We start from the raw sequence: 144,179 nt of genomic DNA, 5'->3' as shown, positions 1-144,179 counted from the left end.
TTTTTCTTCCACCACACGAGCATAAATTCATAATTTGTAAAAGGATTACTGTAGAATGTAAACTGAGATGGTAAATCAGCCCACCTTATTTTGCCCCAGAAGGCAAAAGCAGGTCACAGCGTCACAATGCTCATTTTGAAGCTAAAGGCCTGATACAATTATCACATATTTCCCGTACTGGTTAATTGACCATAATTGTCAAATTAACTGGTCAATCATTTATTTTTAATTATTCTTATTTTTTCCTAATACCATCCCATCGCGCTCCTCCATATTGCTTGACATAAAGAGCAGGCCTGTTATGTGTGTCATGTTTAATAAAGCAAGCAGGGGTTGGATCCAATTAATTTCATGAGCTGAACTCTCCAAGAAAAACTGGAAAAAAAAAAAAGAATCTAACAAGGGCACTCCCTTCCCTCTGGACGTAATTGAATGTGATTACATCGGCTTTAATTTGAGAAATGCTGGCTGCAGGCTATACATTTGTCTTGGAAGTGAGTGTCCTAAATAACTGATCATACACACACCTGGGAATGTTTGCTATTCAATAGCAGGAATATATTCACACAGATACCCTAAACCGGGGGTGTCAAACTCATTTTTTTCACGGGCCGCATTGTAGTCATAGCTTTTTTCAAATGAATGTATGGGCACCTCATATTATGTACAGTAACTACAAAACAAACTGACAACTCGTTTTCAAATCAGACGAGTAAAAACTGGTCAAATATTAAAAAAAAAAAAAAGATATCAAAAGTGAAGACAATTTGCAATTCTAATAATGACACACAAATTTGATGCACAATTTGTCTTCGCGGGCCACATACAATGATGTGGCGGGCCGTATCTGGCCCCCGGGCCTTGAGTTTGACACCAGTGCCCTAAACTGACAAATGTTTTCCTTGTTTTTCTCATGCTGACTCTTCCATTGCAAATTCTTGTCAAGATGGCCATCCATCTCACAGTGGACATTTGAAAACTTTAGAATGCTTAACAACTTTCTTTGTATTCATACCAGAGAAATTTTAAAATATCAAGTACTGTTACTAAAAAGCACATTAAAAAAACGTTCCCATGTTTACAAGCAGCACCTCTGATTAAGGACAAAGCGAAAACGGTTTGTTCGCTGGTTCAAAGAGGTTACAGAATGCTCTTCCCACTTTCTCTCTCGGTGAGTCTGTGACAGCCTAAAGCACTTTTTCTGGTAGGGTGGCCTACAACGATCCCTTCATTGCGGACCTTCGGATCATATCGCCCATTACTTTTACAGACTCTTGAAATTGTAACCTTATGATCCTCGAGGCCAAACTCTAAGGGACACCAGAGTCGCAACCCGCCCCAACCAGTTCGGTGGATTAGCGCTCCTCCAACTCGATTATATTCTAAGCCATCAGAGTGGCCCTTCAGACCAACTAACTGCAAATCTGATGCGGCACCTCAGGCCCAAGACCTGCCCGAGTTTATCCATAGCCTGGAGCCATGTGACTTGACTGACCAGCCTTGATGCCCTCAAACCTAAAAAACTGAAAGTGCAGCAAGGAAAAGCGAGAATGACCGACCTAAAGACCAGCATGGTCAGACACATGAGGGTCACATGATGACCTCGTTCCAGTTGATGGAGATCCCACATAATGAACATCTGGATTCCATCCCAACAATCAGAATAGGATGTTTTTGGCAGGATTGGGCTGGTTAACAAAGGCTTAACACATACATGTCGACAAAATCATTGGTACCCCTGTTAACAAAATAAAACCCACAGTGATAACGAATTACTTGAATTTGACATAAGCAGTAATACATAAAAAAAATAATCAATGAAATTCCAACATTGCTTTTGAATTGTCACTTAAAATTATTTCAAAAAACAAACACATGAAACAGGTCTGGACGAAAATGAACATTCTCCCTGCTTCTTCACATTGGTGTCATCTGAATGTCACGCTTTCAAATTTCAAAGACTTGTCTATGCTTTAATTCGGTTATACACGGCAAACTAAAAAACATATTGCAAACCAAACACCATTGCATTCAATATTGAGTGTTATTGTAAAAGTGGATTATTTTGGTTTTAGGATCTCAGATTGTGCAATGTTTTGGTCAGTCAGTGTTTCTAGGCCTTATCATAAAACTCACTCAAAGGGGAAATCAGGCCAAAAAAAAAAAAAATTGATAACATGGCAATCTGATTAATAATGTTTGTGGAATGTGAATAAATTAGCACATCTACCCGTTTGTATCCACCTCAGGGGGCAGCCATTTTGCCACTTGCTGTCGACTGAAAATGACATCACATTGGCTCAAGTAACTGTCACGGCTTGTTTTGCTGTTTTCTGGGTTTGGTCATGTGACGTTCGCAAACTGAGCCCTGTCATTTTCAGCAAAAAAAAAATTCACCACCTGAGATGGATTAAAATGAATGGATTTTGGTGTTTGATTTATTTTACACAACTGCAGTATTCATCAGAACATTGTGTTTTGACGGGTGGGAGCGCATCAGACATATTACTGTAAAGATGTTTTTTTTGCTTTATTTCTTCTTGCAAGAAAAAGCATCCAAAGAATTAAGTCCATAACATCAAGAGACAGTATAATAGAAACCAGCTAGTTGACAGCAAACTAGTGCATTTATGGTCAGAGCACAGCTTCTGAGATAGCAAGCAAACTACTCATGTTGACTCTTTTTTTTTTTTTTTTCAATCTAATTGGATTACCGTTTCCCCCATACACAATTTTACTAAATCATGATAAATACAAGGTTGCAGCTTCTATTTTTTCTGTTTGCTCTCTCCATCTCATTTTATTACAGCTCCTGGTGGGTGGAAGTGATGGATGGATGTAGACTGAATGACCTATATGAAGAAAATTACCACAATTGTCATTCCAGTTCATATAGGCCACATTTGGAATGTTCAAGACAACTCTTATATCTGCGATTTCCTTCCGGGCATACATACGGTACCGTATATATGCCACATTGGAAACGATCAGAATGCATTAGTGGGATAATGCAATCAATTTTAAATAGCATCAAAGCAATTGAGCACATTCATTGTAGTGCATCCAAATAACTACTATAAAAAAAATAAAAAAAGTAAAAAAACATGTAGCTAAGTCTACCAGCAGCTTGACCACCCACCCAAAAGAATGACAACATATGCTTTACTCAGGAATCTTCCATTTGAGCACACACTAAGCAAATACAGAAAAAGAACATTAGTTTTCTCTTCATTATCATCATCATTTTGAGACAGTTTCATGTTGTAGTTGGACTGTGTTTTCAATTAGGTTACTCACCATTCACAGGTATTGTGCAGGGGGTCGTCAGGCCAGCATAGGATGGTCTCTAGGCCATTGCGCCTGCTCAAAATAGATCAATTATATGCAGACAGCAAAACTTGGGACACTTCTACAAGCACCAAATCGCACGCAGTATAATTTTCCTATGACTGTCACGGATTGGAATTGAGCAGGACGACCAAATGCAACTTGGACCAGGGTTTATTGAAGGAAAAGGGGAGTTGGAATGGAGGATGAAGGGGAACAGACGGACAAACTAACATAACGACCTAACAAAACAACATGACTGACCGACAGACTGGCTAACAGAAACGGCACTGACAGACAAGGACATGGCACTGACAGCCAAGGACATGGGACGACAGACAGGACGTGGGACGAGAACAATCCCACAGGAAGTAAGGGGCAGACAGGACTTAAATACATGACAGGTAATGAGAGGCAGGTGAGGGTCATGATCACACTGATCATGGGCAGACACAGGAGGGGAGGGGCGGGTACACAGAGACATGGACAGAAACCATAACAACCAACACATAATAAAACAATCAGACGAGTCGTGACAATGACTGCCTATCCATGTTATTAACATTTATCTGTCATTCTCGATCCTGAAGCCAACCTATGCCCTTCAACAGGCTTCAGAACCTATAATAAAAAAATAGTGATTAGTTAATCTGTGTATAATGTTAAAAATCCATACAATTTTACTACTCATTGCACATAAAATGTCAATTAATACCAGTCAGTAAAAAAACAAACATGTAACCTTTATAGTTGTTTAGCGCAAAGAAAAATCTACATATATAGCATGAATGTTTTGCACCGTGGAACGAGTTTTACAGAGTTTTGGGCGACTTGGTGGAACATGTGGCTGGCACGTCAGTGCTACATCCAAAGGGGTTTGAATGTCAGCTCAGACTTGTGTCTATACTTTATGTTCTCTGTGACTAACTGGGACCAGTCCAGGGAGTACCCAGTTATATTCACCTCACCATGTGTGTTATGAAAATGTAATCATGCAGTTGCACAGTTAACATCCAAACATGAAACAGTAAAAGCATCCATCCATTAAATAATAATTGACATTTATAAAAAAAAAAAGAAAATAACTTTTGTGTAAATTTTCCAAATTGGAGTCACAGAATGCTGTTGGACTGACTTGTTTTCATGGTGGAGCAGAAGTAAGAGATTTAGGTCAGATGCAAATCTCTTCCTTGTAATAATTTCAGCATGTGTTGATCCATCTGGAGCCCACAGCAGAATAATAAGCACAAGCCTTGCTAGCATGTGCCGACATTCAAAAGGCGGCAAGGACATGCTCAGCAGCTGAAGGCGACGGAGTGTGCATTTTAGCTTAACTAAGACAAAACATGATAAAATTAAGATCATGTGAATGATTTCTGTGAGTGGACCAGTCGAAGTTCAGCATGAAATATGCATTTCAGCAGCGATACAGAAAATGTTATCAAAGTGGACTTTTTGTTAGAACAGGAAGCTGCAGGGAATCATGCCCAGCACCCCGCGTTGCTGTAAAAATTAATTTGACATGACTTTGGGTCGTACTCACACATGTCATGTCAAATTTCTGGAAAATAACCCTAGACGGAGCGTAAGGCCTCATCTAATTATGGAAAAGTCGCTGAGGCGTCGGCACTTCTGCTTGGTAGCCGTGTGTGGTACCCGCACAAGAAACAACAGGCTGTCTGAAACCTGCACTCATCACTACCTCGGAGGCTAAAACCTGTGCGGTCGGTCCTGAAAAACTGTGAAACAGGGCCGTCTCTGCAAATTACTCAAATGATCATTTACAGGAGCAGCACAATGGGAAGCAAGGCGACGTGCAGAGATGCTGACTTTATAATAGTCCTCCATGATAAGATAATAAAAATCTAAACAAATACAAAAAGTTGTTGTGCAATTGGTTTAGACACACTACCTCCTGGCCAAAGATACAATGTTAATGTTTTATAATCTAACACCAGGCAAAATTTATGGAATCACCCTGTAAATTTCCATTTCTAAATCTAACACCAATGAGATTATATCCGCTTGTTAATCTGCATTAAACAAGAGCGATCGCACCTTGGACTGACCCAAATCATAGCTCCAATATGAGAGATGTCAATGAAAGAAAGGAGATTATGATCAAGCTTCTTAAAGGTACACAAATAATGGGTCAGTGTCCCAAAACATGTTGGTTGTTCCCAGTCAGCTGTGTCTAAAATCTGGATCAAGCGCAAGAAACATGCATAGTGTAAACCAAGGAAGACATCAAGCATAAAGACAGAAAACTTAAAGCAACCTCTCCAAAACAGAAAATTCACAGCGAAACAAAGGAGGAAGAAATGGAAAGAAACTGGTGTCAACGTCTGTGACCAAGCTTTAAGAAACTGCGCTGCATGCTAGATAATGCCACTGGGACTGGCTACCATTACATCTTCAATAAATGCACAAATGTACACTGACATTTTGGACACTTTTTTTATTCCAACAATTAATAGGCTGTAAGGTGGAGGACAAAGTCATTTTTAAGTTGATAATCAGTCTAGCCAGAAAACATGTAAAAATTGTGAAAACATACCTTGAAGAAAGACACGTAAGGTCAATGTCATGGCTTGTAAATAGACTACATCTTTTTCTAATTTACAGTCGTTAGAAGTTTAAAAAAATGGTCGAGGCATAGAAAAAAGCAAACAGAGAAAGTTGGAGCCAGATTAATGACCAGTGCTGTTTACCATTTATTAAGTCCATGCCAATGAATCTGTGAGCTGTTATGAAAGCTAGACGTGGTGCAACAAAGTACCAGCGGTGTACTTTTGTTGGTGATTTTCACGAGTCCATCATTTCTTTCCTTAGAGCTGAGTCATTCTTTATAGTATTTTCTTATACTTTTTAAAACAAGTAAACAAGTAATTGCCAAAGGCATTTTCCCTCTTGAATTCTTTTGACCTTTCTTAAATCCAGAAAGTTGCAGTTTGAAATGTTTTTTCTTTTTTGTTTTCATCTGAAATCTGCATTTGTTCTACATTACATCCTGCAAGAAGTGTGATTCTATAATTTCAACCAACCAGATTGTATTTATTGGGAGGTCACGGGAGAACCTCAACTGGGCAAACAACCATCCACAGTCAAACACCGATGGATAATTTGCAATTAATTAACCTATCAGGCAGGGTTTGAAATGCGACGAGACTTCTGCTCAAAGATGCCTTAAGGTTTTTCTTTTCTTGTTTTATAATTTAGGTCTAAAGAGTACATTCTATGAATGGCTTCATACTATATTAGATACTGCAACATTACTGATTGCATATGTTCCATAGAGAATATTTTATATTTTTTGGACAGGCTATGATTCATGTAACAAATAAGTGTCAATTTTATTTATTTATTTATTTATTTATTTATTTATTTATTTATTTAAACTGTGTATTAGAGCGCCCTCTGCTGCTCATTATCAGATGCTGTGACAATTAAGCCGGGTGAGAAAGCCAATATGAGCCGAGTGTCAGACAGACGACTGGGAGGATGGGCAGACAGACAGGCGGCAATCCCTCAGGGCCTTTGCTGATTGGCACCAATCACAAGGTCCTAGCAAGGTGCAATTTAATGTGAGAGTGTAAACAAGGTCAAAAAGATGGAGCTGTCGCCCACCCCATTTTTGATGAGAAAGGTGGCTGGAAGAGTTTCAAGGTGAAGACAGAGAGACTCTTTAGATCTCCAGAATGATGGTTTTCTCATTGACAATTACAAAAACCTTTGTTGGAACATGAAAACACAACTTCAACACGACGTATTTTTACAAGTCTGGTTGACATAGTTTCTTGAGAATAATGTTCAATGAAATTGTTATGGCCCGGGGACAAGCAGTACAGAAAATGGATGAATGGATGAATGGAATTTTTATGTCCACTGGTAGTGAAAATAGTAGTGAACTATTAAGTTTAAATTGTGCTAGAGTAGAACAAAGTTTGTGCATCTTAAATGCCATTACGACTCATCAATCTAACTGCAATTCCATGAAATGTAATTTTTTTATGTACTTAGTTTACTACTAGTCCCTTGCGAACAACACTGATATGCTTGACTGCTTACTACGCTTTTAAACACTGTACACCAAAGGTACTTTAATTTGATCATACTAAATAAAACAAATTGGCAAAGTTAACTCTCAAGCAATTGTATTGTCCCTGATGGGAAACCTGCACGTACATTTCCTTAGTAAAATCAACTCAGCTTTTTTGGGGTATGGTGATAAGCCATTTACTGTACTGCTGATGGCTCCAGACAGTTAATGCACAGGGGATGGTGTTGATATCGAGACATATTGATCCACATGTGAGAGTAGTAGGTGCCCTGGGCCATTTCGGGCTATTTGAAAGGAGGGACAAGCAAGGAAAGCGAGTAACGCACAAGTCTATCTCACAGAGCCTTGCCAGAGGCGGGGACGCTGAACACTGAATGCTGACTGGTCCAGTTGCCTCCATATTGATTCCATATTGGAATGGCCAGTGGGCCAGCCAGTGCCTCTGGTAGTGACTATCTGACTGGGAATCAATTAACGTCAAATCATATTTGCTTTAATTCAAACCTCACAGACACCAACTGTTGTGTTACTAACATTTCCTTGTGGCTTGCAGTCAACACATCATGTGTGTATAACAATTCCACAGCACACTTGTTGACAAAACAGGATGTAAATAAATGCTTTACCATAAATGACTTACTAAACTGGACAAGGCTGATATTTCCATGTGATAGAATTTGAAAACCCGGTGCTCGTTTAAAAAATAAATAAATAAAAATCTGATTCTCTTGGTTTGAACTTGGTTAGTGATGAATACAAGTTATAAATAAGGAAAATCATGTAAAACTTAAAACTGGTAGAACATTGATTTAAAACATTCCACTGTGGCCTACATTTACCACTCTTGGTCAGTATTTCCCATTTGATTGTTTTACGAGTTTGCACCTCTGAAAAAAATTGCATAACATCAAATTTGCAGTGAACGACACATAATGAAAAAAGAAATTGTGATTCATGTGACACCCCCCCTCAAACAACGTTACACATTTTGAATTTCCTTTGCAGCTTCAAACGTTGACCCCTAGAGGGAAGTAGATTACAGTGAACAATTGTCTTTCCAAAAAGATTGTCAGAGAATGTTCAAAGTAATTGACTGCTGACTTAACTATTCATGCAAGTACAAAATATTGTAAATCCCCTGGTTATTTATTTCAAGCAGGACTAGAATGTTTTTCGAACTATTTTTCTTTGAGAACCAGAAAAATCATGTGATAACCAAAAGTAAGACAAAGACCACAACATTCAAAACTATTTTTATTCTAAAAAATTTCACATACTACAGTAGATGGCATCATGCAAATACAGTAATATTAACAGTAAAATTTCACAGAATTTGTGCATTAGATAGGGTTGCACACTGCAATGCAATATGTCTGTGGTTCATATTTAAGACATTCTGATGAAGAAAATCTATTCCACCTACAATAACCCCTATTACATTAAATTAATGAGTAAATCTCAACTACCAGGAAAATTAGTCGGGAAAGTAATGCCCAAAACAGCGTGGAAATTCTGTTCAGCAGCATAAAAAATCCGTGGTGCTCTCAGGCCAGTGTTGTTTACCATAAATTTCACACTTGTACAGTTCAGGAAAAATAAACTGTAGACAGGTCCTCCGTCCTGTGTGTTTGGAAGATAATGGCTTCTCAGAGGCTCACAATGTCAAAGTTTGCATGACTGAATTTTCATGCTTTCCTCTGGCCAGCGATATGACTCCGCAGTAAAGTCATCATAGTCAGTGGTGAAAATTAGTGAGCGCACATATGCTTCTTTGTCAGAGGGCTCCGGGCAAAGTGTGGCCATGTTGTGCTCATAGGCATATTCTATTATCTGCAACATATATGTTTCATATGGGAAGACAAACACTTAAGAAAATGTCATTGAACATGAACTGAACTCTCACCTTGACTGCCAGCACAAGAGAGACCTCCCTGATGTCGCTGAGAGGTGGATACAGTCTTCCCTCTAAAAGGTCCTTCTCTGTCACTAGGTCAGCAAGAGTCTGGTTTACAGTAAACATACAAACCATCACCAGAGCTATAAACATTAGTATTTGGACTTCAACTGAACACTAACCTGCCAGAAATGCTACCCCATACGAAAACAATACACCATTCAGTGTTGAATAAATATTAGGTTAATAAACATGCATGAGTTAGGTTTATATAATTAGTTGCAATAATTATGCACTGAAAGGGTCTTATCCACCTTACCTGGCTGGATTCCATCTTTTTTACACAGGCAGTATTAGAGGCTGAATTGTCGTGCTTAGTATATGTGAACGTAGTGTTTATTCAGTGTATACGTGCTAAATGTCAAATGTCAATGCTACCTCTGCAGCAGTAAGAAAAACATCTTCATTGATATGTCGAATAGCGCAGGCGGTGACACCGAGGCCCACACCAGGAAAGATATAGGCGTTGTTTCCTTGACCAGGGTACAGCGTCCTCCCGTCAGGTAAGGTGACAGGGTTGAATGGGCTGCCACTGGCAAAGATGCCCCGCCCCTAAAGCACAAGGCCAGTATTTTTCTCTATTGAAGTACACTGCAAGCATTTTCCATGTAAAACAAAAGCAAGCAAGGCTACGTTTCCACATACCTCTGTGAATGTGTAACATTGCTCTGCAGTGCATTCTGCTTTGCTGGTCGGGTTGCTGAGAGCAAAGATGATGGGGTGATTGTTGAAGAATGCCATGTCCCTGATAATCTGCTCAGAGAAGGCGCCAGCCACAGCTGCCACACCTGAAATAGAAAGGCACAGATGAACAACACAAGGGGCCCTGGGTTCATAGTACCGACTAATGACTTTTGTGCAGCAAGGTACAATTGTGTTTTCTCCCAGGACAAGAAAACACACTGGCGTGACGACTGTGCACCGCTGTATATATATTTACAAGCTACATAAAGGTTTCTACAATTACAATGTGATAGTGACAGGAACAAGAGGTGGGTTATGTTAGACGCGTAATAATTTACATAGAAATATCATAAATCGAGGAACCCCATGTGTAACTTTTTTGAAAATTGCAACCACTGAAGGGCGGCGGCCATTGTGCCGCATCCTTCAAGTGTCATCTACATAGGTGTGTACACGCCGCAGAGAAAAAAAAGTATTTGTTGTGATTTACCAATTAGAGCTGTGGGTTTCAGTTCACGGACCACATCCTCCAGGGTCTTCATCTGTGGGTGCTCATGAGCAAATCTCTCCTTCTCGTGCGTCAGGTGATCTCGACCCTTAGGAATGGTGAAAAGGTTGAAGAACAAGTATGGTAAGTGATTAATGGATCTTTAACTATTTAACCTTGACGGTTGTCTTGGTGCTTAAAATCATACAGTGCTGATTTTGAAATGCACCTGCGAAATATTTGTGATTTGACTTAAGGAAGGAAGACATAGTGCAAGTCGAGGAAAACAAAATGTCACTGCTTGTCCACATGATGGCCACAGGTGAGAACAGCCTATCACAGCTTCCTTTGGGCATCCTCTTGACTAGTCACCCGTCAATTGCAGATAAATACTCACACTCATATCCCTACCTATGAGCAATTATGATTGTTCAATTCAGCTAACAAGCACGTTTGAGGAATTTTGGTACCTATGATGGTAGTATTGCAATAAACACACCTTGACAATGAGGCCCTTGGAATCAACCATCCAAATCCTTCTTAAACTGTCTTCCTTTGCAAGGCCCTCTTTCACCATGGCCATTGAAATCAGCTCAGCAATCCCCATCGCAGCCTAAGTACAAACATGACAGGGAGAAAAGATGTGTATAGTAAATTTTTACATTATTGAAAAGTTGTGGCTAGACAGTTGAACAAATTATTTAACAAATTAGATTTTAACAAAATAATATTACATGACAAAATGTTATTATAGCTTGCAACATTTTAGTCTTTTTTATTTTTATTTTAGTCTTAACTGACATTTATCGGTGCTAAAGCAGTAGTTAAAGCAGTTTTTCTGTGCATGCCAAACTCACCTCTCCTGCACCTTGGAAAACTATAGTATGGTCACTCATTTTGCTCCTGGTGATGCGGAGCGCTGCCAAAAGTCCAGCTACAGCTACTGCAGCGGTCCCTAAGGGAAATCACAGGGCAACATCAGTTACATGGAAAAGGACTCTTATTTTCCCTAAGCTCTGACATGACAAGGCTGAGGGCCGATCCCAGCTGACTTTGGGTAATAAGCAGACTACATCTTAGATTGCAGGTCATAATTCAGTCTCAGCCACAAACAACCATTCACACTCACATTTACACAGACACCGAGTTGGAAATGAACTCATCTTTAAAAAACAAAAGTCAATTGTGTCCGTCGAGCTACCTTGGATGTCATCGTTGAATGTACAGTACATGTTTCTGTACTTGCTGAGCAGACGGAAAGCGTTAACGTTGGCAAAGTCTTCAAACTGAATCAGGCAGTTCATTCCATATCTGTAAAACGGAGGGATACTTTTAACATTGTTGTAGTGACTTATAATGTCACGGTGATGTCACGTTTGGGGGGGATCCACATGCTGCAACTGCTGCTTCAATTCAGCCCTGAGGAGGGCACTCTGCACCACAGTTTGGAGTGCTAAAGCCAGGCGTTGACGTGCAAAAAGAGTTGTTTTCTGCACATGAAGAGCTAAAGTAAAACATCATATTTAGATTTGAAATGAAGACATCAAGTCAAGCACAATTCTTTAGTTAAATAAAATAAATGAAATCACAAAATCATTGGACATTGTTTTGCATTACAAGCTGACACCTGATGATGACACATAAAAATGACAAAAAAATACATTTAAAAAAAATCACAAAGGGCACCCAGTGTCCCCAGTAAACCAGCAGTGCTAACAGGTTGCTCCGAAGGCAGCCAATCAAATGTTCAATATAGCCACACAGAAGCCAGAGTCAAGAATAGCTTGTAATAACAAAAATAAGTTCAGCGTAATGAGGCATGAAATCAGAATTTGAAGCAATATTTTATTTGAGCAATGCCAAGTTCCCATGCATTTCACCAGATGGTCCTTCTGTTAAGGAATTTACAGAAGGTTTATAAAAGGCTGCCTGCTCACACTTCAACATTAAAAGGCTGGTGGAACTCAGGGAGAAGGAAACAATGATTTGGATGTAGGTGTCATTGTGATGACCTTTTCACCGGTTTCCATGGCAACAACATGGACTGACTGACTGCCAATATTAGGTTTTAGAACAAACGCTTCTGCCTAGCAACAAGTGTTTGCAAAAACGTACGTGATTTGTTCATTTATTCTCTGCTGATGACTGGGTCTCATGGGTCGTGCTTATCCCATCTAACTTTGTGGGAGAGATGTGCATGCACACCTTGCTGGACCGTGTTATGTGACTAGAAAAAAAAATCATAGCAGTGGGTTGCAATATTTTTTTATTTTATATGAGGACGAGTGGTTCATATAATGGCTGCTGGCCGGCCGGATGGCCGATCGGACGGACGGACGGACGGACGGATGGGATGGGATGGATGGATAGAAGTTTTGAAATCATGATTTTTATATATCTGTTGTTTGACAATGGCTGGAATTAAGAACATCTTTAAAAGGAGCTTTCTGATAATGTTGGTCTTGTGTAAATCAATTAGTCTTTGAAATTTCTCACACATACAAACTGGTGCTCTTGGACAAATTTGACAATTTATGCCAGGCACTTTGTTGGACAGCGATTAGTCCTTGGGAAGATGTTCTAGCATTTTCTTTTTGTATGATAGATGGTAGTGACCTTTTTACATCAAAGCCTGTCTGCATTTGTGATAAAGATATTGGACAAAAATACCCCAGTCAGTAAAGTCCATACCAAGTGAATGAGCCTTTGTTTGGGATTTATATTGGGATTTTCCTTTGTTTGTATTTTATATGACATTATTGTTGGGCAGCTGGATTTTTTGTAAAGCTTTTGTGGCTCTCTGATGTTTTTTTTTAAAAATACATTTGTGTAAGTTATTTGATCCTTTTTACATTGAAGCCTGTCTGTGTTGAAGATATAAGACGAAAATATACTAGACACCTGAGAGTATCTTACAGGCAAATTGTTGGCCAGGTAGCATTGTGTCATCTCTAGTTTTGACCAAGGTGAAAAGAATTATTATTACTTCTAAACAAAATAGTTGCAAATATTTGATCTTTGTTGTAGATGATGTTTCGGGAAGTTGAACCTCTTCACAGGGAGATGTGTATAAAACAACTAAAATTTGGAAAATATTTAGAGTCCCCATAAATTCAGTCAAAAAAATAGAAGCAAGGGCACAAAAGGTGGTTGAAAACAGAATAAAATCATGAAAGCTTTTGTTACAGTGAGTGAGCAACAGAAGGAAATTGAGAGAGGTCATGCAAACAGTGGCAAACTGCCCTCAAAGTTCATTGCACACCTGTCGTGCTCTCTGCCCAACAAGGAGGTAGAATTCTTTCACAAAATTAGCATGAGGTTGCTTTTTTTTTTTTTTCTTTGTCATTTCTATGCTATTTTCCTTTTCATTTTTAATTCAAGGCCAATGCCTTGAAGAGAGTTCCGCTGCTTTTTCTCCTTCTGAAATTGCTGCCTAGTTCTGGGACTGAGCCCGGCTGCCAACACAGCAGTCATGTTGTGAAGAAAATGTGTTTTCTATCAAGGCGAGAGCAGCTCTAAAACTTCTGCGTGGCAGCACGACTGCAGAGACAACGAAGAATGGCAGAAAAGGTGCTATAAACTTTTTATTGTGTTGGGCCCTTTAGTAAATGGAGAAGAGCAACTACAGGGCGCTGCTGACCTTTTGCTCCTGCAGCTTCCCATTGGCAAGTTCACCAAAGTTCACGCGCAACTAAGACTAAACGGTCACTGACAGAGGAAGAGGATGTTGCAACTCTTCTCCTGATTCAGTCAAGGCAAAAGATTATACTGCAATTTGTCAAATGTTAGGATAATCTTTTTCAGGGATAAATGATAGGGTAGGAAAACTTAGTCACTTCAATAAAAATATCAGAATGATAGACATGGAAACGTGAAATAAAAATGTAGACCAACGTCCTCTAACCATCTAACTACTAAGTGAGGTTGTGGGATTGAAGGAAAAGAGGAATGGCTTCCCAGTTTAGAATCTTTTTGTTTTTTAGCCAGTAAACAGTGACGATCGTGTGTGTGTGTGTGTGTGTGTGTGTGTGTGTGTGTGTGTGTGTGTGTGTGTGTGTGTGTGTGTGTGCGTGCGTGAGTGAGTGCGTGTGTGTGTGTGCAAGACATCTGTGTTGTTCATTTTTACCCCAATGCACGTCTTATTTTAATGACTGTGAAACATCTGATTTCATTCAATCAAACTAATCATCTTCAAATGGTGGATTGCGGTTTGGAGCTGGACTGAGTTAAGGTCATGCCATGGTCAATTTCCATTGAATAAAGTAAATGTACAGTCATGCGTCATTATTTTTCTCCCTCAGTCTGGTGTCACAGATTGTGTACGAATTGCATGCTGTATATCCTCTAATGTGATTAATTGACCATAATGAGCCAATCTAACAAATTGAATCAAAATGTGCATGAAGTTCAGTGAGAAAAGTGAGTTTTTACAAATTGCCAAAATTAGTCCACAAGTAACAACTATGATGATCACTTAATTTAATGATCGACGTCATTGTTTATTTATTCATTTATTGATAGATTTTGATGCTTTGTTTCACCCTCAAAACCGCCATATTATTTTCCATGAATAAACTGAATAAAGTGATTTTCTTTTGTCTATTCCCCTCACGCTATATGGTTTTATTTGCCAGATTTATAAAGTCAAAAAGACAACATCTGTAAATTCTCACTCCAGCTCAAAACAGCAAAAACTAGTGTAACATTTGTGAGCATCACTTATACTGTAATTTGACTCTGTCCAGTCTGGGTTTATGGCTGCTATGAAAGAAAAAAGATATTCCATGACTCAAAATGATTTGGCAGCAAGGTTGCTTTGTTTGTGTGTTCAAGTCTTTTTCAAGTGAGTGAGCATCTGTCGGCAAGCCTGCTGGGAAAGACAAAACCTCCCTAAAGATGTGACGCAGTATAGCCACAACTCCTTTAAGTGTGACAGTACCTGAGCAAAATATAACTGAGTATCAAGGATAAGGACATACTGGATAATTTCTGCTTTGTTCATATATTTATATGACATTGACAAATTGACACACTCACGGAACTGCTATTAAACTGACATGTAAAATCTGACATTCAAAGATCAGAAAAACCTTAAGTTAAATCTTGTGCTGTAATAATATTGCTGTTAGGTGCCATATTAAGTGTATAAACCCTCTGGTAATTATTTTTTAATGATATTAGTTATGATTGTCAATCAAGGAGGGATTCAATTTACATACTGCTGTTTACGTTATATCTTAAGTTACCTGCAGCAATGCAAGGAGATGTCTGAGTGAAAGAGCCACACAAACAGTGCTACACTTCTTAAAATTGCTGGGGCGGTATCGGATTGGTGCCTTGCTCAAGGGCACCTCAACAGTAATTAGGATCCCTCTAACGATTAGCTTTTAATTTTTTGTCTGCAATGGTACTGCAATGGCCCGAATCCTATGTGGAGGAGAAGTGCATTCATGGCTGAGACAGATAGTGATGTTGTCACATGCTGAGTCCAAACACAGCTGTTGAACTGGACACACATGCACATACTGCCCGTTGATACATACGCCCCCCCACACTTATAACTCCCACAAGACCAATAGCTCTAACAACCTATTATTTGTCAAAACCCTGTACCCTGTTTATTAAAGAACTCTTTTCTTCTTTCTATATTGTTCCTTTCTGCTAGACATTGGTGTCTCATCTTATATGTGTATGTTGGCGTCTCATAGACAAACACACAGACAAACAAACAATCATTCACACTCACAATGACACCTACCGACTATTTGGAGTCAATTGGCCTACCATGTATATTTTTCAAATGTGGGAGGAAACTGGAGTACCCAGAGAAAACCCACGCAGGCACAGGGAGAACATGCAAACTCCACACAGAAAGGTCAGAGCCGGAATAAAACCCCGGATCTCTGAACTGCGAGGCAGACGGTTTTAACCAGTGCTCCACCATGCCGCCCATTTTATGTACGTATGTACATCGATATTACACTTGGTCATTTAGTTGAAAATGTGATAAAGAGATTCCTATTTCTCTTCAAACTAACAGTATAATATAATAATTTGTGTGTGCGTGGGTGCGCGTGCGTGTGACTGCTTCTAACTTGTTTGTGGTCAAATCTGTAAACAAGCAATCAAAGTAGTTGTTGTGTATGACTGTATTTCAACTGAAAGTTGTCCAATGCATCCAATGTGTATATATGTAGTTGGCTAAAGGGAGTAATTGGGTTCATGCTTGTTGTGTTTGGCAGAAAAATAAACACGTGTATTACTTACAAGCCCATAGAGCTATAATCATTCACTCAACCCCAGAGCTTGTAATTATTCATTTTCTTCCACCAATTTGCCTACTTTTTGGGGAAAAGCACTGCTGTTCTCTGTAGTTGAGAAGCTACCCAGTTATTAGAGCCATGGTTTCTTTTTACCAATGCTATTTCTGTTCTTTTTTAAGTTCTGACAAGATCTAACCTAGCTCAAGCAAATAAGTAACCGTGATGGTGCTTCAGTAGTTCCCTTCTGCGATATGCATATCAATATGTTTGATGAATCAAATATAGACAAAACTGTCATCAAGGACATGTATTCAGCACTTTTAATGGTTGTGAATGAAATGTATAGCTCTGGTGGTTTGAGTGGCTCACTGATCATTTTTCAATAAGGTCTGGTCAGAACGACTACGCACGGTCTTGAATAGCACGGAACCTCAAATTCCACTCATAAAAGTCTAATCATTCACTGGTGAATTGTTTTCCAGACAAATGAGCCTGCATCACACACTGCATGCATCCAAATGGCTTAAGTGAGCTGCAGGTCTTGAAAATCACATCGGGAGACTGCCAAGAGGAAGTGGGCAAATGCTGAATTGAGAGCCAAAGTGAACATACCTGTCTGACACAGCCTTCATAAATTCATCCAGTAGGTCATCATATGCTTGGCCTCGCACCCTCCTGTGCCTGAGCCCAATGTACAGTGGATCCTGCAAAAGTGCCTGAAAAATAAATAATTAAAGTAGATGTATTTTATGGTACATTTATTACTTCATAAATGACAAAATATCACCAGACTGCGACCCTAACGTCTCTCAAAGCAATACATTTTTGTTTAGACTGACTATGCACAAATGTCTGAGGAGTTTTTGAAGTTTTAATCTCAAAATCCTGGCAGCTGCTTTCACGCCTCATTTGAGCAGGCATCCTTTACTTCCCAGGCATTTTGAAGATATAATTACACAGTGGCTCTAAAATAAGCAAAGCATGGAGTGAGAAGCAGCCACCTTTCCATTGCAAGGTCAAGAACCAACCCAAAACATTATTTATATGAAGCTGACAAGTCATTTCCTGGCAGGCACTTATTGGACAGTAATAGGCAGGAGTTGGCCAAGGTAAATTGTAACCTAAACAGGCAAAACGTGATCATTTGATGTCTGAGTGGACGAATACCAGCGCAACTTTGGTGGTCATTTCAAAAGTGATGCAATTGCATGCAATGAGAAAAGTCATGAGGAAAGCTTGCATAGTTTGCAACAAATGCATTCACTAGCAACAGTGCAAGTAAAACTTTCTTTAAGAGAGAGAGAGAGAGAGAGAGAGAGAGAGAGAGAGAGAGAGAGAGAGAGAGAGAGAGAGAAAGATACCCACTCAATGACGGATATAATCCCATAATAGCAGTCATTTTAAACATCGCGTTGATCTCCTACTAGCTCGCAGCCTAAAAACTGTCAGGGCCTAAATGAAAGCAGCCTCAGCAGTATGTCTGCCCCTCTTTAGACACATATAGCTAGTCCATTTAGCCAATTACATCTCATTTGGGCTGTCAACTCTTAAGAATAACGTAAAAATGGAAAATTCAACCACAGCCGGGCAGACTCCACTCTAATCTCTTTAAGAAGTTCTGAAAAAGTTGCAAGAGTAGCAACTAAATGTGAATACACTTGATAGTTTATCCTCATCCAGACATATTTTCAGCCCGTTCTGGTCTGATGTAATCATAGTGTGCATATCTCAGCACAAAAACAAATGGCTATGTGTTTTTAGAATTGCTTATTTGTATGGAGGATAATGTTTTGTAGAAAAATCTCCATAAAGCCAGAATGGTGGAATAGTAGATCTTCAGCACAGTCGAGTGTTTAGGTTCTAGGTTTAAATGTCAGTTCAGTTCTGGAAATGGCAAAGTTTCCACTTGTAGTTGTTGCAACCAACATTTGTATTGCAAACATTATTTGCATCTCCATTCTTTTCCATTCTAGAAATATAATTTCATGAACCACATTAGAAATGTGGGGGATTGGAGCGAAACTGCAGCAGCTGAGTCATCTGAGGTTTGTCTTGGCAAAATACATGACAGCATCTGACAAGCCCAGTTCATTTGTGTCAGGCACGGAACCTTTCCTAAGGTCGACACGCCTTTTGGTTGACATTATATGAATACAGTGCACAGCGAGATGTGTAAATATAGACATGCACGCTGACTATTCTTAGCCTTTTAAAAGCTACAGACACATGCACTAGCGCGCCCACAGTTTGCATAAGGGACTGTTGGTGGGTGCTCTGTTTGCTGGCTGGCTGGTACTTGCACAGGGCACAGGAGGGATGAGCTTTCCCAGCTGGCAACCATCAGTGTTCATGCAAAGTCTTGAAAGGGGTTTTGCCCACTTTATTTGGGTGAGGCAAGGCGTGCCTGGGTAAAGTGGAGTAAGTCACTTCTCACGCTAGTTATACATTGAGCTGACTTATGGTATAAGCTTGAACTTGAATTATTTTGAAGGTTATCCAATTTATTTTTGAACATTATATTATCATAGTCCTCTTCATGCTTGTACACTTACTAATCAGCTCATTACTTGATTAGCTTGGCATTAATAATAAAAGATAGAAAATAGTAAATCTGATTAAAGCTGTTTACTATTTATAATTAGTGCTTGATAGTAAAATGTTTTTTCATTGCTTCTGCTTAACAAAATCACTTAGTGTGCTGTCAAGGTGATTTGAAACATGTATCCCTCATGCTTCTGTAAGCACTTTGAATATACCAAATGGCAAACTCTGCTGCAAATTATTACGTAGCTTTTGCGGTGCCGTAAAAATGGTCAAGTATTCTAATTTAAGTATAGTGTATGAATGAGCTCTCTGTCTGAGTTACAGTGTGTTGTATTTCTTTCCTAGAGGTTTATCCCTTTTCCTTTGACTTAGTGTATATATGATCCTGTCTCTTTCCAATGAATGTAAAGGAAACATGCTTTGTAGACGGGGCCACAGTAATCCCTACGAGACTCGCTCAGTGGAGACGAATGTTGCCCAAAAAAACATAACCATAATCGTAAAACTTGAACACATGAGCACACTTGCGAATTAGTAATGAAATGAAAGCATGCAATGAGAATCAATTGCTGGATCTCTTTCTGTTTGTTGGACCAATACACCACGTTCTGTTTGTTGGACCAATACACCACGATTACCGTAACTACCTACCTCGAGCCCAATGTAGCAGTATTGCCACAGTTACCTTGAAAAAGTTACTTACTGATTGCTTGATTCTAAAAGTAACTTAGCTGCAGTTTAATCATAACTATGTCCTCTACGTTGAAAAGTACTTTCAGCAGAATGAAGCTCCTACATACAGTAGATGAGACAGCCGTTGGAAAATAAGGCAAAACATTTTTAGGAATTTGTATTTTAAAATTCAGTGACAATTGTGTGGTTTCCATTACTCAACAGAATTGCTGATGCTATTTTAACACGGGGACTTGGCTATTTATAACCCTTGAATGACTATTACCCAAATTCCAATGAAGTTGGGATGTTGTGTAAAACTGACTAAAAACACAATACAATGGAAATCTTTGAACTTATATTTAAATGAATACACTAAAAAGACAACATATTTTATGTCATCATTTTGAATTTGATGCCTACAACAAGTTCCAAAAAAATAGGACTGTGTTGTATGGAATTCGTACGCATTCTTGCTTGATGTACAACTTGTGTGTTAACAGTCCGGGGTCTCTGTGTTGTCATATTTTAAATGGGAGTCAGGTCTGGACTGCTGGCAGGCCAGTCTAGTACCAGCACTCTTTTAATATGAAGCCACGTTGTTACAACACATGCAGGATGTGGTTTGGAATTGTCTTGCTAAAATAAGCAGGGATGTCCCTGAAAAAGACATTGCTTGGATGGCAACATATGTTTCTCCGAAACCTGCATGTACCTTTCAGCATTAATTAAAGTTACCATGCCATAAGCACATACCTCACCGGCATACCATCACAGCTGGCTTTTGAACTTTACGCTTATAACAATCCGGATGATCCTTCTCCTCTGGCCCGGAAGACACGACATCCATGATTTTCAAAAACTGTTTGAAATGTGGACTCATCATAATACAGCACACTTTTTCACTTTGCATCGGAACATCTCAGATGAGCCTGGGCCGAGAGAAGCCGGCGGCGTTTCTGGGTGTTCTTGACATATGGCTTTTGCTTTGCATGGTAGAGTTTTAATATGACTCTGTAGACATAGCAATGAACCATATGTTAACTGAGAATGGTTTTCTCATAGTCTTCCTGAGCCCATGATTGCAATATCGTTTAAATGCAGTGCTGACTGAGGGATTAGGTCATGGGCATTCAATGTTTTTTTTTTTTTTTGCCTTGCTGCTTATGGGATGATTTGTCCAGATTCTCTGAATAGTTTGATTATAAATTCCTTGCAATTGCACATTGAAAAATGCTTTTTGAGTATTCCTCAACTGTCCGGTCCCAGCTTTTTTGGAACATGTTGCAGGCATCAAATTCAACATGAGAGAATATTTGCAAAAGAACATCAATGTTAATCAGTAAATCATCAATAAATATATTGCCTCGGTAGTGTATTCAATTGAACATACAGGAGGTTGAAAATAATTTGTAAGTCAGTTTTATTTACGTTTTACACAACTTGGAATTGGGCTTTCTATTATGATGTAGGTAAGGGAGGTACATATTTGCCCAGGTCTTCTGCTCTTACCTCATTGTCTGTGCCCACATCAAGCAGGACAGGCAGGCACTGCTGTGGTGGGACACCTCCACACGCTGTGTACAGAGCCAGCTTGCCCACTGGAATTCCCATCCCATTGCATCCAAGGTCTCCCAGGCCCAAGATCCTCTCACCGTCAGTTACACACACAGCCTGACAACAAACAGCACAATGTTACTTGCATATCTATTGATATCCATCGATCTATTAAAAATGAATTTTAACTTAATAAATTGATTTAATTAATATATTTTAAAAATCTGTAGCATGTTACATGCAGTACATTAGCCATAAACCCAAGGAATATTGCTCATGTTAAAATAGTGCATGATGCCTTCACCAATGCACTAGCATTAGCGTTTTAGTTGAATGATAATTAAATAGGGCCAAGGTAATTATGGCCCTCTCACTTGATTGGTCATAAAAGCAATAATGTGATTTTTTTTTATTTAAAATTAAAAAATGGAAATGATCAAATTAGTACTTATGTTTCTGCATTAAGTACAAATATTGGTGTAGACAATCATTTTGTGCTGTTTGACTTTTTTTTCATGAGAAAAATGAGCTAGGATGAACAGAACAAATATATTTTTCAGTTGCTTTGCTTCAATTTTATATCCTGAACAATGGAAATCGAAGTAACAAATACTCACCTGATAGATAGTAAATGGCAGCACAGTTTGAATGATACATTACCTTGACATCATTTTCTGGCCACTTCTGCAGTATTGATGCAATGTGGCCACGGTCATGGATAGTGATGAATAGACCTCTGGAATGCAGAATGAATAATACATCAAGATGATTGTTATGATTTTAACCAATATAACTAAATCATGCCATCCCCTTTCCTTGCAACTGTTGAGACGAACAAATTTGCATTGAAACGACATTGGGATCAACAATAAAACAACTCAATGGTACTTTAAAATTGTCTCCCATTGGTGTATGAGTGTGTGTGAATAGGTGAATGCGAGGCTTTGTATAGTGCTATGGGCACCATGGAGTGTAGGTAAAAAATATTACTGCACTCTGTATGATTTGAAAAAAAATCCATTGGTTACACTTACCGGTGAAATTGTCATTGCCTTTGAGCCTTTAGCTCTCCTAAACGGGATGATATATAAGACTGAAGGCATTCTGGTGAGGTGGGCTTTATCACTGAGCCTAGAGAGACTTTGGCCACTGCAAGGAGTTTATTTTGAACCCCTCAAACTACCAGAATATTCATTTTTATCATCCCCCTCCTAGCATAACCCCCTCCACCCGATTCTGTTTCTACGAGCTGGCATGAAAGTCGTCTAGAATATCATGTCTGCATGTGGGGTCCAGCTACAACATCTTTGCTTCCCAGGAATCCCATCTGTTGGTGTTTGACATCTCATCCATGTGACAGCAATAGTAAATGTGTCACTATTTGTAATATTCATTTATGGTTAATGGCAGACAAAGAACACAGTTGGAAATGTCTAATGCAAGAGAATACATGTGTCCCATAAAAGTGATTTGGCAGTTTGAGGTGAGCAAAGACACACTGTCAGTATATTTTTCCTTTACTGTAACTATCACTAAATTATTAAAAAAAGCAAATCACAGAATGGTACTCTAGTACTACTCTCGTACATGATAGATATGAATGATAGAATACCGCTTATCCAATTTGTGAGTGACAAGGTAGATCCTCCAGCTAATCCCAGATTACAATAATTTATATTAACATAGTCTCCCAAATTGAAAAACACATTTGGAATTGAACTTTGTGTCGCACAAACCTTATGCAAAGATTATTAGTTTAAGCATTTTTTTCAAAGTTAACTGATTGTGTATTAACAAAATAAATCGTTTTGTTCACTTCAACTCAAAAGATACACAACACGGTGACAAAGCCATATGTAAAACATTAAAAATTACGAATGCTGTATTACACTTTACACAATTATCTTGGATGATATGTAATGTTTTCTGTTTGTTGCAAACAGGAGAATATGAATCTCTGACAGACTATACAGCGGGATTTGAGAAGCTCAAGCAGCAATGACACGGAAAGTTTGGCCCCACAATATGACAGTTGCAAAACAACTGTATGAGATGATCAAAGCAGACAAGCGGAGAGGCGGGAATGCCCTAATCTCTGTCAGACAATGTTAACAAAAACATTTCAGGTGACGTATCCCTCATACATTTCTCATTTTCTGGCTCTCTGCACACTTCTATGAGCTGTTGAACTCCTGACATTTGACCCGAACAAAGTAGAGGAACAGGAGAAGCCGTTTTAATAGCTTTAAAACACCACACAGAACGTAACTCTTGGCAGAAATTACAAGAGCACAAAGAGGTGAAGTGGAATACATGACATCAGGAGTCACTGTCTTATTAATCCATCATCACTGTGTAAAATAGTGCTATTCTCTTCAGAGAAGTGTGAGAGAAAGAGGATGAGATTACACATTACTGTGTGCATTGTTATGAAATGAAGTCATTCTAGCCTGTCTACACTTCATAAAAGGATGATTGCAACAAAAGATCTTAGAGATTTAAGGGTAGGCATATTCAGTTTGTTGCTATTAAATCACTTAAGCCTCAAGTAGTGCACAACACCATATCTTTGAGGATATAAAGTATGTAGAAGACAAAACATTAAACAATTGCTTTAAATAATCACTGACCTTTCTATTTTACATTTAGGGTGTTCAGGGGTGGATGTTTTTCCATCATGAAACTGTCATGAAAGTGCATAATTAACAATTGTGTTAATAGTAAACCTTAAAAAGAGAATAAATCATTCTTTGCTTATGAGTATGGCTTTCAATAAGTTCAACAAGTATGCAAGTATCGGCTAAAATTGGATTTCGACATCTGCGCAAACGTCATGGAAAAAACAATCTTGGGATAGATTTTGGGATGGATGCCATTCGGAAAATTGATGGATGTCATAGTCAATGGATTGTTTAATGGAGAAAATGTTTGTTTCAGACTGCTGCTGGTGAAATAGCAGTGCTGCATAGCTGTCGCCTCATTTTCTAGATGAAAGGATGACCACAAAGCAATGAGCTGCCATGTCTGGTTTTCCCGTAAGAGCGTGGCGAGAACAGAGAGGGTAAAGAAAACAACCTGATGACATGAAACAGCACTGCCGCTGACCTGCAGCCCAACACAAAGCCCACGGCAGGGACTGTGGAAAAGCTGGTTCACATGGAGACCCCCCAAAACATTGAGCCTCTTCAGGAAGATGGCCTCCTGTCTTTGCCCCGTGTCCAGACAAAACGTCTTCAGCCTCAACACTTTATCTTCAGTGTACTGGACATTTTCCATTATGAATGAAGTGTTAGGCTGGGATAACAGTGTTAAATCACACATTTGAGATTTTTGGTCTTCTTTGAACCATGTAAAGGGTTTGATCAGCGTGAAAACACGTTTCACAAGCTTCATATTTATCTGCAATAATATTGGATGGCAAACCAATCATTTCTTTTTACACACCCAAACATCAAAAAATAAATAAATCCACCAAATACGAATTCCATAAGTGAAAGAAGAGGTAAAAAATTATAGTGGTGGCAGTAGCACACTGTTTTTCTTCTGGTGGAACGAATTGCTGTTTTAGTTAAGATGGAGGGAATTATGGATGGATCCAAATAGCCCCTCTTCCACAAAAAAAAAATGGTTTTAAAACATAGGCATGTGTTCCAAAAGCAAGAGGAATTTCACCTTTCAGCACAACAGTGATCCAACGCTAATATCCCAATAACACATTCATAGTACTGACACCAGAAGAAGGCTAAAGCCCTGCCAGAGCTCAGCTCTGAATCCAATTAAAACTCTCTGGGAATGACCTGAAGAGTTCTGTGTACAAGGGATCCCCTCACCCTGATACATTTGTGATGGGCTTATTATGGCTGACTACTGAAAAGATATAAATATACGAAATAATGCGACGTAAATTGTTTAGTATGAGGCATCTTAGAAATAGAGTATATTTTTAGTCACTATAAATTGTTGTGATGCTATTCAAAATGACCACCAAGCCAAACAATTGGATAAATTCGGTAATCAGTTTAGAGCGTTTTTTTCCCCCAGTGTTTCTAAATTATGAATTGAAGGTCATCAAAGACCAAAAATCAAATTTGTATTTGTCTATGCACCACAAGTGTTCCTTATTAAAAGGATCTAATTTATCTCAGTTAAAATAGGAGTTTTCCTCTGAAGGACAACAAATCTGACAAAAACATGATTACTTAATCCCCTGTGGAATATACATTCAAATAAATTGTACAGAGGAAGTCTTATCTTCAAGATATATTGCTAATGAAGCTAATTGTTGCAGCCAAAAAACAGCCCATGTTGTCCATGGCCCAAGAAACCCGAGAAATTAAGACGGTTACGGCCACATTAATCCCAATCAGTCATATGCTGTTGACATGGTGTATATTAATCTAAGATGCAACTTTATACAGGCTTGTGATCTATCTTTGCGATGCATGAACTGCAATGAGGCAGACCACATCAAGATGAGTGCACGCAAACGACCAGTCATTTTTAACACTTTGCTCTATGTTCTTAAAACTGTGGTCGCTTGTACATGCGAAATTTAAAACTTTAAAAATAAATAAACAAAATACACTGTCTGACAAATAATAAAAACATTTTAAAGACTGCATGACAAGAGAATGTCCTTGTGCAGCTTCAGGGCTTTTCAAAACGTGTTTAGAGTAGCACTCCCTCCAAAATTAACACATGGGATTTGTCTGCCAGACCAGCAACTGGGATGCCGGAATTAATATTATAGTTGGAAGGTTGAAAGGGTAGCCACAGGGAAAAAAAGCATTTAGTTGCCAGTAACTAATTTTACAGGTAATGTACACATTCAACAGACCACAAATAACATTGCTAGAATGCAATAAGAAACCACATTTTATTATGTGTCACCATTTGTTACTAGTAATCGTGTTTTGACAACCTCTTTGGACTGCGGTCTGCTTCACTGGATGTTTATACGTTTACAGTTGTTAGGTTCCAAATACATAAACTCGTCAACTTTGGTCACACAAACCACCATACGTCTAAATAAGTGGCAGTCCCATCTGATATTTATAGGGAAGAAAGGTGATGGCCTGTGAATCACCTCTTGTATTGATGACTTCTATTGTGTTTTAAATGCTTTGTTAAAAAGTCACAGAGCCTACGTTAGGTGTTTTCAAAATGTTTTTTCTGTCTTACCTCATGACAAAGGTGTACAGGATATGAGCCCATGAATGACTGGACCACCGTCCATTGTTTCTAGTGAACAAGCACAACCACGGAAGGCGTACATTTCATTCAAGTTAGCACCGTTTTTTAATTTGTCTGCCTCTGACCTGTCTATCTTTTTTTTTGGGTCATCACCTCAGCGTTGGCCCTCCCTGCTTTCTGTTTTCCTGTTCTCGTGGCTGCTAGGTAATGTGTTGCCATGACATCGCAGTGTGAGGTTACCTGTTGTCTGGATTGTGGAAAATTACACCTTCATGCCTCAGACCCCATCCCAAATCTACAGGTCTCCTTTAATGTTCCTGCTTCTATTAAAGCCATTGTCAAGCAACATGCTTTTCGTCAGTAAAACGTTCTTAGCTTTTCGTCAGTAAAATGTTCTTAGCTTTTATTTGATTTGAAAATTGAAATAAAAAATCTTTTCGTAAATGAGCGTATATGGCTGTGTCCGACACTGTGCTAACATTCTTCTCTTTTTAGTTTATTTTCTTTTCAGTAAAAAGTTTTTATACTTTTCAAGTATGATGAAGCTGCGTAACTGGTCCAAATATGTAGCATTTTATGATTGACACCAAACAGGATTTACTGCAAGATGCATAAGCAGATTTCTTCAACTAAAGAAACTTTTACCTGTCACAGGCAGTCTCTCATAGACATCAGCTAGTAGGGGAAGAGAGAGCATTAAGAGGCGATGTGGTGAGGTAAGATTTGCAGATGCTGGAGTTAAAGCATAAAATGGAGAGATTAATTCATTGTGGTGACGCCTGAAAAATCTTGGGCCAAAAAAGACCCACCATTCTGCATAAATATGCAGTTGGACCTGACAGGGTAAAAAAAAGGAAACTGCTCCAGGGACTGTGGGCAAAAGAACACAACCCCATTTAATGAACATGCAGATTAAAGTGTACAACATCCATCTTTTAGAATGTCTGCCTGACTTCCATTACGACATAAAGTACAATCAAACGCTAAAACAGATAAAATAAATTGTATGTGGTATAAGACCACAAGCTGCATTATAATACTTGCGCAATGATACAACTCTTTTCAAATGTTGTTTCCTTTCACAAGTTGTATTCAATACTCTAGTGGTTTTCCATGGAAACCATTTATGCAGAATATGCCAAAGCGAGTTCAAAATTTTACGTAAAACAAAATGTTTCCCTGTAATATGAGAGGAAGTAGTTTTGCCCGTACCCGTCATTTCCCTTGGAAATGGATCAGGGAAACCAGACAAGTAGTCTGCATGCGAGACTAGACAAAGTAATCGTCTAAAACCCTTTGAATAAAAGACTTGAGAATCTTTGCAGACAACACTTTGGCACACTAAGAATTCAGTGTGCCACTAAGTACCCCAAATAATGGCCAAACAGTGAAGAGGAGAAGTCAGTGGGGAAAAATGCTGCTGCCTGGGTTTATTACACACATTAATGCCATGTGGCCTGACATACACATAAACCAGTTGATGTGAAATAACCCATTGCAATGGAAAAGGTGACTGCCACGAGCATGAAGAGAAAAGAAGATATGGCAACGAGAACATGCAGTAATCCAAATAGTTGGGAAATAGTTTGGTATCAGCCGAATAAACAATTATGTGGTTCCTAATTCCGTGACTTTTCCTCAACTCTATCATTTCCTCACACGAAAGCACTTTTCCAGAATTAGAGATAGGAGAAGCAACTGTCTAAGACCGTCCTCTGATCACTTGGACATGAAATGTGACCGTGAGGAATTTTCTTGATGGACTGTTCTCTTTACTTCCTTTCACACCCTCCTCTCAGTGTTCAACCCTCCAGAGACAATGCACCCTTCTCTTCTACCTCCCACCCTTCTTGATGTGCCCGCACTTTGAGGTTTTTCCATCCCGGCATTCAACACACTGCCTGAATCACTCTCTTTTTACACAAGTGAGAACCAGTTAAAGCACCCACCGAATTCCACCGCAGCCCACTGAAATCAGCCAAGTCTAACACACAGCAGCATATCTTTCTGGTTATGGAAAGGAAAAACTCAAGGCCATTGTGGGTCATAATGTACAATTTACTCAGTCTTAGCAGTAGTTCATCACATTTACTAGAACACTGTGGCAAATATGTGAAAACCTCCATCCAAGATGAAGAAAACAGGAACCAGAGTGTGAGGTTCTGGAATTTCAAAGGTGGACATTGACCATGCACTGCTGCGTGAAATAGAAAACTTCAGGAGTCCAGACGATGGGTGTGGATTACCAGTTTATCTTCTCAGCCAGCCTTACATAACTCAGCAGGAAAGGGATTATTCCAGTACAGGAAGGCACTGCTAAAGAAATCACAACCACAGGCCTGATGAACTCAGTAGGCTATTAGATGAGTCTCAGCCCAATGAAACTAGGTTTCTCTTTCATTTGTGGTTTCTAACCAATAAAAATGTCCTCACCCTGCCAATGACTTTTTGAATGGGGATCAGGCTTATAGGTAAAGGATACATTGTGGTCACATCCATGCTTAAGTGAACACCATGCAAGAGTAATGAGCATAAGAGAAGCAGGCATGAAAAGACTGCATGGATGGCTATATAGTATAAACTTGAATTTCATGTGGTCATGGGTCCACAGTCCTGAACCTCTATTCCTAGATGTTTTATGTGAACCGAGATCTGGCACCAATGTAAATGTGAGATTCCACAAATTTATTAGTTCCAACATCTGCTATGTTATCCAAAAATATTCACTCATTTAAACTTTAACAGCATAAATAGACATACCAGTAATATTGTTCAATTCTAACTTTGTATTGATTTAAGCTGAGGGCAAAACTAACAGTTAGCCAGAGAACCAAAATGGCGCCGTTCCACCCAACACTTCATGTAAGCTCCTATTTTTATCGTTTATAGTTTTATAGGTTGAGCGCTGATCCTCAAGGCAATCAAGAATTATACTAATATTGCTTTTGATTGAAGGATGTCTTGGCAGCTTTCGCACTGACCGTCAAAGGTTTCAATTTGCTAAAATATACTGGAAATAAAACACATTCAAGTTGTCAAATAACATGGGGCCTTTCCAACTTGTCTGGCATCAGCTTGCCAAAATGTATAGCATGAATGACACCTTTGGGATTGTTTTACAGAAATAAAGCTGAGAGCTATTCAACTGGAGTATCAAATCATTTTCATAAGAAGATCAGTAAATCATATTTTGTAGTGCAGAATTGGGAAATAAAATAGTTGAGTAACAGAAAACCAGCTGGGGCCAATGAAAGCTGTGTGGAAAAAAATATATCGTTAAACAAAAGTATACACTTATAGTTCAGAAAATTATGGTTCCTTAAAAAAAAGATAAAATGAACTTTCACTCTTCATATTGCATGGCCTGTTTTTTTCTTTTATTAAGTCTCATGGTTACCAAACATCTCCGGAGAAAAACAAGAGAATGGCTGGAACACCACTGTAACGTCCAAAAATAATACTATCGATGTTTGCCTTTTGAAGCCCAAATGGAATCAAGTGGATTTCCTCCTAAATGAACCAAATCCAAAAGTCTTGCTCTGTAGCAATTGCCACATTGTAAATCATGAAAACTAAAAGGCAGCATTCCATACCAACCTATATCTTCACACAGCATCACTGTGCTGGGGATCTGGAAAATACATACATTTATTTAAGAATACAACTAAATCCTGAATGCAATTTGAAAAAGGCTGATATAACCTAAGGTCAAGTCGTGCTTCCTAAGACAACAGTTTAATTCCAAACCAGTTTCCTCTTCGCTAATTCACAAAGCATTCTCTTTAATACATATAATAATATATTTGTCATTTGCAGACCAAAAACATGAGGATAAATGTAGCAATTAGTAGCCAACATTATTTATTGTCATTCTTCATGAGATTGACTGGCTGTGAGGTTATCTGCAGGGTTGAAAAGGGCAATTTCTGTTTGCCTCGGATGTTAAGCAATCCTACTTGTGCTTAGCACCTGCACTGTAACACTGTGTGTGGGCCTAAGTTGAGAATTGAGATCACAACACTAAAACCCATAATCTACAAGAGTGGAATGCTACATCAGCCTCTTGGTGCCACTTCAGACGTGGCAGCTAAGCTCATGTCTTTCATTAGGTTGGTTTGGAAAAAAATATGGTTGTTCGTTGGCATGGACACATTGTACTCTATCAAATAGTAGGCATACATACTAAAAAAATGTATTAAAATGTATCGTAGAACTTTATTTTCTGCGTTCAGCTGAAACAAAAATCGAATTTGCTTTAATAGGTGCCAGAATATAACGTAACCACAGTTCCACCAACACACATTCCTATGATGAGGAAGCAGAGTCTGGGGTATCTGAGGCAGGCTCTTCAATCTCTGCAGCTACGATTACTGAAGTGGTTATAGTCCCAGAAGGGGATTGAGATCCGCCCACACTTCCCAAAGCCCCTGGCTGTTGTGGAGCTGTCCTGTTTAACACACCTCTGCAACATTGCATTGGTTGACCAGATACGTTCCAAATACAGACTACACATTCCTAAAACTCGCTGGTAAGGTCAATTCAGGGATGCTGAGGAGGAGGAGGGAGAGGTCCTTTGGGAAGTCCAATCTCAGATTCAGGAGGAGCAGTGTGGTTTTCTTTCTAGCTGTGGAACAGTGGACCAGATCTACACCCTTGGCAGGGTCCTCTTTTTCTTTCACAATAACATACTGCAAGCATACTGGACAAACTTATTTAAATTTAAAACCACACGAGATGTTGTTACAATTAATCTGATATTTGGTGAGTTGAAGCAAAGAAATATTGGACAAATACATTTCATGCGCCATGCTCTATAAAAAGATTGAGAGGCCAAATTAAAGTAAAAGGTGCTCAAATAGAAGTATTATCACTTTTGAGAATGTACAGTACATACGATGAACCCCTAACGGAGTTAAATAGATCACGTCATATTACATCATATTAACTCTATCTTTTTTTTTTTCATTATGTTCACTGCATGGCAATTTCTCTCCAGCCCCTCACAAACAATGGATGTACAGTGACTTCCTCAACTTTAGCCTGCTCCCAGCTTTCCAGCAATGACCTACTTATGGTCATCCATCTCTGTCCAGAAGATGAAGTGACTCATGTCACGGGAGCACCTTGAACAGCCTAACTTACTTTAGTTTGGCTTACTGAGCATTTCCTGGAATGACTTCACAAGACTTATGCTGGCATGGGATTTACTGAAAATGTCTAACACGAGAAAACAATCATTAATCAACAGTAAAGATGGTCAATGGTGAGCCTATACAAACAACATGCAAAAAGTGACGAAGAAAGATTAATGTGCCCCACTAAACATTGAACATTGTTGTTTCTTAAAACCTATAAAGGTAAGCATGTCTGCTAATCTGCTGATATGTGAATGTATGCCTTTCTCCCTCCACCCTCTACCCCATCAAAAGATCAATCTACCGTGTTTTCACACTTAATAGCGCTTGACCTTTGGCCTTCTGTGCAGAGCTGATGTTGGAGTGTTTAGACTCCATGAAGCAGATTAACTGGTAAAATCAAGCATGCCAAGAAAAGGCTGCAGTTTCCACACAGAAAGCTTCTATACCTGAGTTCCAGTGATTAGAGACCTAATCCAAGCTGTGATGGTGGTCCAACTAGAAGACATGCATGCATACACACCTACAGTGGGACTGTTGTTTTGGTCATGTGTACTGATGTGCACTTTCACACAGAAGATACATGGAGTTGAGTTGGATTAACATTGAAAAGGGACACCTGCAGGACCAAGTGCCCAATTCAGATTTAATGCTAATTTATATTTTTTGTTATTTACATATATCTCAAGAAAGAAAAATCCATCAAAGGAAAAGTCCAGTCAGAAATGTTCCTAACTAGAATATGTTCTATGTGACATCATTAGTCTAAACATGGCGTTCTCGTGACTATTGCATTGGTTGAATCCATGCAAACTATTCTAGCTCGGATCCTTGTAGCTGCATTGCAGGGCAGACATATCAATAAATAAATAAAATACATGATCATTGTTACACCGCTAGTGCATCATATGTGGGCTCACTAGTCTAAGCATAGCATTTTGATGTAATATGAAATATGCTGCAATATGAAAAAACAAGCCCCCAAAAACATGCAAATCTGGGTATGAAATGAAAGTTAAAGTCAAAATTCATACAAGGTCACATATTTTCCTCCCTTGTTCAAATTGACGAATGAACACCTTCTCCACCCTGTCCGCCTGCTGTTTGCTGGATCTTAGACACGGGCCACAAACTGTGATCAAACAACACGTTTTGTTCTTGATTCATTTGGTTGAAGTGTGTTTGTTAAGCCATTTTTCAGACTTTGTGTGTGTGTGTGTGTGTGTGCGTGCGTGCGTGCGTGCGTGCGTGCGTGTGTGTGAGTGCGTGCGCGTGTCACCTCGGTCTTCTAAATATCACGCTGTATTGTTGGCAAGCAAGGCCAACGGTGGGAGTGTAAATGATAGGCATGAATCTCTCTATGTCGGACAAAACCACACGGTAGAAGAGCTTCTCACTGCGATCCTGGAGTCCCATCAAAAACACATATCTGAGAATGACAAAGATGAACACGGTGGAAAACGGCACATGTTAATATTTAACCTCTTTAGGACTCAAACCTGATGAACATAGGAGGGCTCAACTATTGAAGTTTTATTTAAGTCAGATGTTACATTCAATGACGTAACAGGCAAGATAAATGGAGCTGTGACGAACTGCTTGGGAGAGACTATATGAAAGAAAACTAATGACAAAATAAGTAAAACAAAGGTTGGCAAAAAATCAAACCGAGTGAAATACAATAACTACTTGTATCCTGGGAAAAACCTACACAAGCTCTTTATTGTTTGAGGTCTTTGAATGGGAACTAAATGTTGCATATGACCCAAATTAGGCAGAACATGCCAAAAACTGTTATTTCTAATCAGAACAGTTTCCATAAGTTCTCAAGCACAAGGTGGCTCTTGTTGTGTGGATGAAAGGATTCTACACCCTCTCTGCTACATATGTATTAAACTGCAGCAGCTGCAAAATTGCCTGATGGTGATGGCTGATCTTGACAAATGTTTTCATTTTGGAAAACCATATTAGGATCTGCCATATGTAATATATCATGTTCTATACTGGTTTTTGTCAAGAACTTATTAAAAGAATCTCCGATGCTGTACACCAGGGATGTCAAACTCATCTTTATCGCGGGCCGCATTGTTGTCATAGCTTCTTTCGGAGGGCCATTATGACTGTCAACCCAAATAAATGTATGAGCACCTCATATTATATACAGTAAAAGCTACAAAGCAAACTGACAATTAACTCGTTTTCAAATCAGACGAGTAAAAACTGGTCAAATATTTAAAATAAAGATATTATTATGAAAAGGGAAGACAATTTGCAATTCTAGTAATGACACACCAATTTGATGCACGATTTGTCTTCGCAGGCCTCATAAAATGATGTGGCGGGCCGTATCTGGACCCCGGGCCTTGAGTTTGATACCTGTGCCATAGATCATCCATTTTATGTACTGCCTTAGCTTTTCATTGTTGCTGACTGAAACCATCTTACCCAATTGTATGTACGAGTATGTTAACAGAAAATCAGAGGTGTTAAATCCAGGTCTAGAAAGTAAAAAGCCTGCCACAGTTTGGCTTAAGCCACAGGTCATTCAACGAGCTTGTTTACTGGCCGGTTGAATAAACGCATCTGTGGCTGATGCCAAACTGTGGCAAGGCTTTTACCTTCTGGACCTCGATTTGACACCTCTGACAGAATTGTACAAAGGAAATTTGAGGAATGGGATTCTTAATATTAAGTTACTGCTGATGTCTTCACTGTAATGCAATTTGTTTATTTAGTTTAATGGCAGGCGACTGAAACATGTGTTTCATTGTTTATGTTTGGTTACTGTTTTTGATTATTCATCACCTTGAGTGCAGCCTCTCCAGAGTTTGTTTACATGCATGTCTTTGAATTGAGGTAATGCAACAGCTGAATCTTAAAACATTAGGCGATGCCGCAGCTGCCCTGGCCTGCAAAGGCTTTTTGAACGACGTGTTGTTATTGTTGTTGTTTCCGTTTGTCAAACAGTATTTTGTTAGGTGAAGTACTTTCAGTTGCAACGTCTTTTTTGGTGCATTTGCTGAGCAAGTAATGAGTAGAATGAGGAAGAAACAAAATAATAAAATTTGCAAAGCAGTGATAGTGCAGCTTTGGAACCAATCTTTTGTAAGACCATGTCAAGGTTGCATGAATTCCACTCTAACAGTTCATACTGAGTCTCATTGTAAAACATCCAAACTGTATTAGATTAACGGCCACATGTCAAATTGGCCCACATCCAATCTTGAGAATACATTTGGCTTTTATTGCTTCAACAGCCAAGAAATCACATTTGAGCAAAAAAAATCTGACGTTCAAGCATTGCACTGCGGCATAATAAAACACAATGACTAAAATTGTATTCACACCTGAACTTTAATGGTATCTTGTCTCAGTTTTTCCTGGAAGCTCACAGACAGGCAACAAGTCTATTATCTTTATTATTTTTCTTTTTTTTTTTTTTTAGCAGGAGTGTTCAAGTCTCTGGTCTGCACATTTATTTTTAGTTTGCTGTTGTTCTCTAATACGACCACTGGGAAGCAGGATAGTCTTTAGTGCACTATTTAAATTGGCAGAGCCTTGGACTATTTTTTACTCCTTCTTGGTGACAGTCCCAGTTTGAGTCCTGTGCCAACATTTTGGATGCAGAGATTTGAACTTGTGCTGCAGTGCTGTTGTGATTACTTGTCATAATAGAGCAAAACTCATCATGTTGGCCAGTAATTGAATGCAACTCGGTGAACATTAAAGTGAAGACATTGATGAAAAGTTGTCAAGCAGACTGAACCAGGATAAAGCAGTGACAGGCAATTCACATGCATTAATCCATGGGAACAAAGTATGGCATGCACTTCAATGACATCAATACAACACAGGAATCAAGATAAAAATCTTATCAACTTATGGTGTCATTATCGTGTTAATGCAAGAGCGCAATAAGAATCTATTTAAGTCCGTCTCACAAGAAAATCACTCATCCTTGACAATGAAAATGACTGATGATAAAATGGGTGACAAAAGCACCTGGAAAAGGAGGCCAATTCACAAATAGATAATACCAAGCACTTAGCTCAGAACTCAACCAATGAACCAGGCTGTAGTACAGCTTCAAGCCAGGTATCGCAACATACAACTCTTACTTATGTACGATGTACGCACTGCTTAGGAATGAAGCATGCAAACAGAACTGATTGATGTTGAATGTTATGTTTAGGGTTTAGAAAAATACTCGTGAGAGAAAAGGGGAGGATACAGAGATTTTTTTTTTTTTTTTGGTGGAAGCCTGAGTTAAGAGGCAAGTACGTCGAATGAAATATTTGATGTTAAATACGAAACTATCCAGATATAGATTTCAGGCGGAGGCGGTACAATCCTCTGGGAAATCTATGAAAATTCCAGAAACAAGATAAGAAAGCACAACATGAGTGTGGCTTCACACTGGGGAGTATTCAGTCTGTGTTTGAGGCTCACCTATCCAGGTCATCTTTCTTCATTTCATAGTTCTTAAGCACTCTTAACAGCTGGACGTCCTGAGTAATGAAGCATGGAGGAAGCAGGCCGTGGATTCCCAGCTGCAGACGTTCTTCCAGGGAGAATGCCATGCCCTTTAAACACACAGGATAAAGCTCATTAATAACCACCAATCTTAACACTGGAAGGGACGTGTACATTGAGTATGAAAGTACGGTAAATGCAATATAAAAGGTGTGCATATTTGCAACTGTAAATTACACTATACTGTGTGAATTTCGGGGCTCTACATTAGTCCCCAGCCAAGTCTAGGGTAAATGGTGGTCTAAATGTGCTCAAGGGTGGAGTTTCCGTTGTTTTGGCATTTTTGCAGACGCGTTTAGTTTGAAACGGGTGGTTTGCGCTGTTGTGAGCGCGAACACAGCCACCTTGCTTCCCGACAAAAGGAAGTTCCCTATAGAGTCAGTGGGTGAGAGGCCCACACGGGGCCCTATTTTCATGCCCAACGCAAGTCTAGCCCAAAGAGCAGTCTGTACGCATGGGTGGAGTTTTCTTGGTATTTTGTTTAACAGGTGTGTTGAAGTAGGGATACACCTAAAACAGGCTGGGAAGGGGCTTTCAAGGACTGTACATGGGCAGGCCTGATACAGACAATCTGTGATGCTAATTTATGTACAATACCAAACACAGCTCGGTTTCTGATCAAGAGTGGAAGTGGGTTTCTCCCAATCAGAACTTTTCACGTCTTGCTGTCTTTGCCCATATGAGCATTTAAATCCGTCAGTGTAATGAGGGAGTCCCTAGCAATGGGAGTCCCGCACCCCCCTTAAAAGGGTGGATACTCTGAGCTGCTGTTTGGTGTTAGGCACCAACTGTCAGTACCCATTCCCCCAACCAAAGGTGAAGGGATGCTACATTCTTGTCCACTAGAGTAAATCCCAATGTATAGACACAGAGACATAGGGCAATAAGTACCTATGCACGCTCCTGCTTGGAACCTCTTACCAGGGCATCAAACCTCTATTAAGAGGACTGCTTGGCTATCTTTGGTTGATAAGCTATTTAAAGTGTTCCATCTCCAGCCTCGTTTCGTAACATTTTAATCGTGAAACAAAAGAAGTCGCGAAATTTCTTAATGGGTGTGTGTTCAGACTATAATGTTTTCTTCTCAAGAAAACAATGATAAACCAAGTGACACGCACAGTGTTGAAAAAAGATGACCATGGACTGCGAGGATCAAATAGACACAACTGTTAACACACGTGCATTTGCACATGACTACTGTACCACCCAAAACCCAAGAGACCCAGGAACTAAACACTGAGTGGCTCTGTTGGCCAATAATACTGACTCAGCACTCACTGATGGGCTCAAACGAGGATGAGGCCTGACTCATGGCGGTTGGTGATGCATTGGTGGATGATCAAACGTCATACCTCCCAGTAGCGCAAAAGGTCTTCCCTCAGGAATCACAAGACACAAGAAAGCCTAGTCAGCGTACTAAGCCACAGAATCCCAACCAGCAATACCAATGAATACTGGCACACCCCAAGACCAAACAAATGGTGGGGCCCAGATGCACACACCCTTCACCACTGTATCATCATCTGGATCGTCCAATTGGTGAGTGTTCACAAGGTTCTTAGTCACACATTGGCAACTGCCCTTACTCAGCGCAGTCTGAACTCTCCTCACGTGTAGAACCAACTTATGCAGAACTTGCTGATGATCTGATCATTTTAATCAGGTGTGTTGGAGCAGAGGTGTTCTAGTGAACAAGGCGTCTTATTTCCGGGTTTTCAAAATAGCCACCAAATTAACTCATATTTCATAATAAACTCAATCGCATTTGTGCCAAAGTATAATCATTATGATGCCTATATTCTATTGTCAAATTCTTAAAATAGCATATGCAGCTCTTGAGTCTTCTGTCAATCCAAAAATGACCTGCCACCCAGTAAAACCTCAGCATGTTAGAACTTGTTGCAAAGTAGTGGGCACACTGTAAACAACGCTGTCTTTGGACCAAATCCTGCCATCATAATTACAGTAATCCAAGCCACCGCCTTGTGAATATGGTTGTGTATTGTTAGTTTCTACATCTGTGTTGACCATGAAGCCAAGCCTTAATCCCAGACTGTATAGGGCTGATTGTATTGATTGAATTCAAACAAATTCTAGAAACAATACATGAAAAGCATTTAAGTCCTGTCATGTTCTTGACATCCTTTTAATCGAATAATTGTGTTTGTTTATCAAGTCTGTCATTGCATCATGAATTACCAGTATATTTTTCTCTTTTGGGTGCAGCACGGGGCTTGATTTAGGACACATGAGTATCACTCCTTAATCACAAACTGCATTGAACCTTTCTGTAGTCCAGCCTGTATTTAAGAAACCTCATACGGACAGATGCAGTGCAGTTTTTTTCCTCAATTATCATAAAAGGGGTTGCGTTTTTCACAGGGCCAGATGTTCAAATAAGACTTCATTCATTTGAAACAGTAACTGGCCCATAGGGCACTATAGCTGGCCTATGAGGATGGAGAGCCAGGATTATGTGAACATGCTTTACAGGCAAATAATGAAATGCATTGACAGAAATAAAGCAGACCTTCCACATTCCGTTTGAATTCAGCTCGGATGTAATTTTTATAGTGTGTTCTGCTTATTTTACATTATAAGAAGTTGGAGCCACTGGTTGAAGCAGTTCTACAGCAGAACGAATCAATCACGTCATCCTTCCAACTGTCATTCAGGGGGAAAAAAAGATAAAGAGAATGAAAACAGATGATCTCATCTTGTAATTGTGCATGAGAACTCCCATGATTTCAAAGCATCCTATGCTTTCAAGTTTAGCACAGCTCAGGGACTGACTTGGTGTGTAGGCGTGGGAACCATTGATGCCAAAGTTGACTTGTGTTTTAGTTTAATACTGGCTTTGCAATGAGCCTTTTCTCAGCAAGTAAATAGATCTGACGATCATTTCAATTTGCTGGATTTATAAGCCCCTATCCCACTGAGCAAACAATTGTGAGTGTTTTCATCGTCAGTTTATTGGGGTTTGTTCAAGGTCGCAAATATTCACGAAACATTTAGTGATTTCTTTTTTTTTATTGCCACAAGTAAATTCTGAACATGTTCAAAATTCCCTTGCGACAAGAAGAGTCCAGTTCGCCAAACGTCTGGTGACCATTTTCAACCTTAAATGAACCGTGACGAACCCTGCTGAGAACGCAACATTCTGCCTTTGCAAACACTCGCAATTGCTCGTCCCTCAGTGGAATAGGGGCTATATCAAAATATTAATTGGCCTCTCATCTGATAACGTGCAAGTAATACATTTACGTTGACCAGGGGAAATTAGGAGGGGGGTCGGAAGCGACCCCCACACACATACAAACAATAGTGAGGGGGGTGCATTTATAATCCAGAATACTTTTTAAAATGATGACGAGGATTATAATCTGTCAATTGATGATTGGGGGTTGTACCACATTGATATTATGATTATGAATGAAACAGACAACACGTTATCGTCCACCACTGATTTGTCTGGCTGCACCTTGGTCAAATAATAGACTTGCTTTTTTTCGGTCCAGAATTTAGTCTGCTTTTTTCCCACCAAAGTTGCAGATGCGCTGGTAGCCAAGGCAGAAACGCCCAGTGAGGTGACCACATTCCCAAACATGCCGAACTAAACCATTGCTCCTCCATGAAAATGATGATGCGTCCATTTTTGCGCCAAGACTACTTTCTGTCACTAAATTAGCAGGAGCATCGGAGGCAAGTCTGCTTCTTGCGCCAGCACAACCAGATGAGTGCAGACTAGATTTGCGCTGGCACAAAAATGTTTTTACGCGAAGGAAACAGGCGCCAGTCTAAATAGTGCCCCAAGAGATACTGTCAGTGTGGGACAATTTTAGGAGAATATTTTATTATTGGTCATTTTTGGCATGTTCATATTTTGGGATGTAAATGGCAAACATGATCCAATTTGATCCATAACTGCAATAGCCAGAATTACTTTAAAAAAAAAAAAAAAAATCTTTTGAAAAAATGATATCAGAGCATCTTTTGGAGTTAAGTAAGCAAAAGCGGTCAACGCTCTTTAAGATTCGCACAGATAAAAGGCTTTACAAACAACACTATCACTATCATAGTGCTTGTTTGAACACAGGTCATATCGTGTTTGACCGCTACCACGTTCACTTCTCTTTGTGTATTGGGTTGGGCTGGATGAACCCTAGAAGCTTCCACATGTCGCCAACGACATCTGAAGTGGCCGAACCATGTGCCAACACAAGTGATGTCCGCAGCATCATATTCCAGAAGCCAAATGTCAAAATAATTAATATCATGGGGCGTCCCTCAATTTCAAACTACTTCCATGCCCACAACATACTTTTATTCATTTGAGAGGAAACAGCTAATTAGTTCACCAGATTGCCAAATGGGAAAGATCAAAGTTGAAGTCCTTTGAAAGTGATAAAATTCCTTCTGGGCATCGCAGTAGTTTGAAATGGTCGGTTGATTGCAACGTGTCAGGGTAAACGTTCAAAAACGTAAACATTATGCTACTTCAACCTTTTCATTCCCATCTGTCACAACCACGCAGAGGCCAAACAGCAGGATACTCCCATCCTTACAACTACAGTCTGGAAAGAGTTACTGTAAATTCCTCAACGCCACTGTTTGTTTAACTTGGTCCAAAGGAGTAAGTTCCTTATCACAACATGCACACTTTCAGGAAACTATTCTCACACACTATTGTCACATTGTCTCGTATTTCACCATGCGTCTAAAAATCAGTAGGTAGTTGTCTTCTTAGAGTGAAAAACTGGCTTTGTAACAACAGGTTATCAAGTTTGTTCACAGGATGGCCATTGTTTGACATGAGAGGCGTCAAGAGTTTCTGTGTAAAACATAGAAGCGCCACTATATTCATCTGCTCATTAATAATTAAAAACAAGAGGCATGGATGCGTCAAATAAAATAATCCAAACATTGTAATTGCACATTGTATTTTTCACACATCATGACACTAAGATAATGCCTGAAAATTGACCAACACTACTTTTACAAGCCAACACAGATACAGAGAGACTGGATGAGTCTTAAAAAGACGTAGGCGTGAACATTTATGGAAATGTGAAGATCAATTCATGGATCAAGTACCTGTAGTGATTTTTACCACACTGTTCTCCTTGTTAGAGATCAGCAATTTCTCCAGCGTACTGAAACAACAAACAGCTGAACATTTAAGATAAGGTCATGGTTTTAATGCATTTTAGATTCACCCTGAAATTTTACCCTAATGTCAGTTATTCCCGACTGCTGACAATCATATATGGATTTATCATAAAACATAGAACGATGGATCTAATATATCCATACAGTAACCTCAGAAGATCTGATCCCTTTGTTAGCGTCTGCATGGAAACTCAGAATCTCAAATAGGTCCAGTAAAGTTCAGTTACATTAAATAGAAAATAATGCACTGGTAGTTATGTGGTACATGCTGCTACCACCCTAGCAGATTATGCGGGTTCATGTTCCGTTCAGGACTCCATTACCAGGCCGCGGCCAACCCAGAGCTCTGATAAACAATGGGCAGGATGCATCAAAAAGGGCATGTGTTGTATAAACTGTGCCAAACAAATCATGCAAATGACTCATTGTGGTGATCCTTGATAGGAAAAGCTGAAAGTCACACCAACAATATAAAATAGAAAATGATCTCCTTTCAGAACCAAAAATCAATTCTGATTTGGTGGTTTTTCCTGCAGATTTTGTAAATGTAGCCATATTGGAAACTTGAACTTAAAAAAAAAAAATGTAATGTATTTTCTGGGAAACCATTAAAATGATGTAATTCAGGGGGAAAAAAAACTCAGTCCTGCATCCAAAATAAAGTCTGTTGAGTCGTGGTAATTCAACTCATATGACCCTTATCCCTTTTTTGTTCACTTCACTTGAAATGCCCTCTGCACCGAAAGAAACAAATACCAGTGTGATTGGCCTCATCTTAAAAGGATGAGGGGTCTCCTCATTGAGCCTTTTGCAACCACAATCACTGGTCAGACACAGGACCCAAAGTCCACAGGTAGGTCAACAGGGAGAGGGCTTAAACGTTTGGCACTGATATAGGGCCTGGCAGAGATCACTGCAAAGCACTTTTCTACTCATTGTGGACGTGGGATTGCTTTTTTTTTTCTAAAGAGGCCAAGACAATAAACACGGGACTGACTTTTTGTTTGACCCCTCGTTCTAAATGGGATGTACTGTGTAGCGAAAGCCATCTTAACCTCACTTTCCTCTCAGTGTTTATGTTGCAGTGTTGCTGCACCAGCATTTTTCACCAACGTGACTAAATTAAGTCAGTTTAAGTAGACATTATTCTGAAGTTATCTTAAACGGTAGGAGCAAATCCAATCTCTCAAATGTATGTAGTAAATGGAAAATGTGGTTATTTGATATTATTTTAAAGACAGTTACTAGGCATATGTGAATGCCTTTCCAAAGCGCCCACAGCTGTATGGAATCCAGTTTACCAGTAAGAGTAGTCATCGAGACCAGGGATGGGAAGATTATCTCAATTCAAAAACCAAATGGCAACAATTCTTTTAAAGATGTTTGTGTATTTTTGTAATAGTCGGCCACTCTCCAATTTCATGGATGCATTATGGCACAGGTGTCAAACTCAAGGCCCAGGGTCCAGATCTGGTTTCATTCCATAAGCAACATATGTGCATTGATGTTGCTTGCTAAAATGCCAAAATCGCAAATTTTCTTCCTTTTAAAAACACTCGGATATTGTATTTTTTTTTTACAAATCCCCCTTTTAAAATAAATATTTGCATAAAGATTTTTAACTGGTTATTGATGTCATGATTCATTTATTTATTTATTCATTCATTTATTTATTTATTTATTTCCTTCCTTACTTCCTTACTTTCTTCCTTACTTATCTCTTGGGTCATGTCTGTGAAGTCATGCATCCTTAAAGTTAAAACCAATTTAATGTTATCATAATAAATGGCAATATATTCAAGTTATACAATATAGGATAATCAAGTTTGCTACATACTTTATTTTAGTGTAGTTAACGAGGTTGAATGTTGATTTTAGTTACTGTTAAAAAGGATCTTTATCATCTGGATGTGATAATCCAAACCATGTGTCTGCTTGGCCAAAATTCCATCCTAAAATTGCCTTGCCTTGAATATTGATTTAAAGTCCATTTGTTGTCAGAAAAAGGAAATCATTGTCTATGGCTATGTCATTTCAGTTTTCACCTATAATTATTTTCAAGAACAGTTTGAAGAAAACAGGTCCCAGAAAATGGGTGATTTGAGGTCATGGATATAAATATCTGTACTAGTGCTTCACTCAAAACAACTGCAAAAACCCATTTGAACTACTTTAGTGGGGTTTTTTTTTCTCAATTAAATGAAAGTGGTGGGGGTGGTTATATAGTTTGAATATGTCAAAAATCTTCCCGCACAATTCTTACTCTTAAATGCATACGAAAAACATCCGCAGTAGCTGCCAATACAAATGTTGATTTTGAACGCAGTTAAAAAGAAAACCAATGGAAAGCTTAAACTGTACTGCGTAATACTGAAATGGACAATGAGAACACACTGGCTGAGCCTGTGAATCTTGATTCACTTCATCTAGTGATGTCAGGGCTCCTCAGATCAGAAAACCTACAACAGCTGACCAAACAGGGACCATCGAGCACTAAAACCTTCCCACAAAATTCTACACAAGCACCATTCTTTCTCTAACACTGCCACGTCTACTTCCCAAAAATTCAGCACAAGCCAAAGTAGTGCTGCATCTCAGTTACTCCCACTGATGGGTGAAATAAACCCAAACCCATTTCTTCCACATGATTCAGTCTCGCCATTTCCTTCTTCAGCATTTTCCCTGGATTTACTTTGTCGGACAATCTGGACAGCAAAGTTAATGGGGGAGGCATTTATTTATTGGGAGTCAGCAGAACTGGAATATCTCGCTGCTATCAAAGGAAACCTGACAAACTTATGGCCAATAGTGCCCGCACTGGGACGGCCAACAGCTGCAAGAAACAATGAGTCATAATATGGTTTCCTTTAGTGATCTCACATCATTATTTACAAACACACACTTTTGTCTGCACACTGCACACATGGACACGGTTGGCATTTCAAGTCCTACAGTTTTCTGTTGTGTATATAAACACTGTATAGCGAGCATTTCTCTGCATATGCTCAGGACCACGTCTACCGTATATACGACAAAGATATTATGTGCCAAGATGTGATATAAAATGAAAACGGATGAGCTATGACTCCAGTCAATCAAACAAACTTCCTCAGAGCATACTCATTGTCGAGTAACGCACTGTAGTGTCTTCTTGTTTTATCAGCAGAGTCATGTGTGTCTAGACGCTGTGAAAACAGCTGGTGGGGGTAAGAGAGTGGATGTCCGGGAGGAATGGCAGACTCATCCCACAGTCATCACAGTTGGGATTAGAGGATAGAATTAGAAAGAGGAGAGAAATTGCAGAAAAACAATTCGAATATTTGCTTGATTGTCATGTGGTTAGGGTCACTTTTTACTCATCAATCAATGATCGAGTCCAAGCATCTGGCTGCCGAGCATAGCAGCTCATCAGCTGTAACTGGCCACTGACCAGGCCATTATTTACAGTTCTTTCAGGGACTTGTCTGGCGGTTGCTGTTTATAGAAACAAAAGCCCCAGGCCCCATTGACTACTGTCGAATGGAGATAGAAAGCGTAAACAATGAAGCATCTACTAACGATGATAATATTCATCTGCTATAGGGTGATAGTTATGGAAAAAGAAGATTCTAAGAATGCATTTTGTGTTATTATTCACAACAATAATAGCATAGTTTTATCCAAAACTGATCAAGTAAAATGAATAGAATTACATTGTGCAGAGCCTGAATTTATTGCTGAGGAAATGACTATCCATCACTGACATTAACAGATGTTAAGTCTTTGCACTCTGTTCCTTTTTAATTTACAATTGTGTCCACTATTGAGGCCAATAAACACATATATTCCAAAAACACATTCTTCTCTGTCATTGTAATGAAGTCATAATTCTTCATCCATGTATTTTTTTTTTTTTTTTTTACATAATATGTTTTTGCCTACAATTTATTTCAACTGTATTTAGTATTTTCCACTTGTACTGTTCATCCAGAAATTTGGTATGATTTTCTGAAGGGAGTGAAAACTTCAGCTTCATTGTCTCCTTGTGCTGTTTATAAATTTTAAGTTTAAAATAATATAGTTTCTTGAATCATATTTTGAATAATTTACTGCGGGCAGCTCAGTGTACTCGTGGTTAGCTTGTCTGTCTCACAATGGATGATAGATAGGTTGAAGCTTGCCTATGTGCTTGCATGTTTTTTTTGGGGGGTACTTTAGCATTCTCTCTAGGTCAATTGAAGACACTTCCATAATCATCCATAATTGTCTGTTGCTGTCATGTGCCCAGCAATTGACTCATTACCATTCCATGGTGAATACTTTCTCATGCCCAAAGTCAACGGTGATAGACTCATGTTGACCCCCTGTAATTAAGGCCAGCCATATATATATATATAAAATGAATGGATGGTTGCCTTGAAGTGACAGAAAGTAATGAATTAAGAGTGTAAAGGGAGAAAGAATGAGAGTGATAACTGGACTAAAACTGTAACTGAAACCACAAAGTGGCATGGCATTTAGCTTAATGAAATGTATTTTCCAACCAGACTGCTTTCGCATAAATGCTGTTTTTGAGTCGGATCTTCTTTGAACTCTAATGCTTTCATCCCCGCTACACTTCATTAAGTTAGCTCAGCCTGGTAGTTTTCATGCAATCACACTGACAGCAAAGCAGACCGCGAGTGAAAGCCTTCCTTGCTGAAGATGCAGAAGTCAGGAATGAATTCTGTGCTTTCATTCATGCCAGAATGCACATTCATGTAAATTTGCTCATGCTAACTATCGTATGTTTTTGCTCTGCCAAACATACAACCACCATGAAGTTGAATCCAGATGGACTGGTTCCAACACAAATAGTAACTTCTCGAGTCTCCCCAGAAATATCCTCACTCAGATTTTCCCCCTGGTACTCCATTCATCGCTTGGAACCACTTTGACATACAAAAAGGGAGGAGTGTGTTTCTGAAGCAATGGCTGCCATCAGTCGAGGCCATGGCTGGCATCAGTCATCAACTTACTGATAACAAATCTCGCTATCATACCAAAAGGGGTCTCAGGATGTGTGTCAATGTCAATTATCCATATTATACACCCATTTGGAGTCTCCTCGCAATGCTATCTGATTACTGGGTCAAATTCGCAATGTTGCATGGTTACCAGTTTCAGTTTGGGGTTTAGTTTTTTTTTTTTTTTTTTTTTTAAATCATCTTTTTTTTTTTTTATTGATGTCCATAACCATTCTATATATGCTTTTGTAATACCGCTCGTCCTTATGCATTTTATTAGGTCATGTTTTTTTCATTTTGTTTTTATATTACACATGATTAAAACAAGAAATCTTGGGAGACAATATTTCACACCAGTTTGCAAGCAACTTGTCTTCTAAACGCTTAATCTACTCACAAAAATGAATAAGACCAGCACAAAAATAAGATGGTCAATTCTAGCATTACTCATAAAGACATCTGCTTAACTTGCTTTAAATACAGAGCATACAACACTTCTATTGTATTAGAAAAGGTTAAGTGCAATTCACTGAAAATGTGTTTGGTAAACATGTTCTTTGTGCCATTTCAGAATAAGACAGATCAAATGGAGTGCTAGGGGTGCTCTAAAATGCAAGCAATCCTGTTCATAAAATACATACTAGTTTAAAATAAAGTCATTTTAACAATAACAAACATTTGTTAAAGCAAAAAAATGAGTGTTAACCAAAACAGTTCTACTCTGCTCAAACATTGGTAATTTTTTCTCCACTTAGCAGAGACTAGAAACAGATTTTTTAGACAAAGACAAACTATCTGCATCTTCAGTGGTCACAGAAAACCTCATAATTATGATGCTCAGCATAAATTAAGGTTTTCTTCAGGGACTAAACTAGAGACAGTTGACTTGCCGACAATATTCTGGGAAAGTAATACAGAAGCGGCATGTCTTCTGGTTGCCACATTCTGCTGTTTTGTATACTCAGTAAACATAACTAAGAATAAGAATATGCCATTGTCTGGTAATTTCCATGTCTTTCAATTGTGAAGGCAATTGTCCTGGAAACTGTCAATCAACCCTTAATGAAATCCTTCATTTAGCCTCTAACAAATGCTGCTTGTTATGTCCACTACTGTGAAATCTGGTGCAAATGTGTAATGAAGGGGCTCCAATATAAATTCAATAAAACAGCAGCACTTCACACCTTTCCCCTCAACCTACATCTGTGATTCAAGAGCAATCTATAGAATCCTGAAATTTTCCTCAAGATGCCACACTGGCAATAAGAAGCTGTGATATTACCCAAAACTGTTTTCAAATCCTCATCCTTGTGCAATATTCGGGCTGATTAAATCAAAAAGATCCCACTTGTGAATGTACAGACACGTTTGTTGGTCCAATAGCCCTTGAAAAATGAGCTGCTGTTGACATAGGGAGGGCAGCCTTGAGAGAGGGTGGAGGCAAGGGCCATGGAGCTCTGCTTAAATGCAGCTGATCCTTTTAAGGTGGCCTTTTCATCCTCCTCAACGCAGATCCCTAAGGAGCTTGAGTGTTTCTGGGAAGGTGGCCAAGTTTCACAAGGAATTGGCAACTAACCCTTTGAGCCTGAAAACTATATTATTAGAGAACAGTAGCGCTTAAGCATTCTGATGCCCTGTTCAGGTATATATAGATATAAAGATATATAGATAAAGCTAATCTGACAGATTTGTTCATGAAACTCTCCAGCATATTGGTGTCTCATTATATCTATCCAGCCATATTCTGTCAGTTATTGTATTCAGGGTTCTTTGAGAATCTTGTCACAATTAATTTAATATGTGCACCAGTAGTCACCAGTGAGAGCATTTTCATTTTCTCAGTCTATGTTTATAAGGTCAATCAATGCAGCATTAGCCAAACTGACGCAATCTTTTGTGGCCTTAGGAAACTGTGAACAAAATGTCGTCCTATACTGAAACTAAATACCGCCTTAAATCCTTGCATCTGTATCTCTTAAGAGCGGCCACCATTCTAATATTCTGAACAAAAGAAGCATTGATAAAAAGGAAAGGAGGAATAGAAGAGGTACGATGCTTGAGAAGAGCTTCATAGGAAGGTGACGAGGCTTAGAGTGCTGTTTGAGCAAGACTAATGGCGTCTCTGTTGTCCTCACATGAATGAGGACTGACTTACAATAAACAGAAAACTCTGAGCTGGAGAGTTTGTCCTATGTGGATGAAGTCTTTGTGTGGAGAGTTGAACTGATAGTCAGATCATATTACTGATATCTGTACTACAGCCAGTGCCTTCTACTGAGACACTGCACAATAATATACACGTTTTTGGGGGTTTTGTTATGTTGTGCCTGAGTTTCAGTGATTTACATAAACTTTAGCTGCTGATTATTGGAGGGGAACGAGGATGTGTTTTCTTTATGGTCGACACCACTCCATTACAGGAATGTCTGGCCACCAGCAACCGCACTTGACAAGCTGAAACACCTGGGTTACACCTGAAATGCCCCCACACACACACACATACTCATACGGAAACACAAAGCATACACAAAGCTCCATAGTCCATCAAGTGAGGTAGGGGTTGACAAGTCCTGTTGCTCTGCAGCAAGAAAAAAAAACGGTTTGCATCATCATGCCTGCCTTTTTTATTGATTATGTTGATTATCTTTATAGACATAATTTTTAGGCATAAGCCAAGGTGTGGAGGACGTTCAAGTTTGTGGCTTAAGGATCTCGTCTGTACAATTTCACTATGATGTGATGACGTGGTCTTTTTGGCTTGATTCAAAAGTGGATCTTCAAGGTTAGTGACTAAAGTGGAAAAGTAAGTATTTCAGAGTTTTGCGGTGTGGGAGAGCTCCACTTCTTCCTACCATTCCAACAGACTTGACAGATAACTTTCTAAACCTTTGCGAAATTAACTCAAGTGCACATGTTTCACTACGGATGTGAAATCACTGAAATGAAGACGGCAATTGTATGGTAACTAAACAAGTGTAAAGCCAAACACAGCCAAAGTCATGTTTCCATTGCAGATTTGGTAAATTGGCAAATTTTCTGTATGCTGTTTGCTCATAGATTTATGCATGTTGGCCACGTGTTGAGGAAAATTCAGTTCTGGTGAAAGAATCTGAGAGCAATAGTTGACGAATGTTGCAGCCAAACCGAAGTTACAAACATGAGAGTCTAATGACTTCCAGTTGTAGTGGTTTATCAGGACCCGCAGTATTTAGCATACCATCACAACTTCAGCGCCCAATCAGATACACTCACTGGTTTTCACTAACTGACAACAGGCTTTTGATTCCAGTCCTTCACCTGAAAAGGTTATCAGATCAAGTCACGGCATGGTCTGCACAGTGATTAACTTTTTTTCCCCTTTCCCCCCCACATTTACTTGTTTTGGTCAATCATTATTTGTTTAAAAATCTGTTTCTTGGATTCTTTCCACAGTTTTCTCACTCTGACTTAGTAATCCTTTTGAAGAATGTTTCCATTAAAATCTCCATTTTATTAATCCGATATAGTGTCCATAATTATTGGGATTTTCGCTCTCTATATATACTATGGCGGGTCAGATGGCAATGTATGGTGAAATATTAAATTTTTTTGCGTCTGTTCAGTCAAGTAAGTCAGTTGAGCTTTTGAGGTGAAACAGCATCCCCAATTGGGTGCAATAAGTGGGCTTTATTTAGAGAGGATGTTGTCTTTCAAAGCAGCAGCAGGCATCAGAGATGTGGTGAGGGCCGGGAATCACACAGATGCCTCATTAATGTAAGATTAAGCAGAGAGACAGAGAACATCTGTGGAGCATGGCCAGCACTCTCGTCCTCGCCACAGAGACCCCTTTCTACACCGCGCACCCCACTTCGTCTCTTTATTGCACTGCAAGCGCACACAAAACACATCTATTATATCCGGTTCGCCCTCCGAAGAAGGAGGAGGCAAAGTGAACCAAAGAGCAATGTGAGGCCATGGACCCATATATTGCCCAGTGTGCGTGCACGTATAGCGTGTGTGCAGAGATTAAAAGGAAATCAAAGCCTGTCAGTGTGAGGACAGGCTGCTTTCAGCGCCGCTTCCCTCAGCATCAATTAGCAGGTTGTGCAGTGACTGGCTACTGTTAGAGGTGAAGTGGACTTGACCTGGGTGAGGTAAACACACCTCATCCCCAGGGTTCCCTGAAATCAGATGGAGAGCAACAATGTGCTACTGGGTAAGCCACAGAGGCCCGCCTGTGCCTGGCCACTAACGTGCTTTAGTAGTCATTTCCGACCTTCTGCTTCAATTTCCTCGGGCCCACTTCAAGCGCAGCACTGACAGTGGAGGCTTCACCCGGCTGCAAAGGAAACACTTTTTTCACCCATTACTCAAAATCCTGAGCGGGTGTCACAACAGATGAGAAGGTTTTGATTTGACAGAGCCACCTCTCAGTAACAGCAAATATAGCATTTACAAATGTATGAAACACCAGCATTATTAAGAATAAATCGACAAAATAAAATTACTACTAAAACATGATGATTCCCACTCCCAAGCATTATAAAAGCAGCACAAATTGTGAGGTAAGGTCGCCAACTTTTAACTGGGATTAAAAGTGTCTTAACAGTCACTTTCAACACTGCACAAAGAAAGACTAAACCACTCGAGTAAAGGAAAGGCTTGTTTTTGTTTTCACACAAAAGCCGCAATGCCTCACCCAGTGCCCAGGTCATAAAAAGCTTCTGTTAAGAGACAAAACAGCATGTAACATCTGAGATGGTAAACCAAGCAGGCTACTACATGAATTGGGTCAAGATATCAAGCCCTGTTTAAGAGCATTCTTGCACAGTGGGGACATTCATGGGCCCTGGAGTGTAAATTGAGATATCAACAGTTTACAGCACCAGAAGCTTGAAGTATCCAATTTGACCTCTGCTCCAAACATTCATACTTAAAAGTCTAAAGGAGAAAACTGTTCCGAATCAAATCACGTGGTCAAGTACTGAGTTATAAAATTTCGAGCTGAACACTTAATGTGATTTTATACTCCTGTTTTATTGCATATTTTCAGTTTACACAAATGTAAACACCTAAATGTGGAAAAGCAATACCTTTCCCTTTCCAAGTGCAAAAGTTAAAAAGGAAAAAAGTTGAATAAAAAATACTGCTGTTGATATACAACAGGCAACATTGAGGCTGAAGGACAAAAATACATTTACTGACAGCAAGTGATCACGAGTGAGCTGTTTGACACCAACTGCTACTACTTGGGTCATAATTTAGGCGAAGGGCTACCCTTTAACTAAACTTTTGAAAAATACAAATCTATGTCATTGCTAAAAATTCATATAGATCATACAGGTTTTGTCGTAAATTGAGCATTTGGATTGGCAGTTAATATGATTTGAGCAATTCCCTTCAATTATCTATGTGTGAATGTACAAATAGGCTATGTTACCTGCAACTGACTTATAACCTACCTGTCTTTGGGGGCATTTGGTACTCACTAGGTTGTTTGGAACACTGGTTAGCGTGCTGCGCTAAAAACATGCAGGATTTGATTGATTGATTGATTGATTGATTGTATGATTCCCACGTCAGCCGAAAACAGCACTTGATAATAATGTTGATGTTCATGTTACTATGGATCTGATGTTACTGCCATGTATTTGTTTGTTCATCTCAGGACTGTATGGACAAATCACACAAAGTTGATTGTATGTCAGTATCTATTCATAAATTAGCATCAGACAACTATTACATTATATCACTATTCCAGAGATAATGGACAAAACTTGTACCCCGCTGAAACGTTTAGCGGTCAATCAGCACCATGGACAGAGCTCATATTACCCCAAGCTGGACCAATGACCTCTGAGACCCTTATTATACTATGCAACCTCAGAGAATTTGCGAGAACAGCCGTGGCAGGGGCTTTATTGTTCAGGTTGTGTTTGTTGCAGACAAAGAGACAGGTTGAAGTCTGCATAGATGGAACCCGGCAGCCTTTTCAGCAATAAAATCATGGAGCCCCTTCTGAAATTCAACAGTTGGCTCAACATTTCTCCGCGTGATGATGCACCTTTCTAGCCTAGTTCCTCATTTTGCTTTATCAAAAGCACCATCCATAACATGTTTAACCCAGAATCTTGTATTGTTCTCATATGTGGTTCATGGATGACAGTCGCTCAGTCACTCCACTTTCAAGATTAAATATCTGCCCTTCTTTGTGTCCCCATTACCATCACAACCACACTCATAACAATTCAACAGAAACGAATGTCAATAAAGGGCAACACGTAGCTTGGTTTACTCTTAACTATTGCCAGTGAGCACTTGGGTTCGCCATTTACAAATACTGCAAGTGTCATGGTGACTTGCAAGTGTCATGGTGACTTCATCTTAGACCCAAATAGAATGTATAAATATTTGTGTGGGCGCTTCTCATTTATAATGCCAAGCATAGACACTGTTAAGTAAATGTTACATGACAAGGCGACACAGTCGGGGCTCTTTAAATCTAAATTTAACCGTCTAATACTGATACCTAAGCTTCTGGCTAATGCTGTGTTCAAATGCTCCTCCGGAGTGATGTATACTGGCACTTCGACCAAAATGATACTTTTATTAACAACTTGGCGGAGCTGTGCAAGGTCTTTGCATAATATGATGTATATTATACTATCTTGGTTTGAAATGATAGTACTAAAAACACAGGCGCACAGAAATGTAGCACTCATCTATTTTCAATTATGAAGATTAAAGTAAACAGAGGCTTTGAAACTTGTCAGTGCCTGAAATATTGTGTCATCAAAGTAAATGGATGCTAGGAAACGTGAATATTATGTGATCCTTTTTTTTCAAACGTTTACGATTTCAATATTGTCTTCGTTCAGTTAAAGACTTAGTGAATTGCTAAACGTCCTACAACAGTGAATGCGGCAGGACACGCTATTCGTAGCCTACATTGAAATTCGTTCACACTCTTTCCGACGTCATCACACTTACTTTGTTGAGGTGAGGGTTTCGGGTAACCTCATAGCCCCTCTTTTTTGTGTACAAGAAAGTTCTCCTGTTGTCGTCTGATTTGGACATCAACGGGTCGCCGGATTCCTTTCGAGCCAGCCCGTGTGCCATGTTGATGTCTCTAAATAGCGACAACTGCTCTGAACACAACAAGTGGATGCGACGTGCAGGTCCAAGCCAAGCCAAGCCAAGCCGAGACGTGACCACACCTCAGCCGCAGAAGGCACACGACTGCACTTCATCAACAAATCACTTTATTGGAACCATTAAAGTCTTTATGAGCAAAGTGTCGTCCCGGGTGGACGATGAGTTAAAGTACAATACCATTGGAAACAATGTAATGGATTAAATTATTAAATTATCACAATTAACGTTTGAAAGTATGCCACTGAATAAATCACCTGGCAATATTGAAATAAAACAATTGAATTTCCATTGCATTTGGGAAAACATAAAGGTCTGGGTTCGAATTTCTGCTCCAGTTTACCTGTGTGACATTGTATATTAATTTGATGGAAAGTTATTATTTGTTATTTCTGTGCCATCGACATACTGCAATATGCATATCAATTAAATGATTTTCCATTAGTTGGGAGAAGCTGGAAATAAACTTGTATATCCGCTTTCGGCTGTGTCTGCCTTGCATTCTCTTAAACAGGCCCAGATTCCAAATTGAGTAAATAAAAAAAAAATGTGTCTGTGCATTGCGACGAGTTCATCATTATTATTTCCTTATTCATACACTTTGCCGTATTTTGTTTACTTTTCACTTTGAGTATATATTTTTTGCAGGCCCATAGTTAGATATTGGAGAACCAGCTAGCCGTGATAATATTACTTTTCTTTGAGTAATAAGCATGACGAAATTGATTACAAATGCTTATATTGCTTGAATTCATGCTCATGTGACATTTCTTACAATCAAGATCCTTAACATGGCACGGTATGTGTGATGGGAATGACGCAAGGAAATTTGAAGCCGAGGTCAGGATTGGCACAGTTACAGTTGTTATGCAACATTTTCCAGCTACAATCTCACAAGCGCTAACATAGAGCTGAGTTTAGGAGAAACGTTATCATTGCTAAATTGTAGTTGAAGTATGGACAGAATAAGGTGACCGATACAAATGCTGATCCGACCAGATATAATCAAACCAAGTATCGTTGTCTTCATGAATGCATTTCATTCTGTTGTGTTGGATTTCATTAGTTTGCATAGGTGTACCTCATATTTGACCTGAGTGTGTATACAGCAATAAGGATTTCTCCAGCCTGCTTCAACTTAACGTAGATTTTTGCGCTTATCGGGATTTCTCTCATTTGAAATCTGGACGGTAAACATCTGCCTTCTGTTTTGCTATCAGGAGCGGGAAGTTATTTTGGAGGTTCAGGCAGGACGCCATTTGGCAGTTAAAGAGCATGCGGAATGCTGGGAGAGATTTGGGAAGCACTCTGGGCCAGTGTAATCTTCATGTTTCTATCAAGGGAGCAAATAGAGTGAACACAGGGCTGTCTGGGATTTGTCATCTTGGTCAATACTCTCTATATGTTTGCATGTTTTTTATATATTGATTGAAGTGAGAAAAAGTCTGCATGCCAGCCAACTAATAATTGGTTATTAGTATGGTGGTTATTCCCACCACTGCCCTAATGCTGACCTAATGCAGAAAATTGTATCACCATGTGGACAAAAGTTTGTCTGAACAAAATAATCTATTTATAGCATTATAGACATGATGAATCTCATCGAAATAAAATAGGTATTTGTCTCAACAAATACAGTGCTTCCAAAAAAAAGCCATTGTCTACATTTGCGCAACTAAAAAAAGAAATGAATGCAGGATATCAGCCAACACAATTCATTATTTGATCATTTCTACGCTTTTGCTTTACTGCATTGAAACAAATTCAACTACCAAATGGAGAACAGATAATTGTATGTAAAAACACAATTTAAAAAAAGTTGAGTTGTTTTCATAACATGTTTGTGCTTTCATGATAATACAGTGGCCACCCACATATATTGGTTTTGCATTTGGGAATGAGCCTATTGACATTTTCTTTCCTTTTCTTTCATATTTTTCTTTTGTTTTATCTATCTTCCATTAGCCATGGAAAATCTTGCCTACTGACAATTTTCTGTAATGTGCCGCTGCAGCAAACATGGCATCTGGTTGAGCATTCTTGTTTATCTATGAGATCATGCAGCAGGAATAGTTCTGGAGTCTTTGGGAAACAGCCTGCTCGCATGAACACAGCACTGAACTCTCTTTGTAGATAAAACGGTCTGCACTTCACCATCAGCACTTCTTCAATGTCTGTCATGTGGATTTCTCTATCACCTGATTGTCTGCATTTACACTTTTGTAGCTGGATGACTGAGTCTGATGTTTTTAGTTAGTATCTAGCTATAGCCTTAAGCCAGACTGTAGGAGGGAGTAAAGAGTATCTACATCTTATGAACAACACAGTGTACGTACATTTAACAAAATGAAATGGAAACAAAGAATTGGGATGTCACGTGTAGGATTTGGACCCAGATGCAAACATGACAGGGAAGTTGAAAAGTATAAGAGAGCAGGGCTGGACGTAAAGACAAAACTTGACATTCTTCCTGGGAGTGAGCTCGACGTACTGACAATTAGTCACTGTGTAACTCGAGTTTGTAAACCATGAGACATCAGGCTTATATGACATAATAACGGTGACATAATAAAAGGACAAAGCTTAAAAGGATCAGAGCAACTGCATCGCACGTGATACATCAAAGAACCAGGCTTATATGACAGAATAAAGGTGACATAATAAAAGGATAAAGCAAAAAAGGACCACAGTAATTTCATAGCAACTGATAGATCAAGAAACGACCCATCACAACATGCTATTCCCATCAGCTTTTGCTCGTTCGCCATATTTTTCCACACTGACTGTCCACATATGTTACAAATGTTTATAGTTGTCCAGTATGGAAAATGTGGGAAATGAGGATGCCACATGAAGCAGTGTGGTTGCTGGAATGACGTAATTTTGTCACAAGGGCCGATTTGTGAATAGGGAAAATCCATGTATGATTGATTGATGTCCATTATAATTGCAGTGTTGTTGTTTTTTTAATTATTTGAATTTCAATCAGTAGATAGGTGAATCCGAGGACATCAATCTGCAATTCTGCAGTGGTCAAGGACAAGTATAATCTTTATGATTTACAGATAAGATGGAAGGAACATGTGAATGTCAGCATAAAACAACAATGAACAATAATTACATGGTTGTGGTGCTCTTAGCTCATGAGCTCTATTTTAAATATCATCTTTTGTCAGTACGTAATAATATTAATTCACCGTTGTTTTATGATATTTGTAGATAATTAAAAGTATCAATAACTTGATTAGATTAGAAAAGCAAATATGAAGACGATCTAACCATTGTCTCCAAGTGCCTGTAGGAACTCTATAATCTCCCTGGACAACAATTTGTTATCCACCCAATTGCTTCTAAATGTACTTGTTGTACTTCAGGCTCCTGCAAGCACGAGCTGCTTCAATTGGGGTCAAATCCAGTCAACTGTATTCATGCAAAATGCCCATTGGTGAAATGAGTTTATACAGGTGAAAGTACAAGGCTATAAATGAGTCATATTAAAACTGTTCCGGCATGTACTCACCTCTGGGAAACTCTTTGAACTTTGAATTTCTGAAATTGACTCAGAATGGAATCAGAATATGCCAGACAATGCTAAAATATTTTACAGAACAACTTTCACACCATTTGCTTCCGAGATGGGTTCAGAAGGAAATGGCAAATGTTTTCATCCCACAGATTTCTTTTTTTTTTTTTGACCTTATACCAATGTGGTCCAAAGTTTCCAGGCATGCCGAGGACCAACAGTAGCCTATCAGCAGAGGAAATGGTGGGTAAATGTTATGTAGGGGATACTGCAAGTCTGCCGTCACACTTTTCTTTCTTGCTTTCCTGTCGGTCCTTACAGGACCTTCCCCCAGCCACTCAAATCAATGTGCTCTTTCATTGATGTCTGGTCATAATGTACCACTGTTTTAGCCCAGGGATATTTGGGAAGGTGGAAAAAATAGAGAAGTTTAAGCTGCAGCTTTCCTGTCTTACGTTATTAGAGAAAGCTGAGTTGATGTGTAGTGTGAGAAGGAGCTTGATCAGAATGGCTCAAGAGCATTAAAGGAAAACCTAAACATGTCCTGAGGACACACTTGCAACCTTAAACCTAGGAAATTAACATTTCTTAACATAAAATGTGATTTTGTTTCAATTGCAGAAACAGTCATGGTCATATTTTACTGTGCAGCTTTGTGGCATTGCCTTCATTGCATCAATCAGTAGGGAGGGGTGAGGATTTATGGTCAATAGCTGCCAAAAAACATGACATACTAGTCTATTTTTACATACAAGTCAATGTTGCTTGGCAGTTACCATATCAACTAGATTGGTTGCCCACTTTCTTCTCAGATCTTTTGAATCTGTGTTTGGTGAACTCCTGTGAAACTAAACCCTTAAAAAACAATAGCTCTTGTTATACTTTTACAATAATAATAATAACAATAAATATTAACAATAATAACAACAACAATAGTAATGTATTATTATTGTTTTTATTATATTATTATATTTCTATATAATGTTTCTTTGGTTGCTGTTATTTTTGTACAAATTAAAAATTATATGCATTATAAAAATGGTTAGATATACTTTTTTACTTTTTCTCAATATGAGTATTGCCTTGGAGTCTGTTTGTTCCATTCATGTGGGAACATGTCAGTATGATTTGGCCACTTTTAATAATAATTGTGCCCACAAATCAAGGTGTGTCATACAGAATGACAGCATGATGAAATCCCAGTCTAGTGGGCCTAGTAGGTTTTTCAAAACAGATCTGAAAAACAAATTGAAACTTTGTGGGCCTCAGTTTGTCCACAGAAAAAGAAAGAAAAAAACCTTCTCAACACAGTCTTATTTAAAGTAACATTAAAGCATCAAAAAGGTGCCACGGTACTACAACAAATTCTCTCGTTTTGTCCAGGAAAGGAGGGCGATTAAGGCATTTAAGTAGTTCTAAAGTGTGTTTATTTAATCTTTTTGACCCCAAAAGCAGGGGTGACTAAACTTTGCACCAAGGGCCACATCAGAATTGTAGGATGTGGGGCCCACTTTGACATTCTTCAGCTTTACTTGATAAAACCCATGAAAATGTGTGAATATTTCAATCCATAATTACACTCTATTGCTTGTTTCTAACCATGTCATACTGTACATAATTTTGCTACCCCATAACTATTTGCACAATATTTTTATGTTCCCTCTTGCTAGCCTCATAATTCCAATCATTCCTTTGACTATGAATGAATGTTTTTGAAATGAAATAAGACAACATATCTGAAGCGGGAATTCTTCTTCAATTACATCAGTTAACCATCTCAAAAGTACCTTGATCTATCTGCACCTTCTTCCTCTCTCATGTCTCAAGTTCTGGCAGGGTAATGTGAATTGAAAACACCTTGTCTTTCCAAATCCTCAATGTAAACACTCAGAGATAAAAACGTCATATTTTGCTTGTCTAAGCAGTTCTCAGGTCGCAGTGCAGACATGCTGAAGATCAGTTAACAGGAAGATGCATGAATACTTGATCAAATATGCCTTTGTAGCACTGAAGGCAACTCCTCCACCTTAGATGCTTGTTTGGCAAATAGACGTTAAGGAGTCTAGTAATTAATTTGTTGTAAATAATTCTAAATTCATAACTCCAATAGAAAATGAAAAACATAAAAATAGCATTTATTCTAGATTTTAAAACAAATTTAAAAAAATGAGTATTAACAGAATAAACAGTTAAATGTGTTATATACACATTTTGACTATTTTACCTTGCCCACGAGGTCCATCTGTCTGTTTTTTATTTTTATTTTTTTAAATCAAATGTGACGCTTGAGCACAATAGTTTGCACACCCCTGCTTTATATGCTCCACTATACTAGTATATGTCTTATGACATTTTATTCCATCCATCCCTTTTCCAGACCTCAGTTCTTGATAAATGTTCGGTTAATGGTTTGATGGGCTACCGGTCATGCATTTTAGTGAAAACAGAGCTTCAGCATGGGATCCACAGAGCTATAGGACCTGTATATAATTCCCACTGCATGTCAGAGAGAAGTCAGTTAACAAGCTCCACATGTAGTCTCAAGTACCATTTCAAAGAACGTTCATCTAAGCCTTAATGTACTTTGGGGCTTTCGGAAGCAAATGACAAGCTCATCAGTCATGAGGAGAAACCCCACATCCACAGATATTTGGGGCAGAAAAAATGCAAGCAGGTACTTTGCTGAGTTGCTGGTTTATTCTCAATGTATAATAAGGGATCTGTGGTGCATATTTCAGATGCAAACAGGCGTGTGATGTGGAATGGTATTTTTATGTTTTTATTGCAGCAGAAAAAGAAAATATGGGCAGTCAGTGTAAACACATACACACATAAACTCAGCCTCATACATACAAGAGCACATTCTGATCTGTTTTCAAGTCAGAGATCCCGATCTGCATGTTGTCAAAGCACTCTGCCCAAGACACTTTTGAACTTTTATACCTTAGTTAGCTTTAAAAGTTAGCGTCTTTATTAGCTGCAATGTCCCTGCTATTGCATCACAACTATGATGCTCCCATGAGCCATATCTGTATTTTGCTATTTCAGAGCAACATCAGAATTGTCACTTGAACCATGAAGTGTAATCCAGCCCAACAGTGCCATGCTCAACACCTCATATTCCCAATTCATTTTTTTTAATTTTTTATTTCCAAACATATTTTCGTCATTGGTTTTCATTTCATGTTAGGAATAGTGTTTTTTTTTTTTTTTTACTAGGGCGAGTACCAGGTACCCTTATGTACCACTATTATGAATGGTGTGTACACTTTCAACATGCAGTAATGGCTGAATGGCTAAATCAGTCCAATATTTTATTTTATAATCATTATAATTTCATTGTTGTTTGTCAGTATGCCTCATTTGACTGATCCATTTGATCCAGCATGGTTTTCACAGACTCACAGATGCTAACATTCACAATATATATGGTGGTCCCACCAATAATCCCATGAAAAGAATTCAATGTTTGCTGAATGATTATTCACAGAATTTTGTTCATTCAACCAAGTTTCACAGCTGTTTTACCTCAATGACGCCCCAGGTTTGAAAATTTATTTCGAAGCATGAAATAAACACCTGGACTGATGTTAAAAAGATTTATACTTTAACTTGAGAATTGTTGAACATCTGCCTTTATTTTGCTTATCAGCAACAGTATTTTGGTAACACTGTGAAGCACTTCATAAAATATCGGCTAGGTGAAGACAAGATCATGACAGCAACAAAAAATCTGCTTGACATAAGTATGTTAGCATTGTAATTCTAGGTGTGATATAAACATTTAGATATCCACATTTACAGTCGATAACTCAACGTGCATAGTCACTGGGTCAATAGACTATAGATGTTTATCATTAAAGTGAAAGCTAAAGCCAGCTTTCTTGTTTTCATTAGAGGATGAGCCAAACACAACATATCCCATCAGGACGTGCTTCTATGGAGCAAGGTTTGACTTGTAATATAGAGCTATGGGATATTGAAATAATACCATGAGGTAAGCATAAAAAATGGAGTCGTTGAAACATTCTGAAAAGATAAAATAATTACCGATTACTACTGAATAATCACAGAAAAGTTTGCAATAAATTTGAGTATCGTGTTGTGTGCGCACGTGTGTGTGATTGCGCGTGTGTGTGCAAGTGCGCATTTGTAAGGTAAGGATTCCTGGGATATCAATGGTGGTCTGTTTAGAGCAAAGCTGTGAGGAGCCTTGCTAAAAGACCTTTCAGTTGTCAAAATAAAGCCAGTGGAAGTGAACTGTAGCCTACTGCAGCCTTCTGAGTGGATTTATTAAAGAGGTCTGTGCAATGGTGACAGCCTTTAATATCTTTGATATTTACAACTAGAGGCACTTAGGTTTTCTAAGATAAAGTCGGAATCAGAATTGCCCCCTTTTGTAAAAATGTGTTAAAACAAAAAGGTTGGCAAAGGGTGAGCTTTACTATTTCCCCCAGTTTACTATATCGCCAATAATTACGTATCGACCACAGCAGAGCGCAAAGGGAGCACTTCCCATGAGGGTGTGACAACGGGCACAAAAGACCCTCTATCCTCTGTACACAGGCCCGACCTCTCTAAAAATACGTCTCACTGCTTTTCACAAAACCAAAGACGACAAGCAGAGGCTTGACTCCTTGATACCTTTGAAAATGGGAAAATGTTTTTAACACAGCATTGGTGACAGCAGTTGACTCTCAAACATGAACATTGAAAATTAAATTAAATTTAGTAGTGAACAGAACCAATCAAAACATATTTGGTCAAATATTTCTTCACTTTAACAATACCCGTTTGTAATGTATTAACACTCTCCACACTTCCGTGCCAGCAAGGTGGGGTCAGTTCCCACAGAGTGATGGTGTGATTGAGCGTGTAATATTTCTGTGTAATACAAAGATCATGTTGTTTTCTAACTGTTAAACGGTAGGACATTGATGTGGCTCATATGTATACTCTTAGACTTACAGAAAATCTTGTGAGGAAGCTGCCTCTCTCTCTAAATTTATATAAGGCGGTTGTATAGTAAAGAAAGTGCAATCTTTATCTTTACAACGAGGTATAGGATTGAAGGAATTTTGTTGTCATACTAACATACCTTTCCACATGATATGGCACGGAATACGATACCGGAGGTCCCAGGTTGACCCAGTAAACTGTGAGAAAGAAAGTAGAACAACAAAAGGAGATTAAATAAATAAGATGCAGCAAGTTTTAAATTATCAGGAGCATTGTTCTGTAGAATTTGCTTCACAACCAAACCATATTACTACTAACAATGGAATGGATGCGGTTGTCAGACTGAAATGCAACAGTGTTGAACAATATCACTCAAATTTTCCCACAAAACATGTGGTAGTTTTCATCAAACAAAAAAAAACCCAGAGAACCATTATGAGCATTTATTTAATATCCTACTAGTGACCTAATTTTTTCATGGACTAACGCTCTTTGTCCTCATTGCTAAGGCGATTCAGGTCAGCTTGACCACTTCCACACCGAAGGACAACATAGGGTCTTCAGTGAACCTATGTTTTTGGAATGTGGGAGGAAACTGGAGTATCCTGAGAAAACTCATGCAAGCACGGGGAGAACATGCAAATTCCACACCCATGCCTGGAGTTGAACCCTCAGCCTCTGAACTGTCAGGCAGACGTGCAAACCCGTTGGCCTCCATGCCGTCAATTATTAACTATTAAATGAAAATCACACAGAGCCCAACTTTTCAACTATGGATCCCACTGCCAGCTCACTCACAACTATATTTAAAACCTACTGTGTCCTGGTGGTCTGCTTTATCACACGTCCTCCCTTACTGATGATCTCCAGCAGTTTGGGAAAATGCTCGTCCAATTGCGCCAAGAGCTTCGTCTCCAAGGGAACTGTTGCAACTTGTATGTACTTAGCATTGATCTTGGGCAGTGCTTCCCATTGATTTTCTATTAGGCCCCTGCTAGATAGAAGAAAATATTTCTCCACTGCAACTATAAATAGTAGATTGTGCCCTATAGTTTATTCATAATGTGCACACCCACATGTGTGGTCATCGTGCTCATATAATGATGATCTGCATCAGGAGCTTTATAACAAGCTACATCAGGTGTGCATGGCCACCCGGGTCTTCCTGACCACTTCCTTCCTCTCCCAAGCATTTGCACACGCACAGAAGCACTCGCACCGTCATCAGTGGTGGAATATTATAAACAGATGGCTTAGAAGGACACAGCCAAGTAAGGGATTCTATATAAGTATTTTTACTCTTTTTCCCTCCCGCTTGAAACAGTTAATAATACATACACCAAATCAAAGCTGTGTTGGTGCATATGAAGTTTGCTGAGACCAAAAGAGATGAGACAAAAACAGATGTGCAACATAATTTGCCAGTCTTCCATGTGTACTTCATTTGGTAGAATCCCACAAAATACCAGCTGAACTAATATGTCGAATTTGGGATGGATCCGCAAAATGTAGGTGCACCTGCTCTCCTTCCCTATAATCACATACGAGAAGGTTATATAAATAAATTGTGGGTACATACATTTTTTTTTATAGTGGCCACAGTTGCATGCATCCAACAGAAACAAACATCACCAAATAAAAACCTTCTCTCTCGTGAGAAAGAGAGCAGATCACCCCCATTTTTATCTCCATAAAATTACATTCCACAATCCTCAATCACAAGGTCAATCTGTACTCGCTCTGCAGGTTGCACTTAAACTGTAATTCAATGTTCAATTTAGAAATATTGCAATACATACTTTTGCTTGATTAGTGTTGTTTATTAATAGAAAAATAACATGCTTGATGATAATATAATCTACATCATAGTTCTGGAGTTTGAATCTTTCCTCCGGCCTTTCTGTGTGGAGTTAGCACGTATTCGCTGTGCTTGTGTGGGCTTCCTTCCAGAGTCCAAAAACACATCTGGTTATCTGAACACTCTAAATTGTCCATATGTGGGAATCTGAACGTGAACAACCGTCTCTCTACACTCCAATGATTGAGGCTTAGGACCAGTCCAAGGTGTTCCCCACCTCTTGCCCAAAGTAACTAATCCCCCTACACTTTAGTCCCCCCACTGATTTTCAAGCAATCAAGTGTAATTACATGGCGGGCAGCACTAAGGAATTTTTGTTATAGTATGTTAGCATTACGCTAGCTGACTTTTGTTTTCTTAAAATTATACGGTCTGGCTGAATATTTTTGTGTTACGATATATAATGTTTTAATCTTTTTTTGTGTTTTACATGCAAGTATAATTAAACTTCAACTGTGACCGTCAAATAAGCAACTTGTAGCAAGCACACTTTGCCTCTTATTTGGAGCACTGTGGCACAAGCGAGTGACAAATAAATAATTTGAAAAGTGTTTTCTTCATATGTTACTCTGTACTCTTAAATCAGCAGTTTGTGCAGACTTACTTAATAACATGGAAGGATGTGTCATTGTTTGTAAGTGTCTTTTTGTCCTCACAATTGTATCACTTCATTTTGGAGGGAAAGTGTTGCAGATGTTGACAGGAATTCAAATCCGTAGCGCTCCCACACTATTGATGTGAGACCAGTGGAAGTAATTCCTGCAAAGTCCCACAGACAAAATGAGGCTTGATTGTGCTCCTGTTTTGTGCCTCGATGAGCAGGTCTCACACCATTGCATCTCTTGTGCAGTGCAGCTTCTACTGAATACAACGCTGTGACTTGCTTGGGCCGCTTTCTCTAGCACCACCCACAAGGCTTTGTCACCAGAGAGAGATGAGGGGGAAAAAAACCGTCTTTTTCAGATTGTGCTTGCCTCCCCCTCCCTCCTCAGCATCAAGTGCTTTCAACTTTCTGTGCAGCCACTTAGAAGGAGCAATGAGGAGAGAGGAGCTGTCGCCCTGCTGATGCCAGGACGTCTAGGATGAATTAACTGCCGTTTGTTCTTCTTTTTGTTAAAAAAAAAAGGACATTCTTTGTGCATGTTTTAGGACAAAGAAACAAGATATTGCGGATTTCTCATCTCCATCAATCGGATGCAAGCAGGTAGGGCTAGTATTTGATTTTGCTTCTTGTGAAGGAATCTTGCATGCTTTGCTTTTTGGTATTTATTTGTTTTAAATCATTGTATTCTTTCATTTGAACTACTTTTATGTAATTGGAGTTGTTTTAAATGCTTTTGAACGGATAGTTGCCAGAGAGATGTAATACTTTTACAGCCAAAAGAAGTGTAATGCCGTTAGTTTTAATACAGCCTACTTTTTATGGTTTACATTGCAATATAACGACTATTAGACTTTTAATCGCAGTCAAAGTATTTCCAGACATCTGGCAAAAAAAAACTGCCATCTCTTGCAGGTTTTCATTTGACTAAGTTTTATTTTACTCATGTAAAAGTTCGACCAACTTAATTTTTTCAAGTTGAGATAAGTGGACACGTACGTTTAAATAATCTATTGCAATAACTTTTTGACCTTGATAAATACTTGGTTGACGTGCTCTGGGGGAAATTTGGGGACGATTTTGCCCTCTGTCGGTCATTAAGTGTACACAGGCTTAAGACACGGATGGAGAGGGCACACAAAGCTGCTCAGCTTACTTGGGTGGAAAATTATTGAACTCAAATGTGAGGGCTTCATGTGACTAAGAGCCATGGTGGCAGTATATCAGTCACTTTCCACCCTGGTGAGTTATTGCAGACTTTCCAGTGTTTTTTTGTGAAGTCTGAATCTGGCTGAAGGAGTGTGAAATTGAACAGACACCAAAGGTCATTTTAGTCTCAATTAAGGCTTTGTGCTTTTGGGGGCTTGTTTTATTATCCTTTGTTTTTGGCAGGTTTTCTTGGCCCCTACTTTAAAGGGATGCGTGCTTCACATCAGCCAAGTCTTCAAGTTGAAGTCATTTTATTTTTACGGTTTTTCAAAGTGCTTTTTTGCATTTTTTTGGACCTGGTCTATGCCTCTACTGGTGTCTCAGTGATGTAAAGCAAAAATGGACTTCAGGGGGGTTGCCATAAGTGTAAAAAAAACTTTCAATGCTACATAGTCAGCTACGTAGTTTATTACTTTATCGTTAAGCTGTATGTTATCTTTGCATAAATGTCAAAAGTTAGTGCAATCCTTATCAGTATAGTCTTTATCAATGTTATGACGGTGAAGTTTAAAACCCTGGAACAGATTGATTCTATTCCCAGTATTTGCTATGGGAAAAAGAAATCCAAACAAATTGGAGGTTCTGTACTTTTGCACAATTGCCAAGTCCGGAAAGAAACTGGAACTGTTTCTGGTAGCTGAGTTCATTGCATCTCATCAATGAATGATGCTGAGTTGCAGCTCATTGTAATACTGCACTTCCATATAACTGAAAAGGAATGTGTCTTTGGAAGCTGCCTGGTCCACCCCCCTCCTCAGCCCACCCTAACCCCCACCACAGCGCACACCACCGGAGGTAAATCCTCCAGCTGGAAAGTGCAGATATCAGACTGTCTGCAGCAGCATCCAAACGACTTTCTCCTCATGCGTTTGGAAGTTGTTTGCGTGACTTCATGACCACAGTGAAGCTGACGACATGACATTTTCCAACTTTGTGATCAAACAGCCTTTTCTTTTCTGGGTTATCAGGAATATGGTTGTATCAGTGCCATACCAAATGCGCATGCTGCACGTGTCCTGTCATTTAATGACACGGGAGACGAGTGGTGTTGAGGAAACCAGACGTGGTCATAACTAAAAGAGAAGGTTAACCAGTGTGGCAAACATCCAAGCCACTGTCTTGAGCTCATTTTGAGAATGATGGTTCATTCTTACCTCAGTGCTAACCACAGCAGTGACTCAAACTCCATATAAATCTCTTAACCATAGAGCTGATGCAACAACTTAGCTAGTGGCCAGTTTATCCCCAGACTATGAATACAACTGATCAATTTGTGCAGACTTGCAGAAAAGATCTGGAGAAATGGTCTGCAGCACTACAGTACCTGAACTGCTGTGCATAAACTGGAGGGTCTGCGGAACTCTGGTACATACTGCCTCCCTATGGCCAGAGATGGAGCTGTGTTTTAGGCTTCCAAATTTTAAAGAAAGCCTAGTTATTCATACACCCGAGAAAGTGAAGCTGAACTGCATTTTACTTTTTTAAATGAAAGAATTCCCTGTGTCCCTATTTGTTTCCTCAAAGTGCACTTAACAATATAATGAACTGGATGGTTTTATTTTTTTGATGGCTGTGTTTAGCGTTACGATACAAAATTTATAACTTATAGGTAACAAATGCATGTCCTTAATTGGAGGTAATTTTGGGACTAACATTATCGTGATGTCAAGGATGCTTGTCCTGGACAGCGCTCCACCAGGCTGCAAACACACAGAAACTTCTGTTCGACCTTCAGTTTGTTTGGGAAATCATGGTCAACAGAAGAAATACTGGAATCTAAGTAGTAGCTTGACTTATGAGTTTAATTTATTCTGTTACCATGCCAGTAATGGGTCAGTCCTTATGTGAGGTACCATCGAGGGCCTTGCATAGGCTTATGTACAATATAGACATGCTTGGAGTTGAGAAAAAGCAGTTTCAGGGGCAATCCTAGGATCATTATTTTAGGGGCGCTGACAGAGCACATCCGATAAGGGGCCATTTGGTCTGAAGGGCGGGTGTTGGGCAGGGATGGTGCTACACCGGGACAAGGGAGGGCTTTATCCCCTGAGAAATCTATGTAGCCCAGGAAAGCGACTCAATTATTATATTTGATTCTACACAATATAGTTCGAAACAATTTTTATTAAATACACAAAAAAGCTGTTCAGAAAATGGATGGTTGGATGAATTTCAAAACTATTTTTCTCAGCCTGCCAATTGCAGTTCAAAAAAGTCAGTGGTACTGTTTGACCACTTGTAACATTTACTAGCTCGAAGAAATGTCTGCTAACTCTGACCTAGCTACATAAAAGAGAACTATGGTTACATAATGCAGCAGATATTCTGGGTAGAGATAATGGATTGATATTAATTGGTAGAAATAAAGACATTTACCATATACGTATAGTTAATATTCACTCATACTGTACATTGTTTTGACTGGAAGTCTGCAAACGACCTGGAACTGTGAAGTATCGGGTTTATCAAAACATTTTTGAGGGAAAAGGGGGACTATTGTTTTTTTTTTACTGTTGTTTGATTTTCACTTGTTTGACCGCAAATTGTTTGAGTTCTGAGTGTTGAAGTGTACATCATATATTACTTAGAATCTAGTGGTAACAAGACATACAAGAATAATTTCTTCCATAGTAAGGTCATAACTCAATTTACTCATATATTACATCAACATTGCCCTTTGATACAAACTGAGAATCCATCGATCTGTTCCACCCTCCAAATTAAAGTGTTTAATGAACACAAATAGCACTGTAATATGTGGGTAAAAAACACGAGGGAATATCAAGAAATACATTTCTTATTTGTTGTATGAAGTTTAAATATTAAATGTTGGGACAAACCGGAAGCTATGGCCTGGTGGGGCACGTCCGGAATTGTCTCTGCGTAAGTTTCTTGTAGCTATTTTTTCAAGTCTTCTTTTGTATAGACAGGTTTGACGCACTTGATAACGGTTGTGAAATAAATCCTCTGACTGCTTATGTGTTTTTATTTTAAAACATAAATGATAATCAGAGAGTAACAAACTGCTCTATTCAAACCAGGCAAACCAGTATGGTAAACTCAGTCTTGTAATTCGGGGCACTAAGTCGAGGTATCACTGTTTAGACATGCATGAATGCTTCAAGACTGTAACCATCCTCCCCTTTGTTTTAATTTCAGTGCCAGGCCCAATTCATAATGGGCCCTCTACACTTGTGTGTGCTGCTCCCAGTGACGGCGTTGGTCGTGGCGGCTGTCGCCACCGAGCTGTCTGCAACGGTTGACGACGAGTACACTTGGCCTCAGTGGAATTTGCCTCTGGTAAGGAAGAGGCGCACGCTGCCTCTGACTAGTCCCAACTTCTCAGCTCATCCTAAGGGAGAGGTGAGCGGAACATGTGGGATTGAGTGTCAGCGTGGCCTCCCCTCGCCCTCCCTGGATGACCTGGAGCAGCTCCTATCCTACGAGACGGTTTATGAGAATGGCACGCGCACGTATACCTCGGTGTCCGTACAAGGTCTCAACGAGGTGAGCGATTGGTCCAGAAACGACTCCTCGAGCTCCCGTCACAAAAGAGAGGTGTATGGCACGGATACCCGCTTCACTATTTCTGATAAGCAGTACTCCACTAAGTATCCCTTCTCCACTACTGTCAAGATCTCCACGGGTTGTTCTGGAGTTCTGGTGTCACCTAAACACGTGTTGACGGCTGCCCACTGTATCCATGATGGAAAGGATTATTTGGATGGCGTTCAGAAGCTTCGCGTTGGTATTCTCAAGGAAAAATCTCGAAAAGGGAAAGGAGGCAAAGGAAAAGGAGGGCGAGGGAAAGGCAAGAAGAGAAAGGGAGATGGTGCCAAAGAAGAAATAAAGCAAGTGGAAGACAAGGGAGGGAGCCATAAAGGAAAGGACGGAAAGGGTAGAAAGAGCCGGAGTCGCCGCAGCGCAGAGGTGGAGAAACCTTCATTTCGGTGGACCAGGGTTAAGAAAACCCAAGTGCCTAAGGGTTGGTTCAAAGGTGTGTCTGATGAACTGACTGCAGATTATGACTATGCAGTTTTGGAGCTAAAGCGAGCCCCCAAAGTGAAGCACATGGATCTGGGTGTTATCCCCTCAGTCAAGAAGCTCCCTGCAGGAAGAATCCACTTCTCTGGTTTTGATGATGACCGGCCGGGAAATCTGGTATACAGGTTTTGCTCTGTGTCCGAGGAATCTACTGATTTATTGTACCAGTACTGCGACGCCAAGCCCGGTTCCAGCGGCTCTGGGGTTTACATCCGTCTCAAAGAGCCAGGCAAGAAAAAGTGGAAGAGAAAGATCATCGGGGTCTTCTCTGGTCATCAGTGGGTGGATGTTAATGGAAATGGGCTGCAGCAGGATTACAACGTGGCAGTGAGGATAACGCCTCTCAAATATGCCCAAATCTGCTACTGGGTCCACGGGGACTCAAGTGAATGCCAGGTATCCTAAAACAACACAGATCCAGATCCACTTCCTTTCAACCAAAGGACACCCAATCTCCTCGACTTCCCACCTCCTGTCACCAACACGGTGCCTGTCTGGCTTCCTGCCTGTGCCTCCCACCAAAAACACATGACACAGCCAGACAGACTCAGTGTTGACAACAACAGGAACTCCGAAACACATAGAGAACTGTGGCTTTTCTAATTTATTTGAAAAAAAAAATGGAGAAAATCATATGTATTTTAATTATTTGGTTGTTTTTTTTTGTTTAGATTTGTGGCAATTTTTCACTACGTTGGATACATTTCTAAAATATGCATCAACATGCAAGTTCTGATCATTGAGATGATGATGGCTTGAGAGCAATGACAAATTTATGTAAACTATATTCCACAAACAGACTACATTATAGATATAATGAATAAATGAATGAACTTTTAACAAGCTGGTGTTTTGCAATATGTATGTCTAAATTGTTTTGTATGTCTACAGCCTTGTTTCTGTTCCCGTTGAGCTGGTTCCAATGGACCTTAAATTGAAATTAACATGCCAGCTTTCCTTTGTAGCAGTGAAATGTTTCTTTTTTTTCCTCATTGATGTGCACATAATTGGTGCTTATCCAGAACACATGGTGCTAATTTATCAAACTCAGCTTTTTTTTTCCAGGGAAAGGGGAGCCTACTACTGTAACTATGATTTTGAGGCTGCTAAAATTGGACTGAGCCTTTAAATAATTTACATGACAATTTAATTGATTTATTATGCAAAGGATTTAATTTGACCAAAGACATTATTAAATCATTGTTTGATAACATCACATTGTAATATTAAATGCAATGGTTTTTTTTAAAATGTTGCTTATGTTCCCATTTTTTTGTAAATTCTAATAAATACCAAGTTCCTGATACTAATCGTGATGATGATTGATGAACCATTAATTTAATCTGGATCAATATGTGTATTTCTGTTCATAACTATAACAAAAATATTTTTATGAAGAACATTTATGGCCATGACAGCGCTTAATAGGACTGAAAACTGGCCTGTTTTAATTTAACAATTAAACAAGATAACAGAAAAATTACATTAAATATTGGACACATGCAACCAATTATGTGCAGAATTATGTTCACCCGTCCAGTACCTGGAAAGTTGGAAGAGTAGTTCGCCGTGATAACGATCTTTGCAGATTCGTAGTGTTGCTGTTATATTTTACCTTGGCAAAATACTTCTTGCATATTGCATATTCTTTATCCAGTGGGTCCACACTTTTGAGTGGAAACTTGCGGGTGGGTTTTTGATTTGCTTTTTGCTGTTGCATTCTTGCAGCTTCGTGAAGCGACTTTTTCATCGGCCGCTGTTTACGCCTATTTAACCCTCATTCATGGGATTAGCGCTCCCACAAACAGGACAGGAGAGATTAAGTACTGACGGTGACAATGGGGTAAATCTTAATGTGTGTTGTACTAAAAAAAAAATCTATATTTGCCCTCGGGGTATCGATTATTTATTGCAAGAGAGAAAACGATTGCAATATCGAGTTTGACGAGTGACATGTACTTATTGGAGATTTAATTAATATTCAAAATAAAAATGTTGTGGTCATTTTGAAAGAAAACAAGAAGAACAGGAATTTGTATCCATCGACTCCCTATATGGATTGTCTTCATAAGAGTTGGAGTGATCAGAAGACAATCCCATCTGATTTTGGATCAAAACTGGCTGGATTCACCCTGGATTTGGTCCCCAGGAATTTGCAGGGCACAGGAACAAAGAAAAAGTAACAAAATGTGAGTGAAAAGTGTGTTATTGTTGCCGCAATAGTCTTTGCATCAATTGAAAGACTCATTGTTGCATTTGCGCTACTATAAGGGTCGTGGAATCACATTTAGATTGTGTATCATTGTACGAGCACTGTCCTGACATTTATAGCTTCTGACAGTAAAACTCAAACGCCCCCAAATCAACCTCCATAAAGCAACTCTCTTTTCAAAATCAATTGAGATAAATAAGACTATATGTTTGTATGTCAGAAATGAGAGGGAAAATGAGTTCAATCAGTCATTTATTGCATCTCAAAGGGCTTACATGCAATGGGTAGGGACATCATACACAAAATAAATTAGACCAAAAAAAAATGCTTATAACCCATCCATGAAAATGTTTTATCTGAATCAGCACTCTTTTGTACAACCTTGCGTTTTAAAGTCAACTCAAATGAGGAGGTACATCATTGTATTTCTAACGCAACGCAGCATGTCATCCAAATCCAAACACACAAAAATAAGAAAGATAACGTTGGGCAAAACGTTAACGACTGGGTTCCTGCGCTGCACACGTGATCAATTAGATGTCTTACAATGGAACTACAAATTCTTGATGCCCAAGAAAAGCATTCAACAAATTGCAGTGCACTGTTAAAAATACCTCACAGATTTGGTAATTAGGCTGTAAAACACAAAGGTAGATCAGTTGTTTAAATAGAAAATGTTCCATGGTACTTCCCAAAACAAAACAAACGGTTGTGGAAGATTTTATTTGACTCCAATTGAATTTATTGGTCTCTACAAATAAGGATTCTTTTAAATAAAAAAACAAAACAAACAAATAAACAAACAAAACATTACTGTGCACACATTAAAGAGTGGAATTGTTTCAACGAGGGGCACTTTAAAACATTTTTTTCCATGATGTATAACTTTTTCACTAAACATTGGATTTGGAAGTAAGACTTGCCTTACTCTGACAAAATAGTAACAAAAAATAAGCCACAAATAAAAAGACACACAAAGCGTCAGTTGATGTTCCAAAGTCTCAAAAGCCCACTCAATTTGTTTCATAATATACAATATATTTATCACATTTTTTTTCTCCAAATGATGACTGAATGACACTCACATGACTCCTCACAATTTCATGTCAGATTCACATTGATATTTCTCTTCAGCACACGTACAGTACATAATAGACGTAATTGTCAAATTCACCAGTGGAGTCTATGTTCATAAATTAGGACCTTTCTGTACACAGGACACAACATAGTTCTCCATAAACCACAAGGACTTAATTAAACTCTCATCCAATCAGAGCAGAAGAAGAAGGGCTCCGCCCCTTTAAGGGGACAAGACTGGGTGGAGCTTAGGACACCAAAGTACGACCATCATTCAACACAAGCAATAAATCTAATCACATACTCCTTCACTTTCACTCAAGAACATTTTCAGGATTTTTTTGTGAGATTTTGCTTGAGACAAAAAACTTGAGAACATCTAAATGAGCACGCACTTGGAATTCTTTTCTCATATATATTCGTATACTGGTTATACTCCGCTAGGTTTCACTTTCACAGTTGGTGCTACAACATCACACAGGAGAAGGAAACAGAAAGAAGATGGAGGAGAGGAGAGAGGCTCTTATTATGTCGAGAAGCAGACAAAAGAGACAGAATGGCAGGGCCACTGGCTTCCTGGGATCTTGACAGACGCCGGGTAAACGAGGGGAGCATCCGACTCTGCAGAGGAAAATATTTGTCTGCAGGACACGCTAGTCTGCCCTCATTATCTCATTTCAAGAAAATGAACTTGAACTTGTTTAACATCTCCCAATTCATGTTTACCACAATGAGAGGCAAGAATCTTAAGGATTCTTTAAGTCCACTTTATAATGTATGAAGTAATATGTAGCTATCAAAACAAAATGAGGACTGCAACATACCCGTCTTTCATTTGTGTTATAAGAAGTCCTTAAGGTCGAGCTCTGCCAGAGGATCTTTAGGCTTTTTGGGACTCTGGCTTGCAGGTCCAGGAGAAAGCTGTGAAAAAACAAGACATGTCGAGTGTTTTTGATATTATTCTGTATACTCGGCACTGATTCAAAGAATTTTACCGGGGCTCCTGGTGCTGCAAGTCCTCCAGGTGCAGCTCCAACCACGCCAGCAAAAGGAGGTCTCATCATGGACTGACCGATCATAGGCTGACCCATCATGGGCTGCATCATGGGAGCTCCTGGCCCTCCAGCGGCTGGCTGAAAACAGTTCATGTGCTTTGTACAAAAGGCGAACACAAAGAAAATCTGCCTGATTTTTCAAGGAGTCCATGAAACCTTATTACAGACCTTAGATCTTGCTGAATGCAGACCATATTTATTTACTTGAAATACAGTATGGCTTCTAAACATGTCACTTAGGTATGAAAATACTAGTGGGGGGACGGAACAAAGTAAAAATACTTCGCTGGTACATTTAAGTATAGATTATACTACATTCGCGTATTCAGAGAAGCTAAATGTTTGCCATCCATGGCCTTATTTAAGAAAATGGTTTGTTTTCAACTACATTTGTGGGGCAGCACTATAGGCACAAGTTGGAAAAAAAAAAAAAAAGTGTACCGTAATTTTCGGACTATAAGTCGCGGTTTTTTTTCATAGTTTGGGTGGGGGGGCGACTTATACTCAGGAGCGACTTATATACATATATATGGGTTTTTTTCACTTTTTTGGGCATTTTATGGCTGGTGCGACTTATACTCCGGTGCGACTTATAGTCCGAAAATTACGGTATTTTTATCATTAGTTAAGCTTTTTTTTTTTTTTAGCAACGCTATTGGAACACATTGGTTTGGCTGCATAAAACCGCTTAAGTGCAGGATTTGAATTCGTACTTCTACTCCCTGTCATTTATACAGAAGTACCTATACTTATATTTAGGTATAGAGTGTATTGAGGACTTTTACTCACCATACCAAAGCCAGGCTGTGCACTCATTGGTGGTACCATTGCTCCACTAGGAGCCGCTGCTCCAGGTCCGCCAGGAGCCACTCCAGCCTGGTTGTAAATTCACAGTTTGTCAAAGCATACATGTTGTTAACTACCTACATGTGCAGGTGGCATGAGGTTTGACTGCAGATTAAAGTTGAAGTTGTTCTCACCATGGGGACACCTGGCGTGGTCCAGCTTGTGGGGGCCACATGAGGGGTCCAGTTGGCTCCTCCAGTCAACTTCCTCTCACTCTGTGGATCTCTACGGGAAGGTTATTAGATAGCACTATAAATTATTTATAGTCAACCACCGATCATCTAGGGGGAGGGTGCATCGCTCCAATGAACTACAACTCAAAATATATTTGGATACATTTTAAAGTGGAACAATTGGGTTTGGTTCGATTAGATGCAGTCACATCATTTGAATCAAAACTATCAATTTTCAACATCCATTATCCTGTTCCAGGGCCGATTTTCCAATTTAAATAACCCCAAATAGCATCAACAAGACTGAAGAATCATTATGAAACACGAATCATAGCTGTTGCATGCGTATTTGGGGTTTTGGAATAAAAATTGAGAAAACAAGTATAATTGTTTTGATGTTTTTGTTTTGTGTATTTGTTTCTGTTTCATTTTGAAAAAGGAATGAACAGATGATTCACCATGGACGTATCATGGACCATGGACAGTGTCTAATGTAAGAAAGCAGAAACAAAGAGTATACTTACTTTTTCTTCATTCCCAGGTCTAAAGGGAGGATAAAAAAAAGAAATGGATTTGAGTTTTTAGGGAAATCAATGATGTGTCCCATCATACAATACATGTACCTCCAACCAGGTTGGCCAGTGAAGAGTCAAGATCCCCTGCAATGGCTTTTGTTGGGGGTGGGGTGGCAGGTGGAGCAGCTGCAATGTTTTCAACTGTGACGGGAGTTCCCATGCTCCCTGCTCCACTTCCTGTTGTGCTTCCCCCGGTGCTCTGTGGCGTAACGGCGGGCATCAGCAAGTCACCTAATGCATCAAACACTTGAAAGGAAGGTGGGAAAGGTGCAACGTTAAAAAGTCGCTCCAGATTACATGGTTGTTAATTTCCAATTCTAGTGAGAATGCAGGCAGTGGGCAGATGTGAACGTGAAGGGGAGGGAAACAATCCAGCTGTAATAGCAACAGGACGTAGTTAAATGTGCAGGCACAAGGAGTTGCCCTTAGCTTGTCACTTTCAGTAAAAAATATTATTATTATTAATTATTATTATTATACCGCAGATTATGAACCGCAAGACGAACTATTCGGAATGGCTAATTGTAATGACTGCAATACATGGCTCCCAATTCATTGCAATGCTATGACGCAACATTTCTGGCATTTGGATAAAAATCAACACAAGAAAGGACTGGGGGGAAATAATTCCACAAACCAGTGTATTTTGTCTCATGCAGGAGACACTTACATTTGAAACATGCACCTTAAACAAAAGGCAGACTTCAAAAAGTGCACATGCTGTAATGCACTGTGGAGTTCAACTCACCAATTACACATTAGAAGAAGCAAGCAAGAGGTAGTAGCCAGCAGAGAGGAAGGGGTGAAGATGAAGGAGGTGGGGAAGAGTGAGTGAAGCAAAAGAGAGCATGTGTGAAACTGAAGAAAGCGCAGCATGTGTGAATGGTCCACATTGAAACAAGATAAGAAAGAAATCTGATCAATCATTGAAACAGTCAAGGTGAGAAGTTAAGCAGTCGACAACAGTGGTAGAAGCGTGTCATCCATGCAGCAGACAGCAATAATTACAGCAGCCTGGGGCTGATGCCCAAATGACGATGTTTCAGTGGACCATACACTTTTGCACATCTACTCGCAGCTAAGCAAGAATGTTTAAGAGATATGTTGGAAAAGTTTGACTTTTTTTTTTTCTTCAAGTACTATCTACCGTCCCTGACATAAAACTTTACATGACATTAAATTATATTTACCTGAAGCATCAAAGCCACCAGAGGGCGCTGGTGTGGCTTTTGCAGGTTCTGCAGTGGCAGGTACCATTGGTACAGCTGGCACAGGTGGTGTCGGAGAGGAGAGTGAACCCAGAGTTTCGAATCCCGATTCAAGAAGATAATTCTGTGCTGGAGCTGGAGCCATGGCTGGGGCCAGGGCCGGGGCGACGGTGGGTGCCAAGGTGGGGGACATGAGGTCTGATGAAGAGACAGATCGGGTTGTGACTACCATTTGCAATATTATCCATCCATCCAGTTTTTGGAATGCTGGTCCTCATTAGGTTTGCAGGTGAGCTGCAGCCCATCCCTGCTGACTTTTAGCGAGGTACGGATCGTGTACAGGTATATCAGCAATCAGTCTGCCTGCTAATGCAGGAGTCCACTGTTTATATAAATATGGTGTAACCCGAAACAATTGTACCTCCTAGCAGGTCTCCTCCAGGTCCCCCAGGAGCAGAGCTCTGTGTCTCCTTCACAGACCCACCAAAGGAGTCTGGAGGGGCAATTATCCATAGTGAAAAAGAGGGTAGTCAACACAAATACACAATAGCACAACAGAATTTGAGTGATTTTGAACATATTGTTCAAGTAAATATTTCATTTTTTTCACTGTAACTAATGTGCTAAATACTGAAGAAAATATCGGGTGATTTACTGAGGTAACAGGTGATCACTATCTAATAATACAATTCAGCCTTTTCTGTGCCATGAAAGGTTTTAAATGCAATATTTTATTAAAGAATATGGTGTTGCATCTAACATGAATAATAATAAAAGAAAACAAATCCATATGAATCCATGTTCTGGATGTGACACACTTTTTGGGAGGGAGCTTATATTTAGAAGCAAGTTGAGGTGGATGTTAAGTTTTGGGTGATAAGATAATGAACTAAATTGTGCTGATTCACAGAGCAAATACTAGTTTGAATGGAAAAAAAGAAGAAATCTACAATATCTATCAAAAAGGTATTTTTTCTTTATTTGGTGACATAATAGTGTTTTTTAATTGGTTGACTGATTACACTTTGCAATATCTCGATGTCCCTAACAGGACAGATTGCTCTCATTGCTCTCATGATCCAAATCCGAACAATCCAGCTCTGATTTATAATTGTATGTGTTTGAGCTCTGCACGTTGCTGAAAGTTATACATGTCATCCATCTGATAGAGTATTATCCAATATCCAAGAAGGACTAGAGAACAATCGACAAAAAAAAGAAAGAATTATTAAAAAGAGTACATGCGGCCAGTGTGATACATACCCAGCAGGTCAATAACTGGGGTCTGCTCTGCTTTGGTTGGAGAGGAGGCCTCAGTGGCAGGAGCAACAACAGGAGCTGGAGTTGGAGTCTGAGCTGAAGCAGGCGCAGGAGCAGGGGCAGGAGGAGGGGCAGTCTCAGGACCAGGGTCTGAAGATGAGAATGATTTGAAACAGGAAAACAGACAACAAGAAAGCAGACAGATTAAGGCTCAATAATATACCTAATATTTTTCTGCAACTTTATCAGCACGGCAAGGCTAACATTCTCTAGCAAAGGAAGCAAAGCAGGAAAGCAGGCCTTCATGCATCTTTACCACCGCTTTTGAACAGGGTTGATCATGATGAGTGGAGGCTTGCTGCACCCTTCATAATTCACATAAGGAAAACAGAAGGGATGCCATTAAAGTAAAGCACCTTAACTCACCAGTGACAATGTCTCCAGTCGGAGCCGGCTCAGGCAAAGGAGAAGGCCCGCGTGAAACAGCAGGGAGGTCTAATTGACCAATGCAAGCAAGAGGCAGAGTGCGAGAAAGAAGAAAATGGTGGTGGTCGAGGAGCAAAGAAAAGTATTAGCAGAGCAGGTAGAAACAGCTCTGGTAAAGAAAAGCAGCCTTGGGGAGAACACGATGCTTGTGGATTTCATGCACAGCTCTCATATCACTATGAGGGGAAAACAAAATTGTGTAGTAGGGAAGGACTATGGAGTGGAGTGGAGGTGTGCTAAGTAGAAGAAATGAAGAGGTTTCACACACAGACATGTGGATCAGCTCCTGTACCTGCACCAAAAAGGTCTACGCTAGGTGTGGTAGCAGCTTTGGATTCTGTGGTAGAACCTTGCTCAGGGATAGAATCAAGCATATCTAGGACACACAATCATAAAATGGACATTCAGATTTTAAATCCAGCACAAACACAATGAATAGACGTGTGGGAAAGCAGAGAGATGTCAGAGGACATTGAATGCAATGTAAACACAATATCAGATTAGAAATCTAGGGAAATATTGCGAGCTTCACATTTATTAATAAATATTCTGATTATATTTGTGAATTCATAATAATTCCCAGATTCATTATACTAGTTAACGACGGAATTTAAAGCAAGGTTAGAGAATTTTAAAACTACGCAATATTTCACTTAAACTTAAGAGTACAAAGTACAAATTATACATTATTTCTCAGCAGACATTATTGGAAACTTTTCACAGGCAGGAGATGACTCGTTTAAATGTTGGCGGTGAATATTAGTATTTGGTGAGGAATAACAGCAAGTAGAGCCATTTTTGCTGATAAGGAGATAGGACAACAAAAAATCTGAGGTAAACCATGACTTTACCTCACCAAAAACAAATTTCAGTTTTTTGTGCTCTAGCTTGCCATGGGCGGTCAAGATGCTTGATTGAATGGCCAAAGCAAACGAATGAAGTGTTTACCACCATCTATAGGTAGCGCATAGCAAAAATCTGTGAGCAAGAAATATTGCAATAGGGCAGCATATCACTATTTTTGTCTAAAATAAGCTCCTCAACTCACTTCAGCATAGTTCTTTGGAGTCAAAATGCCGCAAGATGGTGGCAGAACACTACTTTTATCTAAATGAAGCCCCACATCTCACTTCAACATAGCTCATTGGCACCAAGAGATGTCATAAAATGTCACAGTAGCAGTATTTTAATTTCTATGCCCTGAGCACATAAACTGGAACGTTTCAAACCGGGAAAATGCGGCGGTGTAGAAATTTGAGATACAGTGACTGATGTTCCAATTTCATTATTAAGGACCTCTAGAGCAAGGGCAATCAAGATCAAAATATCATCATCATATAATGCAGAGTGACTGGGAGAGCAGAATGAAAGCAAAAGGACATTACCACCAAAGAAATCTAGAGTCGGAGCGGCTGCAGACTCTGTGGTGGTGGTGTCTGTGGTGCTAGCGGTGGTGGTGACAGAAGGAGTGGGGGCTGCGGCGGGTGTGGCGACAGGGACAGCGATGGCCGGCGCCTCACTAGAGGTGGGAGGGGTGATGGCAGTGGCTCCCGTGTCAGTGGGTCGCATAGCAAACAGGTCCAGCCCTGGAGTAATGTCCGCACTCCCCTCGGTCGTAGCAAAAGGGTCTTCAGCAGGAGAAGCAGCAGGGGTTGGAATGGAAGGGTTAGACGTGATTTGATGAGAAAAGAAGGGAAGGGGGTGGAGGATTAAAACGTGGACTATATCTGTGAGACAAGGTGCCTGTGGATGTCTTAACAAGACTTGGAAACCATGAAAGAAAGGCAATTGAGCACACATCACTGGAGGACTGAAAAAAGAAGCCCTTCTAAAGGCTGTATTATTATTATCAGTATGTATGAATGTTTTTGCATAAAATTCACCCACCAGATTCACCGAATGCATCAGTAGCAGGACCCGCAGCTACAGCGACAGGACCATCTCCTGGGGAAGGTGCAAATGCATCTAGTGTATCACAGCAACACAACCAAACAACACATGGAGAAACAGATGGAATGAACAAAAACAAACAAACAAAAACATGAGAGGTCAGTATCAGGGAAAGGCAAAGAATACAAGAAGTACGCAGCCCAAGTCATTTCTTTGACTGTACCATCAGTTCTAGGAAGGAAATTTTAAGGGGCTGCATAAAGTTGTATTCAGTGAGATGAGGTAAATTGTCACAAGTTGTTTGTACTCTGTGACAAGTGGGGGTATGTTAAGTTCAGGGATGGACTAGGATAATTCTTTCTTTGATAGAGATGCTACATTTGGTCTTCAGATTTGGCAGCAGTGAATGTGATATAAACACAACATAGCCAATATCAACTCGGAAAAATAGATGATAAATAGAGTTGACAGAGAGAAGAGAGAGAAGAGATTACTGTATTTTGTCTCAGTTTTGTGTCTTAATACAATTCAAATTTTTGACTCAAGCCTTATGTATTGTGACCAATTCATCTTCTTTACCCAATATTAGAACTTTAAAAAAATTATAAAATTAATCATGATGCTCATGTTGATTTAAGGATTTAAAAGAAGGCTGCATCTATTGAGGAAATCTTTGAGTGTGCTTGCAAATGGAGCAAAAGCAGCATATCTTGACATTGGGAGAGATTTATGAAAATAAAATGTTGCAGATGTTTCCTAATTATTGTAAGAAATTAAAATAACCAATGTCTTCAAAAGATTAATACAATAAATTATTAATAATTTATTGAAGGTAATTTCAGCAAATAAGTCATATATATATACTATATATAGTATATACTACTTCACTCCACAATTTTTCATATATATATATATATATATATATATATATATATATATATATATATATATATATGAAAAATTGTAGCGACAGAGTGCACACACTGCGTCTCAGCAATTTTTCACTCGCAATTAACAGCTTTTACAATGGATTACTACAATATTAAAACCTTGTGCAGATGAGCCACCCAGCTGTCTACATTTTCAACTGACCAACCTCCAAAAAAGTCGATGTCTCTCACTGAAGCAGCGGTGGGAGCAGTGACAGGCAGGGAGATGGGCGCTGGCATGGCTGCAGCAGTGGAAGCGGCAGCTGTAGATGCAGCCACTGCAGAGGCAGCTGCAGCATCAGGGGCAAGCTCTTTTTTTGCTTGTTTAGCTTCAGAAGCATTGTTAGTGGCAGCAGGAGTGGCTACAAAACACCGTCCACAGAGTAGAAAAAAAAATTAGAAGAGGGCAACAGAGAACTTTATTTCTTGTAATGACTATATCAAAGACAACTCATGGTAAATCTAAGCTGTAATTATTAAGATCCGTAATACGCTTGTAGAAAGAGATCATTAGATTACTCACCGTCAGCCAAAAGGTCTGCACAACAAAAGGCAAAACGTTGACCATTAATGAATGACATTGTTAAAAGATAACAAGGACACGCCTAAGCAAGTATGAATGAATGTAAAACCCAAATTTTGCAAATTTGTTTTTGCAATGTGAAAAGATGGGATTGAATAATTGGGCATCATGCCTTGCATGTGAAGTACAAGCTCTTTGATTCGTTCCGAGCGATGCGCATGATAGACCGCGATATAGCGAGGGTCACACTGTATATGATTTTCAAATAAAGCTCAGGAAGTTTCCGAAACAACAGTTTTCTCACCTCCCCATGCGGTTGTTGTGGAAGGCGGTGCAGTCCCACCAGCTGAGGACGAGGACATGGGATCTAGATCCAACAAGAAGCCATCATCAAGGGCACTACACAGAAAAAAAGAGAAGTAAGCAAATATTATTTCATCTTATAAATATCACATATAAATAAATACAAAAAATGACAATGGAATAAAGTCGACAAATTAAATTTAAACCCTATTTTGTGATGTTACACCGCACAAACAGATCCATAATAGGACAATTTTAACATTAAATAAATGTAACATAAGTTCTTTCACTGGCACTTACCTGCTGGCGGTAGTGATGGGAGTGACCGCTGTGGGTGTGATAGAGGGAGGTGGAGGTTTAGCAGGGGGCCCCGGTCGAGCAGGGGGGCCCCCAGTGCCAGCAGGCGGTGCAGGCTTGGGTGGTGCAGAAGATGGGGTGGTAGTTGCTGAGCTGTTATTGGCCACTGTGTCCTATTAACAGACAACATGGTGGCATATTTGAATGCTAATGAAGATGATGTGTATTTCCGATTCATCCCTCTATTGAGGTCTCATTTAGTGTATGTAAGTACTTAATGTTATTGGTGGTGTCTTACCTTGGTGGGTGACCTACAAAAACAAGAATGGCACACAGGTTAGGAAAGAATAAGAGTGACATCATACGTACAGTATATACAGTGTTTTAAATATTCGGTGAATTTAGACAGGCAGAATTTGAAACATAAACATAATACTAAATCATTGCATCTTAGACTCATTTCTACTTCACTCCACCAAATAAATGAATGAATACATAAATAAATACATAAATAAATACATAAATGAATACATAAATAAAATGTACTATTGAAGCACAAGGTGAACGCAGCTTTGGTTTAATATTGTTATATTGATGGTATGACTTTAAATGGATATGGTCACTTCTATTCAGTAAAAAAATCTCTGTAAAGGAAAGAAAAACTGGTAGGAAATAAAATGTAAATATAAAAAAAGCAGGTAATGGTATAAATTCAGCATTTTGAGTGACAGAGAATACTTACTTATCCTCTCTGTATTGTATTGGACAAAGATCAGAAGAACATTAGGTTAAATGTTTGGTCGTCATAACATGAACAAAGTGGATAAATACAAAGTTTAATTAAAGCAGCCTCAAAAAATTATTTTGAGATCAATTCAACATGTCGTTAAGTTCATGCAAACCAACCTTAAGCCAACTACAAGTGATCGCTATTGTGCTAATGTTTATTGATTTATTTTTTTACCATAAAAACAAACAACACACAAACTTACGGCTTCTTTCCTTCCAAAGTGTTGAGGTGAGTTTCAAGTGATTCTAAAAGACTTTCTGGGGCCTGTGGGGGGGAAAACAGTACGGCAAAAAATTAAGATCTATCTACGTTCTTTGGAAATTATGTCATCTGTGCAGAATGCATTAAGTATACAAAATTCCATCATTGTGCATTGTTCACCATTGGTTAGATGCTTAAAAAACATGTTCATACAACCCATAATTTCAAGAAGCAACAGATTTAAGTTAATTAGCAACAGAAAATTAAGTTAAAATGCCACATTGAGCTTGTCAAGCCTGCTATTCATTTTGTGCTTTGTATTTTGTTTCTGATTTTTAGTTCATACTATAATGCATCATACTATTTGGCGCCTATGTTTTCTCTTAATATAATATGTTACAATTATAATAATTATGATTAGATTCTATGGTCTTGTTTATTTTCACAATCAGCTCCTTGTCTTACTCTGAATCTAACCCCATCTGTCTCATCTTGGTGATTATGGTAGTCTGGCACAATTTGGTTTTAGTTGTTTTTCTTGCACTGCATGTTATCCTAGATGTCATGTTTGGTCATTCATTATATATTTTTGGTGGTGCCATGTTCAGAAAAAAAAAAATATCCAAGACTGAATAATGGTCATGTTACACTGTCTTGTTTGTACTGATGTGGCTCTCCTTCAAAAAGATGACGATAATCAATGGGGCAAGGATCTGGGAGACTGACACGTATTAATACCGACATTTAATCCATTAGTCGTGTAGCACATCCGATCATGTTAAATGGTACTTAACAATGTTTGCAAGGCTGTTTGGATTAATGATTCTGCTCATTTACAGTACATCGCTGTTTGTGCACCACTTATGCTATAATGCGCCTTTGAGGGTCAAAACGGAATCTATTGGCAATGCAAGCCGGATCCAAAAAAATGGGAGAACTGACAAATATTCACACTACTATCATTAAATGTGTGTAATTCTTTAAAATCTTACTGCTTAAGTCATCTCCTTGATAAAACCTATCAAAGCCATACAAGACTCTCAAAAAGTTTGTACTGACTGTTTCTTTGAGTGAGAACACAATATAAGAGAAAATATAGTGTTTCAATATCTACTTTGTCTTTTAAAAAATACACTTTAGATGTAGAGCTGAAGAAAGTGTGACTAATAAGTTTTGCATGTTAGTGTACACCTATGCAAAACATATGAGTAGACAAAGCTGTAACAAACTTACTTGAGTCAGTTCAGGTATGTCATTCTTGTCTATTCCCACTTGCTGGAAACACAAAACAAAGACATTTCAGCCAGTATGTAATGAGTGCTAGAGCAATGGGCACATCCACATATTACCTCTGCAAGTTTGAAGAATTCAGATACCCGAGTCATGCGAGTCAGAAATCTCTTGTAGATCTCGAGCCCATCTTTACACTGGCTTCTCTTCATCTGGAAAAATTTCTCTAAAAGACATAGTCGTGACGATATTAAAATCGTAGTAGTTTTCCTTTTTTTTTTTTTCCCAGAAATGAATTTGTGTTTCTAAAACACAAAGTTAGTAACCTTCCGTAATGAGAGATTCTGGCTTGTGTTGACCCAGAAACATGTCGGAATAAATTGTCTACATAAATGTAAGGAAGATGTTAAACTAGGCTACTCAATCGGTGGTCTTCACCACTAGATGATATTCAATTAACATGCTGGGAAAGAAAATGAAGGTGAACAGAAATACTGTACCTAGTAGATTGATGATGCCATCATTGTAGCAAGCATATAACTTTATTAGGTCTTTGAACAGTAGAAGAAAGCAGGCATTTATTACTCCATTGTTTAATTCCGGTTGGTGTACCTTTGGACATAATTACAATTGATGAGATGAAAGAAATATGCATTAAAGTGATGTAACAAGTGAAGATTCCTTCAAGTAACTCACATCAAAATCCAGCAGTGCATCAATCTGACCCTGCAGGATAGGCATTCCTTTCAGCAACTTCTCTACTGTCATGGTCCTCATTGCTCCATCAGCGCTGTGATGGAAAGAGATAATAAGACGTTCTGTTTTAATATATTGAGACATTTTAAGCTGAGGATCTGAAGAACGTCAGGGCGGCTTAGTCCAAGCATGCAGTAGCTTGCAATTAGTAGATTTACAAAAACAATCTGTGATGATGATGATGATAATCATTTGGTAAAACTGTTCTGAAACCAAAATGTAGATCATATGTCATCCTACAAGTGTCATTTGGCGTGCTTTTTTCATCAAAAGTAAAATTTGATGGGTGAAGGAATGACAGAAAAGAGAAACTGTACCCTTTCTTGACTCTGACAAAATCGAAAGACATCTGTCTGTAGGCAAAGGACTTCTCATTGAGATAACGGCTGTAGCGTCTGATAAAGGTGGACATGTCATAGCCTGAGGAAAACATACACGCACACACATTAATGTATGTCCAATAATACTGAAGGAGCGGGATGTCAGCATTGTCACTTATAATATTACAAATAATTAAATACTGTAAATCACAACATTTTGTGAAGGTGTAGCTTTGGAAATATAAGGCTTGTCTTTTATACTTGACATACTGATAGACATAAAAGTGGGGTACAGTTGATTAGACAATCTGTTAAAAAGTCAAGTCAAGTATTACTTTATCCAGTGCACCCGTCATTAAAAACAATACACAAACATATAACTTGTACCCACCATGGGAGCCTGTTTTGTCCAGAAAATTGGCAAGGTTGAACAAAGAATTCCTCGATGAAAGGAATTGCAGGAATTTCTGAAAGAGCACATGATGATCCATAAATGTGAGTTCAACTGATTTGGCGTCTTGAAATTTTTACGTGTTCTGGGAGGAGTTTATTCAAATAGATCAATTGCACGTGCAATGTATTTATTAAACTAAAGGCTGATTTGGTATGTTGAAGTACTGCCTCGGAAAGAAAAAGCAAAACACGGCTTTTATATAGTTGTTGGCTCTTTGTTGGCTTTTTTCTCAAAGTCTGTAAAATGTTTGTCTGCCTTGTCCACTCACACTTCCAATTGCATTACTTCAAACTTCAATTTGCTTTTACAGTGTTCTCACAAATGTTTTATGTTAATACCTACGGAAAGCACACATATCTCTTTTAAAAACGTTGGTCTCCAAAACTTTTACAACAAGAGTGGCAAAGCAATTTAGTCTCTCCTATAAAGAGTCTTACTAAATCAGGTCCTTTGTTTCTTAGCCTGGACGGTCTATGTGTGTATTGTTACCTCATTGCCGTGCACCATGAGGTGGTGTGTAGTAATCAGGGCCTTGAAAACCACCACCCAACTGGCATTGCCCGCCCTCTCTATCAGTGTATCGGCCATCTGAGGGACACTCACACTGGAATCCTGAGAGGCCTGGATCAGGTCTGGGAATTAAAGAAGAGAGAACTTTAGTAGATAGAAGCGGGTGCAACCCTTTTGTTGAAATCAAGACAACAGGAAAAAAAATGCAGTGATTCAGATGAGATGACATTCAAGAAGGTGGAGGTATAAATTTAACAGCTGCTTAAATGGGATATTCAATTTCATACGCACCATTAAACATGTGCTTGAAGACCTTTACTCCACTGCCCACATTTCATTTGCCAAATAACACAGTTATAAAATACGTGGTTTAAATGTTTATTGGAGGAGTATCTTGGTTAGCATGTTTTCGCCGAGCATGATTGGGTTTTGTCTGGGTACTGTGGTTTCCTTCTTATGTTAAGACTCGAAATCACTGGTGTCAAACTCAAGGCCCGGGGGCCAGATCCGGCCTACCACATCATTTTATGTGGCCCGTAAAAGCAAAATTACGTGTCAACTCAATGTTTATTGTTAAAATACCAAAACTCTAAATTGTCTTTCCTTTTTATAAGTGTGATATTGCAACATTTTTTGTCGTAATCCTACTTTAAAAAATGTTTGAAAATTGCTGAAGTTTTTTGTTGTGTGTAACTCGATAGTTACCTTTGACCCCAATGAGGACAGGCAGATTGAATTGATAGGTGAGTGTCATTTTAATCGTTTTTTTAAAGTCTATAATAACTTGTTGTGTGTTGCTTATACCTTATATTGCTGTAACGCTTGATTCTAACCTAGATTGATTATAATTTTCCAATTTTTTCTTAATAGCACCCATGCCAGTACATTTTTATTGCGATTGCGGCAACACATTATTAGTAGGGTAAAACTAACCTGTCTCGTGAAGGCCCAGTGAAAAGCCCTGCTAATGTGAATTCATCCCTCTTACTTTATCACAAACTATGTCTGACACTATCTATGTTAGTGACTCAAGCCAGAGTGCTGCGCTATTAACAAAATTATTATGTATCTGGATGAGTGCTGCACAACTACTGCCTGATTGGAATTCATCTGGCTGTTACTGCGTTCATTTGTGAAACTTGTCATTACTACCCACAGAGGAACTCTGCAGAAAGCATCAGAATCGGCATTACCACAGTCTCTACTATTAAAAGAAGCATTTTCACTGAATACTCAGGAGAAATAGACATCTACCACAGAGCGTCATGCTGCAGTATGAGGCTGTAAATCACTGGTTTGACAATCTGCAGTATTTTGTCAAGAAAAACAATCATTTGATGTACTGCACACAGGAAATCATTCAGTACCATGCGTGCAATGGTTGTTTTTTTTGTTCACAAGCACCAAATAATCCCTGGTGTATGAATACAAATTGTGATTAGTTAATCCACTGATTATCAATGCACACGTAATTTATTTTCTTCCAATCATCCTGGATAGGGTAAGCAGGGAAGGCAGCACTCTGGAATGTGGTTGTTGCAAACGAAATATCTTCAAGGTCACTTTTATTCAAGCCCATAACCATCGACGATGTAACATTCAGGATGCAGCAATGATGGCTGTACACGCTGTCGTCTGTAGTGAAGCTGCAAATACACACCCATACTACACACAAAATAAGCCTGCCAGGCCTGATGAGTCATCATCCCACACTTCTCCTGTGTGTGTCTCGTTCTTTACATCCCACTGAGGCTGGCAGACTGTGGCACTGATTATTCCAACACGACCACCCAACTGCTGCATAAACCTGTGCCAAAATCGTGCAACAGCACATAAGACGTGGCTCTAACCTGGCATTGTGATTGGTTAGCTATGTTAAACTGAAGAAGGCATTAACAACTTGCCTATGTATTATTAATGGCAGGGCTTTTGTTTAGGCTCCAAAGACCGCATCAGATGTCTTGACTGACCCAAAAGGATATCATGCAGTGTTTTGTAAAAAAAATAAAAATACACGGGGAAAAAAAGGCAGTTATCAATTAGGAAACATGAACAATCAAGATAACAAAAAAGACATGAATCAGAATATACAGAACTATTTATATAATTATCAAGAAATTAATTCTGATGATATAGTGAGGTATCTGTGAAATGTTTCAAATATATTTTTTCTTGACAAGATTTATGAACTGGACATCATCAAAAGAATGGCAGACTAAAGGGCTTCGCTTGATGGAGGACATGTTTCACAGACTTCAGCAAAGTGCTTTGGCAGACATCACTGACTGTATTGATTTACCAAACAGAAAGTCTGCGCAACCACTTTGCCTCTTTCGCAAATAAACGTGAAGCAATATAACCCATCTGTCAGCCCCCTGATATTTTGAGGTGCACACCACTGGGTAAGACTTTTCGGTCTTCTTTGTTAGGACTTCTTCCTGCAGAAAGTCACCTTTCTTGTCTATCATTTTGGTTTATGGTTCTGGCAAAGCTGATTTACAGTGTTGCGAACAAAAACAGAATGTAGATTTGATTTTTAAGAGGTGAGGGGGTCGTGGCTGGAAATGGGAATTTCGCTGTCTACGTCACTGTTATTCAATTAGCGGCCCGTGGGCTACGTGCGGCTCAGATCTAACCCCCGTGTGGCCGACCCTGTAGTCCAGCTTGTTTGAATTGATTTGCGCCTAATGTTTATGGCCCTGCTACGTTTCTTGATTTGAAAATTTGGCCTCACTGAATTGGTCACTGGACAACCCGTTCTCCTGAATAAGACACAGCTGCCCCACTTGTACGTACATATTTAGGAAGACTGATAGGGTTGACAACTTATTATGTGAACATCTTATGATTATTTGTGAAGTGCTGACTGGAATCATTATTTCTACTAATGCTTGCTAGAACTTTGAGTTGTCCAACATGTTCGACCCTTGGGGTGGAAACTGTTACACCCTTTTCTTATGATGTGCAAACTTGTTCGGCTTGTTGTCCAAATATGCTCCATCAGTATCTGCTTGCAAAATGTTGTAAGGATAAAGAAACAAGACCCAATGCAGCTGGGCGAAACCTGGGCGGAACCAGTTTGCAGAGGCGACCCCAAACCTGTTTACACTCAACCCCACCCTGAAAAGGCTTCTGCAGAGACAAGTAGCAGTTGCTTTCAAGCATTTATGTGTTACACAAAGTGATGCTGGATCTCCCCGTTAGCAAACGTAAAATAGCCAAACTGTTTCTTGTGGTTCTTGGGAAAGATAGAATGACTGCGGAAATTCCTATCAAATACATAATTTAGGGGGTAGTCGAGGGTAATTTTGTCTATTAATTCAGAAGAACACCTGCGAGGTCAGAGGCTAATGATGTTGGACAATGCCTCGCAATATCTGGGGTACTATAGTTCAACTCAAAGATTTTCAAAGTCCTTTCACACTTACACTCGTCCAATTATACTTTGTTGGGAGCATTAAATTACAGAAAATGTCAATCTGACTCTGTGATGAATGTCCGTCTACTATTTGCTGAATGCCAGCTTCATCACTTAACAAGACCACTTTCCTTTGTTAGTAACAGCAGCAACATTACTCTCTATGGTAGCAGATGTGTTCTGAATGGACTAATGATTGTGCAGTAGGTTGGGAAATGAGATCATTTGAGAAATGCAACATAGTTGTGTATTCCGTCACAGATGCAAGATCCTGGTGGCATTAACCAGAACATAAAAACAAAGACAGACTCCAAAGTGCATCACAGATGAATTACAGTGACCACATGACCATAGCGTAACAGTATTTCAACAAGTGCAATGTATGAGCAATGTTGTACTCACATGTTGACATTAAGTTAGTAATTGCGGTGGCAACAAATACTGTATGCAGCTCAGTTCATCACAGGTGCAAACTCAACCAACAAACCGACAGGGATAATATGGACAAAGCAACTACGAGTCATGTAGAAACATACAGGGATTAAGATGCAAACATTAGCGTATTTGGGTACTGTATAATATTTTAGGTGCATACAGATCAGAACACAATATTGATGTAGAAAGGGTTCTGGATGTGCGAGAGCATGGTGGGTGATACAAGTCATGCTGCATAAGTGATGCTTTGGTGAGTTACACATGAATGGACCATGAAAGTACGCTCTTTATTTATAGCTCCTCTCACCCGCGAGCAACACAGAGGGAGAAAAAAGAAAACACCCAGAATGCACTGTGCCCCATTGCCAACGTGGTGTGCCAGCTAAACAACAGTGGAAGTTGAAAATGACATCTTAGGAAAAGCTCGATTCTCGTGGATGTAGATATCTACAGTCATAGTCATCAAAGACCTAAAAAAAATGGAGATCCTACGCAACATCTTTTTGGGCAGTGGACCCATGAGCTGGTTCCGTTGTTGGGTGTTATTTCGGCGTTTTGTGAACGATTGCCCAGCTGAGCTGATGGTGGGTTGCTCACTGTTGCCCTTCCTGTCTTGCCCATGTATTTGAAGATTATGCAAATTCAGCAACTGCAATGATGAAATCACGTGTATCATTGGATTCTAAATGGAAATCCATACACCACACAGACTAGAGATTTCAAATGGAAAAAGTTAAGTCAACAAAGCCACCAGAAGTTATAACTAGGTACTGTGTACTTTCTGGGTGAGAGTCACGTCTACAAATTGCTAGGGCAAACTTTTAGTAAGTCAAACTTGCTATGCTTTACTCAATTCTATTCAACATTCTGATGCATTTTCTTAGTTTGACACATTTGATTAAGAGAGATTTTTCTCTATTGATTCATGTTTCACAGCTTGAGTTTCCTGACATTTCCCAGACTAATTGTCTCAAAATGTGAAGAGAGAATTCACTTCGATGCGCTCTTGATAGCCTTGGGTAGCTACATTCAGTGTTTCTGCCTCACAGTCAAGCAGTTCTGGCTGTTCTCGAACTCCAATTTCCTTCCAATTGCCAAAAACAATAACGGAATACCGTGCGCCGATAGAAGTTTATGTGGGTGTCAACGGTTGTTCGGAGTGTGTGCAGTAGATCAATAGCCGTAGCATGTCTCAAAACCTGCACGTCTCAATTTTCAACAGAATCCAACAAATTTAGTTCCAAGAATAGGATGTGTGCCATTGAACAAGGCAAGCAGTGACAGCAATTCAAGGCGACGCCTCTGTCCGTGGTAGTAAAATCGCTTAGTTATAACCTTTTCAATTATGGATTCACCTGCACCAAAGCAGCATGGGGCATCACGCTTTCAGCACCATTGACAATGCGTTGTATGGTGTTATCAAGACCTCAGTTTATGGGGATACTTATTTCCAATTATGGTGTAAGACGGCACTAGCTTCCATTGCTGTAGAATAAATCCATGTGATGACACACAGCTGACTGCATGGGGGAGGCAACCACCATGACTTTGGTGCATGGCCTACATGCACAAGATACATACATGGATAGATGGATAGATGACTAGACAGACAGACAGACTGACAGAAACATGGGCACACACAGACAGCAGCCTACTCACATTCCAGGTGTTTTTTCTTTGGGGCTGTTTGCTCATGTGTGGTGGATTTACACACAGCTCGAGACACCTCCGATCCAGTCAAGCCGTATTGGGCCGCGGCGATGCGGTCCGTTAGTGTCTGACCCGACATCTTCTCTCGGTGGAGTCCACCCTCAACGATCGAGTGGTCCTACCCCCCCACCTCCACTTAAATATGAAGAGGAGACTCAGTACTCCCAGCTGCTGAACTCCAAGTCAAACAATTCTATTACATAACATTGGTGGAAGTGACTGATCAGTCCAAGCATGCGTCTTTGGGGAAAATAAAGTATATATATTTGTTTTTACAGGACGCTGTTATAGGTCCACCTCGATGGTGTAGTCTGGATATTCAAATGAAAAGATCACCGTCAATCTTTGGACCCGTTATTTTTCCGCCTGTGAGACAAAATGCTCGTTTTTGGATGATGCTGTTGAAGCTTCCCCCTCCTCTCAGTCTTACAGCATCCGGCCTCCTGCTTAATCCTCGCAGCCTCTCCGACAGTCCTTGTTTGAGCAGAGGAGCATCAGGCCCGGGTTGGGAGCATCCCCATCCAGAGCAACGCTTTTCCTCTTCTTTCTTCTGCACCTCCTCCCCCTGGACGCTTCCTCTGTGCTGCGGCCCCCTCCCCACCAACGAAACCGGGTGAAGCACGCTTAAAACCCCGAATATTCTTGCGTCTTTTTTTTTTTTTTTTTTTTGGTTGTATTCGTGTCCTCTTCGGTCTTGTTATTTATTTATTTTTGCATTTGTCGCCGCGCCCCGCCCTTTCGCCGTGTCACGTGACAGTGCCGTGCCAATGCCAAAACTGCCGCTGCCTCTTTCTACCATCGCGAGAACTGCGGCGGACGAAGACAGAAAGGACGCGAAGGGTTAATGAAGCTCGTTGACATTCAGGGCTTGAAGGTGATTAGGGACATCTCGCGACCCTTGACACACCCCTCGCAGTCACCATCATGTAGCTTTATCGCTGTCCGTGGTGCTGATCCTGCGCATGCAACCCTGCTCGTCCACTGTGGCTGGTGGTTTTGCAGCCACTGGATATTTAGATTCAGGCTGCGTATGTATTTTATTTGATCAGAAATAGAAATTTACCTTAAGCTGTTGGCTTCACTCACGCCCTTCAACAATGACTGCCATGAAATCTTAAAATGCTTTTTGTTGATGTTATTTAATCGATTTAGTTTTTGGGACTGTCATCTTGTCCCATCAGGGGTTGCCACAGTGGGTCACTTGCATGACCTGTTTGTTTTCGTTTTTTCTTACACAGAAAGACATTTATCTCGGCATCACCCTAGCTGGGAAAACCATGTCCGCGTTAATGGCAATAGTTTGTATCACGACACTACCAGTGCTCTTATCTTGTATTATTTATTCATCTTGAGTGCAAAGAGTGATTATTTTTACTGCATTGCTACTACTACTGCTATTATTATTATTATTCCGTGCTATACTCTATACTGTGGTTGTACAGACTGTGTAATGGGTAAGTATTCAGGAGGGTTAATAAACCACACCTGCATTTTACATTGTTTTAAGGGCCGTTTCACTCTATACATCTAATTGATCGCATCATCTGTAAAACTAAAGCATCTGGTAAATAATAAAATCTGTGTATTTTCATTTAAAGCAAAGAATAATCAGCGAGTTATATGCTTGCGTGGTGAAGCATAGATACTAATGTGCAGTTTTACAGTAAAGCCACTGGTGTAGAACTAATATTGGGAGATGTTTCTAAAGTTTGCATTTTTCTTGCATACAGTCATTGAAATCAAGCTAACTTACTCAGTATTTTTGTGATTGCCTCCACTCTTGTATTAGATTTAATGTGGTGGGCGTGGCTAAGACAGGAGAGCTCTGACCGAGGCATGTGTCCTTTGGCTGATTCTGGTGCAGCTACAGAAATGTTGATTGACATACACTGTCCCTGTCAAATAAACAATAAAATATATATTTTTTTTAAATGTGAGTGGCTTTGCCAGAATTGTTACATATCGTCTATTCGTGTTTAAAACTGCTTACTGCTGATTTTAGTAGCATTTCATTGCTAGTAAAAGGCGAGAGCTCAGCCAAGGATCAGAAAACGTCATTTCAAAGGACAGCAACATCGGAAGTGTGCCGCTCTTGTTAGAAACTTTTATTAAGTCACGTCGATATGGAATGGCACGGCATCTTTTCTTGGTCCCACAGGACTAACTTGAATTATTAAAAGTCAGCCATCAAGGCCTTTCTCTCTGTACAAATAATTAAAATCAATGAGCTTTTGAAATGTAAAATAATTATAAATACCAAAAAATGTACAAAGTATTTTCCCACAATTGTATCAGCTTGTTGCAGTAATACAAGTTGAGGTTTTTCACTAGTGCTGATCAGAATGTATAAATCTCCTGTGTTTTCACGTTTTAATTAGACCTTCCAGAAAGTCCTTTTCGACCATTTCCTCAATGTTTTGTCTGGCTCGACTCCAGAACACTTTCTGGCTCTCCAGTTTGTGGCCCTCCTTTGGACTAGGGAAGGAGCCAGCTGCACGGTTGTGAGCGTAAGCGGGACCTGAGCGGCTGCTGGCTTTGCTGTTAAACACCTGGCTGAGCAGGTTGAAGAAAGGAAGCAGCTGCTCCATGCTGCGGATTACATAGAGAGTTAGCATCAAGTGGCCTGGCTCCCAAGAAAGTGTTCGAGTGAAGCAGTCATCATCTGGATTTTTCTGTGGAGAAGACATCAACAAGGGCATGGAGTTCAGTGTGGAACTCTGGCAAGGTCAATCTGTTTACAGAGAGTGGCGGAATGTTTACGCTTGTCAACAAATGTTTTTTTCCTCTCATCAATACACTTAAAATTTTATTTAAATAAATCCTAATGAAATGTTGTGCCTATCATATTGCTCCACGAAAAATGTCAATCGTTTTTGAGTTATGCTGGTAAACAAATAACTGTAATTAACAATTTGAAAATGTGTTACTGTGGTGGTGGACTGTGGACATTTGCTAAAAAAAAAAAAATGTTTTGGATCACACTCATTTAATAAATTTGTGAGGATGCTGTACCTTAGCTCGTTTCCTGAGCAGCTTGGCGAGTCGGACTACGTAGGGTTTAAACTCCCGCTGGTGAGTCCCTTGCCGTCTCACCTCCATTCCAGAATCATCTGAGGCTTCAGGAATGAAGGCCCATCGGTACCTGGGATCAATAAAGATGGCAGCACACAAAAACCTAACTGTTAAAGCTGACTGGTGCCTTAAGTGACCAGTAATACTGTTGCTGTTACGTGGTTTCAATAAATTCTTCCATTTCAAACAGTCATATGTATTTACCCCCAAGAACCAGCTCATAATTTAATTATTATTCACTTCTTCCATTTGCTATTTTAAAGGACATCTGACCAATCCCAATAGTGAATGCCAGTTGGGATTTTCCCCACTTAGAGTCTGTAAAACTTATTATAGAATAGGCTCGCAAAGTACTGACATTTGGAACTGAGGCAGGCTTTCGGGCGGCAGGGCCAAGGCCAAGTCCAGCAGCTTGCAAGCTGACAGATAGAGGTTGAGCCAGCGTTGGCTGTTGTAGGACGTTGAGAAGCCATTGCCTCCGGAATAGGTGGTTTCCAAGCCGGCCACAGATGGCCCAGATGTCCTTGGGACACAGGATTAGTCATCGGGGTTAACAGAGATATGTCATTACAGTGGAACCTTACTTCACAAACAAATCAGTACACAAACAATATTTCGGTACACATATTCATTTGATTCGGTCTACTGCCAAATGGCAAAAGCAACTTGGTTCTAGGGATGAACAAATTAACTCTATTACTGATCATTTCAAAAAGATTGCTTTGGTTCATGAACAGAGCCTCAAAACAAATTAATTTCCTAGCTGAGGTAGCATTATATTCACTCTTGACAGCGCTACCTTGATATGTCCTCATCTGATATCAGCTCTTGCTCCATCAACAAAAACACCTGAACCTAAAAAGAACAGACGTAGAGGTTATGAAATGGACAATAGACAAAGGTGAACATCACTGTACAGGTGAATGAAAAATGTAATCCCACGAGACAGCATTGACAGCTCACCAGTTCCGTGATCATAGTAGGCCATAATGAGGTGAGGTGTTGAGGTGATATGCGCAGCAACAGCACCCTGAAGAAGAGAAACACCTGAGCATGCAGGATGGGTACCTGAGGAAGACGCAGGCTCTCCACCAGGCGCTCTGAGAGAACACAGAGTGAAATATGCAGATTAGAATAGTACAAAAGTGAAAATCGGAAACAAGCAATAGTTGCCTTACTAGAGATCGTCATTACCTTGGATGTCAGGGAGGTACTTTTGGTACTGGTCCACTTCACTACTGTAGATTGTGAAGGCCAGGCGCTTGAGCAACATGGCCCTCTGTTCCAGCTCAGCATCTCTGTTTGTGAACAGACTCAGGGAACTGCTCTGGGCTACAGCCACACGAGCTGAGGGACGACACATGTGAAATTATTCAGTTCTAAATCGGAGCCTCAATTCTGTAACAAAGCGCTTTCCAGAACATAAAATAGTTTTAGACTGATGCAGGAATTGTTAATGTGATTTTAAATGCCAGTTGGGCAATAACAGTCTCAAATTATGAGCAACAGATGCAGGTCTAAAAAAGATATCACCAACAGATGAATGTTCTATTAAAATCATTACAATTTAGAAAATAAAGCATACTCATAAGATCTCTGAATGTGGTCTTGTCATGAGTCATCAAATGGTCAATGATCGCCCTCCAGCTGAAAAAAAAATAAAATACATGTTAGACACAGTGACAAACAAAAATGTGTCTCCCTTTATCATGGATTAATTTCTGTCACATTTTACTTTCCGTAAATCTATCTTCTGTTCTTCTTTGATATTTAAATATTGAACATGTGTGCGGGTAAAACAACGCCATAGAGCCATTAACATGAAGTCAAAATTATCTCCTGTAATAAGTGAGAAAAAATAAATTAAGTGAATGAGAATTACAACAGTATACTGTACAAACACTGTAAATTCTCTTGAAACTCATTCCTTCATTTTTTTGTTTGTGATGCACACCAGTCTCAATCTGAAGCAGAAACCCGAACTTAAAAGAAATCCTGGTCCACGCTGACCGACTCTTTTACTCACTGGCTGACACAGGATGAGTCCATCTGGAAGAAGGTGTGGTCCATAAAGAGGTCAAAGGCCTCCTTCTTCCAGGCCCGACGTGTGTACTGGTACCCACTTAGACTGCTCAGCAGCTGAATGCAGGCCCGGTAGCTGGGAGCATTGTGAGCGCTGAAAAAGAGATGAAGACAATGCATGACATCGGTTCAAAGTTGAAGGCACTCAACAGACAAATCTGAGTCATATCTTAGCGTCACCCGCAAACAGTCACTTACCTGTGGTTGCGTAAGTAGGGAACTACATAGTGCATGATATTGACCAGCAGCGGTATAACCCGCTCCTTCTCATCACTGTAGAACACCATGTCCAACAAGTGAGCCAGCACCTGCCAATGAATTCCAGTCAGTCTGTGTAAATGCTGAGAACGCCACAGCTCTGAGGGACAATCTTTCGAAATATGATTTGATCTACCACATTCAGCTGATTTAAATCTGCACCGAGACTATCAACATTGCTGTGGCAGCTAACAGAATTACAAATGGCACTGCAGCATTATGGTGACACTTTGACGTGCAGAGAATAAATTATCTCGTATAAACACAAGTGGAAAACACTGCGACAAGGAAGCCGAACCTGACTCTCTTGAATAGCTTGAATGATGAGGTTAGTGATTTGTCAGGCTCACTTCAGAGCACCAAAGAAATTAGATTTATAGACCTTTAATAATTATTTATGTGTCCCACCTCGCCAGTGTCAGCAGGGGAACATGCTGGCTTCTTTACTCTTTATAAATAGTCCTAAACGAAAATGGGGTGGGAGGCCATTTATCAGCTTTGAGGACAGCAGTTGTTTAGGCCAACTAAATTGAACTCTTGTTTGTATACCTGTAAGTGCAAACCTGATAATAGAAGCTTGGTGCTTAACCAACAAAGAGATCTGTCTTCTTATGTAAGGATATTGATGGACCTACTATTAACGTTGTAAATAACCTCTCCTGAGCAGTATACACCCGGGACTAAAAAGGCTCCTGTAAACAGGTACGATGGTCTTCTCGAATGCAGTCAAGGACACTAATTCCTAAGTTTTTTTTTCCATGTTTCACTTTTGTCTTGTCCATTCATTGGATATTCTCTCAGGAGCTTTGTGTCTTGTCACCATGCAGTTTGGCAAACTCCAGTGTGGCTTTTTTCAATTATTTATTTTAGGGATGTCCGAGTACTGATACCAGCCTTATTTCAAGGTAAGTATCAGGTCTCGCAACGGTGGCAAATACTGGTAATCCAATCTCCTGAGACATCTCTCTCCTTTGGTTCCTCTGGTCTGTGATTCACACCATGACCCCAAAAAGCAAAGTGACTACTTGTTCCTCTTTAAATAGGGCAGAGGGCTGAAAGTTTTAAGACACCGAAGCTGCCATTGAATCACAGTTTAAATATACAATGGAACTTCAGGAGCATAATTGCATTTAATCCATTCCAGTAAAAGAACAACATTAAATTTACCTTATGTTGATTGTTGATTGGTTAAAAATTATATTCTGAGCAATAAAGAAATAAGTGTTTATGTGCAGTGTGAAATACTGCCCAATGTAATTATTAGTTTTAAATAACAGTTTATAAACCAAAATGTTAGTAAACCTGGGCATTCCAAAAACCAAGGTTCCAGTGTATTTTTTTATTTCTAATTTTTCTATGTATAAGCACCGTGTTATGATGGATAATGTTACAGGGGCTTACAACAATCTTAAATATACTTTTAAGGATGCTCTGTTCCATTTGATGAAAACTTTGTTCTAGTCAAAGATTAGTGATGAAATCCTGCCCCAAGTGGAGGAGTTCAAGTATCTTGCGGTCTTGTCCACAAGTGAGTGCAGGATGGAGAGTTAGATCGACCGGTGGATTGGTGCAGTGCAGTGTTTTACCTCAGCCAGCAGCGTGAGGGCATGAACGCTGTAAACGGATGGGGTGAAGCTAGAGGCCTCCATAACTGTAAGCATTAAATCTAAAAAAAAAACACACATATGCAAAATATTAGCAGGGGCTAAGAGGAGCACATGCCCATGAAAAAAATATAATACATTCTAAGCTTCACATGAGTAAATTGGTATTTTTGTATAAATGTCTGGGTCATTTTTTCAGATTATCTTAAATTTACTTTAGCTGGATTGCACATTATAGGACTGGATGATTGTGCAGTGTCCTTCATAAGTATAAGAAAAATAACCTTCAACATCTGCTTCAAGGTTAGTTCCATCCACAACTATCTGAGGAGAGGCCTTCACTTCCAGGTTTCTCCTCAGCCATGTGGTCTGCTCTAGAGAGGAGCCTGCAATCGTCCCAATGGCCTCCACCACTTTATGTGTCACATCCTGAACACCATCAAAATCATAAACAAGCAAACAAACATAGCACATGAAGATGCGTTAGCGATGTTAGAATTAAATTAAAAGACAATTGAAAATGCAGGCAACCAAAGTTTTAACCTGGAGCTCTCGCTGGTCCTTCTTACTTTCCAGATTAGGGTTCTTCAAAATGAATTCATTCAGTACACTGGAGAACAGAAACAAATATAAGAACCATGTAAAATGTCAGCGTGAAACAAGGTTTAATCTCAATATCTTGATGTGTTCAGAAAAACACTAAAATACAGACCCAAGTATTAGAAACTGTCCTGGGGCAGGCAAGCCTAACTGCACGGAGTCCTTCAACAGAGCCAGCAGAGAAGGCCAGCTATCAACTAACGTGGATACAGGGATTCTATGACAGTAAGAAAACATGCTATTAGGGTGAGCAAATCATCAGCTTTGCAACTGATGTACAGTATTTTATCAATACACTGTACTGTACTGTACTGATGTTCATATGTAACAAACTCACCTCTGGACATATGCATAGAAGAACTGCAGCATGCAGACCTCCAAAGAAATGTGTTTCTAAAATGTTTCAAGCAATGAAATGAGAGACCATGTATAAAGGGGGTAAAGTCATTGCTGAGAAAAATAACACCATATATTTGATCAGAATTTGCTCTAAATTAACTAACTGCCTGAAAGTACATTATATTACATAGGTGGTGTGGAAAAAATATATAGCTACTGGATGTTTGTGTAAATCCAGATGTCTACTTGGTAATGGCAGCAAAGTTTAAAAAGACCAACCTTATCCTTTGCAATAGCTGGTGGCTGCTTCAGAACCTCTTTGACTGTGTGCATGACAGTTTCAGTGCGCATGGCACTCACTGAGCGAACCAGCTCAACCAGCAGCAGCTGTTCATCACTAGCTACAGGAATCACCTGAAAGTCATACAGAACCAAAGCAGAGTTCTTATAACTATGACAAATAAAGTACAGAGACATTTTGAGCATTTTATAGTTATCTTTTAGTGGAGTAAATGCATACTGCATATGGCAACCTCAAAAATTGCTTTTGACTACTACCCAATGTAAGGGTTTTGTTATAGCAGTATTTCGTAGTACTGGACAATTAATATTGCTTAACAAGTCTGTGTACTTTTTTGGTTTATGTTAATGTTAATGATGCTAATTGTAACAATGTTTAATGAATTGATTGTTAATTAATTGAGACGGTTTGATGCACGCTGTTGTCATATTCATAACCACCACACATCTGCAGAAATCAGAATCTGCCTGCATCTCAATCAAATTCACCAAAATCACATTAAATTCAGTTTTCGTACCTAGTTTGGTGAACAGAAAAGGATTGACAGGATTTTCTGACTTTTCTGCAAGAAAAATAGCGAGCTGCCTCAAACTTTGGGGAAACTAGTAAAGCATATGGAATACGTAAATTGGTCTCTGCATGATGTGGCCTAATAAATGTATTAAGCATTGTACATACAAACATACAAGTAGTACAAAATTCTGGACTAACCACCCATTTTGTTAAAAGTTGCACGTTATTCATTTTTCTCAAAACAGTTATAAAGGCCAATCATTTGCCTTTAAACTTAAAATACATGTTGAACTAGTATTCTAAAAATGCTACTCAAGTACAATGCAATACATTATTGTTTGTGGCAGGGTGTAAGGATACCCACTTTATTTCTGACGGGTGTCTTGAGCTGTTTCCTTTCATTCCAAACATAGGCAATGGCTGCCATAAAGTGAGCACCATGGTTCATGGAAATGGGGCCGAGCAGCTCTAGGACTTGCTGACGAATTTTCTGTAGATGAGAAACAAGTAAGAAATGTACGCTGTTATGTCCTATCTGGGAACCCATTAGCGTTTTAGATCATACACACCTTCAACTACTTCACTTAAAATCTGATTGCTGTATTGCACAGCTAACATGTAAAATCCTTCGAATTTTAGTGACTACAATTTGAAGACACCTGAGTGACAACTCTAAACTTATTATACTGCTGGAATGCTGAAAACATTGTCCTAAGTTATCTGCCATTAGGTTAGAATACCTTAGTTGAGCCCAAATTGATGTTGGAAGTGGAAGCAGCAGAAGCAGCAGCTGGTTTCTCAGAGCTGTCAGCATGATGGAGGACACTCCAGAGTAGCGTGACAGACGACATGATGGTGTGGAGAATGGACAGGATGCCTGAGCGAGCCTCAGCCAGGTACTTCTGGTCAACACTCACGTGTAACTGACAGGTCATCAATAGGAGAGTCAGCAATGTAAATACAATGCAAATACTAACCAAAAATGCTAATTGTCAACCATATACTGATATTAATCATACTGCGTAACCAGTACGACATTAATATTGTATTTAGCATTGATTTGGCACAAAAAACCGGTCATTGTGTTTACAGTACATGAATTATGTGATCACCTGGTGGTACTGGGTAGTGGGATCAAGCAGGCAGTAGTGGATCATTGCAGTGATCCCCTCCAGTACTGTCAGTAACAGGTCAGGAGGAATGCAGAGTGCCATCCATTGGGGTCTACAAAAAGAAAGTTTATGTAGTATATAAAAACCCGAAATAGTTCCAAAACATGGATTTACCAAGTCTACTTTACATGCATATTAATACGACTGCATATTAAATTGTTTTAATTTACTGTCTGCGTGGTTGTATCATTATTTTATCTTATATGTAAAGCACATTTCATATTCTCCAAAATTACAAGTTGTACTGTAGTGTATTTTTTTTTTTGGCCTACAGTGCCATCTGGTGTTAAAAAATTGACTTGCATGTGAAAATGCAGTTTGAAAGCAAAATTAAATATTTTTCTTCAATTTATACAGTGTATCATGAAATAATTGTAATGTTTCTTAAATTTGATATAATATGGATCATTTCCACGTTTTATGTTTTTTTCTTTGCAACAAAGTTCTTTGCAATTTAAAAAATGCATACGGTTAGCAATATCCATGATATAATTCTTAATACCTGGAGTCAGTAATCCCAGTCTCATATCGGTACTGGTGAAGAAGATTGTCCAAGTTCCTGCAAAGCTGTAGAGTGACTGATGCAACCACCCTTCTTAGAATCCTCCGCATGTATGGGAGTGTGGCTGTGATGAGTCCAATCCACTGAGGGTGCATTTTACATGCATGGTGTTGATGCAGTGCCCTTATCACAGCGCACAAAAACATGCCCTGTGCTGTGATCGGCTGTCCGTGAAGATACTGTAGTGATGTCATTGGCTGCTGAGGGTTCACATGCTCCACATCTCCACCTAACATCTCAAACCCAGTTCCTGTGCTGTTGCCTGCTGCTACAGCTCCTGCAGCTCCCGCCGCAGGTTCTCCACCTTCTTCGACTGGTACAAGAACCTTGTGCTCAAGTACAACTAGGCTCTGGAGTAGTCTCAGTAATTGAGACTGGACTGCACTACAACTGTCCATCTGGTCCTCTGACAAGTTGATAATACTATCCTCTGACAGACCTTCCTCCACTGTGGACATGTTTACACCAGCCGCCCGTTGATCATGCCATTTCTGAGCACTGAATATGGAGGAGAGCAGGCAATGGAGAACCACCTTCTGAACTTTACATTTGGACAAGACATCATAGATGAAACTAGCAAATCCCTTTGCTGAACCACCTGTGACTTTAGCCAGCTCACTGAACAGAAGAGTTAAGACTTCTATACTGGTCAGCTGCATGGCCCGGTTCCCCGCCAAGTCCTGAGAGCCTGCTGTCACATGGGCCGAATAGAAGCTTCTTAGGAAGTATAGACAAAGTGATATGATGATTTCCAGATACATGGCACTGCGGAATGAGTGGGAGTGGGAGTCTTGTGGGATGGGGCAGTAGAAGTCTTTGCCCATGACAGATACCCTGTGACGAGCCAGCAGGTTTTGGAGCAAAGATAGCTGGGGGGTGTAGGTGTTGTTGATGCTGGTAGTGGAAATAGCGCTTACAAATCCTGAGGGAGCAGACCTTAGCATTGCTGCAACTGCAGAAAGTGCATGGAGGGCTCTGGAGGAGTCATATAACTGGAGATATAGAAGAACATGCTGGTAGAGAGGATGGATATTGAAGCGAGAAGGGTCGGAAGACAATCTACGTCCTGCGACACTGACACCTCCAACGTTTCCACCTGAACAGCCACTGGGTGAGCCGGTGTCACTTTCAATTTCTGATACCTCCCCTTCCCCACAGCTATACCAGTTCTCCAGATCTAGGCTATCCCCAAAGAATATACTGGGTGTTTGTGTTTTATCAGCTTGGGTTGCTGCTTTTCTCTGCCTCTCCTCCTCTTTCCTTTTGGACTTTTTTGTCTTAGGCTTAGCCCCCGTGGATTTGTCAGCCAGCTTCTCCATGATTTTGCCTTTAAGGCTGAGCTGCGTGCTGCTATGGCTACGTTTGCGTGCTTGAGAGTTGTCCACTTGCAGATTGTGGTCTGAAATGGCTGGGTCTGCGTTGTCAGGTAATGTGACAATGGAAGGTGAGGAACTGTGACGAATGATGCCCTCTCTGTGCTGCTGCTCTTCTGCAGCTACATCAGGTGAAGGGACGCCAAGGAATTCCAGTGTTCCTTCAGCCAGCATCTCTGGCAGCGTCTGGTGGTTGCAGCTTTGAGTAAGTCCAGAGTCCAGATGGGCACCAGTGGATATATCTGAGGAAGTACTCTCCGAGTCTGACTGAGGCCAGTCTTCAGACTGAATCGGCATGTCATGAGACTCCTCAGCTACTAAACTCAGAACATTTTCTATCAGATCGTTTACGACAGAGAAAACAGTCTCCTCTAATGAGTCTTCAGACAAAGAATCTGAGGAAGCAGGCTGTTGATCTGGACTATTGGATATGCTGTTTACAACCTCCGGCTCATCAAAACTTTGATTTTCCACTGGAGAGGAATGAGAACCAGTCGATTCAGAGGAATGGGGCTCCTCCTGCTGATCAGCAGGCTGAAATCCAGCAGTTAGTTGTAAATTCTCACTGCTCAGACTCAGTATGGATAAGCTGTCACTCAGAGGGTTAACAGTAAGACAAAATGGCTCCATGTCACCGACTTCAAGACCTGGGAAATCTCTCTGTGCCATTCTGTCCACTTGCATACGGCTGAAGTCTAATGACAGAAATAAAAAAACTGGGTAAAATGTTACTGTAACGAGGCAATGGAAAGGCAAGAAATGACTTATGAGTCACACCTACTGATATTTCATATCCAATATATAACATTTACAAAATTAAAAGAAGGCGACTCACTTTCAGAGAACCCTGAGTCTCTGGGGTCTACAGGTTCTGATGGTTCATTTTCAGGCAGGCCAGGAAAGACATGGGCCCAGTGGCGCTGGGCTTGTACTTTTTGAATGGAAACTCTATGGGTCTTTGGGTGCAGTAGAAGAAGAAGGAGTGGTTCCAGTACCCGAGCAATGTCATGTCGCTGAAGGACCTGATTAAGCCATGCCCGGCCAACTGAACTTGTACAAGGATCCCAATAACTCAGGCTGTCTAGCATGATAAAAAGAGATCTGTCGGGTAAAATAAAAGATGAAAAAATGTAGAGGAATACCAAGCGCACTGCAAAGACAAATGCATTTGAACCAACCTGTCAAATGCGCGATTAAAAGGAGAAGATTTGGTCATGTTTAAATCTCGTGTCAAATGCCACAGCACGGAAAACTTTACATGGGCTTCTAGGCGAATTCTCTGTAAGAAAATATAAAAGAGCAAGGATTTGTTTGCGACGCGGTGCTTTACTCACACTGATTGGATATTCCCGGGACTGACCTTGTCACGGTGCATGAGCTGCTGGCTTATCACATCCTCACAGATGCTGGAAGATGGTACAAGGTTGTGGAGCTGATAGAAGAGCTCCACACTTCGTTGATGGTGCTGAGGTGTTCCTTCACTCAACTGATCCCACAGGATAAGAGCCACATTCTATGCACAAGCAGACAAAATGGTTAGGGGCAAAATAGGAGGAAAGACAAATGGTTGTTCCATATGATTACTACCTTAAAGAAGTCGGTCTTGTTCGCGATGTACATAAGAATTCCCTGAGTGAGTGGGGGCCTGATGACAACAGCCACTCGCCCTTGGCTGGGACTCATTGGCTGGGCAGACTCAGAGTTGCCACTGGATGCCACACTCTCAGCTGTTACCATGGCCACAGACTGTGTGAGTCCCACAAGGTCCATTAGCAGAGAAATGGCCACACCCTGCAGACTGAAGTTGCTAGCCAAGCAGGTGGCATCCATGAGTGCCTGCAGCCACACTGGCAGACATCCCTGTTCGCTGTCTGTATATAGGGGCAGAAAAACACTTGAATAGATTATATTTACTGCGTTGCTTTCACAAGTTTTAACGTCTTTCATAAACAGATGTATGTTCATTTAGCTAAAGCCACTAATCACACCACATGAACTGTGAATGATAGATATTCTGTTTAACCAATAGCTTTAGTGTGTTCAAAGTAATCATTTCCACATTTGTTCTAAAGGTGATGTGACCTTAAATAAACAAAAGTGGTTTCCTAGTCTCACATAATATTACATTACCGATAATGACTATACTATCTCTGAAGTGGTATGACATTTAAACACCTTAGACAAGAACGAATATCAAGTGTGAGCGTTCATGTACTTTTACAAAGCAAGCCTGAGAACACTAGTGATGTTTTACGGAAGCCCCGCCTTTTGATTACATTGGTGCAGCGACTCTTTAGGACACTTACCACATTCTTGTTCTTGTGTGGGTGAGGCCTTCAGGTTTCCCTCTGCAATGTACACTGGAAAACTGGAACACTCCAAGAACAGCTGGCAGGCTGCAGTAAAAGCAGCAATGCACTCTTTCTGCACCATCACAGTGTCCAAACTTGGCTTAGTAAGATCTACATGCCCACAATGTGAGGTACTCTCCAATACAAGGCTAGTTGACTGTACCGCCAGGCCTCTGTCCTTCTCGTCTTTGTTCACTTCTTCAGAAGATATATACAAGGTAATAAGCCGGGATATAAATTGCTGGAAGTGTTCCAAGCAGCACTGCATGACTGGTTTGTCCACAGGTTTAGGTTGTGATGGGCCCGAGGAACGAATGCCCGTTTTATGTGTTGGGTGCATGTGAGGATGTGTATCAGGGCCACCCTCATGGTACTGGATAAAGTCTGTGAAGGAAGTTTCAGATGAGATGGTATGATTTTCTACACCTTTGAACACCTCCCCACTTCCATGTGGATCGACAGTCACAGGAAGGGTCTGCGGGAGGATGAAAAGGAGAGAAAATAACACTTTAATAATTCCTTCAATCCCTCACAATTTTACATCGTACATAGCACAGACATCCACACTAATCAGCAGTGAAACAAATGAACATAGAACAAGTGCTACAACTTTTGACATCTGTCCACAGCTGTTGTTCTGAAAAAAGGATGTTGACATGTAAACAGCAAACAGTGCAACAAGTTGAATTTTTTTTTTTTTTTTGCAGTCACTGGGCGCAGCTAAGTATCCTGGGATTCACCTTGATTAAGGCAGCAGGCACATTTTGGGGCCTGGACTCAGGTGGCATGTAGGGTAGCACACATCATCCATATGCTCTTCAGGGTGGGGGCAGAGGTCTATTAAAAGTGTTTGTTGGATATATGTGGCATGTTTTCCACTCTGTTGGAGATAGCTACAGGCTATTTCATTCTTCTGTACTTCCAAAGAGAGTACAGGCGAGCTGGGCTCAGCTGTTGGTTAACTATCATCTTTTTCTTTGCTCCTTACGGGCACAGCTCAGTCCGTGTAGGCTGATCCATCTCTGAACATGGGACAGATTGACTGAATGCCACAGTGAGCTTGCACTCACTTAACGAAGCAGAATTCAGTTATTGAGACCAGAAGGACCGGGACAACGAACGAGTAGTCTCAAGGGACCACGAGATGGCTGGGCCATAGCTGGGACTACCTAGTCAAAAGCAGATCATCAAAGCTGGAAATGAGCTGCTTGACCTAATCTGAACTGACTACATTTCTCTTTTTTTTGTTTAGGATGGAGGGAAGGGGGGCGGGGTGTAATTTAGGCAAAATGGGTCAAGACACTAGAACTACAATTAGCAGGAACAAAACGTGGTTATGGGACATTGCATATATGTAACAGCACAAACTTGTGTATTAGGACAAGGACAATATAAACATCAATAAAATTTAAAAGTCTTCAGACACATCAAATAATTGAGGAGTTGGACTAAACCCCTTAATTTCCCCATGACGTTTTACTGCTGTTTTCTGCTGCCCAAAAATACAAAACAATGGTCCTCCCTATGAAAGCATATTGTAAAAGTCCTCCCAGAAAACTCAAAGCTGTTATAGCTGTATATGGTAGTTTATTTCCACTTACAACTACTTTTAATTTAATACCTAGGTGTATCAACTTAAAGTTGAAGTAAACACAGTATACGGCACTGCCATGACTACAGTGCTCAATAATAAGTCAGTAAGGAAGATTTTTTTTATGATTATACTCACCTGTGGTTGGATTCTTAAAGAATTTTTTTTTTTTCCCGATAGACATTCTTTATTGTATTTTATAATAGTAAAACATTGATTCTGAAGGGTAATTGAAGGTTTTCCACAAAATTTAAGACAGCTGTAAATCGTGTGGAATATGTCACTACTTTTACTATACTCACAGTAGTATCATTTTTTTTATCCTTTGCGGAGTCGGTAGAATTTCCACAGGAGCTGGAAAGGCCCTGCACCTGGGGGCTTGGGGGCAGAGCCAAAGGCGACACTAATGGTGGTTGTACTTTGCTCAGGATCTTGGAGCAGAGACGCAGGCAGTGAGTGAGCTCTCCAAGCCCCAAGGTCTGCAGGTGACCGGTTAGTGCAGCCACCATGCGCAGCAATAGCTGAGGAAGATGCTCTGTCTGGATCTCGATGTACGTCTCCTATAATAGGTGACAATAGATGTAACAAAGTTGTCTATATTACATTCACACCATGTCTCTGTTCAAAATGTACAACAGCAGCGTTGTCCCTTCTCATTACATAATCAGAGCGACTATAATATTAATACAATAACAATATCAATGAAAATAATAATAAATCAGATTATATAGTGCTTTTCTGGACACTCAAAGATGCATTGGATGCATTATTTATGCACTCGCACGTCCACACTCTGGTGGTGATAAACTATGTAAGAGCTACGGCTCCCTTTAACCACCACAAAATGTTTGCGCCGAGATCAGGAGTGTCGTTAGTCATGATGGTGAGTTAAAACAATTGAAGGACATATACAGTACATATAATTTTTCCAGTTATGCATTGCCATGACCACTGGCCACTTGTGTTTATAATTTTTAGTTAAAGTGAAGTCATTTTGTTGTAACTTCTATAAAGTTTGTCAGGGTTTTCCAAACTATCTTGATCGTATGATTATGTTGGAATGTATGTAACCAGTAATAAATAACCTAGCTAGATTAGTTTTATGCTTACGTTGGTGTGTAACCAGTAATAAATTACCTAGCTTGTCCCATCCTACACAATGTCGTAAAACATCCCCTGCTATGCTTTGACTAGAGGTCAAGGGTTTTCTCTTCCCTATCCAGTCCACTGTCACCCCCACCCTGTTTCTCTTAATAAAAATGCTCATGCAGGAGGAGAGTCAGACGTCATTCGATCATCGCTGTATGCACAGCGACGAATTGACTCTCCGCCTGCAGGTGCCCAAAAAGACTTAATTGTCTCCCATGTGGTTCTTGCAAAATAAGTTAGAGTGAGCACCACTCTAACAAAGTTTTTTTTTTTTCAAGATGCTAACTTGCAATATGCATTTGCTTTTTTATTTCTTGCCATTTGTGTAGAGGTTAAATTTTACAGTACAGTAACTACAGTCTACAGTGCTGCATACTAATATATATATGATGTTTAACGAGGAAAATTTGACTAAATTTGAAAAAAGGGACAAATGAACCATGAAATAAATATTGGAATATACATAAACAGAGTTGGTATTCATATTTCTTTAAAAATATGTGAGCAAGACAAAGTCATAAAATTGCATGCAATTAAGAAAGCCCAGACACACTGGGCGAAGACTTCATTGTCACAACATCCTCACCAAACATTATGGATGAGATTTTATTACACGAGATTATTTCCAGAGCTTCTTTCCCATATGAATTTCGAAGTTAAGAGCACAATTCATAATTAAGAAATGATCACGCAAAGCTGGGTAGAACTAGAGGCCAAATCAAAGTTGGTGGGATGTTGCAGGAATGCTATCATAGCCTCAGTGAAGCAGGATGAGGTGAAAAAGCAGGAAAGAGCAGTACTTTACCTGGCAGATTACCCTCATGCTTCTAGTAGGCTTCAGGGAGAAAGAGCAAATAGTTTGAACAGACAGAAGCAAGCGGAGCACAAGCCACAGCACACTAATCACATTCCTCTCTTGCCAGTGTCCAAAACACACACAGACACACACTCTTGAAAAAGGGTAATAAACAAGACTTTCCAAACTGAATTGGAAATACAGTACAGACGAGCAGATTTCTAAACCGTACTTCAGTTTACAAATCTGCTATATATTTTTGGGCAGGGAAAGAGACACACAAGTATGTTTGTGCTTGTGTGGGGCGTTGCACACCTAAGAAACAAGAGTGGAGGCACAGACGTTAAAAATAGCAGAAACATCCCAGGACCAAGAAATGTCTGTTCAGGGAAGGGAACTGAGCAAAAAACCGTAAAGGATGTGAATGATCTAAATTGGGGGGGGGGCAAGAAATATATTAAGAGCCCAAGCAGAGCTAGGAAAGAAGGGAATCTCAATGCATGGAAAGAAGCAGGACCAGAAAGACACAGAATAGTATGAAAACAAAGAGAGAAACAAAATCTGTACAATAAATGAAACTTGAGTTAACAATACAGAAACAACAATTATACACAACTGGAAAATTCAACTAAAATCAAGATTCAAATAAGACAAATTAAATTCAGGACTTAAAAAAATGAAAGAAGATTTTTTTTAACGTACTATAACTGTACATAAAGGCAAATACCTAGAGACAAGAGAATGATGGATGATGGTGTAGGAAAGACAACAACAACAACATAAAAGAAAAAAAGAAAAAAAACACAAGTAAACTTACCAAGGAAACGATGTCCAGCAGGAAATCAACTAGCTGACAAAACTCCATTAAGGAGAGCTCTGAGGTATCTAAACTGCCGGCATGCTTTGGAATACTCGTTTGCACATTCAGTGTCGTCCTACAAAAGAAGCCATATGGTGTATCTGTTGGTTGGTGAAGAAACAAACTGAATGCAAAGTGATCAATCTTGATGTTCTTTATAAGGACTGGCAAATTTGCAATTTTGATGCAAATTCACCCATTGTGCAAAAAAATAAATAAATGTTATCTTATTGCCCTTTCGCACAAACTTTCCCACATTAGTAATAACTTACACTTTGGCTTTTCTTTTTCAAAGACCCATTAATATACCCCAAATGTTTCAAAATGATCTATTGAATAGATTGCTGCAAAAGGCCCATTTCATGTTTGATTAGATTTAAAAAATGAATCTCCTGAATAAAAAGAAATAACTGCACTGCCTTCCTCTAAAGTGAGAACAATAAATGAATGACAATTGGCATCAGTCATGGATAAAAGAACGGGCAAATCAACTTTTTGATACCAGTGTTAGTGTACCCCAACCTAAGAAATAAAATGATGTATATTAAAAACTTATTTCCAAATAGAAACCTGCAGCACTCCTCAAACCAGCGAGCAATATAGTCCCACATGTAGAATGGCTCGAAAGAGTTGAACAGGAGATTGGCTGTTTTAATCAGTTCCGCTGTCTTCTTGTTCTCTCGAAGTTTGCTAAAAAGCAATTCAAAGGTCGACATTTGCATTATACTATGAATTCAAAATATGTGAAAAGAGAAGGTGGTTGAGTGGACTAACCTGCTAAGGTGTGTGTGGTCCTTGCTGAAGGAACTCTGGTTTTGGAGGCCCAACTCAGTTTTACACTTTGTGTGCAGCGTACGAAACACTTCAATAAGAACATCCTCTAAGATAGCTGGACCTGAAGAGAGAGGCACACAAGACACGAGCTGGACACTGGAGAGCGGCATGGGAATTTATAGCGCTGACTTTTCATACTGTACGACATATTACCAAGCTCTGGTTTGTCAAGCAGACTGATAAGGATGCGAAATGGCTTAAGGTCATGCATGAGAATGCTTTCCTCTTCTCCGCCTCGCACTTTACCCTGCAATATCCCCACCATTGCCTAATAACACACAAACAGACAAGAAATACATTTGACAAACCGAGAAATACTACTTGACACCTTTGTTTTCAAATTTGGCAAAACAAATTCTACTATTAACATCTTCCAGCCCCTTCTCTCATTTTTTTCATGTGTTCACGCTCCGTCTGCCACATAATGAACTGAAGCCTGCGAAGTCCCTGTAGTGCCAACCCGCTCCCAATGGAGGGAGTTGCAATAACTACATTGGAACAGATGGCACAGGAGCAAACGACAAAAACAAAAATACTTTCTAAAAACTAGATTTGCCTTCTGGTTTCTCTGTGCTGTGTGTTCTAAGCCCTGGAGTGACACAGGAGAGCACATGGCGGGACGGAGTTAAAAGACATCAAAGAATTAGCTGCCAGAAAAGGCGCAAAAAAAACCCAAGAGGATTTGGAATACTGGAAGATAAATCAAAAAAAGAGATGATTGTATTGGGCAAAAATAACCATCCTCTATATCACACACAAAACTCTTAAGCATGGCCAAATTCTCTGCAACGTGACTTGTTTTGGTCTATTGTGTTCAAAAGCAAAATTCCTACCTGGACAAGCATGTCTTTTGAGAAGGTGTTGAAATAGTGGCTAGCATGCTCTTCTGGTTTGCTCTGGCGAGTGGCACGGGGGCCTGTTTTCAGCCCATTGTTGTCAAAACCTACAGAATATAAATCACAATAATCAAATTCTAAAATGTCGTTTTTAAATGGTGCATTTATTCTTTAAGGGGAGGAATATTTAAACACAACAGATCCTATGTGGAAAAAAAGCTTGCCCTTACTATGGCTGATCACATTTTTGGGAGAGCTGAGTTCATTTTCATTGACCCACTCAAGCCTGATTAATTCCAGACCTGCTAAATCAAGAAATCTCCTAACTCGAACTTGTTGGACAAAATAAAGCCAGCCAAAAGATCTGAAAAAGCTGCAACACCATGCCAGTATTCAAAGTCAATATTAGATCAGAAATAAAGTGTTTGACATCCAGCAGTCAGAAAAGCGTTACAAAGCCATTTCTAAGTGTTTAGGACTCCAGTGAACCGCGATGAGAACCATTATCCACAAAAGAAGAAAACATGGAGTAGTAGTGAAACTTCCCAGAGGTGACCGGCCTACAAAAAGTAAGGAAGTCACAGCGAACCCGAGTAAAACATCTGAAGAACCGCTGGCCTTCCTCACCTCGATTATGATCAGAGTTCATAGGGTTGTAAAACCAAACTATGTTAATATGTTTGTCATTTCAGATGAAGAGAAGTTGAAATCCTATTGTTACAAGCATACTGTAGAAGGTGCTTTTAAGAAAACTTCAATAAAACTTGATACATCCATTGCGATGACACTTACCAGCATGTGTATCCGAGTTCAGTTGCAAACAAAAGAAAACAAAGTAATGTTACAGAATTGAAAAGGGTAGCATAGAGCACATTGTGTGGATGTTAGAAATCGGCACTCCTACAATCCGTCAAATTGCTTGGTGGTCTGAGTCAGCGTTGTTTTGTGTAAAAAAATTGTTGGGTCATGTTAACGTTCTGAAAAGGTAAGTAATGTGTTTCTCCAGTAAACAAGTTGAAATTAAGCATATAAGGGTCTACCTTTGACATTTAAGAACAATGAGTGTGAACCTGATATACTACGGGCTCAGATGTGTGTGTGTGTGTTTCGCACCAAGTAGCCATGCGTAGAGTCGGCGGTTCAAGGACATGTCTCTTCTCAAAACCACATGCAAAGCAGCTGACAGGATCCGTATCATGTCCGGGCGAGTAGCCTGAGCACAGCAGAACAAACTATTTCCACACACAGACACCGCAACCGAGAACTCCATAAGTCTTTTTAAATACCCCAAATTAAAACACTGCTATCAAAAAATAGCACTGTCATTTCTCATATTACATACATACATGCACCCTTTTTGTATATAATGAGCAAATCGGCTCATTATACACAAGTGCGTATTAAGTTTCTAAGATTACGCTGAGTAAAACAACGGTATTTTCACCTGGCACTCAAATTGATGTTCAGATCTAACTGTAAAATACAGCGTATGCCGGGAGGTTTCCTCCAGATGGCATCAACAGCTGTTCTCACCTGGCTCATGTGGAATGGGAAGCAGAAAAGGATCAAATCTAAAGTGCTTCTCTGCACCAGCACACTTGAGTCCTGGACTGATGTGCTGACAGCCTCCACCTGATCAGAAAATACAGAGATGTTTGGAAACATTAGACATGGGGATGATTTGACCAATTATTGAATAATTGATTTCTACAAATGTTTATTAATGTTATTCATTTCACTTGTTTGAGGTTATGTAGCATAGTACTATACAGCGGCCAAATAATAGAATTATAGCATTGGAAAATCATTGTACTATGATGAGCATTATCTCCACAGAATGTGGAGTTGAGTTTTTTCCTGTGGGAAAAGAATGCTACCTAAACTATCAGCAACTTTATTCAGACATGGCACTCACCCTCTCCCTCTCTGACGCCAAAGCATCCATTTAGATTTTCAGGTAGAGATAGAGAGCTAGAGCCTATGTGACTTTGAGCAAAGAGTGGACTCCACCTTCATATGGTCATCAGTGCCCGTACTGACCAATATTCACGTTAATATTCACAGTCACTGAGTCAGAACCAATCCCATGCTGGCTTGGCCATGTGGCTTAAAATACGCATTCATCAGACACAAAAGTAAAAAAAATGCATGGGATCGAATGCATTCTTTAGTAAAGACGGCTCTCACGAACCGAACCCCTACCATGAGTTCGATGTCACTGCCCATGACGTAAAGCTGGTCCTCCATGGAGAGCTTGCGGTTCAGGTGCAGTAGAACAAAGGAGACCCCCGGGAGACGCACAGCGGGACTGGTAAGGATACTGCCCCATAAGGCACTGTAGAATGCCGACTGCTCCACTGCTGCTGCCACCTTCTCCAAAAGGGTGTTGGTTCTGTAGCAAAGATCCAGTGCTTGGTTATAATATATTGGTTATATAATACACCCTACCAAAAGTCAAAGCTGGATGTTTTACAGGTTTGATGAGGTGCAATTTGGACATAGCACCATGACCTGTGACCTCATGTGAATGGAATTTCATTAAAATAAAATAATAATCGTAAATAATCGCATGTTAAATCGCAGAGGCAATTTTGATTGAAGAAAAAAAAAAATGGCAATCAGAATTTTTTTCAAAAGTCCTTTAGCCCTAATTTCAACCATTCTCACCTATCATAAAACTCTGATCCTTCCTCAAGGCCAGGCAGTACTCCAGTCAGGAGTCCCTGTAGACCCGGCTTCAGCGTCTTGCCCAGAGGCAGGTAGTACGTCTCATAGAGGCCCAGCAACACAGGCTTTACAGACATGGCAGCATTGGTGAGTAAAGGGAATAGCCCCGAGCTGCAGTGTAAAAGATGATGTGAAATTAGTTATTTTCAGTTGTGTCTCCACAGTAATTTCACTTACACATGCAAAAGCAACAATTACCTATAAAGAAAGAGATCTTTGGCCAGCCTTTTGGGTCCAATAATTTTAAAGATGATCTCATAGGTCTCCAAAGCCTTACGGTGGACTCCGCTGGGTAAGGCTGGATGGAGACATTGGGCCAACCGCTTGCCTATTGTCAGCTTCTTGGGAACCACTTGATATTTTGCATTGTTCTGCAATACCTGAGAGGACAATAAAACACAACTCTCTTATTGATCCCAGTTCCCCTTTGTTTTGAATAAGTGCTGAGAATGTTTAGGAGCTAGCAACCTTTGCTATGCAAGAGTGGTTCTCGTGCATATTCTTGATTGATCTATTCCAGTGAATGTTTTTGTTTTGAATTCTCTACTTGTGCGCTTAAGTGCATTAAAAATGATCAACTTGGATCGTTACCTTGTTGAGTTTGCCCAGAGCAGATATGAGGTCTGCCCATTCACTCGAGTACTCAAAGTTTTTAAGGGCTTTATCCACCGCTGCCACATAGTTCCTGTACTTGGAGTCACTTAGCAGCTCCACTTCCTCTGCATTCATTCTCCTGGGTGGCTATTGTGCTCAAGTTGAACACCAGGCATGCATGTGTGTATCACACCTGATCCAAAAAAGCACACAAGGAGACAACAAAAACACAGATTTGTGATTGGAAGTTACTGTTTGGTGACTATGACACTAAAGGCCTGGCAGGCATGACCATACCGCATGACCATGTGTATGACTAGAAAGAAGGTTGGTCTAAGAAAGAGAAAGTGACTAAGCTCCTTTTTCTGGAATCGTCACAATATCACAGTTGAAACAAAGGAGTTGAAACAACGAAGATCCACTAGGGTCATTGCAATACTTTTAATAGGGGCTAACGTTCTACTGATGTTGTCCAAGTTGGCTAACGTGAGTTAATTGCAAAAATAAGCCAAGGGCGTACTCTGCTGGAGAACGTGAAATACCACAGACTCGAAATGTACAACAGTAATCATTTACTAGGGATAGAATCACAAAAATAGGCATTATAACGTCAGTTGTAGATAGGTAGAAATATCAGTATTCACCTCTTATAAATAAACGGCACTTAATTGGCGATAATAATGTGCCATTTGGATATTTCAGAAGCTACCTAATGGAATTTTTAAAAAGCAGGTTTCAGTCAGCTACTTACTTTAAATACACCGTCATCACACGTTTTTTTTATTCTAAATATATAAAAATCCTTGAAACTATATACAGTAGAACTGACTGATTGTTCACATATTGCAGTCCCTAATGTACAGAGGTTTCTGTAAACAGCAGTGGATGCTTGGGCTAACAGCTAAATGTCTTAGAACTGCTTTTGACAGTAAACACAAATAATGAATTAACATTGTATTAAATAGCTTACCGTCATAGCTTAGTGGACGAGAAGTGTCATTCAACAATGCACCAAATTCGGTGGATTAAATGAGCTATCACGTCAGTAACAGCGCTAGCAAGGACGCTAACGTTTGCTAACAGGTTGCTAAAGAGGATGGAGAGGTAGGGCCCCTACACTTATTATTTCACAACGTTTATGTCTCTTGGCAAGCAGACAATGGCTGAAAATATTCTACATATTTCCCCGGTGCTTCCTCCTGCTGTGTGCGAATCATCAACCATGAGATCATCATCACAATGGCGGTGGAATAGAATGACAGGTCCCAGACTACACAACAGATTCGCAGCACATCCGACCGTAACATTCAACCTGCTTTTCCGCATGGACGTCTTCCGTCTTTTGGAAGTGTAAAATGATCATTGTTACGCTAAAATGTTACGGAAACTAAAATTTCAGTTATCAAAATAAAATTAAAAATACATTTAAGAAAACATTTTACGCTCACTTTCGGTTTGATAGAATTATCATAAATGTATTTGTGGAAAGTCGGTTAGATACACTACATAGAAAACTTAAAATCTATGTATTTTACGCTTTTTTATAAAAAAATAACACATTACTATGAAAATGTTCAGCGGATGGTCTTGTTCATCATATGGCAAATCATGATTGTGTAGTCACGCCGCAGACGATCCTTAATGCTATCACATTGACACTTTACCAGAGATATCTCAAGTACACGTGTGTCTTCAAGTAGTTTGTTGTTTAAAAAAAAAAAACATATTAGCAAATTACAGCCTGTAGTTAATATTTGTATGTAGTCTACAGTCTATGGCTAAATACGATTTGGAGATGCCAGTCAAGACACGCGGAGTTGGAGTGTTTCTCGAATTAAGGAAACGGCTTCAGAGTGGACTTCTAATAATCGGGTAAATGTTTGTGTTGGATTTGTTGCAATAAATTCGCGTGTTTTTACGATGCATTGCATTGCACACCAGCTATGCTAACCCATGTCAGCATGGTGAGCGTTCACTCGAGCTGTATAACAATTTGGTATCTATCAAGACCATGCTTACCTATTGTGTGAAAAGTACAGCGTTGCAGTCTAATTGGACATCGGTTTGTCACAATAAATAAATTAGCATTAAATTAGCACTTACGATTTTTTATTATTTCAACGATCGTATATATCGTGGATATTCTGATCATATCATCACTATGCTGTCTCCATCCTTCATGTTGCAATAATGTCTCAGATAATTTGTTCACCCCGTTGAGGTCATATAGCAATGGAATTATGTCCTCATATTTATGCAGTATAATGGACGTACCATATTGTCCTAAGTTTGACTTCCTGTTATTAATAGAAGATCTTTGGTCGGAGTGATGGGTGCAGTACATAAATAGGACACTAGATGGGGTGAATAGAATTTAATATCTTAGGATCGATTAGGAATTTAATATCTTAGGATCAATTATCACCATTCTCACAACATATTTTACAGCTGTAGATATGGAATTCATTGATCTCGTGCAGCTGTTAATCAATTGCAGTCAAAGTATATTGTGTTATCTTTGTATTTCCACTTTCAATATTTGTGAAGCAGAGTTTATTTTATACTGTCACAATGCTCTTCAGTACTTGACTAATGTCAAATAAAAACAGTCTGACTATCATCTTCATCGAATTGTAGACAGTTTTGAATTAGGGCTGCACAATATTGGAAAAATAGCATTGAAGCTGCTCGTTCCATAATTCTCATTTCGAAGTCTCTTTTGCTTTTACAGATGTATCATGATCTTTCCTCTCTGTTGTCTAGGAAAGATGTTGCTGGAAACCCCGCTGATGTGTTTGTGACCGGTGGAGATTCCTCTCTTAACATTCGGACCCCCACAAGCGAGGTGACCTTAATATTGCCCCCAGGAGTCTCCTATGTGGATGAATCCTGCATTCTGACACCTGGGGGAGAATCCTGTGAAGAAGAGCTTCATTTCAGGCTGCGAATAAGTGTTTCACATAACACCATTGAAGGTACTGCTGGATATTAGAAACACAACCCATAGCTGCATTTATTTATCACCGTGCTGGCGTCAGGCTGAAACCTTGTAGTACCTCCAAAACAGCCACTTTTCAGAAGAACCTGAAAATATCATTTTTGTTCAACCATGAACATGCATCGTCAAAAAGAGCAAGCCATTTTCAAGACTTTGGCCAATAATTTGTTAGAAAAAAAAAAGACTGACCGATAGTACAGATTTTTTTTAAATGATGACATTTTCAAATTAATCATGTAGAAACCATTGAAGTTAACTATGAGAAAACCGTACCCATGAGTAGCTGATTACATCATCTTGTCACTCACAAGAGTTCCATATCTTGCCAAATTCTCATAACAGATTCTATCTTTTCTCAAAACACGCTTACAGCTAACTTCTGTCATTCATTGAACTGTCGAAATAAAATTGGTTTTGTGCTGTTTGCTTATTAACGGTCATTTCGCTTTGTTTTAATTGTTTCCCTTTAGAGTCCTCGGACATAGTCAGAACACTGCGGACTCAGCAGACTTATTGCTTCTACTGTCAGAGCTGTACGACCAGGCTGCTCGAGGATAGGTGAGGAAAAGACAATCACGGAGGAGCCGGTCTGGAAATGTCTTCTTATCACTACTGCTCCTCGTCAGAAAGAAGTGGAAGGTTTTCTTGATGGTGTGACCGAGCTGTCCGCAGGAATAAGAGATATATGGAGCTGGAGCTAAAATTGTCAGTTGATGTAGAGTCAGTATAACATAAAGGTTTACATTACCTATTAAAAAAAAAACGATTGCACTTCCCGCCCTGAGGTGGTCCAGGGGTATTGGTCTTATTGCCTTCAGCTCAAAGATTTCTGTGGTCAGCAGTGTGATATGCTGAAAATTACAATGCCAGCATTATGGAGACTTTTAGCCTCTGGTTATGTTTTTCAGCAGTGACCTACTAAAAGTTGTCAAACACTTCCCCCCCGCTCTCAACAAGGGCAAGTATATGTCGCGTCGTGTGTAGAAAACCGAAGGCGGTTGCAATTAAAACAACATCATGTGTCAATGCGATATGCAGTTAATTTAATGCTCTGCCATAATAAGTTTGCTGCAGACTGTCTCTCTAATAGCGATTAATGGAGATTAATGGCTCAGTGCTTGTTTTGCTGACGTTGTAATACGTAGTTACTAAATTGCTATTAGACAGAGAAGAGTCATTTGTATTTTTTGGGGAGTCCAACTCTGAGATTTCTATCCCACTTGCAGTATCTGAGATTTTTCTTTATTGTATGACATAAAAATTGGACTTAAATAATTGCCTCAACTATACTGTGTACATACAGTCTGATTTTCACGGGTTGTATTTTAATTTCTCATTACTTTTGTTTGTTTCAGGTTATTTCAGTGACTGTTGTGGCTTTTTCTTTAATCAAGGAGATACAACAATTATTACCATGTGTGTACATACGTATGTGTTAATAAATTACGGACTCTGTAGATGTGACCCGTTTTGTTTGGAAACACTGTTTGCAAAATTAAGCCATGTCCAAAAACATGGCTGACCTCATTTGATCAATATCTCATGTCTTCCAAAAATGTGCTAATGAATTTTTTGTAACAATTCTTTACTTTCAGATTGTTTAAGCGAGTGCTTCCTCTCCCTAATGGCAACTGGAACGCCATTGTGGACGATTGGTGCTGCCACGCAGATCCTTTCGCCAACAAAAAGATGCTGCCCCGAGCTGAAGATTGTTTAGTGGGCGACACCTTCTTTCTCCTCACCAGGGATGGCAGCTGTGACCAGACCCTTCTTCAGGAAGTGAGCCCTGCTGACTCGCAAGATAGTCAAGAGCCAAAGGTGAGTGACATGCAGCACAAAAAAGGATAGCTGAGTTAAGCAAGGATCCAGCTAGACCAGCAAAATTCTAAGATGGAGTGTCAGAATGTACTCTAAGTGTGCAATGCTCAGTTTTTGTAACACAATTCCTGATTTAGGATTGCTAGAGGTAGTAAAAGAGATCACTTTGTAAGTAGTATATCTACACAATTTAAGAAACCTTAACAGTGGCTCTGAGGCATGTGTGTGTGTGCGTGCGTGCGTGTGTGTGTGTGGATTTTGAAGATGAGCATGAAAAATGTTTTAATTACAGGATTAACGGACCTTTTCAAAACCCTGTTGTATACGTACAACCACCGGTACATTTCTCTGAGTAGGAGTAAAATGAAATTCCTGCACTCCCTGGAGAAAGATTAATATGTATCTGTTCGGCAAAATATTCTTTTCCTTGAGCCGAGTTCTAATGAACTAAAGATTGCTTGGTCTCTTTTAAGGCTGTGCATGCAAAAACGATGTATAAAGTGTTCAAATGTTTCTTTTGTGTACTTCATGAACAGAAAACCTGCCGCAGACTGGCACTTGTGTCCTGCATGAGCTGTTCCTCAGTTCTGGGAGAGGCACTGACACCAGGTATGTTTCCTATGAGTAACTGGTCATCAATAAACCCCCCAGGTTTTTACGAGGTGTCCTTACTGTGACTTGCAGAGACGCTGAGATTGTACATCACACAGGTGGTGGTGGAGTCCAGCGTAGGGGACACAAAGCCAGAGTTGTCATTAACCAGGTAAGTCCAATAGTTGGCCATTTTCAGTAAATGCAAGGAAATCAGGAGTAAATAAAAAGGGGCACTCAGCCCTGAGGGATTGTTGGGTTTTGAGTGTCTCGTTTATTGTGTAAGTTCATACGTACAAAGTAAATTTGTTGAAATCTAAAATTAACAACTATTCATTCATTTTTCATTTGTTTTGGATAGATCTCGCTTCCTGGAGAAGACTGTAGCAGCAAGGCTTGCAGAGCTGTCCAACTCAATGAGCTCCTTCCACTTTTCTGTCCAAACAGAGACTGGAAAAACCTTCCTGCTGGTAAGAACAGGAGTAAAATATAGTGTGATAGTTAATCAAATAAAAGTACAATTATTTCTTTATGCATATTATTAGAATAACTTTACTATATTGGGCTTAAGTAAAGTTAGGATGTTGTTGTTTTTTCAATTCAACAAAGTCTTGCTGTGTGACAAAGAATGGGTCAAATGGGACTTAGTCCTTTGCACAATCTAAATGCGAAGTGACAGGTCTGCTACTTTTGCAGCTCTGGCTGCTGAACAGCGATTCCATCATAGGATCAGTCCCAGAGTGGTCTGCTAGCACCCACACTCATCACAGTCCATCACCAAAGGTTGCAAGAGCCCTTAAACTCCTCTACATAGCCTGCTCTCAGATGGGGGCTCAGCAGCAAGAGTAAGCAAGTACATCGTGCACATTTCTCCATTCCGTTTTCACTCCTTCTTGCCTTCATCTTTCATCTTTGCATGTGCATCTGCTTCATCGCCACCTGCCATAACTCAAAGCAAAGGATGACAGACTTTTTTTTTTTTTTTACAGAGTTTGTTTATCGTTTATTCACAACAAAATATAAACAGGATTTTCTTCCCAGGTGCTACAAAGGCAAGAAGATGCAAGATGCACCCTATATGCAAAAAAAAAAGCATGAGGGGAAAAAATGTGCTGCGCTGATATGCTAATAAATGTGCATAATTATTGTTCAGGGATGGTCACAATGTACATCTATCAATGTTCAGCCACTGTGACAACTGTTCAGGAACTCTGAGAGTCAGCTGTAGCCAATCTGATATGAGCAACATTTGCCTCACACAGAGTGCCACACCATTCATTCAGACAATGTTCCATATTTTTCAAATGACATTGCCATCAAATGTCTTCAGTTGTCTCTTCGAATGCACTTCTTCCATTTGTTTTGACCATTATGACTCTCTGCGTACCTTGCTGTGATGCATTAGAAGGGCGTCAGTGGATGCTCTGCATGTGGTTCTTCATGCTCTGTATATCAGCACCCCACTGGAAGAGTCTTCAACCCTCATTATTTTCAACTGACTCAGCACTGGTCGTTTTTTATCCACTCTGCTGTTCCCTGCAGCCGAGGGCAGTCGAGTCAGAATGGGGAAGTTAAGCTATTTCCAATGTTTTGACAAAGTTGCTGTCAAAAAAGTAATAAAGCTCACATAACCCTGTCTTTGCGAGAAAGTTACGATATAGTGCATGTCTAAAATTGAGATTCATAAAAAGATGAACTCTTTTAGGATTATTTATACACCAGTTATGTGAAAAGGCTTAAGAAAATGTGTCATGAGATGGCTGGCCACAGTGGCTTTTGATGTACACATTCACTGCCAGCCTAGTCAAATACGTCAATAGCCGTCTTGAATGAGTTAACGAGCAAACTAGTTACAACTACTGTAAATCAACGATGCGTTCTGATTGTTCCTCCCAAGTAATGCACTCAATTAGGCCGCCTTTCAGCTCTTCAAACAAATCTTGCTCAGTGTTTACCAACATTAAATTTGCCTACGCTCTCATTTTAAGTCAGAAATCTCGCAGCATGCCACCAGACAAATTTCACAAAAAGGTATCATTAAAAAGGTAATGATGATGCCCTTATTTCAAATGACTCCTAAATGTCCTTAGTATAATATCTGGGTTGTTTAATTGATCAGAAAAGTGGATATATCTGCTTGTTCTGTAAAAGTGGTGAGAGCACTGTTTTAGCACAATGTCCTCCATACTAATTGGCAATATGGGTTAAGATTTTGAATGACTGGTCTTGTTCATACAACAAAATTCTGAGGACAAAAATCTATTTCAAACAACATAATTTACTTGTCCTTCCTCACACATAATTAGTCTGAAATTATAAAAAAAGATGAATAAATTCATTGTTGTCCTTTGAGTAGCTTTAAGTAAACTACATTTATTGAAGACTGTGGGAAATGCATAGATGGTGATCATGCACTGGATCAAGACAAACCACACGTGCCAACCAACATGTCTGCAGTTGCATGATGACGCATCCATCTTTTCACATTCACTCACTCTGCACTATTGCAATGACGTGTACCGATGCAAAGCACAAGCTGGTTATCTATCTGCTTTAATGTCTTGTAATTCTGCACAGTTAGTAGTTAAAAATGGCTCTATTAAAACTGCAGTGAAAATTTTTCATCATGAGCTTTATTGCTGCTATTTCAGGCTTCCCGGTTGTACTGAACACGGCTCTGGCAGTGACCATAAATCATTTGCTCTTTCTACGTTTTAGCGTTGCCACCAGCTGGGAGGTCAATGCCACAGGACACTCTGTGGTGCTTCCTCTGAAGGTATGTGAGGAACTTCTGCAAGTGATTGAAGACAGCAATGCAACAATTCCTGCGTCAATGCGTCACATGAGAGCCTATAAGGTGAGACATAACCCTAGAATTACAGTTAAGACTTGCATGCTGGGTCCTTTGCATCACTGAATCAAAATGATATCAGTTTGGGTACTATCAGCAGATATAATTTAAAGAATCTTCACATGTTCTCTATCAGCGTAACACAACAATAAGTATCTCGGCCAAAACCGATTACCCCTCTCCCCTACTTACACTATAGTTGTGACCTTTTGCCCATTAAGTTGAAGTTGGTAGTGTTTTTATATGTTATAATTGATTTTCCAATTCAGTGGTTTGCAACTCTTACTTTGAGTTGTTTTTAATGGGTAAAATGCAATATGTCTCAGGCCTAACCTGATCTTAAGCCACCTTTTATCTATAATTAGAACAATATCTATATTTAGCCTGAGTTGCCTTGAGAAAGTATTTGACCAGCAAGTAAATGGGTATAGATTAGCTGACAACTGTAGTCTTAGCTTTTTTAAACACAATGACAGTGGTAATTAGTACATATTCTCCAATTCCTCCTTCGAAAATTGAAGTAGTCCAATTACTTTTCAGTCTGAAAAAAACATGACAGCCTATTTATTCAAATCAAGAACTGTTTCTCAGAATTAAATTTTCATATTATTGTCTAAAACCTCAAGCCAAGAGAGTAACAAAATGTATTGTTAGGGCAAGGTTCTTTTTTTTTTTCTTCACCTTTACATACTGGAGTAGGTTGTCCTTAATGTTTAGCAACATCGCTGTCTGCAGTTGCATAATGACTGATGTGGGTGAGACTGTTGTGAAACTGAGAAGGCTCCAAACACAAGGCAGACACGGGACATAGTATCTGTCGGCTTGCTGGAAATGGTTACAGTGGTCGTAAGGACTGTGATGAAATGATACACTCAAACGTTTCCTGATTGTGGAGGCCTGTTGGGAAGTCGTCAGCAGAGGACGGGAAGGTAATTTGATCACACAACCATCTAGAGTTACAAGAATTAGTTTGAGGGTATCTGAGATCTTCTTTGAAATGGTGAAGAAAACACAATGGTACCCAGAGCGTCGCAGAGACTAGCCAGAGGGCTTTATGGGGGCGTTGGAAATATCTAGAGAGAACATGATACAACAAATGCAGAAAGTAGACAGTGGTCTGTAGTTTAGGGTTTGCTTTTGGTCCACAAATGGTGGTGAGACAGTGTATTTTACAGCATACAGTATTATCGACTACTATATGGGACTGATATGCAATAAATATTCTCATTAAAAGTCAGTTTTGGATTACCTTTATTTATGGGGCACTTCTAAAACATCCAGAGCTGCAAAAATCAGATCTCTAAAAATACACTGTTAAAACAATTATGACGTACGTACAAACAGTGAACGCAAGAAAACAATAGAAGAATGCTGAGAAAGCCAAAGGTTACAAATGTTATTGTGCCCTAACTCGGAAATGTCACCGTGTTTAACTATTATATTTAGTATTGTCAAAAATCCCTATTTTGGTAGATGTGAAAAATTACATGTGCTACCCTAATGGAGTTGTTTTTTGGTATATTTGTACTTTTGTTAGTTTTACTTTTAAGGTTCCATATATAGAGAAATAAAAAGTAGATAATGATGGCCAGGACAACCATTTCCCAGTGAACTGTTCACTGTTTTCAGTAGGTTACTAAACTAACAATATTGCTAAACCAATCAATTCGACATCAGACCTGCCCAAGCATGTCGGAGAAAGGTAATTACAACTTTTTATTGTATAATGCACTTTTACTAGAGTACATAAACCGTCTCACCAAAATCAATCGAGAGTATCGGTGCCACAATTCATTGTGCATACTAGAAATGAGAAGTCGCAAGCAAACTGTATGTTCCACTCAATTGAATTTCTATGTTGCTTCGTATGTAGTTTGACTCCAAATGTTTGACCGTTTTTAGTTTCTGTGAATGGATTCAAGACCGCACCATAGCCAACCCAGTATGCATTCTTGACAGTCTATTGTTTTCTGTGCTCCGCACCTTCTATTCCAGTGTAATGGGGTGTAAAGTATTTTGGCTTGGTGTCACTTTGCCCCCGGCTCATTAATCTGCTACTTCTACACCCCCAAGGCAATGCCAAGTCGCTTAGTCAGAAAAGGTATCAGAAAGAGATGCTTTTCACAATACGTTGTTTTGTGAATGCATGCTTAGGCCTGCAAATATATGAACAATGAAAGCTTTTTGGCTTCGCCCACTACAATCAAGCAGTGATCGAAGTGTATGGCTATTACTATTCAAGCAGAGTACATACCTGTAAGTCCATTTATTGGCCATCAATACTGTTTATGTACTGTGTGCAGTCCATTTTCTTGTTTCGTCAAGACAGATGAGGCAAATCAATTCCCGTTCAAAAGTTTGGGGTCGTCCAGACAATTTGTGTTTTCCATAAAAACTAACATAATTGCACACGGGTTTTCAAGTGTTTTCTAATCATCTATTAGCCTTCTAATACAATTAGCAAACACTATGGACCATTTGAATACTGGAGGGATGGTTGCTGGAAATGGGCCTTTATAAGTTAAATGTTATCCTCATTGAAAAAAATAGTGATTTTATTTTTAAAACAAGGACATTTCTAAGTGACCCCAAACTTTTGAACGGTAGTGTAAATCTGAATATGATATCAGGCAATGAGTTGGGATTAGGCAGTTATTTGCCTGAAGCTATCAGTATGAAATCCTGTGATCCATTTATAGTTTGGTGTTGCCAAGTTAACAATCCTCTAAATTAACCACATCAAATGGCTTGATGAGAACTTTATCCATCATGATGGGAAAAAATGATTTTGTCATGTACATGTTTCTCACATCTTCTCAATTCTAATGACAAGAGCCTCCACAGTAATATATCATGGTAAATCATAAGAACGAGCTGAACAGCTCAAATCTATCATGGGTAAATGACAAAATAATTTTTATTAATAGGAAAGCCCTGACTTTGCCGATGGTTAATTGAAGAATTAATCAACCAACACAAACGACAGGCAAATTGTAACTGCAGCTGTTTTTCTAGAATTTTTGTGACAGCATGATTGCTTCATTCACGACCCAAGACCAGACTTATAGAAACGTTCTGTGCCATAGAAAAATATGTCTTCTATATATTTTTTTCCACCTCAAATTGTTAAATGCAGTTGAACTCAGCATCAATACCAACATTTGCAAACTGGCCTGGTCAATGCTACCATTATTATTTATTATTATAGAGATTTGTGCTGTGAAGGACATATATATTGATTTATGGAATATATCGAAAGATGAGACTCACTCTCATTCATTCTTTTTAAAATGGACCCGGCAGACATGCCTACTGCTTGCTTGCTCTTGCTGTCTTAAACCAGTAAATGAATGATTTGTCTGTGTGAAAGCTTCTGTGCATTTGATGGGCTGCAACTTGCAATGGCGTCACGTCACGCAATCGTCACAAATCCACTGTCCAAACTCGTGTGAATTCTAGAAGACCCTCACCTACTGCAAGTCTGTAGTGGAGGCTGCACAACTCAGTCGATCGATCCTTTTCCATTTGATTATCTGTCTGCAATGGAGAAGCAACATAGGCCAGGCTAAGCCTGGTCAGGGCGGTGCAGGGCCGAGTCATTCTGGAAAGCAGATTCTGGCTCTGTGTTGTCTTTCTTCACTTCTTATCTGACTGATAGAAAAGTTTGTCCTTTTGGTAATAGCGAAGTCGGCTACTCACCCTGTCACCGGTGGTGCTCCTCAGGCATCAGACCTACCCATTTCACTCTGTCCTCCTTGCTCATGTCAAAAGCCAACATGGAATCTTATTGCAACATTGAATCATCTGAGTCATCAGTCATCCACCATCATTGTCATCACCTCCAGGCATGACATTAACCACTCCTCAATCACTAACCTATGTGTTAAACTGGAATGAAGAGATCATCTGACCTTTGAGGCTTACAGCCAACACTTATGCAAGACCTCCTTTTTTCACCTCAGGAACACTGCAAAACTTCACCCCACGCTCACTCTCTCAGATTTCAAAGAACTTCTTTGTTACCTCCAGGCTGGACTATTGTAACACGCTGGTCTTTGTGATACTGCAATACATTCAGATGCTGCAATACATCCAAAATGGTGCTGCTAGGATACCTTATGAGATTAAAAAAGTTTGACCTCATCACACCTGTCCTTGAATTCCTCCACTGGCTCTCGTCTCACTCAGGATCAAATAGAAAATTTTACTGCAGTCTCACCGGTACCTTCATGGAGATGCAAAGTGTTTTTTTTTTTTCATTTTAGGCCTATTTTTTCAAATCTCATAGTTTTTGTTGATGTGTAAACTGTAGCGTTTTAAAGTTCACCGTCAGTGCGTTTATGAATTTAAAAACAATAATCATTTTTATTACTATTATAATTTTGAGACCGCTTCTCCATATTGTCTTACTCCAGTTTACTATCTCATTTGGTCGTTCCCTTTGGACTGCCAATTTACATTAGTGGCAGCTCACCTCCATTTGCTGTTTGTTATCATTTAGATGAATTATCGTTGATCCACCTGAGTGGCAAGCGAGAATTGGCATGGGAACACAGAAGACAGGGCCTTGAGTGAGGCAAATGCCCTCATCCATCATCCCAGTGTGGAGCCCTCGGTGGAACACAACTATTGTCTACAGCAGGCAAACAGCCAGGAATAGCAGATGGAGGAAGTGAGATAGGATCAGGCTTCGTTGATGTGCTTTCTGTGCTTGATTTAGCTAACTGTGTGGTTTTGAACTTGTGAAATCCCTGCCACCTGTGAATTGGGGTTCATTTGAAGACCCCAATTACTGATCAAGTGTTGCTGTGCTGATTAGCGGCCCATAGCACACCAGTGCATCTGTGCTTTTGGGAATGAAAGTTCAGAGAAGTTTTCCAAAATACTAAAAATACATGTTTGTCTGTGTTCAGAACTTAACCAATTCTCTTCCTGTTGTCCTCAGGTGGCTTACCTACAATTGTGAATGCTCAGAAGAGTTGCCGGGATTCTGAAGCCCTATTTTGTTCCTCAGTGGTCAACTATTGAAGCAGATGAGTGTCGTTCCCTTCATTCAAAAATATGTAATTTCGGTGTACCGTATTTTCCGGACTATAAGGCGCTCTTAAAAACCTAAAATTTTCTCAAAAGCCGACAGTGCGCCTTATCGTCCGGTGCTCCTTATATATGGACCAAATTCCTAAATTTAAACTGGCCCGAAGCATTGTGTCATGAAATCAATCGTAAGTGGTCCGCTGAAGACTATGAATCATGAATCGAAAAGACTATGGATCATTATTTTGTGATTATAAAGTAATCTGTTGCGTCTGAAGTTGAAATAAAAAAGATAAAATGGAGAATGATTTGATTTGGATTAAAAATCTGACATGATGCATTAATGGTGCGCCTTATAGTCCGGTGCGCCTTATATAAGGACAAAGTTTTAAAATGGGCCATTCATTGAAGGTGCGCCTTGTAGTCCCGTGCGCCTTATAGTCCAGAAAATACGGTACTTAAAAGACACCTTTCCCATTTCAGTCATTAAAACTACATAAGGATTCCAATTGGTGCTATTGATAGAAAGTGCCGCTAGAATCACAATACTTAGTTGTATCCTATTTTAATAGTGTCATAGGTGTTTTGTATATTTATCCTGTTCAGAGTTGAGTTTTGTATTTTTCTTACACATTTTCACGAAAAGAAATTAAAGTGTAGATTTTTTTTTCAAAACTCTTCCTTTCTGTTCATCTATTTGCGGGATCTGCTGCTTGGTGAAGCTTATTTTAGAGACTATGCGCAGAAGCAAATCAACCACTTAAGGGTAATTACATCTTGTGAGATAAGTGTCATTTTGTATACCATTTGTTCAATTTTCATGCATATTGTAACGGTAGTTTTTGTTAAAAAAAGAATAATGGTATAACATTGAACATGTTTTTTTTAAAAGTCTTAATACATCTATCTGTAATATTAATAATGCAATTTGTTTGGTTGGTTTTGTTCACCCTAATGTGGTGTACACCCGAGGTGGTTTTGCTGGACTATAAAAAGCGAATCGCAACAGTCAAAATCAGCAGTTTGGCCAGTTTTCACAAACCATACCACCCGTAGTTAGTATGTCACTTAGCTGTACTTAGATGGTCACATGTATTTTTTATTGGACCCAAACCACTAGCTAAACTGTAATATGAGTTTACCTGTCTGTGGGTTTTGTTAGACGGCATTCTTGTCTTCATTCCATGAGGTGAAAACCATGCGTTTTTCCATCCTGTTGTTGTCAACGTCATCAACAAGATAATCCATTAATTCAAATTAATGATCTTCCGAGTTGCTCTCATGCTGTTGGTGTTTACGCAGAGGAATGTCCTTGAAGGGATTTATGGACAAATTTGGTGAAAAAAAGAGACCAAAACTTAATCCCAGCAATAAAACTTTGAAAAATAAAAGAAAATACTACATTGTGTGCCAGGCCTCCAAATTTAAGCAGACACATTTGTGATGACATGAAGCAACAGCAACACAAAAGTCACCAGTAATATGAAAACGAGAATAAGCATTACATAACGTTTAGTTGTTCTGAACCAACCTGGCGTTAAGGGGCTTAAATATTGGTTATCTCAGCGATAGATCGATGGCCAATTGTTTTTCTTATCCATGTAATGTTCTATGCACCTCTATTGTTCTGTATTTGGATTATATTCGGTTGTCTGTTCCTTAATTTTGGTTTTAGTATGTGGATGTGTAACACACCAATTTGCATAATTTTATGATAGATCACACGGTCAGGCCATTTCCAGTCTATCTGTTTATGGTACATTAGCTGATTGATTTGGTAGCAGATAATTACCCTTGAACAATAACTGAACAAACTACTATCCTTGACTTCTGATTTTAAAACTATTAATCCATTTTGTTGAGTATATATATTAATATGATGAAACAATTGAACTTTTATTTTGATTTCACCGCCATAAGGACCCCCTGAGAGAAGCCAAAACTCCAAAGTAGCCCACGAAAAAATTTGTTTGACACACCTGTTCTAAACAGATAGTGAATTTCTGGAGCAACCATTTCAAAGATTTTCCTTTTACCTAAAACATTTTTATCGTACACAACCTGCATACCAGTTGGGTAAAGCAGAGGATCCATTAATAGAACCTACTGGAGCTTATATGCCCACGCATCCACTCGATGTATGAAAATAACTTACCGTATTTTATAATAAATAACATGCTAACAAGTTTACCAAACCATCCATGTCACAAATCACTAAATCCAATGAAATCTTCATCCTCTGTGTCACTTTTAAACAACTCCACTAACTCCGGAGGTAGACGATGTCAGACTCATCGTCAGTTGTAGTTCCAATTATTCCACAGGCCTAGAGCGCCTTCTTGCAGTTTAGTGGGAAAATAACATGTGGAATGATATCATGTGTTTATAGTTTCATACATACATTTCAAACATAAGCCACCCCTGAGTATAAGTCGCACCCCCGAAACTATACACCAAACTGTGAAAAAAACTGTGATTTATAGTCGGGAAAATATGGTAATTTCATCTACATATGCTTTCTGGTCAGATGGAACATATTTGCCTGCCTTCTCGCATCTATTTTTAACTCCTCTTCGCAGGAAGAAGGGGTTATTGTTCTTGCCTCCGTTTGCAGAGATCTGCTAAACGCTGATGCGGCAGGTGACAATTACTCTAAAAACACAGAACTACAATATTGTGCCTGCTGAGATGGCAAAGCAGAGCATAAATGGGCTAATTAAATACATCCACCGAACTGTCAAGAGCTTCTCATTTCCTTTCTGCCCTTTCTCCACGAGTGCAAATGAAGCGGGCTTTAAATAACCAATTTGTTTCAAGCATGATGAGCAGAGGAAACTATACACAGCAATAACCACAATCAGATGCCTTGAGGAATTCCAGGTATACTTTGTATTTGTCCCATTGATGATTAGAAAGTGTCACATTAAAAGTTTTTGCATAGCACATTGTTGCCTGTTGACAGCATGCAGCTCATTAGCCTTTTCAGACAGTTAGCTTGTGAAAACATCAGCATAAATAGCTTCTTCTTTTTTTTTCTTTTTTTTTGTCCTCCAGAATTTGTAATTAAGGTCACTGGAAGGGTTCTTGTTTACTTGACTACATCTGCACTTAAAATGTAGGCAATTATGAGGAGCAGCTACTAGGAGTGATAAAAGCTTGAGGATTATAATGACTCCATGCAAAATCTAATGAGAGCCATTTCAAGAACTGTTCGGTTTTGATTGGCAGTGTGAACTACTGTACAACCGCATTAATATTAAAACTAAATTTTACTTCCCCTAAGCCCTATAGCATAGTGGCAAAATGAAACATTCTGAGAGCTCCTTGCTCATTTACTTTTGGAAGGCTTTTGATGTTCAGCTATAGTTCTTGGAAGTATATTGGAATTCAGTCTCTTCGTGGTTGTTTTTGAAATTCCAATTTCCAGCCCAAGCAGTTACATTAAGGCTAAAATTCCTAAAATAAAAGTAAAGAAAATTGTCACTACAGGAACCACCAGGTGGGTGAAGTCATCTTATCATCTTTCAAGAACTGGAAAATGTTTTTGTCATTACCATTTGCCATTGGCTACGTTTATCCGACCTGGCCATTCAAACTACGATCACATTGCAAAGCTTTGGATCCCATCTAGGATCATATACGAAAGTGGCCCGGGTCGGATTTGAAAAAAATCCTAATTAAGCCGTTCAGACTGTCTTTTAAAAAAAAAAAATGATACAGGTCTCATATGGGAAAAAGAAAAAATGGAATTGAGCTGCAGGATTCACTGGGGGTTACCTCCTACTTCTAGTTTTGTAAAAGAGCCTGACAAGGAAAGAAACAACTCTAATCTGACAAGACTGTCATACACAATAGACTGTTGAGCCTTTATCCGCAGCACTATAATAGGTACTGTGTAAAGTGGAAGTGACAGCTTGGACATTCCACAGAATGGCTACTACTGTTCCAAAGATAGAATCAGTACTGGCCGTCAGCCCATATGAACATTGGCTCCTTTACTTACTGGAAAGTATTTTAATGTTGAAGTTTAAGAGTAGTGAGGCAAATAACCACCAATGGAAACTGCACGGATGTGTGATCTTAAAAAAATGAAATAATTGAAAATAGCTAAATGATTTGTCGGGAAAGGTCAGAGATAAAAAAGATACAGAACATTCTACATGATGCTTACCCATACACTTTACGTTGTACTGCAGTTTGGCTGAAAATTAGTTATTAGAGACATAATCACAAGAACAACAACGCCAAGATTTTTAACTGTCTACATCTTAACACGGGTATACAATTTGTTGTAATTAGTTAATTTGTAATTTTGTGCCTATTAGCACTAAACACTGTATAGACATTGGGTGCATTTTATTTATGTGGTATCGACACTGAAGCCTCTAAATACAATTTTAGATTGTTTATTTATATCCTGCAATAGTCTTTCAGTACAGCCTAATGCATCTTTTTATGCAAAACCCTCGGCAGTCCCTACGATTTAGATTTAAAAAAAAAAAAAAAAAAAGCCTATTAAAGCTTCATATGACATCAAAAATATGGAGTGATCAACTCACTGAGAGCACAGTATGAGTTTTGAATTGGATTTTCCAGGTCTTTGCTCCTGCTAATGCATTTGTTGTTTTTATTTATCCATTTTCTTTTTACAGAGACAATGATGTGTGAGATTACAATACCGTAGAATAAGATCTGTTTGAGAGAGGTCAAGCCATAAAGCTTGTTTCATCTCTTGAGGGGAAATGAGGCATTAGATTGAGTTCCTCTTTTAGTCACCCAATCCTAATGGTTCATCTATCCTTAGCATCCTCGGTCATTCAATGAAAGAAGGATCATAGAATCGTTGTACTTCTCCAGAGTCACTCTGGCGCTGAAATGAAATGATGACACTGTTATTAAGTTATTTATGTCCGAGTTTGCACAGGATGTTGCATCCTCAATCTGGATTTGAGCACATTGCACTATGGACCGTACTGTTATGAGTATCTGTTCTGAACATTCAGAAGGACAGCTTTAGACTATTGTACTGCAATGGGCATCTATAAAGTAAAATTAAATTTATAGTACCAGAAGTACGAGCCTAACTTGAATACATTGAATTTGAAGATAACACAATGTGTATACAGATGCACGTTTACATGTGTATAAGTCTGAACATCTGGCAGACAATTCACCAGAAATATACAAGCAGAGATAAACGATCAGACGTAGCACACTTTTTAGGCAAGGAGGAAACCCGTTGCTTTGGACTTGTGGTGAGTGACATGAATCTGTTTTATTGACAGTAGAAAGTAGAACAAATACGTAGAAATATTGCATCATGACATCTGTGTGTTGCCATTAATTCAGATACTTTGTAATTTTGACCGCATTGAATATTGTCTACATGTCAACATAGTAACTGAATGTATTCTAGTATTACTGCATGACCGAACTTTGCATATTGTTAGAATTCCTACAGTAGCATTTAGCTCAATGCACTCCAATGTTCTGGATACTTCTTCGGCTTAATTACAATATCTTGTCCTCCAGTCTTCGCAATTGCCTCATTGTTAACAACCATCCCCAGCCCCCACTTCTCAAGTCCCTCTGTAACGGTCTTCATCTCTACTTTCCAACAAGGCCACAGAGCATATCACTGGAGCGTTGCGGAGCTCATTAGTTTGTGCATTGATATCAAAAAGCCTCGGCAGCACATGTCAAGCCTTCAAGCAGGCCCTGGCCAAGAAGTCAACTTGCTCTTGGGGAAGACTGATGCAGAGGCCTCAGCAAAATAATGCAATGACAACTGAGGACAGCTAGGAAGCAATTCTGCAATACAGTATGGAACGATGCTGACAGTGCAACGACACAGAAAAAAATTGCTTACAGTTGTTCCTGGCTGGTCGTCTACAGGATGTCGAATATGCTCTACATGTTTGTATCGCGGGTTCCAATGCAATTACCGTATTATATATAACTCCTGGTTTGTTAAATAACTAATCACATTTTCTGGAATATTTTGCTTGTTGGAAATACAAGAGCTGTCCCTCAATTTAAAGGCTTCATTTGAAGAAGAATTATGCCATAATGCCACGAGAAGGTTGTCTGATATAAGAAGAGATGTGGCTTTTCTCTGCCAGGGGGTGCCACAGTGAATCACTCGCTTGCTTTGTTTGTCAGAGTTTTTATGCCGGATGCCCTTCCTGACGCAATCCACCCAACTACAGAAATGTTTTATTTCTGAACATTTCTGTAAGCGAGTCATTCCGCTTTCCGCTCTTCTGTTATGAAACAATGGGGCTTATTTGAATATTTACCAGCTTCACATCTAATTGATCCGCTCATTATGAGCAGCTATTAAAAGGTCTGACTTGCACATAGTTGCAGAGACAAACATTTCCAATAACATGCACAACTCATTGAGCACCAATCGATGACACGAAAAAATCTATAAAGGGAAGCACGACTCTTGTCTGTGCACATAGACTTACAGACTTGAGCAAAAAAAAAACTGGACACCAATTGTTTGTCTAATGAAACCAATGCAATGCTGCATAAGTGGCTCTAAACTGTGACTCTTTTAGGTCTTACAGCATCTCACTTTGATCTGTAACTGTGGAAAGAAAGCGTGATGGTTCTCTCTCAGTTAGACAAAGACTGAGTAGAAGGCTTTCGTTTGACAGACTGGAGACGTTTTGAGCTGACAGCCGACACACAAGATGGAAGACTCGTTCGGAAATAGGAAGGAAGGCTGCTGTGCTTGATCTACAAGAGCTGTTGCTTGATAGTCGCTCTCCACCCTTGGACGATGAATCAGCTTCTGCTATGGAATCTCAAGATTTTCCCTTGCTGTTTAGGAGGCAAAGCAATTACAATTGTCATGTATTAGACGAAAATATGCAATGAGGTTTAACAAGGTTATTACGGCTTTTAAAGTACTGTATTTGACATTATGTCAAACGACTGAAATGGAACAGGAACGATGCATACTGCAGACTTGCTATATGAGTTAAGATCTGAATGAAGGATTGATCAAATCAGGAACAGCAAGTGATGGAATGAGGGTGACAAAGACAAGCCAGTCTGTCGCCATTCAACAGCTAAGACAAATGTTCCAATCTGAACAGATCCATGTCCTTGCTGCATCACTTTTGATGGTTTTCACTGCACTTCACTTCAGTTCAGCCATGACTGAATTTATACAGGAAGTATTTTGACAAGTATTGGCCAGGGTGTTTATTTACCCCCCCCACAAAATATATAAGTATAAATATAAGACCTGGGCGTCAGGCACAAGGGGACAATTTTTAGTCCATTCATTTATACTGGAAGTCAGTGCCGGAGGCAGACTGATTTATCAGAGAGGTCTCTTTTTTGCATCTTGTGATTGATGACGCATTCACTCAAATCATATCTATAACAAATTCTAGATATTACTTTTTACCTCTGTTTTTTTCTGCTTGTATTTTGATTATCGTTTGCGGTATATTTTGGGGAAACCTTGACTGTGAATGGTCTCCCAAAAAACGCCATCTCAACCACAATATGTGGCAACTATGTTGGGAAACTACCCACTTCAATTACTCCAAGACATTTTTTACAATACATATTCCATTTTAATACTTGACCATATTTGATGAGTAAGAAAGTTTGTTCATGGGGATTGTTTCAATGAATTAATCTTAATCTGTTCAAAAAGATTAAGGGGCAGCTCACTCTTAAGGTTTAATTTTTTTGTGTTTGATTTTGTCTTGTGGTCCTGATGTTGAAGCACATTATTATTGATACAAATATTTTTCAGAAGTCTTTTCACTGCACAAATGCTTGTGTAAAGGTGCTGTTAGGCCTGCTGATGTCAATTGATTGAACCGCTGGAATTTGTTACTTCCCTGATGAGAGTTCAATGTTTAACTGCTCCAAAATAGCTTCTATTTGTGCCGACTTTCGTGTTTCCTCTCAGTGGTCCAGTTCATTTGAAGGTGGAAAGAATTGTTCCCTACTTATTTTCATTTTTTACTTTTATTGTAAATGCAAAACACCGAACAGCACATCCAGAGTAGGCAAGCCAGTACGCTTTGGTGAAATTAAGTCTAATAAGATTTGTACATGCTGCATGGCAATAAAACCTTGCTTAATTGTGTTTCATTTTTTTAGTAATTAGTTTTTAAATCAAGTTCTCAGGGTTTGGTTTGACTGAAACATTAATAACTTAATTTCCTCTTCTTTTTTTACTATTGGGTGTGTGTGCTACTCGGACACGCTTCAGAATGGAGGAAAGCCAATCTGTTGACTTGCAATGAAAGAACATTCAAAAATATAGTTTTGCCTTTTTATTTCTTTTTTTTTTATTTTGTTGAGTTCGCTGACTACTTAAAAGCTATTCTAAACATACTGCAATAATGGAACTCTAATTTGGGTAATTTTATGCTGATCTGTCACTGGTGGTAAAAAGGTTAACCGATTGAGGGCCACATGAGTAGCCCGAAGCCCACTCTAAAAATATCTAACCAGTGATCGTAAATTCTGATTTCCTATGAATGTTGTACAAGCGACCATTTGAAAATATAAACACTGTTGAATATCAACAGTGATGTGTTTACTAATCATTGTGATAAATCAATTAACATGATCAGCATCTTCACATCAATGAAAACCATTTATTATTAATAAGGTAATATTATTAAAGGTAGTCAGAGCAGATATTTATCTCAAAAGTATGCATCTAACAGCTCATCACCTCAAGAGTAGCTCTCTTAAAAAAAAAAATAGTTGGTCAAAATAATTTCAATAAATGTTATATTAGGACCAACATAGTTTTGTGAGCTGTTAATGAAAAGAACTTGGATTTTGTTGCAAACATAAAAACAGCTTTTTGGTAAAGACCAAAGAATAAAACTGCTCAGCACTTTTATGTTTAGAACTCTCCCTCTTTCTTCTGGAGCTTCAGGTGATTGTAGCAGTGGAGTATTTTTTGTTTGTGTACCTGACCTGAGGCACCCTGTGGCAATGCATTCCTTGCAAGTGCAGTGACTAAAATGAAAGAGACATGATCCCCACGGGCGAAGTAGAACTTTTTGCTGCCTGCATTTGGGCCAGTTGCCATGTTACCCATAGTTTTGTCGTTTCCGTTATATTCCTGGGAACCTATCTTAAGGGATTTGTCGTGACTAGTAAAAATCCAGTTCTCTTAATGGTTCCAGTTCTCTGCACATTATGAGTTTCTGAGGCATTCATGTTTTCAGGTGGGAGAATCTCATTTTCCAGAGCTGCTCCTAAATTATAGCTCTCAGTGCACCAAGGTCTCATAGGCAGCTCACTCTGAGAGATGGGAGCTTTTATTCTAGCATGAAGGTTCTGAGAACAAAGACTTCCATTGTCCCACAGAGATGACAGATGCAGAGGAGGACAATTTCACAAGTTAAGACTATCATCTCATCAAATTTGTCAGAGCTCAACTTTTATGATTATGACGACTGGAACGGAGCTAGGTAATCATCCGAATGAGTGGCTAATCAGTGCCAATTTAATAACTTACTAATTTAGTAAAAAATGAAGTGACTTTGTGGTGTTATCAGAGACTCAGAACACCCAGACCCGACTGGGTCTACATTGCACAACACCACCAAGAATTGAGCCTTAATCTATGACAGTGCAACTTCGGTTCACGAACCACCTGGTTTATGAACAGTTTGGTTTGTGAGCAGTTTAAGAAATAATAAATGTACTCCATCTACACACTATTTTTGGTTTGTGCTTTTTCATACGCCGCAAAAGCATAATTGGATCCGTGGTTCAGTTATCTTTGTATTTTGTCTAAAATGGTCACCACATTTGCTCATCAGTAAGTGTGCTTGTTACAGTACATTACTTTCAGGTCAGCCTGTCTTCTGTCATTCTCATCTACATCTCATCTTTTTTGGTTCAACTTGTCTTGGGGATGAAATTGTTAGTCATGTTCAATAAAGCAAATGTCTTCTGCTTTGTTTGGGTCAGAACACGGAGTTCATTCATGTCTGTAACCAAATCAGAATTTAGGCTTTAATTTCTCAAGTGGCTCAGTTGTCATTTGACAAAAAATCAGAGAGAGAAAGAGAGAGAGAGTGGTTTGTTGTTTTTTTAATTGGTGCTGTTATTACCTTCTCGAGAAAGCAGATTATGTCTTTTGACGAGACACTGTGGTAACCCCATGCCCACCTTCAAATTAGCTAGAATGCTCCATGGAAAACTAAATAAGTGCTTCATAGTCAGAGTCAAAAATAATTTGTTGTGGTTTCTTATCTTGAGGTTCATCACCACACATTTTAAAATCCCCTGAAGCATTTTATCAGGAGAAAATCCACCGCTTGTCAGAAACATTCAGTGTATCTCAATTGCTAAACAATAACAAAAGAGCAGTGCAGGATTTTCGTGACTGAGAAGTTTTGGGTAATTTGTATCTTTGGCATTTATTTCAAGTGTGTGAACAATATCTTTTGACGTAGCTCACATCAAGCATAATTTGTAGCTTTTGTCTCTCCACCTAAGAACTCTGATGTTTTAGTGATGTCTTTAAGGCTGTCAGAGTCTCAAACTCAGGATTGTACCGCAGTAGCCGTTTCCCTTTCATTTTCTTCTGCCGCTGCTTGTTATCTGCTATCACTTTTATCATTTGGGAAGCACCATTATCACAGAAAAGTGCTGCTGGAGAGTGGAGCATGGAGAAAGCGAAGCTCGCACTCATGTTATTTATCACAATGGGCACATATAGGAGGCACGTAAATATTATCAACCCTCAACTCCAACGCTTTGGCCACCAGCAGCACTGATGTGTTTGTTGTGTTGCAGATGCACAGTTGATATGTTGTTCACATTTCATATCGCTCTTTGTAACATCAGTGCTCCAACGCATTATTGTTGCCTGTGGCTTAAGAGCTTGTAACCATGCCAGCATTGGTCAGATCACATCTGGTCAAGAAATGTGAGACTCCCTCACAAATTTATAGTCAAGTTTATTTCCTTGCAAATTTTGCCAAAACCTGCATATTTTTCCTTTATTAAAACAGCCTATTCATTTGTACTTAACTCAGTATAATTGCGACACCATCTTTCTTCATGTGATTCGGTCAGAATGTCAGGGACTCACCCACGCCGTCAAGATTTATCTTCTGGGAGCCGTAAAAGTATAGAAATATCTTTTCAGGCCTAAATTTAAACGGAAATGATGAATTGCCCGTGGCTTATTTTAACTCGGGAAAAACTCGACAGAGACTTCATTGCATTTCTGATGTGTCAGTGATTTGGAGTTGCAGAATAATTGACACGTAATGCCACACATTTAGGCTTTCTACTCAGAGAGGCTTTACAAAACATGTCCTCTCAGGTTTTCCGCTTATTTTAGTCCCAACAATGTTGAAAGAATTTTAGAGGGAGTCATTAATCCTTCCTGACCTGCTCATTTTCTTCACCCCGATGAATTGTAGGAATTTTTTTCTCACAAATCTAAAATCTTGGGAAAGGACAATAAGAATAAGGAGTGAGAAAAACCTGGTGTTTGATGCTTCATTATGTATGATTGGAATTTGCTCAAAGAGCCGGATTGGCTCATGCAAAGTGAGACAATGTGAGTGATTTTAACTTGGCTTGTGCATTGAAGTAGACATTTCCTCAAGCATTATCTCTGTATCAATACAAAGATGCTCATGTTCCACTACTCCAGGATGATACATTTCATCCGTATGTGCAAAGGATCACCAAGGATCCCTTGTCCATGTTTCTTTAGTTTGTGGCTCACTTTCGGTCTTTTTCTGGTTGTCGTAATTTCAGTTGAGCCTGTTCCCCGTGTTCTTTATAATTCTTCGTGTCTTTTTGCGTTGCGGTTTTTATAGTTTTTAATCATAGCGTTTTCAGTGTTTTTATTTATTCACTCATGCAAAATGAAAGTGGTGACGAGTGCAGTAGGAAGGAAGATAAAAGTCACCTTGGATACACTGTGTTGTATTCCAACTTTATGTATTATTATTTATTATTATTTATTATACTCACAAGATTTGCCTAACTAAAAACTGCTACATATATTATTCGCCAGGCTAGAATTTCACATTTTGTATCCAATGAAGAGGCTATATGGCATTAGAAAGTATTGATTTGAATGAGTCTGGAACATGTTGGCCATGTATTGAACCACTAACAATGATGACTTGCCTTAGGTAAAAGGTTATTACTTTTAAGTACAAATATTGATTCAACTCATATATTTAAGTTAAAAACAATACAGCCTCTGAAATACACAAGTACAACTGAAAATGATAAACAATGCATTTAATTTGAAGAAAAAGAAATATCACATTATTTCATATCATACTTTTTAAACAGATACGTTATCTTTTCTTTTTCCAAAACAGAAAATACCTACGTTTTATGCTGTCAAAACATCATGTTCCCATAACTTTGCTACACTGTGAACTAAAAAAACAAAAGTCACCACAAATCATTCTTGTAACCAATATCAAACAATTCAAAAGGCCAAGAATGAGGGATATCTTGCTTTTCTTAATAGGTTGCTATCATCGTTAAGGCTCCCTGGTTTGTATTGCCCCATTTTGGTGCTGTCCCTGTTTTTTCCAACTTATAAAACACCAATATCTCGGTCCAGCTCTGGCCTTCATCAGTCAAGCAGGTGACTTGACCTCTACTGAGGCTGTAAAAATTCAAAAGCCTGTTGCTGCAGGTTAAGGAGGAAGGAAGTAAGGCAATATTTGTTTTCAATTCCTGTTTTTTGCATGATAAAAATGTATCAGAAAAATAAGCAATTAAGTTACCTGAAAAAAAATCACCTTAATTTCAAGGTGTGACAGAAAGGTTCAAGAACTGGTGTCACAAAAAATATTAAAGAGTGTTTGCATAATGTTTCATGTACAAATTACAAACTACGTCCATATTTTTCCCCTTTGAGGTAATGCCCCTGCAGTCTGTCCTTTTCCCAGCCTTTTCTGTCATGCCTTTATGCATGAAAGGATTCTCCTCAGCTCAAAACGGGTCTCCTTGATGACCCCCTCAAGCGTGCCATCGAGGGAAAGAAAAATCACACAGAGCAAGGTTGAATGAGTAGAGAGCTTTCTCCAGAACAGTTATCTTCTTGCCAGGAACTGTCTGATGCTCAGGGCGTTGTTAGCAAGCCCGTTAACATGGAGCACTAAATTAGTTCTGCCACAAATTTTGGTGTAGATCGGCAAATCTTTTTCTCCACTACCCCACCAACCCTCTCCATTGACAAATATGCCCCGCACAAATTTTGGTCATTTAATGTCATTTCATTTCATCTACTGTGAAAGTATGCAGTGTTTTTGCTGAAATGGAAAACATATCCAAAGAGTAGGTTATCAAATCTATCTTGATTATATAAAGCGCAGCAAAGATGCACGGTAAAAAAAAGGACAGATTCCTGTTTCCACTGTGCGTACACTACTGCAAAAGGAAGACCTGAACACATAACAGATTAATGGCAGGAAGAGAACTGTCATACTCGCTTTAGACGCTGTGAGACGGTTTCTTCAAGGCCTGCTGAGCATTCTAATTTAAAGAGAGAAAAAAAAAGAAGAGTACACACTTGCAAAGGAGGGTGTTTTACCATATGACCTTGTAGAAGTCTCACAGGGTGGTAGAGTCAAGCTTCTTCAAGCTGTCTCTGATCCCGCTGCTTTGCTGCTGTGTCACTGAGGTTGTTAATCACTGTGACAACCTGCAATGCTCTAAAATGTTTTACCAAGCATTTTATAGTATTGCCTGAGGACCCTGTGGCATCACATGCTCCAAATACATCATTAAGTTTGTGACAGTGCTTCCCTCAGTGTAACCACTGTATAATCACTCTACAGTTGCACACACATGTATAAACACATTTTTGCTTTCACGTGGTGTAAAGTATTTGAAGAGGGGTAATTGTGAGTTATTGTGTATTATGAAAGGTTTCTCTTCAAAAAGCAAATTTGCGCACAGGTATTGCTTTTTTATTTTTAATGACATATATGTGTGCGAGGGTCCAATACAAAATTTTCATCAAATGATGTGCTATTACACTGTTGGGCACTGTCAGTTATTAATTAATAAAATGTTTTTTTTAGGTCTGCTGAACTTCACTATGTCATAAAATGGTATTTTCAATATAGTATTTTGGTTATCATTTATATAACCACATCAAAAGCAGAAATATTCCCTCCTCAGATACAGTGCTGCTTGTTTTTTTTCCCAGCCCAACAAACTATGAATGAACTTACAGCACATCTGGGCAAAGTCGGGCCCACGGGCCACATCCAGCCCATTTCATTAAGTCTCTGAAGTTTTTGGAAAGTCAAAATAAATAAATGGTCAATTATGCATTGCTTTTATTTCGATGTGCACGCATTTCAATAATGCAAGCAAACAAAAGCAGTGAATTGTTTTCATTGTTCCCAACTCAAAAAGGTTGTCACTATATTCAGTGAGGCGGCATGATGATGCACTGGTTAGCATGTCTGCCTGACAGTTCTGAGGGAGCGGGTTCGATTTTCACCTACGGCCCTCCCTGTGTGGAGTTTGCATGTTCTCCCCGTACCTGCGTGGGTTTTCTCTGGGCACTCCGATTTCCTCCTACAAAACATGCTTGGTAGGCTGATTGAGCACTCCAAATTTCCCGCCCTGTGATTGGCTGGCAACCGGTTCAGGGTGTCCCCTGCCTGATGATGCCTGCGACTCTCGTGGGAACAAGCGGTACAAAAAATGGATGGTTATA

General features: G+C 39.4%; 5 protein-coding genes across 16 annotated transcripts; 2 read left to right on the top strand and 3 right to left on the bottom strand.

The window, feature by feature from the left end:
• Nucleotides 1-8,624: 8,624 nt before the first annotated feature.
• Nucleotides 8,625-53,746, bottom strand: me1 (malic enzyme 1, NADP(+)-dependent, cytosolic). The gene is made up of 14 exons (XM_037273844.1): nucleotides 53,533-53,746; nucleotides 36,326-36,459; nucleotides 33,156-33,305; nucleotides 22,209-22,284; nucleotides 21,504-21,665; nucleotides 17,388-17,491; nucleotides 11,714-11,823; nucleotides 11,370-11,467; nucleotides 11,012-11,125; nucleotides 10,516-10,621; nucleotides 9,987-10,129; nucleotides 9,720-9,893; nucleotides 9,291-9,389; nucleotides 8,625-9,217 (listed from the first exon to the last, which is right to left on the bottom strand). The coding sequence occupies exons 1-14, from the start codon at nucleotides 53,659-53,661 to the stop codon at nucleotides 9,050-9,052; spliced, it is 1,767 nt and encodes a 588-aa protein (XP_037129739.1). The 5' UTR covers nucleotides 53,662-53,746; the 3' UTR covers nucleotides 8,625-9,049.
• Nucleotides 53,747-65,025: 11,279 nt separating this feature from the next.
• Nucleotides 65,026-71,101, top strand: prss35 (serine protease 35). The gene is made up of 2 exons (XM_037272804.1): nucleotides 65,026-65,238; nucleotides 69,004-71,101. Exon 2 carries the CDS (start codon nucleotides 69,022-69,024, stop codon nucleotides 70,291-70,293), a length of 1,272 nt encoding a protein of 423 aa, XP_037128699.1. The 5' UTR covers nucleotides 65,026-65,238; nucleotides 69,004-69,021; the 3' UTR covers nucleotides 70,294-71,101.
• A 1,234-nt stretch (nucleotides 71,102-72,335) lies between these two features.
• On the bottom strand, nucleotides 72,336-93,261 carry snap91a (synaptosome associated protein 91a). Of its 10 annotated transcripts, none has more exons than XM_037272793.1 (29): nucleotides 92,496-93,261; nucleotides 86,963-87,105; nucleotides 86,411-86,486; nucleotides 86,017-86,119; nucleotides 85,640-85,733; nucleotides 85,444-85,555; nucleotides 85,063-85,169; nucleotides 84,947-84,988; nucleotides 83,715-83,776; nucleotides 83,465-83,473; nucleotides 83,021-83,033; nucleotides 82,726-82,895; nucleotides 82,427-82,521; nucleotides 82,123-82,137; nucleotides 81,767-81,961; nucleotides 80,668-80,745; nucleotides 80,166-80,408; nucleotides 79,073-79,156; nucleotides 78,721-78,789; nucleotides 78,298-78,444; nucleotides 77,456-77,527; nucleotides 77,017-77,232; nucleotides 75,875-76,072; nucleotides 75,776-75,794; nucleotides 75,213-75,303; nucleotides 75,022-75,108; nucleotides 74,173-74,310; nucleotides 74,002-74,098; nucleotides 72,336-73,818 (listed from the first exon to the last, which is right to left on the bottom strand). In XM_037272793.1, exons 1-28 carry the CDS (start codon nucleotides 92,623-92,625, stop codon nucleotides 74,018-74,020), a joined length of 2,889 nt encoding a protein of 962 aa, XP_037128688.1. In that variant the 5' UTR covers nucleotides 92,626-93,261; the 3' UTR covers nucleotides 72,336-73,818; nucleotides 74,002-74,017. The 10 variants fall into 10 exon arrangements, with proteins under 10 accessions (XP_037128688.1, XP_037128689.1, XP_037128691.1 ...); XM_037272794.1 differs by having other exon boundaries at nucleotides 72,336-73,798; XM_037272796.1 differs by having other exon boundaries at nucleotides 75,875-76,057.
• Nucleotides 93,262-94,630: 1,369 nt separating this feature from the next.
• On the bottom strand, nucleotides 94,631-117,490 carry dop1a (DOP1 leucine zipper like protein A). 3 transcript variants are annotated; one of them, XM_037272790.1, is made up of 38 exons: nucleotides 117,130-117,490; nucleotides 116,157-116,352; nucleotides 115,764-115,945; nucleotides 115,506-115,676; nucleotides 115,041-115,230; nucleotides 114,372-114,470; nucleotides 113,952-114,051; nucleotides 112,836-112,945; nucleotides 112,156-112,270; nucleotides 111,943-112,063; nucleotides 111,739-111,858; nucleotides 111,127-111,244; nucleotides 110,319-110,348; nucleotides 108,667-108,924; nucleotides 106,729-107,248; nucleotides 106,010-106,293; nucleotides 105,783-105,935; nucleotides 105,601-105,701; nucleotides 105,258-105,523; nucleotides 102,990-105,117; nucleotides 102,428-102,539; nucleotides 102,056-102,238; nucleotides 101,680-101,805; nucleotides 100,781-100,915; nucleotides 100,500-100,555; nucleotides 100,275-100,379; nucleotides 100,106-100,172; nucleotides 99,847-99,991; nucleotides 99,545-99,624; nucleotides 97,899-98,008; nucleotides 97,645-97,794; nucleotides 97,204-97,265; nucleotides 96,813-96,965; nucleotides 96,582-96,718; nucleotides 96,418-96,473; nucleotides 95,977-96,141; nucleotides 95,559-95,688; nucleotides 94,631-95,218 (listed from the first exon to the last, which is right to left on the bottom strand). In XM_037272790.1, exons 2-38 carry the CDS (start codon nucleotides 116,292-116,294, stop codon nucleotides 94,910-94,912), a joined length of 7,485 nt encoding a protein of 2,494 aa, XP_037128685.1. In that variant the 5' UTR covers nucleotides 116,295-116,352; nucleotides 117,130-117,490; the 3' UTR covers nucleotides 94,631-94,909. The 3 variants fall into 3 exon arrangements, with proteins under 3 accessions (XP_037128685.1, XP_037128686.1, XP_037128687.1); XM_037272791.1 differs by having other exon boundaries at nucleotides 112,836-112,918; XM_037272792.1 differs by lacking the exon at nucleotides 110,319-110,348.
• Nucleotides 117,491-117,753: 263 nt separating this feature from the next.
• ube3d (ubiquitin protein ligase E3D) lies at nucleotides 117,754-131,268 on the top strand. Its single transcript, XM_037273952.1, has 11 exons — nucleotides 117,754-118,031; nucleotides 118,923-119,134; nucleotides 119,628-119,715; nucleotides 120,753-120,975; nucleotides 121,512-121,584; nucleotides 121,660-121,738; nucleotides 121,928-122,036; nucleotides 122,263-122,411; nucleotides 124,285-124,423; nucleotides 129,363-129,491; nucleotides 129,906-131,268. Exons 1-10 carry the CDS (start codon nucleotides 117,934-117,936, stop codon nucleotides 129,381-129,383), a joined length of 1,191 nt encoding a protein of 396 aa, XP_037129847.1. The 5' UTR covers nucleotides 117,754-117,933; the 3' UTR covers nucleotides 129,384-129,491; nucleotides 129,906-131,268.
• The last annotated feature ends 12,911 nt before the right edge of the window (nucleotides 131,269-144,179 follow it).

This window comes from Syngnathus acus, chromosome 16 (genome assembly GCF_901709675.1).
Source record: "Syngnathus acus chromosome 16, fSynAcu1.2, whole genome shotgun sequence".
Taxonomy (NCBI): domain Eukaryota; kingdom Metazoa; phylum Chordata; class Actinopteri; order Syngnathiformes; family Syngnathidae; genus Syngnathus; species Syngnathus acus.
This window is presented reverse-complemented; position numbering and strand designations above follow the sequence as displayed.

Excerpts from the sequence above, each read along its gene's own strand:
- me1 (XM_037273844.1), bottom strand. The coding sequence starts at position 53,661 with ATGGCACACGGGCTGGCTCGAAAGGAATCCGGCGACCCGTTGATGTCC. Across the intron at positions 21,666-22,208 it reads GGCCAGAAAATGATGTCAAG|GCTGTGTGTGTAACTGACGG; the intron begins GTAATGTATCAT and ends GTTTGTTGTCAG. Across the intron at positions 11,824-17,387 it reads ATGAAGGCTGTGTCAGACAG|ATATGGAATGAACTGCCTGA; the intron begins GTATGTTCACTT and ends TCCGTTTTACAG.
- prss35 (XM_037272804.1), top strand. The coding sequence starts at position 69,022 with ATGGGCCCTCTACACTTGTGTGTGCTGCTCCCAGTGACGGCGTTGGTC.
- snap91a (XM_037272793.1), bottom strand. The coding sequence starts at position 92,625 with ATGTCGGGTCAGACACTAACGGACCGCATCGCCGCGGCCCAATACGGC. Across the intron at positions 85,170-85,443 it reads TGGCATCATCAATCTACTAG|AGAAATTTTTCCAGATGAAG; the intron begins GTACAGTATTTC and ends TATGTCTTTTAG. Across the intron at positions 80,409-80,667 it reads TGATGCATTCGGTGAATCTG|ACCCTTTTGCTACGACCGAG; the intron begins GTGGGTGAATTT and ends CTCCTGCTGAAG.
- dop1a (XM_037272790.1), bottom strand. The coding sequence starts at position 116,294 with ATGAATGCAGAGGAAGTGGAGCTGCTAAGTGACTCCAAGTACAGGAAC. Across the intron at positions 111,245-111,738 it reads TGGTTTGAGGAGTGCTGCAG|GACGACACTGAATGTGCAAA; the intron begins GTTTCTATTTGG and ends CTTCTTTTGTAG. Across the intron at positions 98,009-99,544 it reads CCCTCACGCTGCTGGCTGAG|GTGCTGGCTCACTTGTTGGA; the intron begins GTAAAACACTGC and ends ATTCATTGGCAG.
- ube3d (XM_037273952.1), top strand. The coding sequence starts at position 117,934 with ATGGCTAAATACGATTTGGAGATGCCAGTCAAGACACGCGGAGTTGGA. Across the intron at positions 121,585-121,659 it reads GGGAGAGGCACTGACACCAG|AGACGCTGAGATTGTACATC; the intron begins GTATGTTTCCTA and ends TGTGACTTGCAG. Across the intron at positions 121,739-121,927 it reads CCAGAGTTGTCATTAACCAG|ATCTCGCTTCCTGGAGAAGA; the intron begins GTAAGTCCAATA and ends TGTTTTGGATAG.